Source organism: Phaenicophaeus curvirostris, chromosome 2 (assembly GCF_032191515.1).
Source record: "Phaenicophaeus curvirostris isolate KB17595 chromosome 2, BPBGC_Pcur_1.0, whole genome shotgun sequence".
NCBI classification, from domain to species: domain Eukaryota; kingdom Metazoa; phylum Chordata; class Aves; order Cuculiformes; family Cuculidae; genus Phaenicophaeus; species Phaenicophaeus curvirostris.
The window spans coordinates 94,041,272-94,183,308 of NC_091393.1; the positions used below are offsets into that span (position 1 = coordinate 94,041,272).

The window sequence follows — 142,037 nt, forward strand, 5'->3', positions numbered from 1 at the left end:
CTCAGGCAGGGGACGAGGCGTCGAGGCAGAGGGCGGCCGGGGAAGGGGCGCCCGCCCGCCCCCTCAGGGGCGCCGCGCTCCGCTAACCGCGGGGCCGCCGCGGGGGGACCCCACGTGCCGCGCCCGGCCGCGCGCCGCGCCGCGCAGCCAATCCGCGGCGGCGCTGGCCGGGGGGGGGGGCGGGGCTTCGGAGGGAGCGCCGCGCTCCGCTCCGCGCCTCGCCCCTCCCGCCCCCCGCCCCTCCCGCCGCCGCCGCCGCCGAGACCCGCGCGCGCTCGAGCGGGAAGGGTGGGCGCGCGGCGCTGCCGCCGGGCAACAAGTGCGGCGCCTCCCGCCCCTCCCCGAGCGCGCGGAGGCCTCCGGGCCCCGGGAAGGGACGGGACCCGCGCGGCGCCGCCCCGGCAGCGCCCGCAGGTGCGGAGCCACGGGAGGGACCCGCACAAAGCATGGTGGCCGCGGGGGCGGCGGCGGCAGGAAGGACCCGGCCGGGACCCGCGCAGCCCGCAGAGGTACGGGCGGCGCCGGCTCTGCCGAGGGGATGAGGGTCGCCGGCGGTCCCGAAGGGCTCGGGGGGCAGCGGCGGCCCCAGAGGGATGGGGGCTCGGGGGGCAGCGGCGGCCCCAGAGGGATGGGGGCTCGGGGGGCAGCGGCGGCCCCAGAGGGATGGGGGCTCGGGGGACACCGGCGGCCCCAGAGGGATGGGGGCTCGGGGGACACCGGCGGCGCCAGAGGGATGGGGGCTCGGGGGGCAGCGGCGGCCGCAGAGGGATGGGGGCTCGGGGGGCAGCGGCGGCCCCAAAGGGCTCAGGCGGCCCCGAAGAGATGTGGGGTTTGGGGGCAGCGGCGGCCCCGAAGGGCTGGGGTTTGTGGGGCCCCGGCGCCCCCCGAGGGATGCGGTGGGGAAGGGAACCCAAATCTCCTTTACGCTCTCGTTCCCGCTCCCCTGGCTTTCCAGCTGGCGAAGCTGCCTCCTCGTGGCCTCCGGGCTTGTTTGTGCCCGCGGGGCGAGCGGCGGGGATGCAGATACCGACCCGGCGTTCTTGGGGGGTTGCGCTTCATTTTTTTTTTTTTTAAATTTTTTTTTTTTTTTTTTGGTGTTCCGGCAGCGCTGGGGGCGGGGGAGCCCCGGCCCCGCACGTGTTGCAGCCGAGGCGGCCGGGAGGGAGGCGGCGGCGCCCGCTGGCGTGGGCGAAGCTGCGGCTCGGGGAGATGACCGTGTGGACCGTGTGTGCTCGTCGCCGCTCGGCTTGGTTTGTTAGGTTTTGGGTTGTTTTTTTGTTGTTGTTGCTTTTTTTTTTTTTTTTCGTAACGTGGGGAGGAGGAGTTTCTGCTGAAACCGTGAGGTTTTTCCAGAGAAAACCTGAGCCGTGGGTTGGTGCAGTGCCGGGCGCCGCTGCAGCCCCTCCTTGGCTGCGGGAGAGGAGCAGGGGGAAGGCGCCGGGCTCCTTCGGGGCTGGAGACCCGCACACCTCGTAGGGTCAGATAATTAGCGGGCCGCGACCGAGTAGATTAATTATTATTAATTATATCTGCGCGGCGTGAGGATTTTGCTGTTGCAGTGCTGAGGCGGTGGCTTCAGAGTATGGGCTTCGGTGAACCCGAAAGGGGGAAAACGATGTTTTCGCCGGTGTTGGCTTGAATATACGTGTTCCTTCACGACGTGGTGCTTTTTAGTCCTTTGAGACTACCTGAGAAGTACCGCGCCCCATCGGGAGGGGATTCGAGGCTACTGGCTGTGGTTGTGGCCAAACTGCAGCTCACAATTCATTACTCATCCTGCAAAAATTTATAGTGAAAGTTACTCGAGTAACCCTTTAGTCTGACTTCCTAAAAGCTCAGTGCCGTTGATTATTAAACGCTAACGTTTAGTTTTAACTACTCAAATTAAGAGTTTGCTTGGTTCAGTTGCTCTTTTCACTTTTTTTTTTTTAAACATCGTTATTTTGGATGCAGAAAGTGAGTTTGGGCACAGAAGAGTTTAATCTGGCTGTGGAGGGATGCAAGCATAAAACTGAACGCTGAATGTATAATCTGAAAATTGTTGAGGAAACGTGATTATAGCATTCTCCTTTGAGGAATTTTCTGGTTCGTTATTCTTCCCCTGTCTAAAAGAGAGACAGCCTCGAATTTACTTCTCTTGCAAAGTTGCCCAAAGCAGTTTCGTGTTCTTGCAGCGGTTCCGCTTTTGCATCAGGCTTTCATGCTGTCATGCAGGGTGTGTGCGGGTGGGGCAAGGGGAGCAGATGACACCCGGGTGAGTGGGACAGTGGGGCTTTGCTCGGATGACTGGCTGAAGAGCCGGCTGCTGGCAGTGGATACCCTGTCACCTCAGTGACCCAGCCTGATGCCTATTGAAAGCACCGGAGGAGCTGAATTAGCTCCAAATCATTCCAGGAGAACTGGCCTTTCTCCTTCAGCAGATGTAGTTTCCCATGTTTTGTTTGTTTGTTTGTTTTTCCAGGGCCATGAACAACTTCAAAAGAGAATAGACTTTTTAAAAAAACAATATTGCAGTGGAGGTGAATTTGAATATAGAATGTTTGTTGTATACTAAAAAATATGTTATTGGTTAGAATTTAAATCCTTTGGCTTAAAGGAACGTGTGACTTTCTACTGGAGATGTTGTGCAATACTGTTGTGTGGCTATAAAGAAGCTACAGGCACTGCATAAAATGTTGAAAAAAAACCCCTGAATTTGTTTTAAGGAATTTTGTCATCTGTAAGATGTCTTTGCTTGAATTTTTGCTTGTTTCTCTTTACCATGTACTATAAATGGATAAGGAAAACAGAGGAAGATGAGGTACAGCAGCAAGGTGACACTGCTGAAGGGACTTGGCTTGAAGGTCACGCACTGGAGAACTCGGAGTGCTAGCTAGCTGTCCGGTGCCCTGTCTCATTACAGATACGGCTCACTAATCTCCCCAGAGGTTGTTCCTAAGGAACACAATGTCACCGGTGGTCAAAAATTTTATTATTATTATTATTATTATTTCCTGTAAGCTCCTAAATTTTTTTTAATACTTCTGGGTAATGAAGATGCTGCTGAGGAGATTGGTATAAAAGTAGTGCTTGTTCAGAAAGGCTTTGATGAAAATAAAGAAGTGGATAAAGTGGTTTTGTATTCTTGGCTGACAAATGCATGCGGTCGTCTGCATGAATGAGTAACGCTGTATATGGGGAAGAACAATGCAGGATTGGAGTCTTCATCTTCCTGCAGATGAAAACTTGGTGTCCTGTACTTGATACTAAAGCCAGTTGAAGGTGAAAAATATTTTCGTGTATTTGCATTTTAAAATGTAGTATTTGAATTCTTAAAATATTTACTTAGTTCAGTATTGGAAAATCAGAGGAGGATCTTAGAATTCTGACCTGGATATTCACAGTATGAATTGGGTTTGAATTGACTTTTGATTGGCTAACCACATAGCACTTACAGGGAAATGAGGTGGCCGGGAAGGGGTTTGTCCCTGCTGTACAACCCGTCACCCAGCCCCTGGCTGCAAAGGCAGCATCTCTTGGAAATCAAATTGAAAATTTCTATTGAATTTCTATTTACTTGTAACCCAACAGCAGAATGGTCATGCAGGGCAGTAACCTCATCAGATGTACTAAGTTACAGCGTCCTTGCTTTTGAGACATAGTTTTTAGTAGTGAGGCTTATATCTGACAGTCTAACCTGGGCAAGAAGACAAAGCAGAGGAAGAATGTTGGTGGCTTGAAGTGTGGTACTTAAAGGACTGTTTTGTTAGTTGACTAAATAGTGAAGACATAAAGGTGGTGGGAATATGGTTAAGGCAGTAGTAATTACTGGTTTTAAGATAAAGCTGGAAGAGATGCCAGCAGATTAAATGTCTTGTTTGTGAAAATTATGGTTATCTGCATATTGAATAGGTATACTAAATCCCCTTCTTTATTTGAAATGCAGCATAAAAATAACAAGTGCCTCTCCAGCAGACTTTCTCTTTTTACTGTAAATGTCCATTGGAAACCTGACTAATGCTTTCAACATGTTAGCTGTTCTTCAGTCTTTATTAGGAGAAGTAGCATTGATCCACATGCCGAGTATCTGTGAGGAAGGTGGTTCGTTATCCACTTCCTTAGCTTTCTGGTAATTATGGGAGGATAACACGCAAGCAGGACCAGACTAGGAGTAGGGGAAAAGGGTGGGCCATGTGCTTTCAAGTAGCTAACCCACTGACTTGATGACAAGAAGTGTTAAGAGAAACTCAAACCCCAGGGTGTATCCTGTTATGGTTAAAATTGCCTGAATGCTAGCTGCTTCTGGTGGGCCAGTGCTGGTGTTTGTCTGGCCCTGCTGTGGAACCTCTGTGGATGAAGGTGACAACAAGATCAACAGTGTTGGACTGCGTTGTGCTGGTACGTGAAAGCTTTAGCTGATTGAAAATGGTATCTTCTGTGGTATTGGCTTTGTGGATCTTTCCTCTTCTGCATAGTTACTGGTGTTTGTGGAGGACAGTGGCAAGCAGATCTAGTGATGTGAGCCAGTTGAGAAGTAATTGCTGCTTCATTGCTGGGTTCTTGATTATCTTCTTTAGCTCCCTGAACTGACTTACTACAGTCAAATCACTGCAAAGGTGGGATGAGACTGCGCAGTTTATTGGGGAAGGAATAAATCACAGAAGTGTCGGCTATGGCTTAAACAGTTTTAAACTGCCATGAAACTTTACCACCTCGACTTGTGATGTGATGAATGACAATTACTTTTCTTCCCAGGAATATTTCTCTGCTGCCACTCAGTTAAACCTCTCCTCTTGATTCTTTATAATTTGTTGTTTGTAAATTATTTGTTTGCTTCAAGCTGAAGCCTTCTTAAAGGTACATAAAGCCCAAAGTTTGTAAATCAGAAGCTGGCAGCTGTGGGTTGTTCCTAACAAATTGCACAATGTTGTAATTACAAAGCCTGAACTGACTGTGGAATTAGATTTTTTTTTATTTTTTTTTTTGTGTACCAGATTGGGGAAAACAGGTCACTCTGACCACCGCAGGCCTTCATGTACTCGGGTATTAAACTTGAGCATTAGTATTTATGGCAAGTTGAGATCTTGCCCTCAGTTGTCAGTGTGAAATACCAATTACTAAAACCACCCAAACACAGCAACCCAAACCTTTACTCTTGAATAAAGAAACCAAACCAAACTCTGTCAATCGCAAATTATTTTGCACATGCTATAAGGAACACCTTCATAGATGTTTAGTGTGGCTACAGGTGTACCAGTATAGAATGGTTATAGTAGAACAATGTACCAATGTATAGGGACACTGCCAAGGTATAAATTACCTTATGTGAGTGTGGTGTACATGCAGAGCTCTTTTTTTTTTTTTAATCCGTGTAGAAAACCATAGCTAAACTGAAGTGGTTTATACTAGTAGAAAAATAGGAATATACATTAAACCTAGGATTGAGTTTACAGGAAATTTTCCGTAATGACTAGAGGACTTGCCATGTGTATACCTTGATCTTCTATAGGTACACTTAAAACATGAACAGAACTTTCTTTCAGTCAATCCAAGGATTTAATTTTAACAACTTAAACTATTTAGGCCTAACTTGAGCTGAATTCAGTAGGTACACAGTATGTATCTTAAACCTAGACCTTTTGTGAGAGACACGTATAATGGCTTAAAATACAGACAGAGTTGGGATGATCAGAGTGATATAGTATAGTTACTATTTTAACTTTTATTCTGTAAGTCAGCCGTGGTTCACAGAACTGGACTGCGAGTTGTAATTCTAGATTTTATTTAGGAAAAATGCCATGTATTTTATGTACCACTGCACTTAGAATTCTGTAAAGCATAAAGTTATGTTCTCTTGATTTTTTAAAGATTTGTATGCTGCATAATAACCTTTGTGGGATGTTTTTATAAAATAATTTTTAATTATGAGTAATAAATGCAATGATGATGTTAATTTCCACCTTAAGTGCTGTTTGAGGGTATTCCTTAAGTGCTGGATTCAATGCACCATAGGACACAACCCAAACAGGCTTCTGGAATGTTACCTTCATGATATGGCAGCTGCAATAAGAATGAATGAGAAGGAAACTATTCAGATATGGGCTGTTGCTTTAGTGCTTCATAAAGTCAGCACAAGTTTGGAAATGTATTCCTTCATTTTCACCATAGTTTTTCCTTGGCTGATAGCAAAAGTTTGGGTTGTTGGAAATGTTTCTGGGCCTTGTTTTGATCACTAAAGCAATGGGCCATGTGACTACTACATTACAACATTGTAAAGGTTTTTATTCAAGCCAGTTACATTACCACTAGATTGAGTAGTACATACTCATTAAATCAATTTGTCTTACTTAAGTATATTAACCACTAAAGAAAAAAAAAAAAAATCAAAGGCTTTCTGTAGGATGTTGGATTAAATACCCCAAGGGGTGAGATGCTTTCTGTCTGGGGAAGTTGCCACAATTTATATTTTTTCCTATTTTAACACCATTTCAGTTGGAAACTAGGGTTTTTTCACCCATCTGTATGCAGACAGAATGTCTATTCAGCATATTTTTAGAAGCTTGGCCTAAGCTCATCCCTGTGACTGCAAATGTGATGTGCCAAATGAATTGAGAATGAACAGTGAAGTTATTTCCTGAAGCCTGTAGGTATCTACAGCATTGCTGCTGCTGCTGTAGAAGTTTTCGTTGTAAAGGGGTAGGAGCAACGTAGAACTTCTTGAAAACTACCAGTGAAGCTGAGAGGCGTTAGTTCAAAGCAAAAACAAGAGCATATTTGAAAGCTCTTCTGTAGGGATAGGGCTACGAATGGGCTATTGGAAAAAGAGGGACAGTGGAGAGCTTTGTCACCGTGCCTAGGGTAGTTCCAGTGCTTAATTGAGATAATTTTCCTTCATGTAAGAGGCTTCAATCCTTCTGTACCAGTTTCAGGCTTGAAGAGAGAGTGTTTAGCTTATAACCTGCAAGATAAACCAGTGATAGAGCTGATGGGGGTCCAAGTAGGTTATCGTAGCTTGTGTAAAGGTGCTTTGTGAGCTGGCTAAGTGCATGGATGAGGGCTAGAGGGAGTGGAAAATAGTGACTAACAAGGAAGGACTCCTTCTAAGGCAAAGGGTGATCAGATGACCACAAAAATGCTTGTTTTGTTGGAAGACTGGCAACTGTCTAACAACCGCCCTTCACTTTGGCAGCTTCGTTTTGATTTTAATATTTATTAGGATTTTACTACTTGTTTTCATCAGTCCATCTTGAAAGAGAAGGGCAGAATCTATCTGGAAAAGGAGTTATGGCATGGTTAAGATAAGCAAAATAATTTTTAAAGTGTAGCACAAAACTCATTAAACTGTCTGTGATTGTGTGGTGAATGCTTAGTTCCCTTAAATTGTAGGGCTGCTCTGGGAGAACCAGGTTAGTTAAGTGTAATATTAGGGACATTGAGGCTTCGTGTCCAGTTAATCTTTTTACCAGGCAACCAAAATAAGTGTTGATAAATGGTAACTTTAGTGGTAAAATTTGTGCATGCTGGAAACTGAATTGAGAAGATCCAGCTTCATTTGGATTGTAAAGGAGACAATGATGACTCTCCTGAAAAATTAAATGACTAAAGCTAAGCGTCTTCCGCCCGCTGTGAAGGTGTTGGGCAACCAGTTGCATGTGTGGATGTTCTAAGTGATAAAGCTTTCTAAGCTATCGGGAATATGCTGATGTGTGTGGGAAGCAGTTCTTTCTCAAATCTTGTGGGTGTTTTGGAAGTAGTTCTTTATCATTATGTTCAGCCACTTGTGCCTTATACTGAGCCCTGTTAATACAAGCTCAAAAAAGTCTCCACAAGTTCTTATTTGTGAGCTTTAAGTATTACACTCTTTATAGTTCTTTGTGCTTCGGGGCTGAGTTTTAGGAATATATAACCCATCCTTCCCCAGTCTTTCTATTTCTTTGCCTCTTGAAACTCCGTGCTTGAGTTGCACTAGTGTCTTTTTGGTATTAAAATAGTGGAAGAGTAGAATTTATCTGAAAAATTAAGTAATATGCTGAAAGATGGCTCAAAGCAGGTGTATGCAATTAGTTAATGTTAATATAAGCATTAACTGCTCTGAATTTCAAAATGCTTTTTGGTGCATTGTGTAGGGCTTTGCTGTCTTGGTAACTTGCCTCCATCTGGAACATTGTTTCAAACTGTCTGTGGTGTTTGAAGAACACCAAAAACATTGACTGTTTTTCAGTGAAAACCAGTTTAGTGTGCATCTGCAAAAGAATCTGTTGAATATTTGACAGTTCTTAAGATGTTCTTACTGTTGTGTAAAAGTGGACTTCTGTGATGTTCTGAAGGGAAAGAGAGAGATGATTGTGTGTAGTTAGAAGAATAGAATGTTGAAGTTCTTTAAAGTTGGAAATAGCAGGCTTTTTGCAACAGCCTAAGGCTCTTAACATCTTCATGTTCTAAAACTATTATTGTTCAATCCAGGAATCACTTTGACTTGCTGAACAGGACTGAGATATTAGGAGAGCTTGTGTGTCTCACAGGAGGTTAGAGGGACTGCATGTGCCTTGTGATGTGTTCAGTAATAATGGTAACAACTTTAAAAATTATTTTCAGAACAATAGTATCACTGTTGCTAGCACTACCAGAAGCTGTGCTGCATGTATAACTGCTGTAAGAGATACCGGGCTTCAAAATGAAGTTGCACAGTGAGATCCCAGTCTGCCATATCCCTAGTTATAGGTAGTCTCTCCAAGGAGAGAAAGGTGGTAGTGTCTGTTAGATACCCGATACATTTTGCCAAATTCATGATAGTTTAGTTCTGGACCAGTAGAATGGTAGGTGTGTAATAACTGCAGGTATTACAGTAAGGATTGTCTTACCTTTTGTCAGCCCCAGGGATTAAATGGACTTAGAGTGCTTGGGTTTGGTAGTCAAATAATGTAGGCAGGTTACTCAGCCCACTTAGAGCATAACTTATGTCCTCAGCAAAAGATACAGGTATTTGCAGTTAAAGGTCATGGCTTCTGCCAGACTTAAAGGAAGTGGAAAAGTTAGGTGTCTTACCTTGCTTTCTGCACAATCTGATCAAAGACTGGCATTATATAGCTGCACCAGGGCATAATGTTGTCACTGCTATGGTGGTAGACAGGCTTATGTTAGAGGGTGGAAGGGGTTATGGATCCTGACACGAAGGCACAGTTCCTGGTGTGTTGATGTCCCTGCAGAAGAGGGAAGATCTGTCTGCTCCCTTTTTGTCTGCTGTGTGCTCTCGCTGTAGCTGCTGTGGTGCTTATCTGGTGTGCATCTCTGCTCATTGTTATTTTTTTGCTGGGTTAGTGATGTGGACCGATTTTATGGAGAGGCCTGGCAAAGCACCAGAGTCATTGTGAGGGAGGGATTGGGCCGGGAGTTCTTGGAGTCAGAAAGGGAGGAGGAGAGAGTCTCCATCAAAAGGTGGAGTCAGGTGATTAGATCAGTTCAACTGCTTGTGGATCCACAGCCTGAAACTGCTGCATGAGGCAAGGGTTTGAGGCAGGTAGTTTGGTTAAATGTATTGTTTTCCTTTTACTCTGTGGTTGCCTGAGTGTACCTAGAGGTTTAATGCCTTGAGGTACAGATTTGCTGCTATGGTTATATCTGCTGTGAAGCACTTCTGTGGTATATGCAGTGTGGGAAGGAACAGCACCTGAGAGAGTCTGCACCGTGTTATCTGGTATTCCTTTCCCAGGGGAGTTGCAAGTTGTCAATGCTAAATATTCAAGTTGTTTTAAGGGAGTTCTGCTTTGGGTGGTTTAGCTTAGCTGCAAATCTGTTATGAGCTGTTGAGACTGCTCACAGCTTACTTTTACTGCTACTGAGTTTTCGTATTAAGACTTGAGATTAATAAATATAATTCATCTGAAAAAGCATAAAAAAAGAATGTTTTAATAGCAAAGGACTGCTCTGGAGCGAAGACATTTATGTTTGGTATATATAGAAACACTATTTAAGCTTACTTTTAAATACAACTTGAACTTGAAAATGGCTGTCTTGCCTCTTTTTTTCTCCCTGAAACTTTCCTTCTTGATACAGTAAATGGGAATACTGCATTTTCATCATTGTCTTGGAGGAGTTTGTGGGTATGCCTGGGCAGTACAGTGGAAAGCAGCACTGGCCACTGCTACCACAGGCTACGCTGCCTTTTGAATGCAAGTTAACATCCTTGCACTGTTCAGGGTTGTGCTGTGGGAACCTCCTTGCTGACCTGAAACTCATTTTAGGGAGCCTTGCTGAGTAGCATTGTGTTGCTTCACACCAAATGGTGGTGTTTATAAAATCTACGTATTTATGCAGTTCCTGGGCCTCTAATACCTTACTACTGAAAACCAGAGGAGTATTACTAGAGAAATGCCTCATTTGGATTTGGGTGTGGGGTTTTTTAGTGACTATTTTTGTTTGTTTGCTTTTGGGGTTTGGTTGTTGTTTTTTTTCGGGGTGTGTGGTTTTGGTTTTTGTTTTGTTTTTTTTTTTTTGAGTGAAGTGTGAAAATGTGCTGAAGATAACTGATAGGAAACAGAATGTGAAGTTAAATTGGCTTTTGCTCAAACTCTTTATAGTTCTTTATGGTTCAGGGCTGCATTTTAGGAATATATAACCCATCCTTCCCCAGTCTTTCTATTTTCTTGCCTCTTGAAACTCCATGCTTGAGTTGCACTGGTGTCTTTTTGGTATTAAAATAGTGGAAGAGTAGAATTTCTCTGAAAAATTAAGTAATATGCTGAAAGATGGCTCAAAGCAGGTGTATGCAATTAGTTAATGTTAGTATTTTTGTTGCTTCATTGGTGAAATTGGTAGGGTTGACTGGCAAAGTTTATCCATTTGCCCCTTGCTTTTATGCTTATCAATGGCCTCCTTTCTTTTGATGGTATTTTCAGAAGAGCACCTGCCTGTCCTACCTTGAGGGTCTTTATGGTAATGTCTATGGTAGCATCTGCAACTCAAATGAAGTAGTGCTTTGCTTAAAGCCCCTTATAGCTGAGGGTCATGTCCAGCATCTGCCATAGTCTGGATGTTGAAGCAAGTTCTAGGTCTCAGTGACTGCAAATCTAGCTGTTCCTCTTTTGACATCTTGTGTAGAGGACTAGTTAGTGCACTGTCTGAATCCACTGTGGTTTGGTTTGTCTATCATAAAGAGGATTGCATTTTCTGAACTTCTAAATATACTTTGCTTTTTTTTAGCCAGTTCTTTGCAACATCTGCTTCTTCCTCTTGCCTTTTTTGTCTCCCATAGGTAAACCTCTGTAGAGGTAGCCTAAAAGCCTCTGTAGAGGTTTAGGCTTGTTTTTGTGCATAGCAATACATTAATAGCATCAGTTTTAAAAAACAAAGTTGTCATCACATGTTTTGCATACTAACTTTGTGAAGTCATTACAGAAAATGAAGTGCTCTAGTGCTTGTGCTGTAGCGGGGCTAATCAGAATTCTGCAGGATCCTAAGTCCATTGTAAGAAATTCAAACCAATGAATTGCATGTGCCCTTAGTTAGGGGCTGGTGCCACCTAGATGCCCATTTTCTTGGTTTTGACCTCGAGGTTACTCTCCTCCAAATGTAACCCTTGTCTTTTGTCAGAGAGCATCATGGCCCCTGTTTGTGTAAATTCTTGCCTCCAGAAAAGTGTTTCTTGTATAAGTGATTCCTGGACCTAGATGGAGTGGGCGTAGTCGATATTCAAGAAGCGTTTGGACAATGCTCTTGAATACGTGCTGTTTGGAGTTAAGAGTTGGACTTTATGATCCTCATGGGTCTCTTGTAGCCCAGGAGAGGTATTCTGGGGTTCTAATCTCATACCAACTCTTCTAGACTTCTGAATAGGTTCCTTGCAGGCATTTGGAATACATTCATTGAAGATAAAGTGTAAAAACAAACTGAACAAGTTTCTCAGAAATTTGCATTAACATTATTTGGACTTTGAGCTTTTGGGGCATTTGGAATCTTTTCGTCTAGCATATGGCTTCTTTGTAATACCTGCTTTCTTCTGGTTTGGTTCATCTTGTTCTAAGGGTAGCTGCCGGGTCCTGGTTTTCTTCCTAGGTTCTGCTGGCTTGCATTTCCTGTCCATCTCTTGATCCCAATGCTGCTTTTGTAATTCAGTAAATCTGTTCCCTTCCATCAATACCTTAGTTTTGACTGCAGTGAAGTGTAAGTGTAGAGCTGAAGAGGGAAACTCTCCCCTCCTTTCCCTATTTCTGCAGTGTCAGTCTTTCCTAGTACTGTGTCTGTAGCAGAACCTTGGTTTATCCAGAGTATGGTTAATGATGACCTCCCCCCGCCTTTTTTTTTTTTTTCAAGCCACTTGGATGTTTGTATAGGCATTGAACAAATGGACTTTATGTATGCAGTGATACTGACTCATATCTGTGCAGCTGGAAGTTGCATAAGCAGAAGTCGAATGATTTATACAAACTTGAACTGATTGCTAAAACAGCCTTCATGTCAGCATAGTTGAGGAGTTGAAAACATTGAAAAACTGTGTGCCCAATCACCTTTGAATGTAGGCAACTCTTCACCTTACTGCTGAAGTTGGAATACATTTCTGCAGCGTTTCCTGAGGTTCTGTGTGTACTGTGATTTGTTTTATCAAAAATAGCGTTTACTCTCATGTTCTGCTTTTTATGCTGTGTGTTCTAGGTTTATCATTTTAGCACCTAATGCGTCAGGAATTTTTCAAATAGAGTTTTGCTTTGTACTGCTCTTCTCAGTCCTTCAACAAAACTAGCGCAAAAATGCACCAGATAGATTTAGGTGTGAACCAGGCCACTTTTAGTTTGGTTTTGGCTTCTCCTTCATTTTCTGCAATCAAAGGAGGCAGCTTGGAATTTTTGTAATATTAATGCTAATGGGAGAAGCTATTACTGGATTAGGAGAAAGTTCTTGTGATCTGTCCAGATCACTATCCCAAACCAAGGGACAAAAAAAGCTGGTCTGAAGTAGGAAGTGGGTGCTTTCTTGTACTCTGCTGCTGCTCCTTAGCAAGCTGCCCAGTGCACAAAATCTCCATTGTGCTGGTGCTGTGGTCGATCACTGCAGTGTCAACAAGGCAGATGGAGAAATGAGGTTTGGTTGAGGCATAGGCTGGGGTAGTTTTCTTTAAAAAAAAGAAAAAAAACCAAAACCAACAAACAACCATAAACTGAACAACCCTCCCCACCCTCAAAAAAACCAAAACAACAGGAAACAAAAGACCCAGCCCTCTATAAGGAACAACATTACAAATGCCCTCACCCCCCTGCAATTGTGTTGAGGGTTGTGATACTGTTTTGTGATAAATTCAGTTCACTTGATGTGAAATAGCATCCCTTTATTTATTCCTGGCTTCAGGTGTAATGATTAAACCTAATACATATTAATTGCAAAAATGAAGATTCTGTTTGTGGAAATAGTTCTTCTGAATTCTGATTTCTGTTTGCTTTTAGTTAAGGAACCTTGATATAAGGCTATAAATAAGTGTTTAATACAATGTGTCTCTGTCTAGGTTAGAAAAAGGACACTTTTATAAGAAGTAGCTTTTATCCTTATCCCTTTTTGACATGGTAGCCCTTTAGTATTGGTTTGATACTCTTAATGAGTTACATTCTTAAAGAATTGATAAAAAGCTCATGTAGATAGCTTTTGATTACAGAAGAGAAGAATGCTTTCATGCAGAATTGTTGGGGGAGTGTTCATGTGTTGTAAAACAAGTTGTATTGATAATGAATGTTGATTTGTTACCTATATCTTCTCAGAAATATTAATTTTATAACCAATACTGGATAACTTTTTAAAAGTAGAACCTAACAGTAAAGGGAGATTCTGTGCAAGGTCACAGTCTCATTTGCTGTAGGGGATTGCAATGCTATAAGTGAAAACCAGGAAGGTTAAAGAAGATCTTACGGTTATGGAATTTGAATACTTGCCCAAAAAGTCTTAATGATTTGAAGTGTTTTGGTAAATGATTGAAATAAAGTCTTTACCTATGGTGTCTTATTGTGTTCAGACCTCTCTTGGGTTAAGCTTGCAGGTGGTTGACAGAAGCTTGCGTTCTCACAGCTCAGTAGCTGGAGGCTGTTAACAGATGAGCTGTGTAGTGCTGCATATCCTGGAGAACTGGGCTGTGGCTGAGGTCTTGACAATCCTGTGCCTCTTTGCGGTTACTGGGAGAGAGCTTCTCACCCTCCTGTCTCAGGAGTCCTGGGTCATAGATGAAATACCACATAATTTGTTGTTTTGGTGAAAAGTGCTATAGAGGACAAAGTAGATCATAAGCACATGATGAACTGCATGGAACGGTACAATACACGGGACACCTGGTTCTCCAGTGTGTCTACTGAAAGGGATGTGAAGAAAAATAGTATGATGCTCTGTTTTAGTGGGAGGTGCTGTAGCTCTTCAAAGAGGAAAGTAAAGTTTGTCTGGACTCTTGTGTGGCCAGTCAGTACTTTCTAACAGTTCAGCTGTTTAGCTTTAATGAGGGAACTGACCACAAGTATGTGTTTGTCTTTGAGGTACAGAAAACGACTACTTCAACATTAGAACAGCGAACTTCATAGCTGACTGAGAACAGGACATTAAATACGGTAGATTTGGCCCGAACATATACAAGACAAATATGCAGATGGTACATGAGGTCAAATGAAGGAAAAGTAGGGATTTTCCTCCAAGTAGTCCATTGTTTCTAGTAATGGCTTTTTATTTAAATTCAAAAAACCTCCCCCAATCCCCCCTTTGGATTTAATGAGAATCCAGGGATCAAATGAGGAAAAAATACATTTCTGATTATTTACGTGCTGCTTTCTTACTAAATTTTGTTTAACTTGCTGATAAGTAAAGCAAAGTAAGACTAGTCAAACCAGAAGTGACCAAAGGTCAGTCTAGCTCAGGTATCTGGTGATGGCTGGAAATAAAATGAAGAGTGAGGACTAGGTGTACTTCTCTTAGTACCTTACTGACTGCTGTTGCATTGTGACTTCAGGACCTCTGAGGCAGTGTTTACAGCTGGGCTTTTAACAGTGATTATGAATCTTTTATTTCATTAGGTTTTTCTGGTCTTCCACTAATCGCTTATATTCCTGGCAAATGAAAGCATCTTTGACAGTAAGTTCTGTTAAATGTAGTCTTACTAACTTTCTGACTAATTCTGAATTATTTTCTAGTCTGACTTCCCAATTTAGAATGAATTGTTAAATTTTGTGTAGCGTGTACATTTATATATCCCCATGGCTATTAAACAGTTTGATAAGCACTACTTTAGAGGAACACGCTGTTTTCATGCTCCTTGTGCTGGGCACCGTACATGGTGACAGCTGTAAAGAGGGATTAATCCATTTTTTCTGTCAGTAAAAAATGGGGATGGGTCACAGAATAACCTTTGCTACAACAAAGAGAGGTACACTTTTCCTGATCTTGCATATATGGAGAACCTTTCCTTTTTTTATTTCTCCTCAGTTTCTTTTTCCTTCCTAACCATAATACTTAAACTTTCTGCTGCCATTCATTTCCTTTCCCAGTTGGAGGAAAAAATGTCAAAATTCATGTTCTCTTCTGTCTGCAGAGATGGGGATACCAGGAATGCAGCTGGCCAATTTTGTCAGCCTCTCTCCCAAAGGAACAGCCAAGTGAAATGGACAGAAACGAATTATGTGCTTTAAAATTCAGCTCTGCCTGTTATGTAGTTGGAAGGTATAAGAGTGCAAGTATAAAAGCTAGAAACTTAATTTAAAAATAACTGACCTTATCAAATAACAATTTATTCTGTACCCTTAAGCTCACCTTACTAGCAGAAAAAAAGCTTCTCTGCCTGCCTTTGCCAAGCTGAGGACTCAGATTCTAGTTATTATACAGTCAAATGTTTCAAGGAAATCTAAATGAGGAGCAAAAACTGCTGGCTGATTTAGACACACTGTGAAATGCTGTGTAAAATTCCTGAGTAGCAAATGGAAATGTTAGGTTCTTAGCAGCAGCTTGTTTGCCGACAAACCCCCAAACCCGTGCTAGCTGTAGGTGTGCATGTATTGGAGGTAGATTTTGCTTTTCTTTGGGCACAGGTAACCTCTGTTTTTAGGCTACTAACTTGCACATTCTTCATCTGAAAGTAGGTTGTATTTTTAAGAGATGAAGAAATTGATAGGAAGAAGACTCAAAATCTGTAATTTTTTTTTTCTTTCCAGATATGAGAAATGAGTGTTGGACGCAGAAGATTAAAGCTGCTGGGAATTCTGATGATGGTAAACATTTTTATTTATGTGATTGTGGAAGTTTCAAAAAGTGGCAGCCAAGAGAAGAATGCGAAAGGCCGTGTTATTATACCACGTGGCAAATTCTGGAGAAAATATACTCCTCACAAAGCTTATTGGAACAAACAGCAACAGAAACTTGAACTGCTATACAACCCTATTCTGGCCTTGCTTTCCAACATGACTGTGGAAGAGAACTTAGCTTTGAACTCGAGTGTTCTCAATTCCTGTGACCCTGACCCATGGGTATCTTCAGAGGTTAGTGACTTTGCAAGCTTGCCAGACAGGTTCAAAGACTTTCTACTTTATTTGAGATGTAGAAACTATTCTTTGCTAATGGATCAGCCAAACAAGTGCAAACATAAGCCTTTTCTACTGCTGGCTATTAAGTCACTTACACCCCATTTTGATAGGAGGCAAGCAATTAGGGAATCCTGGGGAAAAGAAATTAAATCAGGGAATGTGACAGTCAAAAGAGTCTTCTTACTTGGACAGACCCCACCAGAGGATAATTTTCCTGATCTTTCAGACATGGTAAAATTTGAGAGTGAAACCCACCATGACATTCTCCTCTGGAACTACAGAGATACTTTCTTCAATTTAACTCTGAAAGAGGTGCTTTTTCTCAAGTGGGTCAGCAGCAGCTGTGCAGATGTCCAGTTTATTTTTAAGGGTGATGATGATGTTTTTGTGAATACCCATCAGATCCTGGATTACTTGAAGAGTTTATCAAAGGACAAAGCCAAAGACTTATTTATAGGTGATGTGATCAAAGATGCTGGACCTCATAGAGAAAAAAAATTGAAGTACTATATCCCAGAAAGTGTTTATGAAGGTTCGTATCCTCCATATGCAGGAGGCGGTGGGTTTCTGTACTCTGGTGATCTGGCATTAAGACTGAATAATGCATCTGAGCAGGTACTTCTTTACCCTATTGATGATGTTTATACTGGAATGTGCCTTCAGAAGCTTGGTCTTGCTCCAGAAAAACACAAAGGCTTCAAAACATTTGATATTGAAGAGAAATATAGAAATAACATATGTTCCTACACAAACTTAATGTTAGTACATAGTAGAAAACCTCAAGAAATTATTAAGATTTGGACACGCTTGCAAGATCCACACTTGAATTGTTGAAGTAATGTGCATGAGTGTCAGAAGTCCAAATAACTTTCCAGGTTTGCACCTGACTGACTTGGTGGACCATTGAAGCTCTGTTTAATTGTTTAATTTTCTCTGGGAACCTTTTCCTGTACTTTTGAAAGTGAGAATAATACTAAAGTTTGAGAGGATGGCTTGAAGACTTGGTCCTTATTTTTCCACTGTCCTAGTGGTCATTATGTTTCAATCTTTATCTTAAATTTACTTTAAAAAGGACTTCAAGGATGTAACTAGCTGTCAGTGACTGATTAGCTGTATTGGAAACACAAATTTCTTACTACAATGCATCTTTGATTAATTGTGATGGTGGAAGATAATTTCCTTGAGTTGTGTTTGTATGTGGAAACCACTGTAAATTGAAAATTCACAAATTGGAGGAATGTAGTTTTACTTCAAGTATGAAACACTGTTACAAGACTTAAACTGTTGATATTTTTTTCTTAATTTATAGGTTTCAGTCTTTTTCCACCTCAGAACAGTATTTTCTTCTTTCCTTATGATCTTGTGCAAAGCGTGCCTGTGTCTGAAGGATTTACCCTTTTATTAGTTGATGCTTTTTTTTTTCTTTTTTTTACAAAAATGGCATAATACTGTTTGAAACACCCGATAAAAGAGCTGAATATATAAAGGAAGAACAGATTTTGTTTGGGGCTGGGCAGGAGGTACGGTTACGTCTGCCTACTGCCTCAAGCTTAGATGAGGTAAAGCTGACTTGTTGCTTGTGTTATTTATAATATGAAAAGCTACTCTGGTCATTCCTTGTTTTCTGTTTTGGCACTAAATGTGATCAGGTGGCTTGATTTGATGCAAATACTGAAATTGCACATTGCTTATGAGAGCGTGGTTTGAATCTCCCATAAAGTGGTAGCAAATCTAGAATTGTGCAGATCCTAAGAGTTTTGAATTTTGAAACAAACTTTGAAGTTGCATGATGTCTCATGTACAGTTAAACATGTTCTCAAAACTCAGATTTTCTTCTGTATTTCCACATCTTGCTTATAAGAGTTATTCTAAATAGTGGTTGCTTTCTTTGTATATGTAGAAGTGCCTGGCTATTTATTGTTCAGATTGAAGACCAAAACATTTTCTTAAATATATTTTGTGTAACGTTTTATTTGTATAGTGTTGTCACTCAGATATTTAAATAGAGCATGATATTTTAAATCTGTGAGATGTGTAACATGTTAAATAAAGCTAATTGTTATTTTTGAATTTGAAAAATAAAACGTGATTTAAATATTTCTTGTAATGCTTCATTTGGGGCATAATGTTGACTTACACAACAGTTGGACTATGCTGTTTGACATTCAGTAACAGTGTATTCCAGAAGTTCAGAAGCAAAAGGCTTTAGTGCTTATGTAGTAGACCAGTAAGAAAATGTGCATGGATTTGTTAGCTGCTGTAATAGATGGACAACTCTGGCAAAAGCAAGGGAACATTAAGTGCCCTAGAAGAAATGTGTACAGAAATAATTACCTGTACAATAGAAAGGAGTCAAGGAGTGTATTGAATGGCTGGCAAACATTTTTTGTTTGTTTGAAATAGCTTGGCAGCTACAACTCTTCTGGCTTTCTTCACCTGCTTTCTTGTTCCTTTGTTTACTCTGAAGAACAGATCTGGTACTTTTTTTATTTGAGGAGAAGTGAGGTCTTCTGGTGCTCATTGTCAACCTCAAGATAGATAGGATAAAGAAAGACTATGCTCTGATACTGTGCTGTGAGGTTTGGCCCCTCGTTGTGAGAGTGCTGTGGATTTTGCTGTACACGTTACTTCTGTTCTTACTAGCCTTGCTAAGCACCCTGTTTCTTCCTCTTTTTGTCAAGAGTTTGGGCCAAGTGAAAGAACAGAAGTTCTGATGGTGATGAGGAATGCAAGTAGAGATGTGATGTTAAGTCTTAATGGGCTAGAGAGAGGAAAAGGTGGGTATTGTGGGCGAGCAGAGAGCTGGGGAAGAGAGACAGGAGAGGCTGCCAAACGCTAAACCTAGTGATGCGTTCCAGGCAAGGTTCAAACACAAGCCAGAGAGGGTTGCAGAAGCAAAGTGACAGGACAGGAGCACAAGAATTAAATCTTGTGAGTAAGGTGGGGTGGAGTGAACATGTGATGTTAACCTGTTAGTGAAATGGGTGGGAGTGGTAGAGTGTCAGCACTAATTATTAACTTGATAGCCTTCCTGTAACCATGAGATTAAAAACAGGCCTCTTGCATAGGACGCAACTGAGAATAAAGTAAAACAGGTTGAGTGTACTTGCTGAGGAGAAATGCTGTGAGAAAGTATCTACTTGCCTTATGAAGTAACTAGAGAAGGGTGGGGAGGGAAGGAAATGACTGAGCAGGTGGCCCTAGGGTGTTAAACAGGTAAAGGGTACTGGTGGAGAAATTTGACTATCCTGTCTTATTTCCTTTGGGTGTGGAGAAGCACTGGTGACTGTATTGTCTGACTGTGTCTCCAGTCCACCCCCATGGAGACAGAATTGTCCTGACAAAGAATTGGAAGTGTGTGGAGTAAAGAGTGAGCAAAATAAATGAGAACAGAGATAAGGAAACAATGCAACCAAAAGAGATGACGTGTGAGAGTTTGGAGACTGTTTGGAACAGAATATGAAAAGTCTTCAAAAAACATACATAGTGTTATATTGTTGTATATGGATTGGTTTGGTTGGGTTTGAGTTATTTTTTAATGATTGCCTGTTCCTGGGTTTTGGAGCATTGCTTGAGTACTAGGTACTTGAAATGAAAAGTAAAAGGGACATAATTAAAGCAGGAATATATTTTTTTTTAACATGAACTGGTTTCCTATGAAGTAAATTTGTTGTTGAGGAAACTGAGCAAAACTGTTAACTACCAAAAAAATAAATATATGAATGACTTTTTTGGAATTACTTAGTGAAAAGTGATCTGGGAAATATAGGGAGCTAAAGATGGGCAATGTTTTTTTTCGTTAAATTTGAGAGAGGAGAGAGCCTACTAAAATGAAAGCATGTGAAAATTTGACTACAATGAGAAAAATGGTAATAGTGGAATTTGAAATCTAAGAAAGGCATTTAGATGAGATGGTTGAATGTGGATGCAGTCTTGACTTTTTTCTTTTCCCTGAATACACCAGGGAAAATGAAGTGCTGCTGCGATTAAATGGCGTTGCATCAGGATAAGCCATTAGAGTCCATTAGCTTGTTTGTATAAAGGCTCAGGCCTTTGCTTCCAAATCCAGTTGGGAGGAGGAAGTAGAAGCCTTTGGATAAGGAAAGTAAATTAACTGTAATTAATGCACAAAATTACAATGTTTAGCTTATAGAGGACGGAGTCCCTTTTTTCTAAATAAATTTTCTGCTGGTTGATTTCTTGAATTGCTTGCACTTACACTTGGATCCCTTACCCCTCCCCAGTTTTATTTTGTTATGTAGGCTTGAGTGAAACATAGTACTTGATGGTGATAAGAGAATTCCTTAGCATTCTTTCTGCTTTTCAGTGTTGGAAGCTTTGAAAGCCAAACTTGAAAGGAGTTTTGGCCAGAGAATACAAGAAAGATGCAAACTAGCATGTAGTGAAACTTCTGTGACAGGTATGCAATTTAACAAGGATCCTCATGCAGGTAATTCTTAATTTGAGGCTTTGTGATGCAGTAATGAGCAATCCAGTTCTTATCTGGTGTGGCTGGTGAGCTGATCTAGCTTACAGTAAGCAGTTTACTCGCTGAAAACTTCATTTCTTTCCCTTCTGGCTTATTACACTTCATCTGCATAAGATTCCCACAGTAGTTATGTTTGCCTGAGGGCACCAATCCAAGTGAGTTCATGTGTACACTCAACTATTTCTTCCTCACATAATAATAATGAAACGAACTTAGCAAGCGTATAGGGTTGGGAGAGCTGTTTGATGGATCCCTTTCACAGACAATAATGCACAGAGGTTGTGTGAAGGGGGAATGTCAATCAGCGTGAGCACAAAACCTCAATCTTCAGGTTCATTTTGGTCTCATCCTCAGACTATTTAAAGCTGTTGCCCTGTTCTTCGCTGGATGAAGATGAGAACAGGTATGACAACTCAGTAAAGCAAGTGGAGTTCTGCGAGCCAAGTCATGGCCGATGAGCCCTGTGCTATGCAGAGAGGCACATCTGCTAGTGGTTTTCCCGAGCAGGAGAGCTTGAGTAAAGACAGTGTTGGAACAAGCCAGTCTTGATCTTAACCTCATGGGAACATTTTGATGTCTTGTTTTCCTGTAGCTCCACTTTATATTACAAACTATGCTGAAAGAGCTAAGCAAATTTTCTAGATAGCAGGAGCGATGAAATACTGAGCGGGTCAGTTTTTCTTCTCTTTTGTTGTGCTCAGACCAGGTCTTTGGTTGCTGATCACGTTTTATATTTGTATTGGCCCAGTCTGCTCAAAGTAGTGTTTAAACTACTCCAGCTAGACTGCTGAGGGATGGCTGAATGGCAGGCACCTCATAGAGTCTGCATGCCAGCCTTTTTAGGTGGTTTACAGTCATATCTTTATTTGTCATTGAAAACATTTGTACCCTGTCGTAACATCTGACTGAACAAGGGGAGTTGTACCTGAGGTGGTCTTTGTGTGTCAGCCTTCATTTTAGGGTCTGTTAACACTTACGTAAGTACAGAACAAACCTGTGCAGTCTCAAGTTTTGCCTGTATTTGTGTGTTATTGTCCTCCGGCCTAAGGACTTCAGACCATGAGTTACATGCTTATAACTCAGCACTGTTCTTCCCTGCTGCAGGGGCTGGCATACATGGTGGCACACGGCGTCTTTGCTTTCTGAAGAGCTGTGGAGGGAGGCTGCAAAACTTGCCTATGTAAGTTCATAGCCCAAACTTTCTATTCAGGTCCACAGTAGCATGTCTTGTGTGCTACAATAACAGAGGCCTGACAGAATCACTTGGTTCTGAATGCGGGTGTTCAGGGATGTCAGTTTTATGGTGACACAAAGGGAATTCATTCAGCCCCGAAGGACAGCAAGGGAATGGGATCTCTGCTTTTGCAGAGATTGCTGTTGCTTTTCTTTACTCTTGCTGTTGGTTGAGTTCTGCTAAATTACCGATCTTAGGTCAGGTGCTTCGCTCTAAAAAGAGAGGGGCTTCATATGAATGCACACTAAATTTCCTCTCAAAGATCGATCAACATAGAAATTTGCACAATATTAAATTTTATAGAGGGAAAATTCCCCATCAATCCTCTTAATTTCTAGGTTTCTTGACTTGCCTCTGCTTCTTCAAGCAGTGACCTGTATCCGTTTTTCCAGACTCTGCTGTGCTCTCAATCTAAATGCATCCTTCTTTCTCGACTTATCATCACGTCTTTGTGCCCTCTATCCCATGTTGTCTCAGCTGTTTGTGGAGATGAAGCTCTTCTCCAGTAAATCTCAAGCTTTACTGAGAATAAAAAACACCTCTGTAGTTCACTGGAATGGATGGTGTTGGTTCCCTCAGACTGAGTAGTCTTAAGGTACTTGATTTTTGTGGCTTCATGTTCGATGATAGACCCTTGCACAATGGAGGAAAGTTTGCACTGTGTTCACTGGGAATTCATCTGAAAATTCAGTGTTTGTTTCTTTGTTGCTTTTTTTTTTTTAAAAAAAATCACTGACTTCTGTCAGAGCCTGATTCTAACTGTATTTTTGTGTCCTTTGCCTCTCTTCCTCCATCTGTCTGGCAAAATTTTGACTGAATTCTACTTTTTGCTGTTTCTGCTGTGTGACGGGGTTGTGCGTTATTCATTTGCTTCCTTGTGTGGCTGAAATGTGTCATCTGTTTTTTCCCACTACTCCTACCACTGATATTCCTTCTCCTCCTCCTCAAAAGTCGGTTATCTCATAGCAGTCTGTATTCTGTCTTTTCTGGGAACACCACACGTGCATTATGCTGGCAGACCAGCAGCAATCCATGTGCAATGAGTATCTGAAAGACCTTGTAAAACCTGTAACTTCCTTTTAATGAGACAAGCCTTTCATCTGTACAATAAATTTGAGTTGTAACTTCAGAAAACAATATTGTCCTTCAAATCTCCTCCTTCCTGTTTTCCTACCTGTAGGATCACTTAGTTTCTTAATATTTTCACTATATTTCATGCTGGCTTTTTTTTTTTCTGATATCCTGTAACATTAGATTGTTGGCTGTTGTGATGGAGCTGGAGACAGTTGTAGGATTTATGTTCGGTCTATATAACTACTTTCCCAAGTAGGGACGCCAGCATCTATCAACTCTTTACGGAATTCAAGCCTGGAGGCTCATCTTGTGAGCAGAAGTGAGATTAAAAATATCTAATTTTAGACTAAAACTTTACTGAGATTTTAAATATTCTTCAGTAGTGTTACTGAAGAAAAAACAAGTGTGTTTGTGTACTTAGAGACCTCTTGCATTTTTCTTCTTTTCCAAATTCTGCATCACTCTCTGCATTTACTATTGTTCCATGTTCAAGCATATACAAATTATTTTTAAAACAGAGTGTGTACGTGTGGCAGAATCCCCACTACAGGCGTTGCAAAAGCTTTCAGATAAACATAAGCCAGGGTAGGAAATAACAGCAGAAGTTGAGGAAACAAATGACCCCTAGCTGGGATGAAACCCTTGTTATGCACAGTGTGAAATGAGGGAGTTATTACTTTTTTTTTTTCTTGAAGATGTAAACCAAAAGGAATGTGGTTGTTTTCCTTTCCTTTCAATCTCTCTGATAAATGAGAAAGCAGACTTCTGCTGTAGACTAAGATTTGGCAGCTGCCCAAGAGATCTAAGAATTTCATCATCTTGTTAGTTGTTGACCACTTTGCTTATGCAAAAATAAATACTAGAGAGGACTGTGAATTATTCTGCATTTTTTACATCTGTCCTACTTGGTTTTGATAGCAAGTGGTCAGCAAAAATATTAATGACACTTAGATGAAGACAGTGATGAATTTCAGTGATGAGTATCACGGAAAACAGTTGAAATGTAGGCCATGCTTTACAATACCTAGAAACTGGATGAATTTAAAGAGAGGTTAGCTGCACAGCCTAGCTTTGTGCTCTTCAGATTTCAGAGAGGTTCCTCATTGGAACTAATCTGAGAATTTGGTCTTGTTACTAGAGCTGTCATCTGTTCTCTGTATAAATATAACCTGGATTGTTTTAACTTATATGTGATGATGAGCTGTATTGGGCCAAACCACGGCTGGATTGATCTTTCATGTCCATCAGAGGAAGCACAAGATGCTTCTGGTAGCTCAGGTGAGCCTTTAATCAGTATTAAAAGTTGCTTCTGGACCACAGTGGTCAGTGACAAGCAACAAAGGTATCTTCCGGAAATTTGTCTGGGCCTTTTTTAAGTTTGCTGCATGCTCTGGCAAAGATTTCTGCAGCATAATTATATGCTCTATGAAAATTTGATATCTGGAACTTCGAGAATGAGCAAATCAACTCTCTCTTCCTTCCCTCACAATTTGGAATGGATGCAGTTATTAACCCTCTTCCTCATCAAACCCAATAATCTACGCCTAAAAGCTTGAAGAATCAACTTGTGCAGTAGCATCTTGCTTTTGAGTACAACACCGTGTTGTGCAAGACCTGCAGTGTATTGTCACTGTTCTCCTGCATCTTCTTGCCTACTCAATAAAAGCCTGCAGTGCTATTGAAACTCTCTTGGCATGGAGGAAAACACGCACCAAGGGAGGTGTTGCTTCCTGAGAATTCATTGCAACACATGGATTTAGCACAAAGGGTGTGTTAATTTTACTATCTGTAGCTCTTGGAATGGATCATCCCCAGTGGGTATTGGTAGTAGAGCCATGGAAGATAGAACTTAAACCTGATACCCTTGTGATTTTTTAGTAACAAAGTATATTTTTTAAAATTGAAAGTTTTATGTGGTCAGTTTTATTGGTTACATGATGCATTAAACAGAGCTTTTTTTACCTCCATGAATGGTACTTCCATGTGATATGTATCAGCAGTTCTTATTCAATACTGATTATCCATTAATTCTGCTCTAACTTCCTGCTTTTTAGTTGCTGTCCCTTGATTCCTCACAGGAAAGTAAAATAAACCATTTTAGTGACCAGTGAAAGAATATTAAGTGCAAGAAAATTGGATTTAGAGCTGCTGGAAAGCAAATGTCACAAGAGGGCTATTATGGAGGAGTTGTCTTCAGTCCTCTAATTGAAGCATCTCAGACTTTTTTCAAATTATTCATATTTGCTTTAACTTTGGGCATGATTTTCTGCTATTTGCATACCCTAACATGTGTCATATTTTCCAGTTCTCTTGTGTTTTGCCTGAGCTGTAATATGTGTTGTCATTGCAGCTGCCTAAGAAGAACTGAAATACCTGCTTGTGTTCTGGAAGGAAGAACTGGCGTGGGTCCAGTGTAGTAATTCTCAGGTGAGGGCTGGTCCTTTATCCCACTTTCCCAGGTGGTTCCAGCTACGAAAGTAGGTGTTAGGATCTTCTTATGCGTGTATGAGCTTTTCCTCTACTTAGTGTGTTTTGGGGCACGAGAGAGCGTGGGCTTCCTGATTCTTCTTTCAGTTGGGTGGTTGTGAATGTAATATCCTTTCCCCTGGTGTATTTTTGCTTGTTCTTAGGTGGTCTGTTCTGGGTTTTTCCCTGTTTGAGGATGTTTGTTGTATATAGCTGGTGTTTTAACACCAGAGAGATCTGAATCATTCACTTGGGGTAATTAATACTGGCCTAATTACACAGGTGAGTTCTGCATGAAATTTTTAATAGCACTTAATAATTAGAGGAGTTCTTCCTTCCCTGCCTTTATGATTCAGCTCTTTGCCTTTCATAACTCCAAAGAGTAAGGGCACTTGATGAAATTAATTCCCTGTTTGTTTTGTGTTGGGTAACTCTCCCAAGTCCCCATGCCTCCTGCCTGGAGAAGGAAGGGAAGTTGCTGCAGTTTAATCTTTCTGTAAAGAAAGCTGTGGTTGAATTCAGCGACACTATTGTTCCTCATCTAAACCAGGGGAGGATATCAACAAAGTCTGATCTCTGCAGGAGGTTGCAGAGGTCAAATGGGGATAGGGAAACTCGGAGTCTACAGGTTTGTCTGTGGCTGTTGTACACAGTGCCGCTTTCTTTCCAGGAAATCCTGAAGGTGTGTTTGATAAAAGGCAAGTATGCCAGAGAAAATACATCTTTGTGTCATCCTATTTACATCCATCCCGAAGTGTCTGCCTAGAGAGGAGGCACCTATACAACCCAGGGGAGTTATCCTTTACCTTCTTCACTGATGAGTGTGCAGGGTTGTGTCCTAAAGCATTGCAGTAAATAGAAGAAGCCCAAATGATAAAGACACTCCCGGTTTCACCAGGCCAGGGAAAAAAACATTAGAGTGCAGTGTGATTTCAGACCTACATCACGCCTGTAATAAAGCAGTTGATCACTTCAAGCAGTGATCCAGCCGGGCAAGTGTGGTGCTGCGCCCAGTCTCGTGTAGGTCAGCTGAAGCGGTAAATGATGGACTTCAGCCACCGCACTCCTCTTGCCAGCAGAGACTTGCTGAAATGACTTCCCGCACTCTGCTGCAGAGGAGGGAGAGAAAGGAGGGTATATAAACAAAGATGAAAAAGCTCAGTGTGGGAGTGTTTTTGTAAATGGAGGGCCTGCAGTTTGCTCAAGGGCAGCCAGGGTCGTCGGAGCTGGAAGGATTTCACTGTCAACGGCAAACCAGGAGCTGCAAGCAGGATCCTTTGCCCACTCCTGCATCCCAGGAAAAAATCTGATGGAAAAACCTGGTAGAAAACTGATGCACAGAAATACTGAAGTGGTTTTTTTTCCCACTAGGTCTGTATCTCTCGATCTCAAGTGAAGCACAGCGGTTTCAAATACAGTGTGGGTAGCTTATTGCTAGATACAACAAATATTTATACCTTGCCTGTTTCCAGGGTCTAAACAACCACCAGAATACCCAAGTGACTGTAGCTCTGTGAGGGAGAGCAGATACCGTCAGCCCCAAAGCACCATGTTTATTGCTTCTATCCCCAGAAGGGAGATCTGTGAAATGCAAGGGCCCAAGCTGGGTAAAAGAAAAACACTACAACTGACGTTCCATTTAGTTGCTCAGTATTTGCTTAAATACAAAAGTGCTGCTTTAACATTATATTAAAAAACCTTCTGCCTACTTAACTTCAAATTCCTCCTCTGTTTCTTCCTTTTATTTCTGGTTTGTTCTGAATATCCCAGTGTCTGGAATTTGTCTTTTATAATGATACATAGCATGGCATGACGCCAACCTCTACTCCAGGGAATTTTTGTTCATGTTAAGATTTGAAAATTTTTATAAACACACCCTTGGAGGAGAAATAGTCTGGTATTTAAGAAACAGGACAAAGAGATCAGTGCTCTTACCAGCTGCATCATATCCTCCTGGGCTGGCATTTGGGGGAAAAACAGATAACATCTGAAACTCAGCGGCAGGATGTTTCTATACTGACTCATGGAGCTACTGCAGAGCAAAAGAGCATCTGAGATGTGCTATATAAATATATCTAAAAATTAAGTGAACAGCTTTTGTCACTAACCATGCTGACTCTCAGGAAAGATTTGAGAGGGTTTTTTTTGAGAAAAGCCGAATACTAACAGAAATCAGACCTCTGCTGTTTTGACTGTCCTTGCTCACCATCTTAAATGCTAGGCAGGTGAACACAGGGCAGTTTTTTACAGAAATCAAGGTGATCTTCCAGTATATTCGTGGTGAAGTGGAGGTGAGTGATGGGATGGGACAGTTTGTTCATAAGATGTAGTTTTTGAGGGTGGTGACAGTGAGGATGTGGGAGGCCTGTGTAAAGTTCAGAAGGGCTGTAGGAGGCCAAGTAAAATGGGAGGTAGACATGACGCAAGGTGGGTGGAAGATGATACAACAGGGGGAGAAGGTAGTTTAATGTGATGCTACTCTGTAATTTGGAACAGGATCTTGGAGTTGCTGTAGGTAGTAGTGGTGGGTAGTCGCCACAGCCCTGCACATACCAAATCTAGCAAGGAAAGCAATAGAGAACATTTTTATAGCACTTAAATCTATGGTCTATCCATATCTTCATTTATGCACACAGTCCAGGCTTCCTCACTTAATTAAAAGGGAGAGAGGAGAACCACAAGGATCCATGATGAGCAGCTTCATTCTTGGGAACAGTTATGTGAGCTACCACTCACAATTTGGAAAGAAATTACTAGAGAGAGATGCAACAGCTGTCTACAAAACCATAAGTGGCCTGGAAAGGGAAGAAGCAGAGTTCTTCAAAGAGAGCCACTCAAAGCCTGAATCATGATGAAAAACAGTAGTTTTTTTTACACAGCAGGCAGTGGAGCTCCCTGTCTGAGGATTTTTTGATACTCAAAATTTATATGGGCTCAAGAGGAAACAGCACATACTCAAAAAACAGTGTCCTTCAGCAGTGTGGGGGGCTGTTTGTGTGGTAAGTGGCACTAAGCAGAAGTCACATCTGGCTCAAAAGACCCCTGCACTGGAAACAGCTGAAGGCAGAAGAGCACACTGGTGCAAATACATTATGTAGTTGTCTTGTTCTTAGTCTTCCCTGTTTGGTTGCTCATGACCGCTGTTGGAGTGAAAGCCAGTGGGCCAAATGGATCATTGGCCTGACCTGGTGCTGGAGCTGGCCCAAAAATGCTTGTTCTATTCTTATATTAAATTCGTAGCAGTTACCAGCAGTACAACATACACAAATACTAAATAAACACACAGAAAATAAACACACAGAAAAAGCAAGTGAAGAAAGAGAAGTTTGTTGGTGTCACTCAGTGGTGGCCAAGCTCATTGCTCACATATCTACTATCAACCAAACAGTTGAAGTTTGTGCTTTAGCTCTCACTCCTTCATTCTGTAGCAGCTGCAGGATGGAGGTTGTTGGGCTTCAGCAGACACTGTGTGTCATGGACAAGTTTTCGCTGGAATGAGTGCCTGGTTGATGAGGAAGGTTAAGCTGGATTTCTCCACAGCCACACAATGCAAACCCAACCAGAGCTCAGGAAGGCCAATGAGGAGGGACCTGACAGAGAAACCAGACCAGCGAAGAGAGAGGGAGGGCCAGGAGTCAAGAGGTTGGTGTGACATTAAGTCTATCTCTCTTGCCAGAGGGATTTATAGTGCACCTTGAGGCAGGGGAAGATATTTAAGGCATTTCAGGTCACTTGACAGCTCCATTACTAAGTTTTTTTGCAAAGGCTGAGTTGTTCAGAAGGAGGTTTCTTCTGAACCAGCGATACCCTGATGCCCTCAGATCCTGGTGTGATGGCAGCCAGGGGTTTGCCCAGCAGCTGAGCCAGTGGAGGGCTGAAGTTTGCTGGTGGGCTGGTCAGGAGCAGGTGCTGTGTGCTCAGACTCCTCTCAAAGCCAGGGAGGAGGAGGCAAAGTGAAGCTTGAAGTCTTAGTGAATACATTTGAATAAGTGATTTCAATAAATAATGGTCTCTAAATGCCCTCCCTCTTTCAACCAATGGTGCTAGCCTGTTAGTAAAATTTATATTTGAGAGTGCAAGTCTTTATATAGATATAATTTCTAGCTTCTGATTTTACTCCATTAGGGCAAAATGCTGCAGTGAGAATCCGCTTTACAGGCACGAGGCAGCTGCTTTTCATTAGGATCCCTTGCCATAAGCCTGGCTGTTGCAATAGTTCTGCACTTAAAGAATGCAGTTGACTCTTCAAGCCCCTCTGCTTCATTGCAAGTACAATGCTGGGGAAAGGGTGGCAGCAAGTGAGCCGTTTTCAACCAAACTGGGGCTGGAGACCTCAAAAGCCTTGAAGTTGTACAAATCCCAGTTGCTGGGCACAAACGTGTTTTCCGTCAGTCTGGTGGCTGATAGACTGTAGTCATTCTCACCTGGGGATCAGAGAATCATTAACGTTGGAAAAGACCTCCAAGATCACCAAGTCCAACTGTCAGACTGCCACTGCCATACTCACTAAACCGTGTCCTGAAGTGCCACGTCTACACTCCTTTTGAACGCCTTCAGGGATGGAGACTCCGCCACTTCTCTGAGCAGCCTGCTCCAGTGCTCCACCACCCTTTCAGTAAAGAAGTTTTTCCCAATATCCAATCTAAACCACTGCTGGGGCAAATTGGGTCCATTTCCTTTTGTCCTATCACTTGTTGCTTTGGAGAAGAGACCATCACCTGCCTTACTAGAACCCCCCGACAGGTATTTGTAGACAGCGATACTTGTATACGTATAGTCCTGCCTGGTCTTTTCCACCGCAAACAGAACTGTTTTTTTAAAAAAAATATATATGCATTACTGGATGAATTGACCTCTGCAGAGTTATCTCTTGCATAAGATCCTCCCCAGCCCGTTGTGGGTGGGTTATGGGAGCAGCCTTCTCCATGGCAGTGCAGGCCCCTGCTGCCCAGTTGCTTTGAGCACAGACCCAGAGAAGTGGGAGTCAAGCTACCATTTTACAAATACCCTTTCCAAGCATGTCTTTTATTAGCTTTTAAAAATTTCATTTTAATTTTCAAAGCCATGAAAGGCTGCAATATTTCCTTGATCTATTTTTTTTTTAACAGACAATCATCCTGGTTTACTCCAGGTGGAATTTTATTTCTTGGCTGGGGACTTGCTGAGACTGCTGGCAGTTGTTCAGCTAATTCAAGCTGTTGCTCAGCTCCTGAGCGCCTGCACAGCCCAGCTGGCCAGGAGAGCTGGGAAGTGTCACGCGCCAGATATGGGCCAGCTCTTTGGCATGGCTGCCTTTTTTAACATCTGGATTCCTTCATGTGAAGTCATTAGCAGAAGTAAAGAAGAATTCAGTCTGAATGGGGGAAAATTCCCCTTCAATAGCTCTTCCAGGATGTTCTTTGAGGGCTTTCATATTACTGGCATGGCTATTTGAAGGTCCTGCTGGAAGAAGAATTGGATGAGTTTCTAATTTTCTCTCAAAGAGCTGATACATGTGGATTGATACTTGAAGAGTTGGCTTGCTGCCGGCATGGACCTGGTCATCACCACTGTGAGTGCACACAAATCATGTGGAATGTGGACATTTCAGGGTGAGCTCATGTCTGCTTTGAAATCAGGCAGGATTTTGCCACTGGCTTCATCAAACGTCCTTGGTGCATGCAATGGGTTCCTTCTGAACAGCCCATTCGCCAAGGGGTTTCCATCAAAATGTCCATCTTTTCACTGAAGCTGGAAGTGTGATGGCTCACACCTGGATGGCTTCCAAAGAGATGACGTCAGACATGGAGTTTGGGAGCCATTTGGTCCTCTGTGGAGCAGTAAGAAGGATCCATCTCTTTTATTGGCCTTTCTACAGCAGATCCTTGGTGGGTCCATCCAATACAGCCTTTCAGAGCTGGACTTTTTCTTCATTTTTATGATTTCCCTATTAGATTTTCAACGTCTCTTTTTGCTTTCCTTCTGTGTTGCAATCTTCAGCAAGAGCAGGAAGTGGTAGCTCTGTAACAGGAATAACCTCTTTCTCCCGAATCACAAGCAGTTAGAGGCATTAAAAGAAAAAGCAGTGACGTGTTCTCAATTTGAACTTTTGTACTGTTTCTTAAACAGCTTCCTGACTGCAACATCATCCTCAAAGCACTGTTTTCTTTGCTAGCATCACAGGGGCTTTTCATTCCCCATCAATGCCTGCTGCCTTCCTCCAGCACCTTCTAGTTCCAGCTTTGCTACGTGCCAAGCAAAGCTGGTGGTGGTGACAGCAAGTTGGAAATGAAACCTTTCCCCATGCAGAGTCCAAGGCAACAGTGCTGCCAGATTCCTGGAGTAGCTGCTGACTGTGGTGGGGCCAAAGGAGATGAGAAAAGAGGGAGTTATCATCCCAGACGAAGCATATTTGAAAGGATCTGGTGCAGGCAAGTGCAGTGAGTCAGATTGCTGCATCTGCTTCCTTTGGCCACACAGTCTGTCTGCATCCTCTGCAGAGCCCACCCGGATAGAGGATATGGGTAAAGAGTAGAAGCACTGACAGACAGAGTTGTTCAGCCAAATCGAGGTCCCTTGCTCTGCTATCTATTTGATTAGAGATTTTGTAAAAATGGGTACCAGAAGTTACGTGTAATATATGATAACCTGTCCTGAGCCGGCACCAAAGAGACCAGCAGAAGGGACAACCACTTATTAGCCATTAGTATCCAAAGGACTGTCAGATACTGTGTGGAAGTGTTTGAGATTCATGCTTTTATGAGTAGGTTTTTGTTTACAAGTGGTCTCCTCAGGCTGCCAAAGTGATAAATTCTTTCTTAGCTGGACATTGCTCGCTTTGCCTGTGTGGTTTTACTGAAGCAGTTCTCAGTGTTAATAAGGTACCAGGATTTGTTTCTTTGCAGCCCTGTTGGCAACAATCAAGTGCAGATCCACCCAAAGCTTCAGGAAAATGCAGGCAGCCCTTGGTCACGTACAGGCTGATGTGGGGAGGGGAGCCAGGACAAACGATAGAACAAATACAAGTGCATATTGTGGAGAAAAATTAGTGTTTCAATAATAAACAGGAGCAGTAAGTGGTTTTATTGATTGCTTATATGAGTAAGAGTTCCCCGGACTGGTCCCAAATAAAATGAATCCCCCTTTGACACTGAGTCATCCAACTGCCTCAAACTCCTGATTCCTACAGGAATCTGGTTGTCTCCCTTCCAGCCCAAGCCTTACTGTGATTCTGTGAAATCACTTCAATGTGGCCACAGCCTTGGTGGATTCTATTTTTTTCTTTTTTTTTTTCTTAATATATTTCAGTGTTGGGTTCTTTTACAGAGAGATGCGGATTTTCTCCCTGTAGCTTTGCATTAATGAACCAACACAGGGAGGAATGACAAAGGGTTGCAGCTGCCTCACACCCACACATGCCGCTGCAGGGGAGCAGTGAGGAAGGAAATATGGTTGGGGAGAGGGGATCTGGCTGCTGATAAAAGGGAGTTTCTCAGCACGTGGATGTAGGTACAGTCATCCTGAAAGTCTAGGGCAGGAGCTAATGCGTCAGTTCACTATGTACCACTGTACTGGCATCACGTCACCGTCTTTCCAAGGCCAGGACAGGCTATTTTGGAGCAGAAGGGAGCAATATAGCTCATTTTTTGTGACACTGGGGAACTCCCCAAGGGGCCGGGCTTTTCCCACATTGGTGATGCCAATGCAGACACAAGGCTGTGTCTTGGCCTCCCTGGCAAACTGCCCAGATGCGATGGGAGCCAGTGTGGCAGTGAGCTGTGTGGGAAGTGCTGTGTGGCTCTTGAAATGTGGTCGCTGCAGAGGAAACGGGCCCCCGTTTAGCTGTTGGTGGTGTTTCCTTTGGTGCTGCTGCTGCTTCTTGAGGCAAAGCAGCTGTGTGCAGATGTGCATGGGAGAGGATGGACCCACCCGAGCAGGGCAGCTGCATGGAGAGGAGGGTGACCCCTTTGGGATGGGGATTTGGATGGAAAGCTCCTCCAGCACTGTTGCCACCCTAGGAAACTCCAGACAAGTCCCTTCTGCTGCCTGTGCTGGCTGAAAACAGCAATTACCAGTAGAATAACAACCACCACTGCCTCCATGGGGCTCATTGCTCCCTGGCAGTTCAATTAGTGCTCACTTGTGTAAAGCAGGGGGGGACAAAGGTGCTCTCAACCTGGCTGCATCATCTTTATTTTTGTTTCTTCCCAGCAAAGCCTCACAAAGATCACAGCAAAAGGCACTTGTTCTAATAAGGTGATCCCTTCATCTAGTGGTTCTGAGGTGATTTTCCACCATGCCTGCTGGGAAACACAGCCCCGTGGGTTTTTTTTTTTCAGCCCAGCCAGCATACAAGCGAAAATATGAGTCACGATCCTGCAGCCTGGTAAATTGCTTCAGTCTCCCTGTTTTGGACAGTTGTTATTGATTATTTTTAGCTGTAAAAGGGGGCAGGGAGGAATGAGTTAGGACACGGCTCCCTGCTGCTATTTCACGGGATTTGTTAGGTTTGCAGCTGACTGCTGAGAGATTAATAGACAAATCCCAACCACTTCGGTATTGTGTGCTCTTTATTTTTAATATAAATCAGTTTTGCATTGGTTTGCAGGACACAAAGCTGCCTGCAGCCTGGGTTTCCTCCCATCAGAAAGAATGGCCTGGCCAGGCATGTGGCTCAGTGGCCAGGGCATTGTCACCACAGGGGTTTTGTTCCGCCTTTTCTTCCTCCTGCTGCTCAGGATGTGCAGAAGGTAGGAACCACTCTGGGAATGAGATGAGCCTGTCTGTGCCTGGCTGAATGTGAGCCCTTCCAGGTATTCCAGATCTCGTCCTCTCAAGCAAACCCTAACTTGGGGACCTCCTGAGGTCGAAGGGACAGCCACCAGCCCTCTTGTCTGCTACTGTCCCCCTCATCTGCGGCAGAAGGGTAGTGTCTGCTCCTGCCAGGAGACACTGGAAAGGCATATATCCCACTAGGGTAGCCGTAGGTTCTGATCCTGCCAGATGTTGCCTCTGTCGTCTGTCTTGTCCCAATTCTGGATCTCCTCTCCACCATCACCAAACAGAAATTGCTATCTCTGTGGAGAAGCTGAGACTGGCTTTCTCTCATACCCTCCACTGCAGCAGAGGAAACCTCCACAGAGGATCCATCCTGAGCTCAGGCTGGTGTTTGGGCTGTAACAAGAAGGATGAAAGAGAACTGTAACATCCTAGACCAAGTGATGATGTGACCAGTGTCTGAAAACAGTGACAGTGGTTTACAGGGCTAAGAAACAAGATGTGCGTGGAGAGAGGAATTTCTCTCCTGCCTTGCAAGACCATTTACAGCATGTTGCATCCTCTGGGCTTTGAGGCACTTGTGTCAAGCGTCAGCTGGATGATGTAGGTGCTGACCAGGGGTCTGTCTGGGCTGAGTGCTGAGGTGCTGAAGCCCTCTGTATCCTGGCTGCGAGAGCTGTTTTCTCTCCCTTGGCCATGGAGGCTGCCTCAGGGGTGCCTGAGCACCATAGGCACTTGTGTCTTCCCACTGCCCTGGCCATCTTCTCGCTGAGGACACTCAGCTAAGTGTTCAGGCTTGGCATCCTCCAATACCTGAGAAAAGGGGAAAGGGCTGCTCCAAACTTCTTTTGAACTAAGGAACACTACCCATATCTGGCATCCAGACCCTCCTGGGAAGCCTTCAGTCCACTGAGGATCCTCATCTTCCTCGCTGGCTCAGCTGCACGGCCCTCACTGTTCACCCTCCCCATCACCCTCTCCTCCTCTGTCACCTAGCTAGGTGGCATCTCCTGCTCCCTTGATGGTCCTTTCCGGTTTGGATTTGGATATTTTTGGTTTCCTCCTGAAGAGGACAAGCCCCACTGCAGCCCCAGGGGTCACCCACAACCATCAAGTGGGGTCCCATAGCATTTCAGGAATGTGCTTCCTCCTTCCTGGCCCCTTTGTGTTTGCCCACCACTTTGGTGGCTCCTGATAAAGATGCTGTGATTTTTGGCACCCACCAGGTCATCAGGTCCACTGAAAGCCTTTAGTAAGGCTTTGAGAGGAATGAAGGGCTTTTAGGTGTAAATTTCTTGTGATGCCCTTTAAAACAGGTGATAGGGAAACACCAGAGAAAAGCACCAACCCCCAGCATTGCCAGACGAAGTCATCGGACTCATAACCAGAAAAAGGAAACATCAAAGAGGAGGGGAGGGTGGCTTCTGTCTGCTGAAGCAGGATGAGGGCTCCATTTTCTCCATCTTTTGGAATTCCTTGCAGAGTCCAGTTCCCTGCATAACACAGTGGATGTGTGGTCTCATTATAAACCTGCTTTCCTGATGGAAAATCAGTCTTACTTCCCTTGGTTTTGAAAATAGCTTATCAGAGCAAAGCTGAATTAACCGAGTGAAAGAAGGCTGAGTGTGATAAAGCAGCAGCTCACGTATCGGATGGGTGAAGTGCATAAGCTTCCCAATTTAGAAAATATTTTGTTGAAAAAGGGTTTGCAGGTATTTATTTCTGTCATATCTTTTAAAATGTGTTTTACTGCATGTCCTGGTTTGTATGCCACCATGTTGATGCTGTAGTTTAAGTTGAAAGAGCTGGAAATCTTTTTTTTTTGTTCCCATCAAGGCAGAGCAATGGCCAGGCTTGACCTCTGCCACCGGCACCTCATGAACTTGCCCCATCAGATGCCAGCCAGGTCGATCATCACCCAAACTGATCCATGGGCAGAGAAATTGGGCAGGGAGTGGCTGGGGGAAATCCCACCTCTTCTAACCCAATGGACAAGGATATTTGCTGAAGTTGCTCCTCTGGGAAAGCCCCAGAAAAAGCAGTAAAGTCCTACCAGACACAAACTTTTCCTGCCAGCACACACAGGTGTACTGTTTTTCCTCTTTTCCTTCTTCCCACCCTTTTCATTTTTTCCTTTTTTAAAATTTTTTCTTCTCCCTTTTCTTCTTCTTTCTTTTTTCTACTCCTTTTTTCTTGTTTTACTTTCTATCTTTTTACTTTTCTCCTTTTTTCCTTTTCTTTTTTCTTCCTCTTTTTCTCCTCCTTCTCTTCCTTCTTTCCTTTTCCGCATTTTTCTTTTCCCTTTCCTCCTTTTTCCTTTTTTTCCTTTATTCTACTTTTTGCCCCCTTTGTTTTTATTTTTTTCCTCTTTTTGACACAACAGAGTAATAAAGGCATCATTTTCCCTGGTCTATGGATTCCCAGGTCAGGAGGAAGAAGGAACAGGTGCCTTGAAAGCATCGGAAAGCCCAAAATAAAATCACTTTAGCCCTCCCATGCTACATATTTTCTTACATAAATCTTGCAGGTGTGCAATTTACGCTTTTAGTCTATAGAAACCCCACAAAAAGTGAAGTCTATATATTGGTTTTATTACCTGTTTGCCATCAGCATGGTTGAAACACTCACCATGATAAACTGGAACATGATGGCATTACTCATTTAAAACATCCCTGAGCACAGTCCAGAGGATTAGCAGCCAAGTCAATGAAAAGCAGACGGTGATCAAGGAAAGCCAATTCTGTATTTAAGGAAAATATCAGCTCCTGAGAAATCCCTTACCTTTAATTGTACCTAAGAGCATAATTGCATCTTTGGCCCCAACAGACCTAAAATCAATCTGGCTAACGAGTGATGCAAAGAAATGGGAATTAAACTGATGCTTATCTCTGGTAACTAAAGACAGGGATCGCATTCTACCTGATGTATCTATAAATAATAGAGTAGCCCCTGCAAGCACAACACTGGCAGCTCACTTGGAGGGACAGAGCCACCGAGATGGGCACCCAGGACACATCCTCCAGTATTTAGGTGGGTGCCTTGCCAAACCCTAAAGAATAACACCACTTTTGAAACCTGTTAAAAAAAAAATGTTTATCATATTTTTTTACCAATTTTCCTCATCTTTGATAAAAAATGCTGTGTTTCCACTAGTGTTTATCTACCACTCATGTTACTCTTTTTTTTCAGTCCTTCATTATTTCTAGTTAGCGAGGGGATGAGCGTAATCCTAATTTCTCATCCTCCTTTAGCTCTTCCTGTTTGCTTTTGGTGTGCAAGAGAATCATGAACTAGTGACACAAAAAATGAAAGCATTCAGTGATTTTCTGAGAAAGAAAACAAAAATAACTGTTGCCCAACATAATTTTCTCTCTCACTTTATGCAGCAATGCAATCACTAGAGGGAGGTAGATGATAAATTTATCTATCCCAAGCTCTCAGCTAGCTTATGTTGCCTTATAAATGACAGCAGAATAGTTTTAAGTGGGAGCACCTGGTGTGTGATGCTGTCTGGTGGAGGAGGGGAGGAAATTTGAGCACTTGCTGGGCTGGAACTAGATGATTTTTAAAGGTCCCTTCCAACCCAATCTATTCTACGATTCCATGATTAGTTTAATTTTGGTGACTGTCCCTTCGGTGGCCCTACCTGCATCAGTGGTCTCCAAGGCAGCTGTGTCCTACACAGCAGTTTCTGAGGGTCTTCTTGACGCCATTGGTTCATCCTGGCAGAGTTTCAACCCCATACCAAAAAATACAGGAACACAGGAGCTAGTAAAGAAGATGAAACCTGCAATTGGGTGGTTTTGGCCCTGTGGTGCAGTTTGCCTGTGCAACTCAGTGCAAACCATTGTGAATGTGTTCACCAGCTCCCCTCCAAAAGATACTTTTGTGCCCAAAATAAATAAGAACATCAGCAGCTACCAACTACAAGGATTTAGTAAAAAGAGCCAAACATCCTAATGGACAATTTGCATCCTTATGGAAATACTCAAAACACGACTCAAAAAAATAGCTAACAAACACCAGCATCACCCGTGTTAAAATTCCTCACTTAAATAGTTCTGTAACAACAAATAAAAAATATACTTACGTTACAATTTATTTCACCATCTCTATTCCACCATCTGCTAAACTGAAATGAAGCAATTACTCCTGTTCTCCAAGCAAACCAAATGATACTTTGAGGACTTCCCCAGCTTACGACAGGGCGTCCAGCCAGGATGTTAACTTCCAGGGTTTATGTTGTGGTAGTACAACCCTGTTTGATGTTCATGAGGGCAAATCCCATTTCCATGATAAGCATGGAGCAGGGTTTGCAGGTGTGTCTGCACCTGCAAAAAAAAAAGGAGAGAATTTCAGGTCACTTTGGACATGTGTAGTTACAGACATATGGCCATGGGAGGAGGTTTGTGCAGCTGAAATAATCATAGGCAAATGGCAAGTGGGACTGCACATGAGATAGGTGGAAATGCTTAACAATCAGTAGCTGGGACACGGTTGCTTGCATGACTGCCCCTGCAAACCCTGCTTGGCTGGGGGGGTCTGATGTGCCGCTTGTTTAGACCCACTAAAAAAGTGGGTGTATTTGTCCCTGAACAGCCATCAGCCTGTGAAGCTGTGATGACTTAGTGAAAGAATAAAAAAGCTATTTTATTTTGCTAAATGATGACTGACATTTTAAAAAGAATATTGTCAAAGCTGCATGTCAAACAGCCTAATTGCCTTATCTGTGTGGCCCTTAACGACAAGGTAGATTATTACAGCTGAAAGAATTTTAAGCATCTAATAATTTACACATCATCACCTGGGCTATTTACTTTCCACATTTCGCTAAGAGTAGATGAGGAGTGGAGCTGCTTGTGTTTCAAGGCAATTTCACCTGTTTCACTCAGTCTTGCTTCAAGAAGGTGCAACCCTGGGGGAAATCACAGACTTCTGCAGAAACCAGTTAAAATGTGATGAAAACAACCACTTTTACATTAAGTACATGAGAGCTATTTTTTTTTCCTTCCTCCCTCTCCAGTAACTGAATCAGCAGCCTGGGCTCTGGTTCAAGTCAGGGCATCAGCATCACTTTAATTCCAGTTTTATAATGTTATGCATTAAAAATGGATAATGCCTCCTCACCAAAATACCCTGGAAAGGAGGAATGTTGGATGGTGAATTGAAAGAGCAGGTCTGTCCCTACTGAGTGATTGGTGGCCTCATTTCATTGATTAGCTAATTGCTATCACAGGGGTAGCAGGGCAGTATATGAGTGAGTGGGCTCAGAGAGCAGCCCATTTGCTGCAGTGATGTGTTTTGGAGAGGGGTAGTGATCCTGTATTTGCTCTGCCTGAGGGATTATTACAGGGAGGGAGAGGTTTTTTGGGGTTTTTTTGGCTCCTTTTAATGCTGTGCTTCCAGTAAACTTCTGCCATGAAGGATTGGCCCTCCCTAGTGCTTCTGGCCCTAGTGCCCTGGGCATGGGGACTAGCTGCTGGCAGGCAGGCTCCTGGGATGATCCCGAAATCCTGCTGCAATGCTGTCCCAGGGGTGAGTGATGGGAAGTAGGAATTCAGTTCCTTAGTGCAGTGTCCTTCTTGCTTGCAGATCCTGTTCTCCTCTGCATGGCTCCTGTGGATTAAAGCATAGCTGGGCTTTGTTTGCTGTGGTTTGGATGGGTTCCTGCACAGGCTGTGGTTTAACAGCACAAGCCAAGCAATGCTTTTGGAAATAGGGAGGGGTGAATATTTATTATCATGTGGGAAAAATGAGGTGGCCTATGTGCTTTGTCCAGGTGCAGGCAAATCCTCAAGCTACCAGGACACAGTGGATTTCGTCCTCCCTACCCAACAGGCTTAGGCTAGGATATTTCTGAGAAGCATTACAAGCACGCCCAGGGGTACTCATGTTTGCAGTAAGGCTTTCTCTTTTTTTATAGGCACGTGGATCCTTTCAGGAAGACCAGAAAGTTAAACCAGGTAAGAGTCAATTCTCAGACCAGATTTTTTATTCTTTTTAAGCCAAAGTAAGCCCTCCCTGAATTTGTTGGGCGTATCCATCCCTGGAAAGGTAGGAAGAGCAAGGTGGCCCCAGGGTGGTGAGGAGAGGAAAGGGGAGGTTGCTACTATTGGGTGCTGGGGAAGGGAAAAATCAGAAATCAGTGCTAGTGTGGGAGATAGCGTGCTGCTGTCTTAAAGCTGCCAAACCCCTACTGCAGAGCAGGACCCTGGAGGCAGGAGCAATGCACTGTAGCAACTCACTGTTGGGCAGCAATTAAAACAAGTAGCAAAAGTTCAACGTGAACTTTAATTGTGCTCCTATAGGGTAAACCTATCTCTCGCTCATGGCTCTTCTAGCTTTGAGACAGCATTTCTGGAAAATATGTCTTCCCACTTGAGGGAAGGTGTTTCCCTCTTTGAGAGCTAAATGAGCTGTCCTGAGATGCTAATGTTGCAATGTTGCTCACCCTGCTGCGGCTCCTAGGACTTCTTGATTGGCTGAACACTTTAAAGCAAAGGGGTTGGAAGTCTTTTCAGGAGAGCATTTCTTTCCAGCCCTGCAGGTGTATAAGCAATAAATATCACCTATATGCTGAAACCAAACCTAACAGCACACTAGTTTCTTTTGTAACTTGTGGTGATGTGGCAATTCCTTGAGCTTTCAGCTTTGATCCCTACATAGCCCCATCCTGGTGCTGTGAACCTGCCTCCCTGAGACAAAGTGGCACTCACTGCACAGCAGTGCTGGCACCTCCGTGCTCCTGCGAGGCCATGCTGGGGGGTACTCGAAGCATGAGCGTGTCCTGCTCTGGGGGTGGTCGGGGCTTCTCCAGTTGCCTCGGTCCTCTTGGTGCTCTGGAACAGCACAGAGTGGTGGAGTGAGCGCTGATGGGGAGGAGGTTTGGGGTAGGTTGTCGGTGGTGGAGGGAAACAGTCACTTATGCTGGAAGGGATGGATGGCGGTTTTGGGCTCGTGCCAGGCTGGTGCAGGGGTACATACCTGGTTGGTTTTCTCCCCAGGACCTGACACAGGGTTACTTTGAGTGTTCTGCTGATGAATTTGCGTGTTGCTTGGCAAGCAGGAGTAGGATGTAGCAAAACAGGGAGATGAAGAATCTTGAAAATGATTTCTGGAAGTAAGGGCTAGTAACTCTTTCTGGGAAGTGGAGGTAGAGGAAAATTTGACACTGGTGCTTCTTGTCTTCCAGGGTCAGATTTTCCTTGGATATTGGCATATAGGCCTATAAGAAGCTGCCACAGAGTCCTGAAGGACAAGTATGGGGAGTTTTCTCCTCCAGCATACTGTGGCGATTCCCCAACAAACCTTTGGTGCAACTGGACAATCTGGGCAGGCTCCAGAAAGCATATAATAATTTATATTCAGGGTTTTATTTCTGGGGAGGGCTGCAACAAAAATGAGGACAAAATCCTATTTGAAGGAGTTTCTTCACTGGTGGAAAACAGCGTGGTTTATGCTTGCTGGAAAAAGGAGACTCATGTTTTTGCCACTTTTGCTCAAGCTGTCCACATTGTGTTGCTGAAGAGATACTTGCCAGACTGTAGAGAGAGACAATTTAAAGGGAAGTACTACGTGTTCCAAGACCAGAAAGATGAATCTTCCTTCGAAGTTGATGTTATTTCTAAAACTCCTGCTCCAAAATTACCAAAGAAAGATAGTATTTTTCAGTCTAGATGGGCTGAAGAATTTAGAGATGTGCAGGGTTTTGTGACCACACGTAGCACTGTGAGCCTTGGCAAGACCCCAGTGTTGAGTGGTGGGTTGCTGCAGGGAAGAGGAAGCACGCTGGGTACTGCAGCTGTGGGAAGTCCTGTTGAGCTCGTCACATATGAAGGTGCAAGGACACTGCTCATGGAAACAAAAGCTCCTTGTATGCCAGGGTCTGAGCTGCAAGGAGTTACAAAATACTTCAAGGAAGCTCAAGGCAGAGGAACACCTTGGGGCACAATCCCTGCTGCAGAGCAGGATACCTGGAGTCAGAGTCTCTCCATGAGCAGGGACATCACTGTGCGGTTTGGTTATATGGATGGGCTTTCAAGTGAGCTTTTGGAAACTCCTTTGCTTGATGCCTTGCAGGTGGTGGAGCCTCTTTTGCAGCAGGCAGGTGTGGGTCTGGAGGACAGGCAGGCTATCCTGCACCCTACCCTGAGGCCAAAACATCTGGGAGACCTACAGTTTACAATTAAACCAACACCCACAAGTTGTCTGGATTTGCCTGCATTCTCACAGACTTTGTTGACTGGCAGAAGAGAAAGCACAGAGAGCAGAGTTACCACCATCAGCCCAGTAAGTTTAGAGAAGGATCAAAGCCATTCCCAGCCAAGTGCCCTGGCAGATGTCACAGTAAGCAGTGATGCTGATGGCCTTGCAAAGGGCTTGATATCCAGCCTGAGTAGTCTATATGAAGTGGTAAATGAGGATCACTCTCAGCTGCTGCCTGAGACAAGCCAAAGATGGCAAATCAGTTTGGAGGATTTGTCCATGATTCAACCTGAGTTGGGAACAACTGGTCTCCAACATACAAAGCTCATGGGTATTTTTTCCATGGAACACTTTAGGGGAGTTGTTGAGAGGAAAGCAGTGTTGCATCTTGCAGCGTCGTGGGACATCTTCCAAGAGCATCCTCATTTGTGTGTTCAGAGCAGTCATGTCTTGCATTCTGCCCCTAAAGACCCTGGGAGCCTTTCCCAAAATGCCCTGGGACGTGACCATCCAGCTACTGAGGAAGCTCATGTGTCGTCCTTGGGTCTAAAAAGCTGCCACCACCAGAGTTACAGAGCTGCACAACCAGAGCTGGTTGTACCCACTTCACCAACAGGGCTGGAGCATGTTCCCACAGCCAAGTCCACCCTAGGGACAGAAACTATTCATGTGCTGATGGTCTCTTTTACAGAATCAGTACCTGCAGACTTCAGCTCTACTGATTTCACCTCCCAAGCACATCCTCCTCCAGAAGCGAAGCCTGTGTCCCCCATTGTCTTCTCTCCACCAGCAGCTTTGGATTTGGACCATGCCAACCTCAGGCAAAGGGTAGGAGTCTCACTGGCTGGCCCAGGAGAACAAGAAATGGTCTCCCCTTCCCCGCCTTGCCATCTACCAGCAACCTCTGGACCAGGCACGGATGAGTCCCCTGGATGTCTTCACTCTGGGATGCAAAAGCTGGTGCTGGAGGAAGCAGATGGCCAACAAGCAGAAACTTCAGCCCCTGTGGGCTTGACAGCTAAGAGTCCTTCCCCAGCTTCTGCCCCCAGCCCAAACCTTGGTGTGGGGCTTCCTTGGCCTGAGGGTTATGTAAGCAGTGGCGCTGGGGTGGCTCCAGCATCCAGGCCTGGCATATGGGGAGCGAGGAGAGAGGAGCACGTGGTGCCTTTGCAGCATCAGGGGACAGTTGCTAGTGATGAGCTGGTGTCTCCCTCCGTCCTTGAAGAATTTAAAATGCAGAAAACCACAGAAGCTCTCCAAGCAGGTGCAGGACAGCAGAGAAATGCCTCCTTCAGTGCCACTTCTGCACAACCTCGTCCTTCTGTGGCCCAGGGGGTAGAAACAGTGTCAAGAGGCCAGAAGTCTCAAGAGCCCTCCGATGATCCTCTGTCCAGAAATGTACATATGCCAGGAGGACAGCAATGGAAACATGCTGGTATGTCTCCCAGTACTTCATACCTTGCCATAAGCCATCTTTAGAAGCTAGAAGTACTAGGTGGGTATAAGGATGAGGCTGTGTCTATTGCCTGCAGAACCAGCCTGGCAAGTGTAACCCAGCTGTCTGGGGAGGGGACGATTGAAATAAAAAAAACCAAAAGGTGGTCTTGTTGACCACACTTATGTTGGAAGCAAAACCACATAATACAAGCTGCTGGAGGGTGGATGGGCTGCAAAGCAGTTGCAGAGCAGCTGGGGCCCAGGCTTAGCTCTGATTGCAGACCTGAGATGTGGCTTTGCGGGCTGAAACTATCAAAATCTTGCAGCAGGAGGGGGGTTTAAACAGGGCCTATTATGTCACAATTTGCAGCATTCCTAGAAGTGTTATATCTGTTTCTTGTTGTGTAAAATAACTGTTGACCATATGTTTCCTTTCTAATGTATCAGAGCTGGGGCTGCCCTGGGCGATGGAGTACTTCCCTATAAGGAGCTGTCACATCATCTTTCAGGATGGCTCTGGGATATTTTACCTGCCACTGCACGTGGATGTTGAAGCCAACATCTGGTGCAACTGGACCATAATGGCAGGCTCTCAGAAGCATATTGTCATCTATGTCCAGGGCTTCCAGGGAAACAATGGCTGCGGCAAGAACCAGGACAAGATAATCTTCCAGGGGGTCAAGTCAAGCGTGGAAACCAAAGTGGTGTATGCCTGTCACAACCAAGGTACCCTGATCTTTGCTACGCAAGCTACTGCAGTCCATGTATTGTTTCTGTCAGGAAGTAGTTACGTAAGCCGTGAATACAGACATTTTAAAGGATGGTATTATGTATTCAAAGACTCTGAAATTGTGGGCTCTTCAAATGATAATGTAGCTCCCAGAAAGCCTGTCCAGGAGGTCTCCAGAGAAGAGAGCTGGAGGACGACAGTAACGAAAAGTTTAATGCCCATGCTAAGAGCCTCTCCAGGCTCATCAGGTGCACCTGCTGGTGGTAGGATCCAGCCTGAGCTTGTAAGCCCAGATAACAAGCCTCGACACTCTCCTGATCACATGAAAGATGCTCAGTCTGGTGCCAACCTGAGCAAGCTTGACCTAAATGAGTGTGGTCAGCCATGGGATGTAACAGAACTGGAAAGGAGCCTTAAAGATGACAGCACTGAGGACAGAGAATCTGAAGATGACATATTGTTGGGGCTGTCTCTGGCTGGGCAAGACACTGGGCATAAAGCTGAGCTGTTTGCTTTGGAGATTGCAGAGGGGGATGTTGAGCTGGTGCCTGCTGTGGTCACTGTAGCTCCATGTTGTTCAGCAGGCATCTCTTCCTCAGAGGTGCCCAGCAGTAATGCACATGCCTCTGCCAAATCATCTAGCCTGGATCAGGCCAGTGACAGCCTGTCTGAAGAAGTGGTCACAGCTGCACATTGCATGCAGACACCACTGCTGGAAGAGCCACCACTGAACACAAGTACAACACCTTCTCCTCTGTATCCCTCTCCTGGCATCACTGCTGGGCATGTGGTGTCTCCTGGAATAAAGAATGAAGAGTTCTTTGGTAAGGTCTTTTTGGGTTATTTGTGGCTGAACACTGTAATATCCATTTCCAGTGATGCAGCGTTCTCTAAAGAGGTTTTATTTGTAGACACGGGTGTCACTTTCAGTTGGTCCCTCTGGTAGTTCTCATGACTCCGTCTGATTCCAAGGAAGGTGGTACTTGAGAAGATGCAGGATTATCTGTTGTTACATGGGTGTCTATAGACTGATGCCCCACTTAACAGGGAGAAGGTGATTCCTAATACATGTGCTCTGAATTATCTGTGGAGGAGCCAGCCCTTCTGCCCAAAGCCAATTGTGAATGCCCATCTTAGTGTTACATAGCTCTGGCTTGCATTGATTTCCATAGCACGATGCTTCTAGCCACAATAACTGAATTTGAGCTCCAGAAGTGGAGGGGGGTGGTGGTGGTGTTAGAAGACTCCTGTCTCCTAAGAAAGCATAGGAGCTCTTGGGAGACTTCCTTTACAAAAATATTTAGCCACTGATATATAAGTTCTGCCTGAAGGCTGAAGAGATGTTTTCAATTGGTCTTTCCTTCCATCCAAACTGTGCTTGCTTCATTGTAGATGTAAAAAAGCTCTTTTGCAGTTGCTGGCATCTAATACACAAGGCCAAAGCTTCTTTTCTTCACTGGGGTCCAAGTCAGCTTTGTTGGCTGGTGGTTTCACAGAGATAACAATTCATCCACTTTGAGAAACAGAAATGAGGTTCATTGGGCTGATTTCTTTCTACTGAGCATTTCCCACTGTAGAGAAGAGTAGATTTGGAGCTTAATATTTAACTTCTGTACAAAGAATGTAGAAAGGAGCTGGCACATGGCACCCTTCTTGGGAAGTGATGTGTACCTAATGTGCTTCCCTGTTGCCCTTACTGGTAATGCCAAGGTTAGCAGCTTGATTCTTTCCCTTGCTCTGACAGATCTGGTTTCTGCCCTGATGTCTCTGGAGAACGACACCACACTGCAATCCCAGCACCATCCTGGAGGTAAGTGATACAAAGACTTAAGCAGTGTTTTAAGACATGCTTGAAGTTCAGTGTGGTGATTGGAGCTGTGCATGGATGTTGTCTGCTCTTTAAGATTAGAAAGCAGCAGAGGATGTTTCTCATTTGTAAACACTTTGAAAATTTTAAATTTTAAGATATCTCTGCAATCCCACAGTTGTCCTTTGGCCACTTCGTGCTTATCCTGGAGAAACTGAAGTTCAGACACTAAACCTGACAAATGCTGGTTTGTTTGAGGTCAAGCATTACTTGCTGGGTGTTAAAGATTTTTCTAAGGTGAATGAGCCTCACTTCCTCAAATACGCTCCAATGGGTGGCTCATGATTAGAAAACTGTAGAAGGTCTGCTCCTCAGACTGTGGAGAGGAGTAAAACCTGCTTATGCGGGTATATGAGCAACTAGACAGCACAATACTGGACTTACATGGCAGAGCAAGCCACAGAAGCAGCTTTCCAAAAGGAGTCAATATAGAAGGAGCCTGAGCTTTGAACAGAAGAAATGCTGTTGAATAATTAGGCTTTAAACAGCAGACTGTGGCAAATCTGTACCTGCCTGGATTCAGCCAGAATGCTGCAGTTTATACAAGCTGATCCCAAACGGAGATGGGGGACAGAAATGGGATTTTAGACTCCATCGCTAATTATGATGATATCTTTGGGAAAGATAATAGCTAAAGGAATGCCAGTGTGATCAGCTATACATTAATGCTTTGTATACTTTTTGCTGAAAGATCAATTCCTATATTCAGCACTGAGCATTAGCTAAGGCTTGTTTTCACCTCTTACTCAACAACTTGTACCTGATATACAACCTCTGGAAACACCCACATGGCGCTGAAAGAAGCATGTCCTTGTGTAGCTGTTCTACTATTGTTGAAGCTTAAGAACTAACTTAAGGAGCCTATTTGTCTGAAGTGGACTTAAACATTCTAAGGTCTTATGTCTTCTGATAGATGTGCTGTTTGAAGTAACTATTGAAATCAAACCCAAGGACTGGATTCCTCGTGGTGGATGTGAGCTCAAAAAGGGCCTTGAGTCTATGAAGAACAATGTAAGTCTGGGCATGGGGAGGAGGGGAAATCCAAACATGATGTCCCGAATCTTCAACTAGAAGAGACCATGCTGTGCCCTTCATTCCAGAGATTTTTCTGTTAAACCCACGTGACAAACCAGTGTCTGAATTGCTTGTGCTGGTTGTTATCTGGGGCCAATGCTGATGCCCTGGCAGGGTGCCTGGACGTAGTGGCTGGCATTTAGCTGCAGCAGCCCTCCAGAGAACCATGCCATCACAAGGTAGTAGAAAACAACTGCAGAAACAGGGATACAACCAAATAAGGGCTGTAACTCACCTTTGGAAAATGGGGGACGGGTTTTAAGCCAGAGCCTAAAGGTAGCAAGCATGTGAGCATCTGCTCCCCTATACTTCCTTTCTGGGATGCAAACTGAAGAAGGTACAGGGTTCAGCCTGCTGCTTGCTTACCCTAGAAAGCCACCATCCATCTGCTGCAGCTCTGCAGTGGTTTAGCACCCATATACTTACCTGGGTCTACTCTTTCCCTTTCTCTTCCAAATTACCTTGTGTGTTTGGGGGATGGGGTGGTGAGCAGAAGATAATAAGATGGGAGCAATTAGTAATCTCCTAGAGAAAAGGCCTAGAGCACTGGGCTATGGGGCATCTAATTTAGTGTCCTGAGTGGTTTGTGAAAGGGAAGAGCCAAGGTGGGGAGACAGACTGAGAAAAGAATCTGTTTATACTCCTGCCCATCAAACTGGCTCTGGTCACTCTGTTCCTTTGCAGATCCAGGAGAACCTGAAACTGTCTGCCAACAGAGTTAATGAAATAAAGTTAAAGGAAATCAAAAGGTAGGGTGGGCTACTGCTGTGCTGTTGGCTTGGCAAGCGAGACTGCCATAGCCTGAAATACTTCTTGGATAGCAGTGGCTTGGGTTCTCATTCTGCTTCCCCAGGAAGAGATCCGGCCTTGCTCCTCTCCTGTGATCTGTAATTTTTCCTTAAAGTAGGAAAAGAAAAATCTGTTTTTCTAGAGGAAAAATAATGATAATGGATGCTTAATGCTGGCTAGAGTCTTTCTAAGTCTAATATTGATTTTAAACTCTGGAGAGAACAGGGATCCTCACACCTGCTGTGATGTGTGCTGGAGACAGCTGAGAGCTGTCAGTATGGTCCCTGCCACACTTGGTTAAGGCTGACCTAGGCTGACCAGGCTGACCTGTGAATTGCCACTACAATTTGCTTTGTGTGACTCTCTAGTCACTTCAACCTAGCTTCAAGGTAAGACCCGTTATTGTTGGGCTTCCTTTTCCCCCGATCTAAGTGCAAGTCTGCCTATTGTCACAAATAAGCTTTGCAAGAGCCTACAGCACCACTGCCTAATAGATGTAGGGAGATTTAAAGGATCTTTCAGAGCCAGGCCTGATGGTGATGCTGTCCCCCTGCCTCATCTTGGGCTCTCCCCTGCCCTCAGGACAAGCAATGCCAACATCCTGCTCACTTTCTGGCTACACCTGAGGCCAGAGGAAAGAAATATGTCTCTTCTCCTGCACTCCCAGCTGGAGGACCTGCTTGGCACCTCTGTAGGAGTGAAGAAGCCGCAGCTTGTTTCACTGTTCATTGAAGGTGGGTGTTTAGCTTTTCTCTGGGATAAACCCTTTTATGCCAAGCCTGAGTTGACTGAGCATCTATTCCCCTGTTACAGATGTGAATGAGTGCAGCGCTGGGGTTGGCCTCTGCGGGGAGGAGGCAGAGTGCTTCAACAGTGTGGGCACATATCTCTGCCGCTGCAAAAAGGGTTATGAAGACCATTCACCCACCAAGTCTGGCACCCTCTGCATCCGTGCTTCCCTATCAGGTAAAGGACAAAGTAGTGGCTCTGCTTTCCCCTGCAGCTGGCTGTTATTCTTCTGTGCATGAGCGAGTCACACGTGCAGCATCACTCTTGCTGCGTGTAACCTGGAGTGAACATGCTGGGGTATGGGGCTCTCTCCTTGACTTGGGTCCTGCCAGCTGTGCCTCTGCTAATGTGCGTTGCATGTGATGCTTAAAAATGACACTGGTACTGGCTCTGGGGTCACTGAGCCTGCTGTGGGAAGGATATATATCTTTGCAAGGCAATTCCCAGCTGGTTGTCCCCTTAGGCTTTCTCCTTTGGCTTTACGATCTCCTCTTCAGGAGGAGGGGCGACCTGCATTAGTTAACTGTGTTGGGTTGAAGTATTGCTGCTTGTTGGGTGTAATTCAGTATGACATCTGTGCTTTCAAAGGCATCTAAGCAATGCCTGAAAGGTTTAGGGAGCGCTGCTACTTCTGGGCTCCTCCACACAAGAGACACATGGACTTATTGGAGAGTCCAATGAAGTGCCACAAGAATGGGGAAGGAACTGGAGCATCTCTCCTATGAGGAAAGGCTGAGAGAGCTGGGACTGTTTAGTCTGGAGAAAAGAAGGCTCAAGGGAATCTTATAAATGTATATTAATACCTGAGGGGGAGAGTGGAAAGAAGACAGAGCCAGCCACTTCTCAGTGGTACTTTCTGGTAAGACCAGAGGAAATGGGCATGAACTGAAACGCAGCAGGTTCCCTCTGAACATCAGGAAACACTTCCCCCGCCTCTTTTCTCTCTCCCTCCTTTGGCTATGAGGGTGGCCAATCACCAGCACAGGTTGCCCAGGGAGGTTGTGGAGTCCCCATCCTTGGAGATATGCAAAAGCTGCCTAGACGTGGACAACCAGCTCTAGGTGGCCCTGCTTGTGCAGGTGGATTGGACCAGACGACTTCCAGAGGTCCCTTCCCCTCTAAGTCCCTTTGTGACTGAGTCTGTGATTTCCCTCTCCCTGCTGAGGGAGGCTGTGGATGGAAACTCTATGTAAAGCTCATGATTTCTGAGAGCGCTAAGTCATTACAGCTGCCAGTACCTGGAGTATTTAATGAGTGGTTAAATATCGGTAACAGCCCACGGTGTTTGCTGCTGTACTCTGCTCAGAGGCTATGTTTGCACTACCAAGTATAACCTGTCCACAAGGCTTAGCCTCTCTTTCCCCAATCTGCTACTTTCCTTCTATCAGGTCAAAACTTGGCACGTGCGCGCCTTTGTTCCCCAGACCTTTTGCATCTTCTGGCCTTGGCTTCTCAGAGCTTGTTGCTATAAGGAAAGGGTTGCCAAGAGTGATTTATGAGTTCTCTGCTGTAACTGTTGTGATTTGCAGACCTGGTGACTCCTCAGAGTGCCCTGTGGTCAGTCACACTGTGATCATCTTGGTGAGGAAAACATTGGTGTTCCTAGTGTTTACCCTAGCACTCCCCTGACAAAAGGCTGAGCAGATGGCATGTGCTGTTTGATTATAATCAGAGCTGGCCAATCTAATCTTGCAAAGTAATGGAGCCTCCCAGCCCCCCGACCCACCAGTATGTTGCAATACGTACTCCAAATGCTGTTACTTTACCAAAACTACTCCTTATCCCTGCAACACTGGAAGTGGCTTAAACAGTGAGCTTGCAGCCAAATTGCATTTCTCACCCTCCTTTCTCAGCTCCAAATTCACTAACTAGTTATGCAGTTTAAGCCTGTCCAAATTGGCTTGATATTGTGTCATAGTCATATACAAATAGTTTTATAAATGCATATTTATCTCTTTGGTCACAGAGAGCATTCCTCCAGGTCTGGATGGGAACGGTAGCAGTTCTGCTAGCCTTCACGTAGCTGCACGTGGCTTTGCTCTATTGAGGGTCTCCCTGTGCTGCTCCTGCAGGCTGTCTCTTAGTTTGAATAATTCTTTGGTATGGAGGCTTGGGAGAGATGCTCTGCCTTGAAGGCAGCCATGAGGGGCTTCTACAGGGCAGCAAGGGAGATGTTGGCCCTCCTGCAGGAGCACTCGCAGCTCCAGGTCGTGCCTCTGAGCACCACAGTCATGGTATGGGGGGTCTTTGTGATCGCAGTGGGGGCCACTGGGGCAAGCAGGACCAGGCCATGGCCCTTCTCTTTGCAGGGATTGGCTTCTTCCTCCGTCATGCTGACATCCTAGTGGGGGCAGCCATCACTGCCGGCCTGGTGATGCTGGTGGCTGCTGGTGCCCTGTGCAGGGCATCCAGGCGCAGACGATACCCCAGGAGGAGCCTAAGACCTGAGGAGCCACCTGTGAGGGCTGCAGAGGAGCCAGCAATGGAGCTGCATGACCTGGGGGAGTGCCTGCGCCTTGACCCCTTCCAGCTGAAGCTGCGGGCCAGGCCCCCCGAGTGGCTGTGGGGTGTTCGGACCCACCCTGGCCAGGCGTACCAGGTCTTCCTGGAGCAATCCCCCCAACTCTAAAGGGTCCTGCGGCTCCCGCACCCCTCTCCGTCGCCCTGGTGATCTGCACAGCCAGTCCTGTCTTCCCCAGTGGACAAAACTACCTGATGTGCGAACACAATGTTTTTTATGGACCATGAATATTCTGCCACAGTCTTCATTATCTTATTATATAATTTTTTTTTACTAGTTGTTCAGTTCAGGGAATGAAGTGCTTGCCATATGTCTTCTCCTGTACTACTTTGCTCAAGAGCTGACAGAACTCTGAGCTCGTGGAAATTAAACGCTTTTATTAAGGAGAAAAAAAATAAAGTATTTGGTGCTTAATTCAAGGAATTAAAGATTATTCTTGTACCTGGGCTTGGTGCTGCCTGCTTTCCCCTTCCCCAAAGGCAGAGCTCTATAGGAAGCCCTGAAGATCTCGGAGGGGCTTCTTCCAGCCTGGGTGAGAAACTCCCTCAGCTCTTGACTTAAGGTTTTGGGAGACTCCTGGCCAGGTTATGGCACATGGATCTCTGCTCGTTGAGTGATAGGGACAGCATTTTTGGTGCTTGTGGGAATGCTGGTTGTTGAGATGCTGGCTGCAAAGTGCACCATCACCAGATAAATCCTTTCTGTTAGGTGAAAAGTACAGCTGTCTACCCATCTTGTCCTGCAGTTGGAAGCTTGCAACTTCTCTTTTGTCTAGTTTAGGGACTTTTTAAAATTCGAATTTTAGGACTTTTTAAAATTCGAATTGCCTTCCCTTCCACTGGGCGTGGTGGCAAATGTCCCACTGGAGGGCACTGTTTGCCACCAAAAAAGCAGCAAGGGCTGCTGCAGAGCTGTGTCCCTGTGCTGGTCTGGGCAGAGGCTGCCAGATGTGGGGCACAGCTGGAGCTGCGGGTCCCGTGCTAAGCTGGGACTGCTTATTGCAGCTCATAGATATTCTCTTGCTGACCAGCTTTGGCCAAGATGTGCTGTGGGGCTGAATGAAGCAGCTTGCATGGATATGTTCTTGGCTCAGTGTTTTGTATCTAGGGTGAGCTGAAAAGGGGCTGAAAAAAGGCTCTGATGCAGGGAAGGAGCTGGTGAGGGAGGAAAGGGGGACCTAGACTTCCCTAGAATAACTCTTTCATCTTCCCCCCAGTGCCTCAGAAATAAAGCAATTCCTATACAGCTGTTGAATCAGGGAAGATGAAACATTTGCAGCACAGAGGGGCCCAGTGCCAAGGGAAGGGGCTGCAGTATAAATTGGGGCATTAGAAATGCCAATGTTGTTTAAAACCAGGTGAGAGCATGTTACTTGAACTGAACATGAGCCAGCAGTGTGCCCAAGTGGCCAAGAAGGCCAATGGCATCTCGGTTTGTATCAGAGACACTGTGACCAGCAGGTCCAGGGAGGTTATTCTCCCTCTGTACTCAGCACTGGTGAGACCGCTCCTCGAATACTGTGTTCAGTTCTGGGCCCCTCACCACAAGAAGGATGTTGAGGCTCTGGAGCGAGTCCAGAGAAGAGCAATGAAGCTGGTGAAGGGGCTGGAGAACAGGCCTTATGAGGAGCGGCTGAGAGAGCTGGGGTTGTTTAGCCTGGAGAAGAGGAGGCTGAGGGGAGACCTCATTGCTCTCTACAACTAAAAGGAAGTTGTGGAGAGGAGGGTGCTGGCCTCTTCTCCCAAGTGACAGGGGACAGGACAAGAGGGAACGGCCTCAAGCTCCGCCAGGGGAGGTTTAGGCTGAACATTAGGAAAAAATTTTTCACGGAAAGGGTCATTGGGCACCGGCACAGGCTGCCCAGGGAGGTGGTTGAGTCACCTTCCCTGGAGGTGTTTAAAAGATGGGTGGATGAAGCACTGAGGGGCATGGTTTAGTATTCAATAGGAATGGTTGGACTCAATGATCCAGTGGATCTTTTCCAACTTGGTGATTCTATGATTCTATGAGATGATAAAGAAATTAGCAAACCCAGTGCTTGGTTGGCAGCTGTTGTGTCCCTCTGGTGGGAGAGACTGTGGGGCTCTCCAATAACCAGCTCATCCCAATTAGTTGATACTGATGGGTTCCTCCTGCCTGCAGAGATGTGTAAAGCAGAACAATTATCTTCCTGCTAGGACTCCCCCAACAGCAACTCAATTCAGCACTGTTTAGTGCCATCCAGTTTTGGGTACCAATAAGCTTAGACAAAAATAGGTCTCCTGAAGACATCCTGATCATTGCTTCCTTTGACATACATGGAGCAATGAGCTCTTACCCAGCATTTTCTAGGCATGTTTTTTTGAAGTATTTGCAAATAGCAGAGAATTAAATATAAATGTCTCCCTAAGAGGCAGAAAAGTGCGTGTAATCTTTCATTGTAAAGAGAAGGAAACCATTAATAGATTTGCACAGAGTGTGCTTGTTTCTCTTCTGAGGTCAAAGAAAAGAAGCAGGAGCTAAAATAATGCTGTCCTTGTCTTGGATTTGGCCAGCCATCTTCTCCCTTTTTCCCTCCTTGGCTTCATAAAGGTGGCTCAGGTACTCTTCAAGTCACAAACTCCTCTCTCTTCTAGTAAGATAAGTTTTGGATCCTAAAGCTGAGCAACTAATGAGCAGATTGATGCTTCTGCTGTCTTTCCAGCTTTTCCAGGAGCAAGGTGAGCCCCATGCTCTGCTCCTATGTGGGAAGCTAGCTCCTGTAATACTTAGCAGGTTAGCAAGAGCTGTGGTACCTCCCCAGCCCATGGTGGCATCCAGGAGTGAGTTAAGGGCACAAGATTACTTTCCACAAACTTTTTGAGACACCAGCCCGTGGCCTTCTATGAAACTAGTGCATCCTACTCCTTCTGAAAGCAACATCATGTTTTGTCCCATTTTAAGAGGTTTTCTCATGTTTTATTGTCTCCATTGGACAACAGCTGCTCAGCATCATAATCTGGATGTTTAGCTACTTTCCTTCACAATGTAATGAAGAAAGGGGTGACACACATTGGAATGCAGCTGATGCTTTCAAGACCTCACAGCAGCTCCGCTGCACTGCTGGTCCTGTAAGTCATAGTGCATCATAATCAAAGGACTGCTTATATGCACCCCACCCCCAAACAGGTGTACCCACCTGTGCACCCACAGGCACCTGCTATAAACGCTACCCATACAGCGAGTAAAAAAATCCTGTACAGGTCATTCCCAGCAGCTTGATCTGAAAATTCCCTTCAGGCTGACTCAGAGCCACTGTGGCACATGGGGGCTTCAGGGTGACCCTGGCTGTTTGAGCATGCTGGCAGTGATGTGCCATTTCTCGGCTTGGCTTGTTTCAGAGAGATGATTTAGGGCTGAGGCAGGACAGGCAGCATCTGGGCCTTGATACCCACCATGGAGCTAAATCACCACTTGGGGTGGTGGGCTGGGAGAGGTGCTGGTCTTCAAGCCTGCAAAAGATGATGTTTTGTTGTCTTTAGGGCTTTTCCTTTCTTTCTTTGAGCGTGCAGCTCTCAAGGGAGGCAGCAAGGTGACCTGAGGTGGAGAGGGGCTGCCACAAGGCCCCGGCCCTGGTTCTAGTTCACACCATGGTTTCCTCTGTGATTTTGGAGAAGACAACAACAGGCACAGGTGCTGGGAGAAAATGCAGGCTTAGAGATGAGCTTTGTGCTTGGCCTCAAGGGAGCAAGATTTGGCCTGGCCAAGGCAAGGAATCTTTTCCCAGCCCTGTAACAACTCTGGTATGAGCAATTCCTGCAATTCCCAAAGAAGAGGTGCCCTATGGGGGTGCACAGAGACCCATATTGGTGCTGCAGCTGCAAAGGGGGGAGGCATTCTGCAGCATCCCCCGCTGTGAAAGTGTGAGTGGGATGATTGCTTGGCAGCTTTCAGCCAAGGCATCAAAACTTAGAGATATAGATATATACTGCATTGCACGTGTATGAGCACATACACAAGAAGGTGATGGGCTGGAGACTCCCCTTCATGAAGTGGTTTTCTTCATTTTCTCAGAAAAGAGGTGCTTGGTCCAAGGCAAGGATGGGAGATGGCTTCAGCTTGTCATTTTTGATTTCTATCACATGCAGCCTGCGCTTTATCCCAGGCTTGAGGCGGGACAATCTTTCCCTGCAGCCCTTCATCCAGACAAACTGTCCCACCGGTGCTCATGCGCTGGCCTGGGAGAGGGAGGAAAGCCCAGCACCTTGATGGGCCCAGGCAGTGTTTGCTGCAGCCAAACCCACTACAGCAGTGGGTCAGTGCAACAGTAAGAGGTGGAGTTGGCATGCTGCCTTGCTCCTTATTGCATCTGAAGTGACAGCACCTGCACCTCATGCCTATGCTTTGGAGAAATGTCATGCTTCTGTTGGAAGCACCTAAGGTGCACGCGTGAGCTGTGTGTGAAACCCAGTAGGACTTAGACCTGAAGTTCAACCCCATCATGAGCAATAGGTGTTAGGGTTTCCCTGTTACATATCTGTTGTTTCACTCCTGAATAATGTTGCTTTTTGTTTTCCACTGAGGCTAAAGGAGCTGCACACATCCCTGCTTTGCCTTGTGAATGCCAGGCTGGCTTTAGAAACAGCCCATCCTTCCTTTCCTGCTCTCCAGAGTTGAACTGAGAGGGGCTGACTTTCTTCCCTTTGCTGCAGGTCAGGGTATTGGCATCTGCTCTTCTCTCTTATTTGCAGTGCAATGAATTAACAGACAATAGCATGAGACAAATTGGCTGGATCTGTAAATCTGAACTCAGGCACTGCTGTCCGAGATTGACTGGAAGCTCTGCTGCTTCTGACATCCAAAATTAATTCGTCACCTTGCTGTGCAGAGCTCTGCTCACTCTTAGCCTTTGGCCTTACAAACTGACACGCTCTGTTGATTTATGGCAACCAGTTATGATTGTATTTTTGCGCGGGGGGAGAAGGAACTGTTCTCTAATGCGTTATTACTGAACAACTGCAGTGCATGCAGAGGTTTCAGAGGATCTGTGAATTATTTGGAGACTGGGAGATGTCCTAGGAGCTGCCGGGGAGGAACAGTGTTTGAATGTCAGCTGATTTTTTTTTTTTTTAAAAAAAAGGCATGTACTGAGCACTGGTTGAACTCATTCTTCCCAAATGTTTCAAGTTCAGCCGACTGTTTTTTTCCCCCTGGGTTTTGAAGTAAGGAGGGCAAGCCTTGCTTAGCTGCAGAGCACTCTCCTTGGACACAAATCATCAAGGCATGGGAAAAGATGTGGAGGCAGTTCCCTGTGGGAGCAATGAAGAATGGGAGACACATCATTTAACATGTGGTGGCAACGGCTGCTGTATCAGCCCAGATAGTGAAAGCACAAAGTATCATGTGAGGAAAATTTGAGATGCTGGAAAGGAGTATGATTTCCTTTTTCCAGCCCCAGGAGAGAGATGGGAAAGGGACATGGGTTCTCACAGCTGCTGGGACACCACTTGTGTCTTCTGCTGCCTGTGAACATCTGTCCATTGGTAGGAGCTGGGGAATCGCTGAGGTTTCTGTCACACTGAGGGAGATATCCAGAAGCTCAGATGGTTCAGGTTTAGGACACCTCCTCTTGTTCCCTGCTGACCTCCTTCTCTTGCTCTCCTACTCCGTCGCATCTGCATGCTGAGGAGGATCTAAGGCCTCATTGAAGGTACTAGATGGTAGAGCAGTAAAAGGGCTGTAAGTGAGAAAAGAGGGCATTTTCATGGACGGAAGAGATATTTATAGAAGTGGGGATGAGATTGGAGACCAGATGGACACTTCAGCTTTGCTGTGATAGCTCCGAGTGGCAGCAGCAGTGTAAAAGGGCAGGTGGCACCCAGGCACTTAGGAGTCCCATGGACTCCCTTCTCTGCCGGGGCAAACCCCATGCCCTGGGGGGACTCAGGCTGGGTGGCAGCAGGGCTGGGGCGTGCTCAACTGCTTCTCCCCTGTTGAAACAAGAATCCATGCAGAGAACCAAGAAAGGAGGTAACAAACCTTGAGACAAACGTCTATGGAACTATATGGAACCATTGGAGATCTTGGCTTGCTTCTCCTTGTAGTTGCTGAGTAATACGGGTAGTAAATTTCTGATTGCATGTGGATGATCATGCAGCCTGTGCTCCACAGGGCAGGAGCTCCCTGGTAGTCTCCAGAGAGACTTTTGCTGGGAAAACGTTTTCGAAAAACATCTGACATTGTAATTGTACACAGTGGATCTAAAAAGGAGCTTGGAGCCGGGCGGGGAGGAAAGCTTCCTTCTTATAAATGCTTTTGAGTGCCTTTCATGTACTGACTTTGGCAGGATGAAATCAGCTGTGTCCAGAGATGGGTAAACACAACTCAACCTTGTTTTCTTCATCTCAGAGCAATCTGAATGCATCACTGCGCTTGCTCTAATCAAACAGCAAATAAAAAAAAAAAATTAAGCTTAATGCTTTGCTGAATTGGCCAGCCATGTGGCTATGTATCACAGCACTGCTGTTACATGAGACATTCTCTGCCAAACAGAAGTTTTCCTGGCCATGAGCTTTACGTGCAACGTATAGATGGGCTCTTCTAAGCAATCCCTTGCGGCAGAGGAGGGTGTGGAGGCTCAAACAAGCCCCGCTGCCCCACGGGAGGGCAGGAATAAGCCCTCCCGCAGACAGACAAGACTAACAACAAATTGCCTCTGCTTGCGTTGCAGAAGACTGAACTGAAACCAAAGGCTGAAGCCCAAGAGAAAACACAAAATTATTTCAGCTTATTGCTGCTATTCAAAAATGCAGGTAGTCTTGGGACTGGGTGGGACATGAAAATGATTACATTTTGGAGGGGTGCCTGGATGAAAAGCATAGGGACTGGTGCAGCTTAGTTTAAAGGAGAAAGAAATAAAAGGCTATGTTAGTGATACATATCCTAACTGGCTTGTCTCATGGTACAGGAATGAGGGGGGCACTCCCTGAAAACAATCTCCAAAGGCAAACTTTAAACTTGTAAAGGAAACATCTTTTAATTACATGAAATGGGACAGTGGAGTTCACTGACAGCAGACACAGCTAAGAGCAAGTTCTGTGGTGCCCAAATGGGTCAAAATGTGCCCCTTTGCAAGGGCTAGTGTGCTGCTCTGCAGTGGAAATGGCCCCTTATTCCCCACTGAGCACTGCCACATGCTTCTGAGACTTTGCTGCATGCAAGGAAAAGTGGAAATACGGCTTTATGCTGTGATTGGAATGGCACTAGGGTAGTGGAGCTGTAAATATAAGCACAGACTGAGGACAATCCATCTTGGAGAATCTTTTTTTGCCATATCAGCTCAAGTGCAGAAACATTTATCAGTATTTTGTTGACTGAGTGGGTGATACCCACTTAAGTGTGTGATTGTAATGCAGAAAAATGCAGTTAGTATGGCTAAGAAATGGCTTAAGGATACTATGGAAAGCCCCATCTGGAAAGCTCAGGATGCTTCTGAGCAGAGATTTTCCACTGAACTCCCCTGGGCAGCCCTTCAAGAGCCAGCTGTGGTGGCTTGAAAGCCCATACGCTAGCTCTTAGACCATCCCAGATGCATGGAGGCTTTGAGTTACCCCAAATCTCTTAACTTCAGTTGGAGCTGGGCTGCTGGAGAAGGTGCAGGTCAGGCCATGCCAGACGGTGGGCAGCAAGGCAGCAATGGGCGAGAAGATGGGCACTGGAGGGAAGGGGCAAACGTGCAGAGGGCAGGCTTGGAAAGGCTGTGGCTTTGCACCTGAGCAGTCTGGGGACTGAAAGCTTTAAATTAAGCTGTCCTGTGGTGTAGGCTTGAAGACAGACAGTGACAACATTGGAGAGGTTGAAGCAGTTTCTAGTCGATACGAATTGTGGTGAATGTGTAGATGTAACTACATCAGCTTTCAAATTGACCAGACAAAGCAGAGAAATTAAGTCTGCTCCCCTGTGAAAAGATGATTTTTTTTCTTTTTGCCTGGTCTAGAAACCTGCTTTCCTATTTCCTACATCTTCAGAGGCAGCAGCTGATGCTCCCCACCCACCCTTTGGATATCACACAGGAGTGTGATTTCTTCATTGGAGCTGGTGCCATGTACGCAGTCATTACCTGCAGATGTGTGTGTGCAAGCATGGGCCCGGGGGGAGAGGCAGCAGAGAAGCTGGCTTTGTGGGAATGAGGAGCACTGTCTAAACAGCGAGACCTCCTGGAAGGAGGCAGCACATACTGCAAATTGGGTCTGTTCCCAGAGCATCTTAACTCGCAAGTGATTAGCTGTTAATTATTATGCTATAAATTACTTAATAAATGACTATTCTTCACAGCACCTATTCTACCACAAGACATCTGCTAAGCCATGTGAAATACACATAATTATTGTTGCAGAAATGTAATTATAGCTCTTCCTCCCCTCCAGATTCTTGTGCAGCCACCAGCCATGGTATGGGTGCTTGTTCCAGCGCTATGCACAGGCATCGTGCACCACCAGCCACCTTGTCCCCACTTCCATGCCTCCTTTCAGCTTCCCAGAAAATGTTGGGATTCAGCTTACAGAAGATGAAAAAGCTGTGCCCAGCTGCACATTGCCTGGGTTTCAGCCTCAGTGTCAGGTTGAAAAGCGCCCTCAGAGTAGCATTAAGCTCTCTGTAATTAGCTTTAAAAATACATTTATAAAAAATCCTTACTGATTTTATCCCACTTTTGTTTGTAAATGTTTTTGCTTTAAGTCTGTAATAGTCAAAACTTCAAGTAAGAATGCATTCTTCTGCTGGGGTACTTCAGTTCAAGCTGTTTCTTCAGTGACCTAATTTTGTTTATGGCCCCGAACAGGGACAGATGGAGTCTTTTAACTGAGATCATCAAAATATTTGTACTAGTATGTGTGTTTTAGACCTGCCCTTGAAATTATTCAGCTTAGCTGTGGCTTGACTTGTTTTGGGCATTTGAGCTTTAATTTTCCCCCTAGTTCTTGTTGGTCTGACTTGTGATAATTTGCTGTGGGACTGTGCAATTGTGGGTTTGGGTGTTTTCAGCTGTTTTTTGGGGACATGCAGTGATCTGAGCTTGTTCAGAGATTGGAGGGGAAATAGGGATGAAGAGTGCAGCAGAAAAAACATCTGCATGTGCCTGCATAAGTGAAACAGCTTTAACTCATTCAAGAGGCTCTCTAACATACTGGGACAAAGTGGCTCTCTTAAGGGTGAGCTGCAAACATGAAAGATCTATTGCAGTAAAACTGTCTTTGATAATGCTAACTGCAGTAGGATTTTGGTCTTCTACAATTAAACTACATGGTTACAGTGACAATGGGCAATTCTATTCTAGGAGTTCCATGTTCCTCTTCCATGTCCCTCAGACCTTGTCACGCTCTCCTCCACTCCATTCTGGAAGTAGATCATGGGAAAGAGCTGACAGGGCTTCAAAGGTGCAACCTGAGAGCATTTAAAGCATCCAGGTTTTATTTTTTGAAGAGGATGATGAGCATTTTCTAGAAATTAAATCTCTTAACAGCAGACAGCTGGAATCAGCTTTTTGTTGCTGGTTCAATTTGCTACATGAACCACGACTTTAAAAACTGTCTCTTCGCTCTTTATTTCTCTCAGCTGTAGAGGAGGAGGAAAATAATCCTTTTTCTGTCATAACCAGTGGGCGGTAACCACACCGCCTCTCCCTGTACTCCCTGTACACAGCATCTACTGCATCTCCCCATTGACAGGTTCTGGTGAAGGCTGCTTGTATTATATTCTTTTTCCATTTTAAGAAGAATGAAGGTACCCGAGATAGAAGGTTTAGATGACTTGGGAAGGCTTCAGCAGTGAATAAAACCCAATCCACTGCAACTCTGTGCTTGCTCTCCTACCACAGCTTCTTCATAGTTTGCAAGGCAGCAGGAAGCTATTGGCAAGGAAAATGAGCACTAGATAATACAATGGGGATTTCTTATATTGCTAGCAAGGGGAAAAGCTGCCCTGCCCCACTGCTGGCTGAAAACAGCATAGAAGACATTTCTGGTATTTTTTTTCCCCTAAAAGGTTCCAGGAAACAGCATCTGTGTAAGTGCACACTGCTGACACTGAAGCTGATGCCTCCATTTTTATTAGTTTCCAAATCACACTGATGCAGCAGCAGAGCAAACAAGACTATAAGCATTGCTCTGAACACAGCCCTGAAAAGCATCATTCACACATTTAACGCATCAAAGCCATCCAGAAGTGAGAGCAGGCATAAACTACATGCTGGAAAGCCTGCAGGGTATTAGTGATGTATGGTAAATGGGTGCTAAATAACAGGGCTGTCATTGCAAGGATGCTATGTGTCAGCACGCACACCCTGGCTGAAGCACCAAACCAACTGCACGTGCCTATTCTGCATACAAAAAGCATCAGGATTTCTGCAGGGCTGAGTTGCATGTGCCTGGAAAAGTGCCTAATTCCCATATAAATGTGGGAAGAGCTGTGTTCTCAATATTCTTCATATAGGATGTTGATATGATGACTTTCAGCTTTGGGGGAGAAGAGTCCTTTAGCCTTCAGACTCAGATCATCGTTCGTTCACTGGCCAATTTCAGAAGTGGTAACAACAAAGCAATAAAATAGCTCAAAGCACTGTGCAGTTTCTCTAAAGGTCGTTATCCTCACAGCATGAAGAAAAATAGTAAAAAAAAATATTTATTTTTACAAGCTCAAACCATTTATTCAGTGGGGCAATAGGCAGAAAGCAATGTTTTTCCCCCAGAGTGTTTAGCTTTAATCTGTTTGCGTGGGTGGGGTTTTTTTGGTTTTTTTGGGGGGGTTTGTTTTGTTTTGTTGGTTTGGGGTTTTTTTTAATGTTTGAAATAGAGCAATATCATTTTTTTGGGTGCCTGATCCTCTGAGAGAAACTAAACCAGTGCAGACACCTTTTGAGGATGAAAAAGTACGAGGTGACCTTGTTGGAAGTCATCTGTTTTCTGCAGACCTCATGAGAAAAATGATTTTTATTTACCCAAAGCACTAGGGTGGGGGAAGTACAACTAATTTCTCAGGCAAGTGGGATGATGCACATCCTCAGTGGCACTTTTAAATCCCACATGCCTACCGTGGTTTTGCATTCCAACGGCTGTAGCAGTAGCATGGAGGTAGGCTGTGGACAAATTCTGTCACAGCTGGTAACCACACCAGGCTGGAATATTAGCAACTGGCTGCCGGACAGCACTAAAAATTCAAGCCACTGGCTGCCTGATTAACTTCCAGCATTTCAGCCTGACAAAATGGCAGCTGGCCATATGGTGAAATTAAAAACACAAACAAACTCTTCCTTGGATCCCTGCTGGGGGCTCATATTTTTCGAAGTTAAAATCCCAGTTGGCAGGGGCTGCCTTTCAGGGCAGCCTTGACGTTTGCATTTGTATGGCACCCGTTGGGGTATTTTTTCTTTTCCTATTCCAATCTCTGTTATCACTGTAATATTTCATGCTTCACACCTCTGGAAAAAAAAATTCAATATTCTAGAACAAAGCAATCCACAGCTTTCCTTCATTTCAGTCTTTAGTGTCCTAAGGCTGTCCTAACTCAATAAATGAGTTTTTATTGTGTCACATTTCACCATTGCTGACTGCAACCAGCCTGGCTAATCCTTTTGCTGCTGCCTTATCGGTACTTTCTGTAATTCACTGTTTGTCCATTCTACTTTCACAGCTTTTAGGGTTTTTTCTTGCTTCCCCCACCCCCAAATTCAATGACATTTGTGGTTGCCCTCTGTGATTGCTCAGTATGACAAGTGGACAAGCAGGTACTTAATATTGTGAGCCTGATTTTGGAAGCTGCCATCACATTTTCTGAAGTTGGAAATAAAGGAAAATACCAATATTCTCCAAAGCTGACAACAAGGAAAGATTTCCATTCCTGATGGGAGTGGTGAAAGAGCAGATCCCATCCCCTTATGATCCCATCTCCCTGTGCACGGGGTACAGATCAGCACATGCATTTGCACATATGGAGACTGCTAATCTCTGTGATTTAAGTGGTGTTTACCTGCCAGTGCTTCCCCAACACAGCATGTGAGCCCTGGTGGCAAGACTCTTCCTCTCCTAGGGCACAGGCTGCAGGTACTTATTTTTCCCCTAAGTAAAACTTCACAAAAGAATAGTTTTAAATTCTCAAGCCTTGCCACACACCCAGGGTGGGGGTCAAGGTGATCGTAAAATGACACAGTCTCTTTATTTACAGAAATACAGACTGCAGTGTGCTGATGTTCTGCTACAAGAGTTCTACCATGTGGGAGCAAGTGCCTTCATGGAGAAGCACGCTGTTTCTGCTACCTATCAGTCATAGCAGCTCTGTCAAATGAAACTGGGCAACCTGGGATTTTTTTTTTCTTTGTGGATGAAAACACTTTCCATTTTGAATAAATTAATATCTAATAATTCCTCTGACTAACTAAGAGTTCATGTGTGTATGTACCAAGCAGTGCTCTTTTTTTTTTTCTTACTCTTAGCACAGGACTATAGATAGTGTGTAGAGGTGAGAGGGGGCATTTTTCTGTTTGGGGACTTTACATACCCATGTTTTCAGGCAAAAGGTACTAGTATTTTAATGTCTACCAGCTTAAGACTAATCCTTATTTCTTTCCAGCTTATTTGTTTAAAAAATAAAAAAGGAAAGAAAATCATTGCCAAATGTCAAAACTGAGTGGTGTTTATTTTTGATGGGACACATCAGCTGAGCACACTTTCTCTCATCACATGCTCTTCGATGTGTCACACCTGAGTGGTTCACAAGGAGAGTCCCACATCATCTGCTGTTGCTGCTCCTCCTCCCCAAGTGCCCCTTTATCTCCTGGGCATGAGAAGACATCTGTGAATAGTCTGATGTTGCATGCAAAGCATCCCAAGCAGCTGTCCAGATTCAACCCCTTCATCCTGACTTTTTAATTCTTTCAATTAGGGCTGTATCCCAATCAGTGGGATACTCATGCTATTGTTTCCAGCTGGGTTGCATCCTGAGGCTATTTAATCCTTTCCCCTCTGTAGTAAAGTGTCTTCTTCTGGAGGTGGTATCTCAAGAAGGTACTAGTCTTTCTAAACAGCTAATGCCTTTACTTAGGGAGCTCAGCTATGCCTCAGGGCACCCTGAGCTACTGTCACTACGCTTGAGGCACTTAAAGTACTGGGAGTGCCTGCAGAGAACCTCTCCTGGGGATTTCCTGCTCCCCTAAACTCTGGTAAATCTTCATAGGCTGCTGGAAAAGCTTGTGTGACTATTGGAAGATCCCTGGCAAAACACTCCTCCCCCGCCCCTGCATTTTTATATGTGCTCTGCTAACCTTGCTGAATCATCTGGGGAGAAAAGAAGTGAAGTTTAGGTTTCTCAAGGATTTTCAAAGTGAAGGTACTGCTCAAAGTCTTGTTGTCAAACTACTCCCAGCTACTTTACAGAGGGCACATTCTAACACTTCTGGTTGTGTTAAGAGTTCCCTTCAGACTCTAGTTTTTTAAAAAATCAAACATGGTCTCCTTTAGCTATCATAACCATTCTTGGGTATCTTCTGATGTGCTCTTCCAAGTTTTAATCCTGTCATAAATTCTGTATGTTCTGTGCAAAAGGCCATATGATCAAGGGCAAAACAAAGAGGGAACAAGTGTCTGTGCTAAAATCCTTTCTCCCTTTCAAATAGGAGATCAAACACTGATAAGAATTATTCTGGATTGACTCAAGTAGTAGGTTTTAAGTAGTCTTTAAGCAACCAGGGACCAGTACCTGCATGGGACGAGAGATTCAGTTCAGAGCTCCAGCTTGCCATAAACTTTCTCTGTGTAAAGTAATAAGAAATAAATCACCCCTAGCATTAGCAGTATGAATGATTAAGAAAAGGTGTATCTGATGCTCTTCTTGCTTGTTGAATTTGTGTTATGGCAGGGTTTCAATAAACTGAGAATATAGGTGTTCAAGATCTTCTGCTGGCATTTTTTACTTGGGAACAATGTGGGTCTACCAGTGTGAACAAAGAAGGGTCTTTTCTATCCCTTAAAGAACAACAGTACCTCCTTTCATAAACTGCAGGAACTATTTTCCTAATATTGAATGTTCAAGGAAGTCGCTAAGACTCAACTGGGAAAGCCATAGGTCTTAGTGTAGCTGCACTTGCAGTTGCCTGCCAGATTTGTTCCAGTTCTCTCTATGGTTTCCCTGTTGCACTCACTGGCTAGTATACTTGGCTAGTATGTGCTTTCCCAGGGACTGTAATTTTATTACTTTCAAACCTTAGAGTATCTGAAGAAGAAAGTGTGGAGTTTTTTGGGTTTTTTTTTTGTTTTGTTTTGAGTTTTTTTTGTTTGTTGGTTTGGTTTTGGTTTTTTGGGGTTTTGTTTCTTCTTTTTTTTATAAGATGCTCAAAAGCTGCATTTAATGAATGTGGAACTGTGTTACCTAAGCTGCTTCTTTGGTGGAACAGTGTTTCCTCTGAATCCCTATAAGATTTCAAGCTAATAACTTAGGACACTTATTTCCTCTTAATAAACCCACTTCACAAACCTAGGGGCTCCTCCAGTAGCATCAATCATCAACATACTAATTTTACCTTAGTGTTACACTTCTTTAACCTATTTATTCTGTTATAGTTTAATTCTTCTTGGTCTTACCAGCTGGCCCTTATCTACTACTTTGCTTGCCTCCTAGTATAGAAGCCCTCTTTATTATCTTTGCTTTATTTGAAGCACTGAACAGAACCCTCTTCAGTTGCTGCCATCTGCCCTTACTTCTGTAGAAACAATGTTTTTCAAAACAAATTATCTTTGCAGCCTCACACAGGTATCAAATATTACTATTGACTATCTTATCAGATGGTGTAATTAGGCTAATTCTACCTGCTTCATTAACTATTTAAAGATTAACACTATGTCTAATGTGTGAGTGAAATGTATGATCTCATTCTTCTGTGTGCAATTCTTTCAGCAATCTGGAATAGTGACTTCTTGGTATAGAAAGGTTAATGCTGTACCCCCTTTTTTATCAGATGTCGGGTTTTTATCAAATCTGTGCCTTACCTCATGTCTGCATTATCAGATCTGCTTGAGTAAGGTACATAATTGAAGCCTCTTCCAAATTTCATTTTCCCTTCTCAGAAATTCTACTACTATTAAAAAAAGTAATGCTTTTACAAAGTCTACTTTAGACAAGGAACACATGGCGAGTTCAGGTATTAAAAATCCAGCAACTATGCCCTTGAATACAAAATTCAGATCTTCAAATTGATCAGTAACAAGAAAAAGAGTATTTTAAGATAATATGCCCTTTCCTCATTTCTTTTCTTCAGTTAAAGGAAGTATGTTGGTACAAATTTCCTTCAGAATTGGCTGATGGCCTTACCTCACAGTGAACCTGGAGAAATAAAATAACTGAGATCTGTACATAGACTTTTGCCATTCAAAGACTTTGCTTGTGAAAGTAGAACTATTGGTAGTTATCTAAATTATAAAAAGTATTTTGCAGTTCTCTGCACAAACGCTAGGGTGGCAAAAAGCTGCTTTTCTACAGCCTATGTTCAAAACTATCTAGATGGTGTTCAATGGACTTCACACAAAGCTAATGTTTTCTTTTTGTTAGAATTTCTATGAATTTTAAATACATGGCAGCTTCAAGTATACTGTGTCTCTTTCACGTTAGATTCATCTTTACATTGCTTAGAGCAGTCAGAATGTTTGTGCCAGCTCTCAAAACTGATAACTCCCTGCTTGAAGACTCAAAGAATTCAGATGGAAAATTTAATTTTACTTTCAATCTTCAGCCCTCCTTGACAGAAGTAGTGAACTTTTCAGCCATTACTGAAACTGCAGAAGATAGTCTAGACATTAAGATGAATAACACGAATGACAGCATTCTGGTATATGCCCTGGCTTGTGAGACACCAGTTCTGGCTTCTAGTGACATAGACCAATTTTCTTAATGGCTTCAATTTTGTTCCTGCTGACTTATTGAATCATCCATTTTGGGGAAAACTGCACCACCCTGTTAAAACAGCTTGATGGTTAAAACTCTAGCCAACCCCAAGAAGATGAATGTAGGAAATTTGAGGAAGGAATACTTTTAAAATTCCATCCCCAGTTTATTAGCACTATGGATTTCCTTAGTAGAATTACATGGAAGACCATCTCTGAAACTGTTGTCTTTGTACAGTGTTTTATCATTGTCCTTTTTGGGCCTTTGTTTTGAGTTTGTTTTGTTTTTGTGTAGTCTGGTGGGTTTGAGGCACCTGACATTAAATATGTGCAACGCATCTGGAAGAACAGAGAGAAAACTAATATAAATAAAAATAAACTAAACCAAATGTATATAATGTGTATAAAAGATTTATTGTAAACAAAACAGTTCTGTGCAAACAGTGAGGAAAAGACTTTAAAAAATATAAAAATGTCACACGACTTTGTAAATTGTAAAACCCATCAAACCTACTTAGTTGGTGCTCTACACAGTAACAGTCAACAAGTAGTCCATTCAAGCCCATTATGCAATTGCCTTAGGTTTTTTTTCTGAGAGGAGCTCCAGTCTCTGAGGTTTAATGTTGGCTCTTAAACAAGATCTCTCTCTCATCTTCCTACAACAAAGAGATTAAAAAATGGTCCAACAAAACAGAAACAGAGCTGTGGCAACATGAGGGCTCCTCTGTTACCTTCTCAGGGCTTCAGAGTGCGACCCCTAGTCAGCACTTGGGTGAACCTACCAGCCTCGGAAATTGCTCTCTCTCCTTTACCCAGGCTGTAAACATCAGGCAGAGGATATTCCTCCAGCTGGTCAAATTCATTAAGGTAGAAGTGAGTTGCTAGTTTGTTTACCATTCTCTTCAGGGTGACAAAGGCTGCAATGACTTGGAAGGTGAGGAAGAGGACAAAGACAATATGGACTGCTCGCTCCAATGGCTGAATTTTCAGACCTTCATTAAACAACAAGAAAAGAATCATAGGCAACTGCAGGAGGAGACTCAGGAGCCAAAACCCAGCCAGCTCAGGGACCTATAACAGGGAGACATCACTTACTAACTGGCAGTTGGAGACAAAAAAACTCCGAAACTTTGAAAAAAAAAATTTAAAAAATCAACACTTATTTTAACTTTCCAAAAGTCAGTACATAGTGTAAAATGGCAAAGTGAGTGGGTTTTGTATGTCCATATACTGTCGTTTTAACCATACTTACTTTTTTTTTTCTGACAACACATTTTCTGAAGGAAAATTTTGGAATGCACAGTGGAAGTGGAAGCTATCTCAAGGGAGTAGAAGATGCTGTCTAACTTAGGAGAAACAACCATCACCTCAACTTAAATCTCTTAGAAAAACTGGTAGACCATTTTATTTACGTTAGAACTCCAAAAAGCTCTCCTGCATAAGTGAATATGTACACGTGATAACATACCTTCTCCTGCAGATTGCCCATGTATCCCAAGCAGAGGCGAATGACCTCTATTAGAGAGGCTAGGATCATGATTGTGATCAGGATGAACTTGTAGTAATCTGACAAGACTGGATACTAGAGGGAAGAAGAGTAAAAGTTTCTGTTGTGTTATTTCATAACATGCTGTTTGATGAAATGAAGACTCTGTATGCTACTGTAAGCTGGTAGCATTGTATTGGCTTTCAAATACTCTTGAACCTCCAGTTTCAAGGAATTCCCAAATAAACCTAATAACCTCTAACTCTAGTGAGCTCTATCTCGGTACTAGGAGGTGTTTGATCAGAAACATCTTACATTTGGAAAACATCGCTTTCCTACAGGACTCACCTTCAGATGGAGCATGACAACTGTGGTGAGCCACCAAAATGGGAAAAAATAAACGTTGAAGTAGAGGGACATCTGCAGTGGTAAACTGGAAAGTATTTCGTTATCTGTAGATAGAAAAGTCTTTATCACTCCTGGTTTGTTCCATACTTCCCTTTCATAAATGTATCTGAAAGATACTGCTCCATCCTACCTTGCAGCAGGGCATTAACACTCAACCCAGTCAAACTAAATGTGAAGAAAAATATTTTTATATATCCAGAGGAAAGTTTTATCCTATCTTGAGTTACACCATTCCCTGGAATCTAATGCAACTTTCAGTTTACAGGATACAGAACTTTTATCACCTAGTCATATATTCGTGTTGAGTGTCAGATTATCGATTACCTGGTGGCTTATGGCTTACTTCACAATCTCTGACTGATACGATCAGCTCAAGCAGTGCTGTATACTGACATCACAGAAAGAGTTAGCGGTTATTTCATTGTTGATCATAAGAGAACGGCCGAAGTTTAAATGAATACATACTGGATTATCATTATCTTTTTGATGATTCTCCTAAGTAGGGGCTTAGTGTTAGAAAGCAGGTTTCAATTGCCCACTCTTCATTTTCAATCTTTAAATAAACTTATGGATGGAAGTAATGTTGCAAGAAGTCAGTAATGCTTCTGGTTCTTAAGAGCTAACAACTAAAACTTATCCTTTAAAGCCTGGAGAGATTAAAATGCATTTATGTAATGTAGAGAAACAGCAACTATTGAACTCTTTGCAGGCAGTAAATTTTTTATTTAGTATTTAATTGTAGACCTACGAGATTAGACTTAAAGTAATGAAAAAATTAAAGGGCCATTCTAAGGGAATTATCCAGTTTTAATGGGTGAAGTTTTATTGCCATGTTCGAGTTAACAGATATCGCATCCACTTTAATTCAACTACCAACAGCATCTCATGTTTTTCCCAAATGAAGTCTGGAGGTACATCATGACCTGGTACTACCTGAGTGAGTTTAGAAAGTATTTCTTGTGACCTGCTGATTTGTATTCCAGCCTCGTGCCTCCATCTGTCAAAATGTTAATATTTGATTGAAAACTATTCTGAACAGTCACATTGCCTTGCTTCTAGCCTCAGAACCACCTCTCTTCTGACACTACCTTCTCTTTCCGTATCTTCCAACCACTCTCATACCTGTCTTTGTTCCAACTCAGTCTGACATCCCCGTTTTCAGTTCAGCCACAAGCAGCCTGGTACAGTCTGTTCCAGAAGTCTTTATGCCAGTATCGATGGTAGCTACTGGAAGGTAGTTATTGGTGGTAGGTGGGAAGGAAGGAGGATTTAGCAACAGAACTGGGACAGGCCTTAAGGGTAGGATGTGAGGGGCAGGGATTTGCTATACTGAAATAGAAGGTGTAAGATAACCAATGCATTTATTTTAATAACCACATTTTTAAGCATCAACACTTTCTTACATCTGCAAACGAATGAAAAGCTCTAGATACCTAAAATTGTTCCAGCTGTCCTAATGAATGAATCTCCTAAGTACCAGGAGGACGTTGGAGGGCATCAACATACTATCCTAAGACACTGTTTTATCTTTTAAAAATAAATGACCATCTAATTGGAAGTAACTGTTTTATGCCCTATATGTACTGGATGAAAATTGAATGGTTCATGGCCGTATTACTTAAAAACAGAGAAGATGAGCTCTAATTTCAATTGTGATGACAATGTTTTAGGTATGGTAAAGTCTTCATTGACATAGCATTGGTATCTGTAAGTTCTGGTCAAGTTCTGAAACTGTGTTTTGGATGCATGTTTAGCCGATTAATTTTTCTATACCTAATGCTTATTTTCTGTACCTAATGCTTATTTTCTGGGACTGCTAAAATTCAAAGAAAACCCAGATAGTATTGAGATGGCCAAATCTTTGATGCTAGAGCCAACTTACTGAAATACGTGAGCGTAAACTTAATTTTTGAAATCCTGATCTCCAGGATCACTTGTATCATCTCCAGATACATTTGCAATTGGTTTCAGCAGGCTGGATATTCACACAGGAGTTTTCATTATGGGAAACGACAAAGAAAGGACTAAACCCAGAAGCTATTTCTGGAGTACAGAAAAGTATTTCAGTGTTGTTTGATAAATTAGATGAAGAATTAATGTTAACAGTGTAAATATGCAAAGAAAATGAGTAATGAGAAGTAAGATAACTTTTTGATAACTCCACTCCAAGCTGAATAATTTTAATCAGTTGAAATAAATACTGTCTTTCTGTGTATACAGACTCTTTATTTCCATGGCTATTTTCACTTTGATTTATGAAAAGGGGGCACATGCCAGGTTCATGGGTGATAGAGCGGAGGAACAGTTAGCAATCATTACAATTGACTTGAAGAAATAAAGAGTGATAAATGGCAATTGTGTAGACTTGTATATATTGTATCCTGATATACGATCTAAAAGAGGACCGTGGCAAAGAACAGAGCATCCTCTAAGATAAGACAAGGAAGTAGAGAGGCCACATTGACTAGTTTTCACAAATTTGGTCTTGCACCCCCCTCATAAGGTCAAAAGTTTACCAACAACGAAGACTTTCAGCCTTCATCTTAGGACTGACAGGAGGGGTTCTCACGACAACCCAAAGGACCAACAGTGCATGTGAACAAGGTGTGGAAAAGAATGAATATTTTCATTCATGAAATGAATACATTTTTGGGTGAAATGAATATGCATAGATCTGTAATATCAAAGACGTGCCGTTTTCTTGCTTGGTGTGTTTGGAGGAGCAATACCCCAGGTGCCCAGCGCTGCAGATAAAAGAATACCTGCTTAATAATGACCATCCAGTTGTTATCGAGTCATTACCTCAGAATCCTTACCCAGCTGCACCTAGCCTCCCACTTTTGTGAGGAGCACTAGAACGCAAGGGTGTTTGAAAGCTCCGTCCTTCGAATCAAGAGAAAGGTGGTGATATGGGGCTAGGTGAATTAACCATTGATGAACAGGATAAAACCATTGTTTAGCAGCTCGAGATAAGCACAAAGAAAGGACTAACACTTAAGGGTAAACAGAATAGTAATAATTTAGCTAAAGCAACTGACACTTAAAGAATAGCAGAATAGAAGCTGCTCACACTTAAAGAACACACAAGATGACAGTTGTTTAGCTAAAGCAACATATTTCTATAAGCCTTTATGTAAGAAGGGGGTCTGTCGCTAGAAGATTTCTGATAAGCAGGACAAGTCATCTGGACCTGTGATAAAGAGTGAAAACAACACTGATAAAAATGGCAAGGATCCAGAGAACATGGACGCAATTGAAGCTAAAGGAAGTTAAGACAACTGACTCCATCCCTGAGAAAACCCTGCACAGGCACAAAACAGGAAGAAGACTCTTCTCAAACTCATTATAATAAGAAGCGGGGAAAGGTTATGAATATGTATAGGCATTTTTGGGAATATGTAACAGTTTACTGTATAAAGCCAAGACAAGTTTCCTCGATGGGTACGCACGTTGTTTTGGAGAAATAATTCTCCCGTGTGTCTCAGCGCTGAATAAACATACCTATTTCATAAGTTATGGAGTCTTGATTCCGCATGTCAGTGGCCTATTGTGAGCTTGAGGTTTTTTGCTGCCTAACTCGAGCTTGGTCTTCTTCACTCATGCTGCTGTGGTGCAGAGGAACAGGACAGCTACTATTGACAGCACCATCCCTGAGTAAACAGGATCTACGATACTGGATGCTGCTTCAAACCAAATAAGCAGGTGTCTATCAGCTGGAAAAAAACACTGAAAGGAGCTGGTTTGGTGTCTCAGGTTGCTTTTCCTTGTGCTCCTAGGCCAATTAGGCAAGTAGCAGGTAGCCGGAGGCACAGAGCAGGTCTTGAGCTGTTTCCCTGCCCCAAAGCTGCTTTAAACACATGGTTGGCATGGACAGTGAACAGAAGCAGGACCAAAACCCCATGCACTCTGGACTCCATTCTCCTCTCATGAAGAGGGAAAACTGCACAGCAGCTTAAAAATGAACCATAATTATGTAACAAAGTTAATAATCTGATTAATTTTTGAATTATAGACACCCACCCTACATATGTAGCCTTCACCCTTCACTGAAATGCAGCCTCTTTGGGAGCTGTTTAGCAGCACAAGGCTTATAAACCAGAGCTGTGATGCTCTGTGTGGATATCACTGCTTTGAGAATGGGGAGAAAGAATCAGTGGTGCTATGACAATTTATGGTCATGGAGGATTTGTGTCGCTATACCCAACTGTGAAAATTAATTGATAAGTTTTGCTGCAGCTGATTTGTATGTTTAATTATCTTGTCATATAAATCTGTCTTGTATCAAGCGATAATATGCAGACAATCTCCAGACATGGATGAATAACCCGAAAGAATAATCACTCTTCTTAGAGTTGCAAGAATTTATCGATATGCTTAGTTGTCTTCTAGATGTCTTAGGTCAAGAGATAACCTGTCTTAGGGCTGTGAGAACTTATTAATATGCTTAATTAACTGGAAAGATGTAGCTGGTTTAAGTCAGGAGATAACCTGAAGGGAGTCTCCAGACACAGCTGGATAACCTAAATAAACATTCCTTGAGGACTTGACGACATTAAGCTGAGTGGAAGTGTTGATCTGCTGGAGGGTCGGGAGGCTCTGCAAAGGGATCTGAACAGGCTGGACCACTGGGCTGAGTCCAATAGCATGAGGTTTAACAAGGCCAAATGCCGGGTCCTGCACTTGGGGCACAACAACCCTGTGCAGTGCTACAGACTAGGAGAAGAGTGGCTAGAAAGCTGCCTGGAGGAGAGGGACCTGGGGGTGTTGGCTGACAGCCGACTGAACATGAGCCAGCAGTGTGTCCAGGTGGCCAAGAAGGCCAATGGCATCTTGGCTTGTATCAGAAACAGCGTGACCAGCAGGTCCAGGGAGGTTATTCTCCCTCTGTACTCGGCCCTGGTGAGACCGCTCCTCGAATCCTGTGTTCAGTTCTGGGCCCCTCACCACAAGAAGGATGTTGAGGCTCTGGAACGAGTCCAGAGAAGAGCAACCAAGCTGGTGAAGGGGCTGGAGAACAGGCCTCATGAGGAGCAGCTGAGAGAGCTGGGGTTGTTTATCCTGGAGAAGAGGAGGCTGAGGGGAGACCTCATTGCTCTCTACAACTACCTGAAAGGAGGTTGTGGAGAGGAGGGTGCTGGCCTCTTCTCCCAAGTGACAGGGGACAGGACAAGAGGGAATGGCCTCAAGCTCCGCCAGGGGAGGTTTAGGCTGAACATTAGGAAAAAATTTTTCATGGAAAGGGTCATTGGGCACTGGCAGAGGCTGCCCAGGGAGGTGGTTGAGTCACCTTCCCTGGAGGTGTTTAAGGCACGGGTGGACGAGGTGCTAAGGGGCATGGTTTAGTGTTTGATAGGAATGGTTGGACTCGATGATCCGGTGGGTCTCTTCCAACCTGGTTATTCTATAACTTACATCTAAAACTAGCCTATCTACTCAGTCCTTCTGTGAGATGGGATGCCTTTTTCAGACAGGCATCCGTGATTCAGCCATGAATTGTAAAATAAAAATGTTACTGCCTTTGCTTCGAAGACTTTGTCCTTTTCAATATTTCTCCAGTGAATAAGTGTTTCTCGCACAATTAAAACTGAAGGGAAAACACAGATTGAACTATGGCTTTGCCACCCACGGGGACCTGGAGGGGTGAACCTGGAACCACCGCTCGGCCCTTCTCCAGAAAGACTGGAAACACTGTATTGGGGCACAAGCGGCGCCCGGGACGCGCAGCAGCCTCTCCGGGGACACCGGCTCCAGGCGCCGCGAGGGCGAGCGCGGAGCCCCCGCCCCTCACCCGCCTCGGGGCGGGGCGAGGCCGCCACAGCGCCACCCGACACGGCCGAACCAGACCGCCCCTCTGGGGACGCGGCCCCCACCGGGCTGCCGGCCCCGGCCCTCTCGCCCGCAGCGAGCGGTGGAGCCCTGGAGCCGCCACCTTCATCGCTGCCGACGGCTGGCGGAGCGGCCGCTTGACCCCGGGCAGCTCCTCCCTAGCCCCCGCCGCCATCTTGACGCCGGGCAGCTCCCCCGCCCCAGCAGCCCCCGTCGCCATTTTGGCCCCGGGCAGCTTCCCCGTAGTCCCCGCCGCCATCTTTGCTGCTGGCGCGGCTTTACCTGCGCGGCCGGGCGGTGGCGGCGGGCCGGTGCCGCGGCCTTCGGTGAAGACGGTGCGGCTGAAGGAGCCCAGGTGCCGCCTGAGGGGCTCGGCCAGGGCCATGCCGCGGGGCGGGGCCGCTCCCATGGCTGCCTCGGGGCCGGAACGGGGGCGAGAGGCGGCTCCTGGCGCGGGGAGGAGGCGAGCGGAGCCCCGCCCGCGGCCTCACGGGGTGGGGAGTGGTGGCAGTGTCTGTCTGTGTGTTATAAATGACTACACTGCAGGCCAATTCAGCAACTAGGTATTTTATTATCCGGGGATGGGGAGCTGTGTAATACAGCGCTGGGTGCGTAGGGAGCTACTGCCCTACCAACACGCACACTAAACCACGCTTGCCACAGCTTTTTTATACATTTGTTCTCATGCATATTCATTTAGTTTTATGAATATTATAGTCATGTTCGAGAATGTTCCTTCATGCATGTTCATTTAGTTTCGAGAATGTTCCTTCATGCATATTCGTTTAGTGCCATGAATATTGCAATAATCTTCGAGAATGTTCCTTCCCCTTAGTGCACCGGGCCCCTCCTGGACTGCCCAGGGACCCTCAAGAGCACGTCCCAGAGGCTCCACGAATGCAGACTCCCCCCCCATCCCCACACACCACCAGTCTGCACAAAATGTTAAGCCGCAAATTTTGTCAAACGCTTAAACTTGAAGATAAACATTCACAACTTCACAGTTGCCGCCATTTCCTGTCATGCTGACACGAATCTCCTTAATGTCCATTCTCATGTGTGTGTCTGTGTGTCTGTGTCTGTGTGTCTCTGTGTGTGAGAGTGAGTGTGAGCATGTGTGTGAGACAATGTGTGTGTCTGTGCCTCTGTGTGCATGTGTCTGTCTGCATCTGTTTGCATGTCTGTGTCTGCACATGTGTCTGTCTCTTTGTGTGTTTGTGTGTGTCTCTGTGCATGTGTGTTCACACGTGCATGTGTCTGTGTGTCCTCGTGTATGTGCACACACACACATGTGTCTGTGTGTTGTCTGTGTGTCTGTTTCTGTGGCATCTGTCACCCACGTGTGCACGCACAGAGGAGAACAGCTTTGCTTACCACAATCACTGTGCAATTGTGGTCCTTTACTGGATGCTGGCAAGTCAAACTCTCTAAGACTCCTTTTGGAGTTTTGGAAAGCAATCACCCTTTATCAGGGCTGGGCAACAAGAGACCATGATCTCCATCAGTCGTGTGCAGTGAGACAAGAGCTGGTCACAGAATATATTTCCCACTTACGTGCATATAGATGGATTTTTCCAGAAATCTTATGCATATCCTATTACTTTCCAAGGTCTAATTTTAATGTTATATGAACTTCACAACAGTCAGAACTCTGTCTCGTTTGGAGCCAGCTCTGCCTGACCTTGCCTTAGCGGTAGGATGAAAACTCCAAGCAGAGGTGATTACAGAAGCAGACACATCTATTCAGAACAGATCACACTGCACACAAGATGTTACCATCTTCAAAGAATGATTAGTGTCTGGGAAAACATAGTTTTTTTAAAAAACATGCTATCAGAGGGACATTCTCTCTAACTTTCAAAGAACACAATTACTTAAACAAAACCTAACTCTACTTTAGCGTAAATCAAAATATTCCACATTTTGTAACAGTAACTAGTTCTTGTATCAGCCTGATCAGAGCCATCCATCATCAGTGGAAAATGAAAAGCGCTGGTCACCCCAAGCCTTTCGTAGCACAGACAGCAGTGAGCTCAGAGCTGCCCCGAAGAATCATAGAATGGTTTGGGTTGGAAAGGACTTTAAAGATCACCCCGTTCCAACCCCCTATGCCATGGGCAGGGACACTTCCTACTGGTTCAGGTTGCTCAAAACCCCATCAAACCTGTCCCTGAACACCTTCGGGGACATCCACAACTTCCTTGGGCAGTCTTTGCCTCAGAAGATCTGGTGTGTGCCAGCCCTGAGCATTCAGAGTGGATTTATTCTGGTCTGTTGGGGAAGGATTTGGGTTTTTCTCAAAATGTCACTCTGAAATATTGGTCCAAGAAAAGCAGCGGCAGGACTGCTCTGCTTTGATCAGGATAAATCGAGGGGAATGAAGGTGGTTGAGGAGGGCTAGAGAGAGGGTGGAGTGAAATAAGGATGGATATTGACAGAGCTATTTTATTACTTAAGGTGAATGTAAATGATCCTTGTTTTAGGATTGATTCAGATATAAGGAAACCTGTTTGTGTCACTGTTGAGTTAAATGCAGCGGTGAGATTAACAGCTTTTTTATTCTCATTAACTCTTGTCTCTTTTAGGAGGCCCTCATAACATTATGAAAAGTTAATAATGTAAAACTAAGTTCTGTTTGTTTTTCTTTTATTTGGAAAATGGAGTCCCACTAAAAATGAAGTAATCTGTTCACCAGCCTTTTCAGCCCCCTTAGGGCCTGATTCCTTTAGGGAGAAAGAATGCTGTTCTTAAGTGTGCAGGAAATCATTCTCTGTGTGACCAGAATGAAAGAGCAGCTTGTGCCTTTTAGTATGAGAACTGATAACATTTGTGATTGTGCTGTACTTAATATGACTCCTCGACTCTCTTCTGCCTCCCCTCCCCTCCCAAAGTCATGTTTAGCTACTTCCCTTGGTGATCATTCTCTAGTATGACTTTACAAACTCAATTATCTCTGACTAAATAATTTAAAACCTAGTTTAAATTTAATTTCGTTCTGTCCTACTGGGATAACTACAGAGGAAAATGGCTAAACAAGCAGGAGTTCTGGGAAATCTATTTGCCTTTTGAGCTGATGAATGACGTGGTATTGACAGCAGATACTTTTCAAAGAACTTCTCTAAACATGGGTACACCAGCAGGAATCTGCATAAATAAATCCCTGAAGACCTTCAGAAGAATTGAATAATAAATTACTTTTAAATAATGGAAGGGAGAAGGACTTAAAGATATTGCAGAATCTCAAGATACGCTGTGCTTTTCCCCTTAGAGGCAGGGAGGGCAGCAGGCTTTGCTGTGTAAGTGCTCCTAGGGAATAAAGTTTTCAACACAGATGAGTGTTATTCCTATTTTACAGCTAAGACAGAACAAGAAAAATTGAATCCTGTGAAATGCTGTTTGCAGTATGTGCTGAAACCTACAGAAAAAGGCATGTAATTCAGCCCATTCTACACGTAAGTAGACATATAAGTTGTCCATTGAAAAGTACTCCTTACAAGGTATCAAAATATAAGGTAAAAAAACCGAGGTGATGTAGCTTTTGTCATACTCCATTTGTCTATACAGCAGCAACCACAGCTCAGCAAAGCTGCCTCGTCAAGACAGCTCTACAAAGCAGAAGGTAAAAAGTATGGGAATTTCTCAGCTTTTTTGACCTGACTCTGTTTTAAACTGTGAGGCTTCCCCTGTAATCAGCACAGTGACTGTGGTGCCTCTGCAGGCTCTCCTGTTTAGGGATAACGAGCTGCAATCACAGACATAAATGTCATGTGGTGTCCTAGCTGGCTGTGGACCTCAAAGCTTTGAGCTGTGAAGGCACAAGAGGTATGCCACGATTTCACTGATAAAAATCTATGACTGGGTGCCTGATTATTAGCTGCTTACCTAATAAATAATTGAAGAGTTTAAAGATCACTTTCATATCTGAGGAAACACTATGAAAAAACAATACTAATGTTTGATAAGTTTCTGAGCTTTCAAAAATGCAATCTGTATTTGTCATTTTGCCAATAACCAGGAATATATATATGTACATATGCTAGAAATATATTTCCTCTCAGGCTTTACCACTGTAATAGTGAATTTTGCACTATCTAGCAGATCTCACCATTGACTTGTACACTATACATGGTGGCAAGGTGATGAATCTGTGTAAGAGTTCCAGAGAGATTGTCTGAAACTATCTTTTATTTTTGTTGTCTTAGTCTTGATCTGGCTAACACCCTTCAAATTAGGAGAACACTAGTCACAGACTCTCAGCGAATTAGACACAAGGAACAGGTTTATATGAATAGAAAGTACGACAGTTTTTTGATTAAGTCACATATTCATGGAAGTTTCTTTTTTTTTCATAGTATAAGCTGATGGCCTGTAAAAATTCAGCCTTTAAGGATTTTCCTTTTGATTATACTTTCAGAATGGAAGAATTTTCCCTGAACTGCTCAACATTATTCCTTTTCCTGATGCCAATGGCTTTGACCAGGGGTCCTGATCTCCCAAACACTTTGATTTTTCTTATGCTCCCCAATTCTGAAAACCTGTCAAGCATACAGTCAGGTATTCTGCCCACAGCTCTGTGGCAGTCAGAGGGACTTAGCAAAATTGGTCTCTGCTCATTCAAACACTGTGAAGCAATCCAGCTTTGCAGTCAGTGAAGTGTAAAACTGAGTAGTAGGTAAAGGAAAGGCTGGTGGAATGCAGACACCACAGCAATGCATGGATTTGCCATGTGAACTCAATTTCCAGACTCAAGGTGTGAATCTGTGCTATTTGGCAGCCTTACATTTTCAGCAGATGGCCAAGCATCCTACGTGTCTCTGAAATAAAATTATACACATTTCTGTTTAATAGTTTTGTCTACAAAGATGCTTAAAATATTTCCTGAAGATGGAATATATATTCTTTGTTTTTCCTAATTCTGTGTAATTTTCCTTAGACTGGGGCATACTTTCTTTCTTTCTTTTTTTTTTTCCTCCAAGTTAATGAATAGAATTCTTGAGATTTTCTGTAGGGAGGGTCGGAGAGCACCTACTCCAGTTTCAAGCTGAAGAGAATCTTAAAACTTAAAACCAGGGCATCTTCCTTGACAAGTCAGAGTTTCCTGTAACAGAAGGATATAAATCTGTGCCATAAGGAGTAGAAGAAGAGAAAATATTTAACTGTTATGTGACTGTAACAGTTACAATGATAATCCGTATATATAGTGTAAGTATCCAGCTTTTGCAATGAAACTGTATTTGCCTTTTCTTTTTTTTTAACGGAAATGCATTCCATTACCACATTTCTTTGTGTCTGTACACATATGAATGGTTAAGGTAGAAATAACCAGATTTCTAATTCTACACACTTCAAAATAAACTACTATTTAATGTGAAACTGGAAGAAATAGGCCCATAATTGCACAGCATATTAAATGACTGTTTTATTTCTTTCCACACGTGCTAGCTATAAATAAAACAAAAGTCTCTGAAAATCTGCCTGAAAGCTTTAAATCAGAAGAATATTGGATCTTTGTGTATCCACAGTAGTCCAACTAAGTTGGTAGACACTGGCTAGGCTCCCAGACCAAAGCTCCTGGGGCTCTCTGGCAACAGCACTAAGCCATAAACACCAGATGCAGTCTATCTAATGAAATTAAATATCAGCAGTTTTTTACAGTTGGCATTTCAGAAACATAGAGTTCATTTAAATGGTGCCAGTGGTTTGTCTTTGCACCTGGATCACAATTACTGTATTTCTGAATGTACTGGTGTGGAATCTCACAAATGCTGTTTTCCCTGGCATGCCCGCACTGCTGTCCCTTGTGTAGCCATGAGTGTACGAGCAATAGAAATCACTCTCCTCTTTGCCTCTCTCCCTTTAATACCTGCACAGAGTTAAGGTTTTAGCAGGAGTGCTGTAAAACAGGTAAAAGGTGCTGGTGAGTCAAGGTATGTGCAGGCAAGCAGAGTAGAGGCTTGCTTTCTCCTCATGTCCTCAAAATGAAGTGACAGGTTGGTAATTTCAACAAATTACAAATGCCACGAAGACTGTAACATCTGTGTTTCAAAGGATCACGTTATTGGCTGTAACGGTGTCTGCCAAAGCAATTTCACGGCTCTGAATGACTGGAAATCCCACAAATATTTCTGCCTCAGATTAAGGTACAGAAGCAGAGTTTTGGTTTAGGGCCTTTAACTTCAAACATTAGGGTTATGCTTTTTGGGATGCTAGTGCAACACCACTGCAGTCTACAGTATCTCTCTTTTGGGATGCAGATTTGGCTCCATCTTTTATTGTTGTTCCATAATCTTTTAGCTATAGGCTCTTCAGTATGTTTTCAAACAAAGCAAACTTGGCTCAAGTTCTCATCAAGCAGTAAGTAGAAAGTATAGTGACTTTCCAAAGTTCCAAAAGGCATTTAATGCTTTCTTTATTACATTTTTCATTATTTAAGGTAGAGGCTTCTTATTTGTGTGTACATATTGGCTGCTTGCGCCATTCTGTCTTAGTCTCAGCTGTGATACTATAGTTGTTGTCGTATGAATGATCATTTTGAACTCTTCAGTCTGCAGTCTTTGAAATGTAAAATTTATTTGTCATGTGAAGATGAGGTTTCTCGTGTAACCAGAATATATAAAGTGGTGCCTAAGACTGGAGAAAGTTTAAAGGGAATTTTACTATAAACATATGGCTTAAAATTGAGGAATTCTACTCCTGCATTTTACATTGTGCTGCCATTCATGCCAGAGGATGCAAGACTGAAGGATCAAATCCAGCTTGCTTGCTTGTTCTCTGTCTTCCTGAAGTACTTTTATTACAGGTTTCAATGAAGAACAGATTTTTTTCCTTCAGACTCCTTCTACAAGGTTTTTGCCTACCTTTATGAAATATTGAATTTGCTGCTGCAGGGTTTATTACAAGAGTGTTTTAAAACTTTAGTTGCTGCTGCAGCACCAAGTGGTGCACTGTGAAGGTGAGGTGTTGTTTTTAAACTGCAGCGTCTACACCAAGGAGTAAATGCAGACTGTGTTTGTACATGTTTAAAGGACAACCAGATGTATCAGTGAGAAAAGCTACAGTCTGCTGTGAAGTGGCACTGTGCTCTGATGTCTATCTTCTTTAATTTGAATTTAGCACAGCTTGGGCCAGATTTATTCCCTTTTAGCATCACAGAGTTGCAGCAGTTCAGTTGAAAGACCCGTGCTGAGGTGCTGTAGGCTTTGTGTTAACAGTGTGACAAATTATGTCCTTTGCCATCATGATCAGTAAGAGGTAATTAAGATGGAAGGTGGAAATCAACAAAATTGACTTCTATTTGACTAGTTAATTTCTATTCAACTAGTTGCTTTTGATTTTAAAAAATCATGACTATCCACTAGGTCTTGTCTGATGTAATCTGACAAATCTGTGGCTTCCTTTAAATCCTCCATATAAATCATCAGGGCTATGGAGAGGGAGCTTCATCCTCCCGTCCTAAAGCCAGGCCAACCATGTCCAAACCACACCTCTCCAGTGACAGAGACTAGTCAGCCTGCCTGGGCAAAACTATCCTGGCGCTCAGCTGTCTGTATCATTGTGAAATGCAGTCCTAATATATAGCCTAACTCATGCTTTCTTCAGTTAGTCATTTACTTCTCATCCTACTCACCATTCAGCTACTTAACTGCTTCTTTCTGCAGCTACCTTTTCATTTCTGTATTGTATTTTCCCTCATCTGCTCTTCTGTAAGTAAACCCAAATCTAACGGAATGGATTATCTGTTTATGCTGGATGTTTATAACAGTAGATGTCCCTAGATTTCCTTGAGAGGAAATCTAACAGGCAGGGAGTGGAAGAAGTTTAGGAGATGAATACACTATTAGAGTTTTGATGTACATTGCAAATCGCCCACCACAATACTAGGCAGCCCTCATTGATCACTCCTAAAGAACATGTTATTTCCTTGAGCAATAAATGTGGCAACCCACTGTCCTAGGATTCAGGACTGATATTGCTGTCCTGCAAGGATAATTAGGAATTTACTAGCCCAGATTAGCAGATGCCCTGAGAGGCACAAGTATGATTAACTTCATAAATGCATATTGTGAAATCATGAGCAGTGTTCTAACTGTAATGTATTTTCCCTGAAGGAAAATATGCCTGAGTAAAGAAATTAGAAAGAAGTTGATGCCAAATGCAGAATGCAAGGAAATTCCTATGAGGTTGGAGTCTATCCACATTTTTTCCTGACTGGTCTTTTCCTTTGAAGAATTAGATGAGGAGTTATTTCTCTTCATTTTATTATCCTCTTAATCTCCAAAGTCTGTATCACTTTCCTAAAACACACTAGTATGTATCATGTGCTAATGTAGCATAACGTAACGTAATGTAACATGACATGACATGACATACCATACCATAACATAACATAACATAACATTCCTTAGGAGACTTGCTACTGTTTTATAGTCACTGCAGGTGAATTTGTTTATAAAAATGCAAGCACCTACTTGAGACACAGGGAGTAAAAGTCAGTATTTGCTCCTGTGCTAAAAATGGATATCTGAGTGTATATTATATAGGAGATGATTTTTCTACAAAGCTATAAGACCAAAGAACCCTGGAGGTGAATTCAAGCAGTTCTTATAAAGATTATTTGTTGTAGAAGTCTCAGATATCAGATGTGAAGAGCCTGTGACATCAGATCTGGGTTAGCTCCTTGAGATTGCAAATGAGTCTGAAAGCTGTTGGTATCTCAAACTTGACATTCAGTCTTGCCTCAAAGAGTCCTAGTTTAAGAGTGATTGAGAAAAAAACTGCTAGACAGTCCATTCTTGTCATTCTGTTCTGTCAGAAGGTGATGCATTAAGATTATTCCGGAATCCCTCTCACCTTTGCTTGTGGGAATGCCTGTTGGCAGCAGACAGAGCATAGAAGAGCATGCAGATTGGCCTGGTGTGCACAAATGAGTGAGCCTAGCATTAGCCCAGCTGTAGTTTAGAGGTTCATAATCACAGAATGGAAAAACGGCTGGAAAAAAAACTTTATATTGAGTCCAACCATCAATCTAGCCCTGCTAAGCTTGCCACTAGACCTTGTACCTGAGTATGACATCTACTCATCTTTTAAATACCTCCAGTGAAGGTGACTCAACCACCTCCTTGGGCAGCACATTCCAATGATTGACAACCCTTTCAGTAAAGAAATTTCTCCTAATATCCTACCTATAGCACCCCTGGTGCCTCTTGAGGCCATTTCTCCTTGTCCTGTCACTAACTACTAAAGAGAAGAGACTGATCCCCACCTTGCTACAACCTCCTGCTGCCTTAAAGCTGTCTCATGCCTAGGGTACGTTCTGCACTGCTAGAAGGGAGATTTTCAGCCTCAGAGCCTGGACTGACAGCACTTTATTCCAGCCATTACATCACAAAATCTCCTCCTGGGGAAGGGTGAAGACAATCAGCTGAATAACTTATCCTTCTGTTATTCCAACTCTGTTCTTGATGTTTCTTTACTTTGTGAGAGTGAACTTTTGGTGGACAGATACTTTAGCACAGCTTTTTGCTGTATGCCTGTCGAAGGAGAGAGAATGATATATGACAAGTTAAACTACACTTCAGAATGTCACATTGTTTGGAGGAGAAAGATCATCAACTAGAGTTTCCAGTGCAATGGGTAAAAAGTTGTAATTCCTTGGGGTTGGTTTATTTTTACTAAGAGTAGACAACTACTGTATCCATATTTTCAGTCCTGTATGTGATCAGGGTCCTGACAGCACTAGGCACTCTGCTGAGGCAGGTTAAAGATGTGGTTTATTTTTTTCAGGTAAGGAAGAGCTTTAACCTTTCACACGAAACAAGCCATACAACTTCCCTAGGCACTTCTGCAGTGAGCCTTGTAACTCCTGATGCAATGAGGGCTTGTTTCATGTCCAGTCTTGATTTAACTGCATTCAGCATGTGCTTAAGAACTTTGCTGAATCTAGGCTGAGAAATGCTTTCCATGTAGGAATGCTGCAGAAAGGATAATGACCACAAGAGTCTGGGTAGCAGCAAAGGCTTCATCCTGCTCCCTTTGAACCCCAAATTGTCTCACTTTGGCATTAACAGGATGTTGGGATGCAGACTTCAGCTGCATAGAATTTTTCATTCAACAGATTTGTTTACTTGGTTTTTGCCCCTTGCTGCCCACTTATTTTTGCTTACTTGTAAGTGCTTTTCTAGTCCAGGACATTTCAGATAAATTGTCCTTTAAAAATCTTTTGCTAACAACACTGATTTTTTAGTCAGAAGCTTGGTCAAATGTAAGTGCTATTCAGTTCGTAAGTGTTGGCTGATATTTAGGCTTTTGGGCTGATTAATTTCACATACTGCTTTCTGGAAACTGCAATACTTAGTTGTACAGGGAGGTATTGGCCCAGCATGTGGAAAATGGCTAGTGATCCAGATGCTTTGGGGCTCCCAACTAGAGATGCATTAAAAAGAGCTGGTTTTCAGAGTGCCTCCACCTTCTGAAATGGAAGTTATTTCTGGGATTTACCAAGGCACTGAGGTCTTCAAAATCATTGCTAAATTTAGAATACTCATTAATCACAAGTGCTGTTCCACTTTGTCCTCTCAGTATTATTCATCTTAGTTATGGCAATGGGTTATAATCAAGTAGTGCAGAAATAAAAAGGCTAATATGCCATGCTGATGCAGCTCTATACTTGCTTGCAGAAGGTACCTGAGGCAGCACAAGTACGTGGTGTTCAGTTGGCAGTGCTGTACATGGTGTGCCTCTACATTAATGTATGCCGGATGGGTTCCTTACCTGGCACCAAACTTTATGCTTTTGCAGTAATCCCTTATGCACACCACCAGTGTGCTCCGAGTGGTTTCCTTCCTGGTGGACCAAGACTGAAGTCATATAAGAGTGCTGCTGATGGTAACCAGTTTGTGTTTTGAGCACAAGGTCCTCTAGCAACTACTGCACTGCTCAGGCATGCCTGTGACTGACAACTGATGCAAGCCACGTCGCTATGTTATGCACATAAAAAGCTCTAGGACTGCAGCAGATTATGTGAAATCAACCCCCATGGTCCCCCTCTTTATGCCATGCCAGGGAGCGCTGTAGATACACTCAAAACCCTTGGTCCTGATCCAGCTGTGCTTCTAACAGATGCTGATAGTAAAGAACACACTGAGACATACACATAGAAATCATTCAGACCAGATGCCAGCAAAAAAAGGCCATGGGTAACTAAGCTGTCCTGCTCATTTCAGTCAGTCTGTTGGTCCTGGTGTGGATTTTCTAGACCCCACACCATCACAGTGAGCCTGTGATGGTGCCAAGCCACTTCCAAAATATACTTTCTCTGTTCTTTGTGGAAGTGGTGAGGACTTCCTCAACCTCACAGTGAGAAGCCAAGAATCAAAATCAGTGAGTTTATTTTTCCTTTATGGATGGAGTTTGTTCTCACTGGATAATTCCTTGTAGGCCCAGGGAAATTTTATGAGAAATATTACATGTTGCTGCCTGCAACATGAAGTCTAAGCAATATGGGGTTTAAAACACAGGAGACAAAGCAGTTGCTTAAAATTTTGCTCCATGAGAAAGTTGATAATTTTTTCTTTCTGATCACGGAGCTTGTAAGAGGGGAAAATGAAATAGAAATTGGGTATTAAACAGTTTAATGCAGAATTACTCAACACTTGTTTTTCTAAGCTTGAAACCAGGAAAAGAATGTTCTGCTCAGTGTTTCCATCATATCTATTGACAGGGTGAAATGTCTACAGTCTTGAGAGAAAGCTAGTACATCTGGCAGGTTATCAACCTCCAGATATGCCTCCTAAGGCATATCTTCATTTCTTGTGATCCCCAAACACTCCCATACATGATTATTTGGAGGATCCCTCTTTTCAGCATTTAGACACAATCATACATAGATGTCGCATAGGAAATACACGCTGTGTTCCTGTTTGATCTTACAGATCCATCTTGACAATCTCTCTAACCAGAGGACAGCAAAATTGTTACTGCCACAGAAAAATACTCTTTTCCACATAGTGAGCTCTGTAGATTGGCACAGCTTCCTATGTTGTCAAGGAATGATGCCAAGCTATACCAGAATGGAAGTAGGCTTATGTATAACTGTACCTTCTAATTCTGATGGACTTTGTTGTCCTTGCTCTAGATCGTAGTGAGGATCATGTAAGACCCTACCCCTTCAAGTTTTGCAGATAGGACCAGACTGAATTATGATGAATTCGCATCTCTGCAGCTATTAAATTTGTGGAAATACAGATTCTCAAATAGTGTGTGGAGTTGACAGTTTCTGACATATTAGGATGTCTCTAAAACTCAAGACTGATGTATATAATATAACATCTGTAAGACATCTGTGTCTTGTCTTTTTTCCAGGTATCTTTCAGGAGGTGCCTTATTACGTGTCTCATACACCAAGCCAAAGTAGGAGCAACTGTTTGTTCTAAGGTAAAATTCCGATCCTGCTGAAAGCAAAAGAAATTTGGGAGCCAGGTATTTGTCTGGTTTCTTTCAACTGTTACCTACAGCATGCTATACAGTTTATTTTTTGATTATACCCCTGAGCTTCCTCAGTAAGAAGCTGTAATTTATACAGCTGGAGCATGAATGAACTTTAGGTCAACAGCTACAGTTACTATTTCTGTCTATTCTGCATCACTTCAGACACTAATAGTCAGTGTAACCAATGGATCTAAAGGGTTGTGGCCATGTAGTTTAGTGGTTAGTGTGCAGGACAAGAAGCACACTGTCTTCCACACATAGGGTTAAATTTGGGTTGTTTTGTGATTAGCATTTTGTGAGGTAAAGAAGGGATGAGACTGCATTTATAGGAAGTTGAAAACTTCATCGTGAAATGTAAGCGCATACATAGTCTATGTGGCATTTCAACTCAGTTCAATTGTTTGTATATATAGTATTGTTTGTTTTGGACAACTCTGTGACTCTTCACTCTTACCATTCCAGGAACTGGGTATAGATGTAAGCTTGTTGATTTATGCATCTGAATATTTTATTGCTGGAGTTCAAAGAATGCTCTGCCCAGTATCAAAACCGGATTCCTCCACTAGAAATTCAAAGTGACTTCAGTGACTTAAAAATCTGCTGCTGTGTTTGTCCTGAGGGGTTTTAGCTTCAAGCTACATGATGTTTCTCATCTGCTTTTCTTAAGTTGGGCATCTTATAAGTGTTGGGCTCATCCCACAGGGATCTTGACCCTCCTTTAAAGGACAGGTATAATTTTGGTCCTTCTGCAGTGACAGCTGCGTAAAGATGAATTTCATGTTCTTGTCAGGATCTCAGTTACTTTGTTGGCCAGTGCATTTAGAAAGCTGCTGTCAGTCCAGCTGATTTGTCTCAATGGAGTATCTTGAGTTTTTTCAGTACCTCTTATTTATTTTATTCCCACATGTAGGACAGTGTCTTAGCATAGACAGTGACCTCCAGAATGGCTATTTCTTCTGCCCTTTTCTGACTCGAATCATACTCCAGTATGAATACTTGTTGCAAAGACATTAGTTGGCTTGGTTACAGCTTCCCTGTTAGCTCCCTTCTTCTTGCTGGGGCTGTTGGAGTTTCTCTAGGCATCTCCCTCCTAGTACTCTTAAGGCATTTTGTATTATTTCTTCTGGCAATTTATTGTCCTGGATTTTTCCTTTAATATCTCTTTTCATTTTTTCCCCTCAAAGTCTGTTCTGTTGTATTAAAGACACATGAACTGGATTTACAGTGTCTGAAGTATTGGTTTGGCCCTAAAACTCACACCCTGCCATACTACAGGAAATCATTGCAACTTTTCTGCATCTTTACTTAAAGATGCCACTGAACTCCAGCAGATATGTGTGCCATTTTTCTAGCAAGAGAATATTTATTTAAACCCTATCTAGAGAAGCAGAGAGTGAAACCGTAGACCCATTCAAATCAGTGAGGCTTTCCCCAGGCTCCAGCTGAGTCATGCCTTGATGCTCATGTTTGTAGTCTGTTAGCAGGCCCTCCAGCAAGGGGAAATGGAAAACACAAAGCAGGATTTTCACTCGTGTATGCTGGGATGAGAGGCTGAGCTACAGTGTGGGACAGCTTGCTACAGCGAGGTGGAGGACCACGTTTTCTTCCTTGGTCTTGCACCGTCCTCCTGGAAGATACTTATTTATGTTTTAGCATTTGCCCAGCTGTAAAATAATAAAGTTCCCCAGAAGGACTGCATTATTTGGATGAAGAGTTTTGCTGGTGTATTGCAGTCGTATTCAAGGTTCTAGAGATGTGTGTCCATCTGGGACATGCTAAGCCCATAAAGCAACAGATAAGCTTAAGCCGCAGGTTTATTCAGGTGCTTAAGTGCGTTGTGGCATGGGGCCTTAATTTATTCCCTGTGAATTGGAGTGATGTGTCCCAGTGGAAGTCATCTGGTTTGGTGACAAGCCCAGCTTATTCTCCCAGCAGAGAAGTTTGCTGAAATAAGATGGGTTAAAACGGTTTCCTATATTCCCTCCCCAGCTAAAAAGCAGTTTAGACAGCAAAAACCATCAAGAGTGCTTATTCAGGGAAGCAATGTTGGAAGCTGAAGATAAGAGCATTTATCTTCACGTCAAAACTACTCAGTGTCTTTGATGGACTCCCAACACGCTTTAACAAGGAGCTTAGGCTGGAGTCGCTGGAATGGAAGAAGTCCAGGGGGTGGTGTTTATCCTGCTGAAACATGGCATACATCAAATCAATTACATGGTGCAAGTGTGTTTCCCCCTGTCACCAGCCAGCACTGCAAGCCTGAAGAAAATAAGTACTCCTAGGCACTAGAGGAGCCTCCTCCCTTTAGATGCTGATTTAATGTGAAATGTATATTAAAGGGGAAAGAGAGAAACAGGAGGAGAAGGGGAATCTCATATGTTCTGCAGCACATTGCTACATCGATCTTGCCATTTAGGCCAGCACAGTTGGACCTGAGGCTATGAGTCTGTGGGACGTGCTTAATTTCTGTCATAAACTGTCAGCCTCAGAGAAGCACAGGGGAAAGAGGCACTGTAACAGAGTAGAAAATGTAGTAAGAAAGGGACCAGCAAGCCACTGAAGAGCAAATCAAACAGTTGCCATTTTAGATTGTGTTCACTTTCAACAGCTAGAAATGTTCTCTGCCCTTGCCCCCTTCTCCTAGTGAAGCAGTGAGAGTAAGAGGCGAGACATAAGGGACAGACTAGTGTTTCTGTTGGGGCAGCTTCCATCTGTGCTGCTTGGAGGGAGTTTAGCTCTTTTGCATAGCTCATCGTAAGTGCAGGTCCTGAAGGAGCCCTCAGCCTGCCTCATGCCTGTCCTTGAACTACTTGTGCTGTGACTTGCCAAGCCCTCCCTGGTGTCATCTCTGAGCCAGCTCCTCCTCCTTGAGGATGGTCTTCTCTGAGTTTGCACCCTGAAATTACAACCTGTGTTACATGTCACTGGTGGGCAGAGTGAGAGCTGTCAGGAGCACGCTTGGGTTCTTCAGAGACCTAATCCAGCATCAGAAAGTTTCCTGGAATAGTTCTCTCCTTCCAGAGGTGGTTAAAAAAACTATTTAAATGACTGCTATGAGAGGCATTGTGCTGTTGCTGGGGTCCACAGCAAGACAGTTGGTGTGTCTTCTACAAGAAGGTTCAATCAAACAGACGCTCTCTAAACTCTTCCTAATTAAGAGCAGGCCTTTGCATCCCTGCACCTGAATGTTTATACCATGATGTTTGGAACAATGTCAGCACCTTTGGGATACTTGTGTTTCTCTCGAGCAGTGCAATGACACTAGAGAGCGCCATGTATTTGCAGATTCTGACTTGGGAAGTCTGAGGATGCGAGTGCTCCCAGAGGGGAGGATATGAGAGAGAAGTGGTCTTCCCTCTAGTCATGTGTACCTGTTGATGCAATGTGGCTTTGCATTTTCTCATTTCCTCTGAGCTCTGTGGTTTTAGGGGACAAAAGGCAGTTTTGCTGTCAGGAGGAAATCCTCTTAGTCTTGTTGCTAGTGGAATCTCATTGCATTTGAACCAGCAGACCATCCCAAGCCTTCTGTGCAAACTTGCTGTCATGTCATCTCGGACACAGAAACCAAGACAGGATACAAGGAGGAGCCTGTCCAGGATTCTCCCCCTTTTTAAGGAAATTCTTGAAGCAGATGAGGGTGAAATGTTTTTGGAGGTGCCCTTGTGGCAGTTTTGAGTAGGTTTGCCACTGCTTTTGAGCAGGTTTGCCACTGCTTTTGAGCTCATACTCTCCAGTCCTCATGAAGAAAACAGTTAATTTTCAAATACTTCAATGCCTAAACAATGGCACATATTTTAGTAGATTTGAATGTCTGAGTAATTTCTTTAACAGAAGACTGGAGTCCAATTGTTTTGCTGTCTCTTATTCTCACTCCCTCAACCAGCATAGGCTCCATGTGGACTCTACCTTCCTCTTCCTCATGGAAGGGTGGGAAGCTTATGCCTATTTCAGCAGTGCTGGAGAATAACTGTCCTTGCTGTTATGCCTTGCACTGTCCTGTATCTTCTCCCATCACCCAAGGTCTCCTGAAGCTTCTTTCTATCCTAAATTGGTACAGAAGCAGTCTACATGGCATCATGCACCTCTAAATCACCGATCATGTGATAGTGATGACTAAACTTTCATTACAATGAGCTGGGTTTTCTTCTCTCCAGTGAAATATTTCGTGCAGAAAAATGAGGCCTCACTAAAACCTGACTTATCTTTCAGAAGGTGCCCATCTCCATGTATTCAGAAGTACTGTTTCAAAGAAAAACTTCAGAGTTTTTTTTGAGAGGTGATACGTAGATACTTCAGAATTTTAAGCTAGCTTTTTTTCTCCTCCTTTTCTTGTGCTACTAACTCTAAAAGGCTAAATGAAGTCTTGCAGTTATTTTTCCTATCATCTTTTTTATTGTTTCCTGGATGATCTATTATCTTGCCGTTTCTGTAAATATTTCACATTGGGAAAGCTTAAAAACATTAAAAGAGAAAGAAAATGGTAGAAAAGGACAAAAAGGTGGTAGTGAAAAGGTGTTTAGGAGGAAACATTTTTATTGCAGCAGGAGGAAGAAGAAGAGGGAATAATTTTTTTTCTTATCAAAATTCTTAATGATGTAGGTGTTCAGAAGTTTAATTGAAAAAAAAACGTCTTTGGGCACATCTGAATGGATACAATTTTTCCTGCCCTGTTTTGACCTTCCTCAGTCCTCCTTGGCGTGACTGCCAGTCCCCTCTTCTCCTTAGGCTGTGTCAGAGGCATCTGGAAATAGCAGATAAGAAGGAGCCTTGGGGAAGCCTAGCTTGAGAGCGATGGCTATAGGCTGGAGGGCAGGAGGCATCTGTGTGCCTTGGGGGAACTATCTGGGCATGAGGAGCTGCTGTGTGCTTGAAGGAGCTCCTTTCCAGGGGGAAACCAGCAAAGGGAGTCTGTGCCTGACTGCTTTGAGAACTGTCCCCTCTCCATGAGAATGGGAAGTCCCCCACTGAGCGCAGATCTAGGCTGATATTCACCAGGAAGGCTGGTGTGCCTGGCAGCAGGCAGAGGATTACTGGCTGCAGAAAGAACTTTCCAGGAAGTGCCTGTTGAGATTTTGATTTATTTTTTTTTGAGAATACTTGGTCTATGCAAATCCCGGAGCACAGGGAAGAAAACAACCCTGGGCACAGGACTCTTGAAATCTGAGACCCAAATTAGAAAACTAGTGCAAAGCACTGGGTCCCAGAAATATATTAGAATTTGGTGGAGGCATTGGAAGTAGCTTTGAAAATTCATTCAGTTCCTAATCCTTCCTTAGTGCAGTGGTTGAGACATTAGTGGTAAATGTGACTGACCTCTCTGAAGGTTTATTGTCCTGTTAAGTGACCTGTGTTATCTGTGCAATATCAGCAAAAAATTGCTAATTAGACAGAAATACTCTTAGACTTCAGCACCTGGTGAATAGTTTCCTGGATGCCCTTTTGCACTTACACGTAGCAAACTGGAGAGCAGATATGAATTGCACTTACATGTGACAGATATGAATCGTGTTAGTATGATCTCTTATACTGTCCATCCATTCTCAACCCTAAAAATCTTTGATAAGTGTTGACCAGTTTCAACCAAATTTGGACAAGGGAGAAAGGTCTGAAAAATATTTTTTTCCTGGGCAGCCCCATGTTTCGTCTGAGAAGGAGGTAATTTCTGTGACACTGCAGCTTCTAGCTTCTTCTCACAAGGAGTAGTAGTAGTAGAAATAAAGATGACAGAAAGGAGTTGGATGGTTTTGTGGTGGGAATATTGCGAAACTACAAAAAAATCTACAAATATAATGGCTGGGGGAGTAAGGCATATAGGATATAAACTTTCAGAAAAACAGATTTTGTGACTCTAACACTCAAACACTAGTTTAAAACTGGATTTCTCCATCAATGGCTGTGATCAGCATGTGCTGTGTTGTAAGTGAGCAGGGGACTTTTGCTGGCATTAAATTAGAGTGCTGTGTTAGGAACAGTTTTCTTACTCAGGATGGCATTACTCCAAGCTTTAAGGTAATGTATATCTCAGGTAGGCATGCTGTTGTTTAACCATGCTAAATATGGAGAAACGAGACTCTGATGCAGGACCATATGCTCTGTAAGCAACAGCAGAGTTTATGAAGGGTAGTTAAATATTCTTAATTTTGTAGGAACAAGCATAAGCAGATTTTTTTTTTAATTGGATTTTGGGACAAAGCACAGCTGGTACAAAGCTTTATCAGGAATTCAAATGCTGCTGCTTATTAATGCAGCAAGTAATCATTTACAAGTCCATTTGTTTTCTTTGCTGGTTAATATTATGACAGTCATAGACCTATATAACATTTTTGCAAACATAAGGGTTTTTAGAGCAAATCAGCTGCTTGTTCTTACAGTCTCCCTATAGTGAAGGTATGTTACCAGACTTCATGAAGGCACTTGGCAAGGCAGGAGAACCTAGCCACAGCTTGCTAGAGGCAATCTTGCATCTTCCTTGGAAAAGAACATGTGGGAAGCAAAAGACAGAGAGTGTTTAAGTACCCTTCTGGTCAGTGAAAAAATAGCAAGTTGGAAAAAAGCATGACAACCATTTTTCTTCTCTCTGCTTAGAGAACTGGGAAAAAGTGTGTTTGACAAACGAGTTATTGCATCAACTCCTCTGCAAAAGAAAACCTTTCTGAGCAAGAAAAGAACTATCCTTTCCCAGTTACTTTGGAATTCTTATTTTAGTGTTTTGGGAATAGTGGTTGTTTAGATTTCTTTTTTTTTTCAAGCATGGGGCTTGTTTTGGTTTTCTTTTTTGCAGAGAAGAAAGACAGCATGTAGAGACATTAATTAGTTGCTCCTTCCCTACTTCAGGATTGCGATCATCCTTAGTGCACACAGGCTTCACAGTATTTGGCACAAGGCAGAACACAAGATGAAAGCGTGTCTCTTGACAGTCAGCTTTGTACTGGCAGCCTTTTTTCCAGGTAACAAATTAATCCACTGAACTGTGTTCTGCATAATTGTTGATACTGTCTTAATTGCTACCCTACATTTGTCTGTGTCGACATGTCCATCATATTAATGTCTAGGGACCATCGTTTCCTGCCAACTCAGGAACAGCACAGCCTGCTCTGTCCTAACTGAACTCCTACCTAAAATGCCTTAGCAAGAAATTTGACTTTATCGCAAAGAGAATATGTAGAGCCATGTTGAGGCATGACTCAAATAATGGAAAAAATGGGACTCTAGTTTTCAGAAGCATTTGGAGATGTGTCGGCTTTTCCAGGATCTCAAAAGGCAATCTGGTTCAGCTGAAGTCAAGTCTAAAGGCAAAGGAGCTTATTCTTCTGTTCCCAGGAAATCTGTGGCAGAAGCTGGCAAATGTTTTCCAAGTATGTCACGGTGGGGTGTTCAGGGCAAGGCAGCTGCAGAGCTAATTGACTCCGGTGCACTGGTGGCTTTGTGGACTGGGATTAGCATATTGAATTTTGTCTGTTAATGAACTGGCAGCCAAGCCAGAGCTTGGAGCGCGAGCATGGTCTGCTCTGCCCCCAGTCTTCCATATGCTGTGGTAACAGGGGTGGGAATGTGCTGGGGAGTTAGACAGCTGGGTGCAGCCCAGGCTGAGGTGACCATGTGTGGGCATTGATCGTGTCCACTCCTGAAAGGTCTCCATAGCCACTTCCACATCTCCTAAATAAGAAGTACCATTCCTCTGTTTCACCAAGAAGTTGCATGATTACAGACATTGCAGCTTGCAAGCAGTCAGAATCTATAGGATAGGCATCTCGCTGAGGGCTAGATAGAAAATTAATAGGTCTATGTTCAGAGAAGTGCTGAAACCATGCACAGTACATAAAGGCACAAGCCAGCAAACTGAGTGATGAGGATAAAATGTTGAGTAACTTTTTATTCAGTTAATGCCACGTCTGCTAAGCACTGGATTATCTGGGACGGGAAAAGGTGGCATGTGATTATGAATGCAAGGCTCTAGCATAAAGTAGATCTGTAGGGAGGGCAAATAATATTTGCACAAGCAACATCAGTTCAGACACCTCTTGGTGCCTGGTTACTAGACTTCACTTCTGCAATGAAATTTTTTACTGTGTTATTGCCTGTGCACATGCACACACTCTCTCATTTCCTCTCTCTGCTCCAACAGTTAATTGATGAGCTACATTTATTTACATAATTTTATGTGCCATCATCTCTTATTCAAGCTGTTGGCTGGTTTTAAGCAAAAATATTTGCATAGAGATGAAAGAAAGAAGGCTTTTCCCCTATCCTTTTGTAAAACCTTCACTAAATATTTAGGCTGCTACCAGTAAATTGTTGAAAGGCTCATTTAAGAGAGCAGCAAAACATATGGTAACAGGTTCTGTGGAGGTTTTAAATTCTAATGTTGACATTCAGATTTGGGGAATAGAAAACCAGAAGAGGAATAAGGAAGAACATTTGCATGGATTTTTTTTCAAGTGTGGCTAGAAAATGTGTGTCTACTGAACTATAGTGTTTTATTTAAGTGCCATGGCATTCTCAGAAACATATTTTTTGCATGTGGAATGCAGTGGCAACATTGGTAATCAATATGCCAAGAGAAATGCCGTTCTGCCTCGCCCTTTGTGGTTTCCCAGGAACCCAGGAATTGATATTAGAAAAAAAAATTAAAAAAAAAAGAAAAGAAAAGTTGCCTCAGCAAATTGACATGAGAGACACATGAAATGGCTGAACTAAACGAAAACTTTTATGCAAAAAAATGCAAAGCGAGACCTGCAAACTATTCCTGGCACCTCTCTGCGCACTTTTGGTGTGCCAAAGCACATTTGCAGACCCGAGAGCGTCCTGTCTGATGCAACATCAAGCTCAGACTTATGTGGTCCCACATCTTCTACTCCAAATCTTTTCTACTCTCAGATCTCAAAGGATTCAGGTAACAGCTAGATATCCTTTTTTTCATTCCTAAGTGTCTTGAGGAGCCTTCCATCAGTTTAAGTCACTGTGGGTAAGTGCAGCTGAGAAACATATGTTTCCAGATAGTAGAGGGAGGTGTAGGTTTCATGCAAAGAGGGATTATGGTCACTGAACTGTTCTAGTGAACAACCTTTCTCTATTAGTGCTGGCAAAGTCAATGCAAGTCACCGCTCTGATCCCAGTGTGGCTGGGAACAGGGAAGCAGGCAGGAACCTAAATTCCATGGCCATGATCGTGTGCGTCTCCTGGGGGAGAGTCCAGCAGGCACATCCCACCAGCTGCCACGAGACCTGCACTGTTTAGCACCTAATGGAATTGTAGTAAAAGAGGCATCAAACTCAGGATCCTTGAGCTGCTGCTAGCAGGGACACATGTTTCTGAAGGGGAAAAAAATTTATATATTTACAATTATTTTAAGACATCTTCTCCCACCAGTGCCTCTATAAAGCAGTGTCTGGGAACCTTTCAGATTTTTGTATTGGTCTTATGTGCTTCAACCTGTGAAGAAATAATCTCAGCTGTGCTTTCTAGAGAGCTCTGAAATATTTCTCTGCTCATATGCTGTAGCAGCAACACGGTAACAAGTCATAGCAAGAAGTCATAGCAGTCTTCCATTTCATGATGTGCATCACTGCAAGGGTGACTTGAACACTGCATCTGCTGATGAGATGCATAGTACTGTGCTGCCATATTCCCCTGCTAGTTTAATTGCATGTGGTAGCAGGTTTTTTAGGACTGGAAGTTAATGGTCTCTTTTCCAACGGAAACTTTTTTGAAGTTGAGTAAGGAACTGGAATTTGGATAGGATATTGCATCTAATGTAGTTACTTGAGCATTTGGTAAGATCAGTTAAGGCCTTCGAATAATAACAGAAATGAACTACCCGATGCTTGTAAGTTAAATGTTACTTTTCATTAGAATTTTCTTTTAAGATATATTTCTATTACAAAATCATCAGGAGTTGTTTTTCCTGCACTATTCAATTTAACCAATATGTTATCATTTTCTCCATTTCTGCTATGTTTCCAGTAGTACTTTTTGCAATTTTCTGGGGGAAGAAAAGGTCATAAACAGATTTGGCTCAAGTGCTACAATGGCTCATTTTTGCTTTGCTGTTGACCAAGTCTAAACATTGCTTATCCTGAAAAGATGTCACTTCTGGAAATGGGGATGTTTTTCTGTGAGTAACAATGGCTGAAGGAGGAATGGTATCATTTTCCTATCGCTTCTTGTGGGATTCAGTGGTAGATGCTGGATCTGCTGGCAACCTCAGAGCCTCCACCTTGCCTGTCAGCTCCCACCTTGCCCTCCATAAATACCTTCAGCCAGTCTACCCTTGCTCAGGTTGTGAGGGGAACAGTTTTCAGTCCAAGCCAGAACTCTTGTAAATTACATATTAAAAATGTTTTACAAGCCTGTGCACTAAATGGGAAACATGCACACAGGCTGCATTGTTCACATATAGCTGTAACTGAAGCCAGAAACAGCAGGAAAAGGGGACTGAGGCCGTGTAAAAAGCCCAAGGGAAATGGTCCCCAGTCGTGCAGCTACAGGACCATAGGCCCCTTCACAAGTTGCTGGCTGTTCACTGCAGCTGCACTCATCTTTCAGAAGCCTCTTTTAATTCAGATACATGTACAGATGCCCAAAAAGCACCTAGGAGCCAGACAAAATCGACTCCCTGGTCAGTGAGCAAAGAGGCGGTTGATAGTAACAAAGGGTAAAGGATCAGCTTCCCCTAATGCCTTGGGGCAGAGAAGGGTCCTGACGAAGAGGAGCAAGGGGCTGCTGAGGAGCAAGGGGAAAAGGCAGCATGGCACCTCTAGGGTCCTTTGTCAAGGAGCAACAAATCAGTGCCAGCCCCACACTCAAGGGGAAAATGTCCTGAGGACTAGCTCTAGTGGCATGGTTTTGTACTTAAAGCTTGGGGATGGATCTCAAAGGGACTGCAGGTGTCAAGGCAAGCAACAGGGCTGCTGTATACCTGTGGCTGGAGAATTTGCACCGTGCAATTTAAATTAACCTAGCATGGGCCTTAAGATATTTGTGCTTCCAGCCTGGCCCACGTAAACTTTTTCTACTTGCTTTGTTTTTCAAGCATGGAGACGAGACCAAGGAGTTGTTAAAGGAGGAGAAATAATCTTACATTTAATATAATTATAGTATTTATATTCAAAGAACAACTTGGAATAGTTTTAATGTTTAGCTGTAAAAACGGCTTTAATATTTTAGATGGGATTTTATCCATCCACAGGAGTCTGTCTTTTTTCCCCTAAGGTTAATTTTGAACTTCATGAGTACTGATGATATGAAAAGATGCAATTAAATGAACATATCTAAAGAAATTAAGTGCATTAGGATGCTGCCAAGCTTTGTGCAAGGCTTACCTCTCCTACCTCTTCTTTGGTGTTGTATCTAGGCTCTCTTCCAAAAGCTTTTACACCTCACATGGCTTGCTTGGCCTCACTAAAGCTGTATCCCACTGTACAGCGCTCTCAGATGTAGCCACAGGAGTTGAACACGCATGCCCCATGTCAGAGGCTCTGCCTTGCTGAGAAAGTAACATCTGAGAAGACAGGGAGATATAACCTAAATGTAAGTTATGCCTTTCAGAGCTGAATTGAACATCCTGTTGAAAGACAGAGCATGGCGAGGGAGATCTAGGGCTGCCTTTGATGTTTTTTTCAACTATTGGTGGTGCTGGTTGCCCGTGATCTTGCTGCTGAAGCATGTTGGCAAGCAGCAATTCTTCTGCTTGTTCTGGTAGCTCACAGCTGGTGGCTGCGCTTCTCACCAGGGAGAGTGTTTATTAAGAGCTGTGCTGAGAGGCAACTTTGAGAGTTACTGGAGACTCTCAGTGGTGACAGCTTGGGGGACCTCAGCTCAGGATTTTTGTTGACTTTGTTTTACGAACGGTGTTTTTTTTGCTTGTTAAATGGGTACTCAAGCTTTCATGTTCCCCAGGTGAGTAGAGGTCAGCAGGAGTGCCTTGCGTGACCAAGTTGGGCACATTGGGCTGTAAGGGGTGATTTCTAGGCAGCGCTACTGAGCTGGTTTACACCCTGACATCAAACTGCTACTCTGCAATGCTTGCAGCTGCTTGGGGCTGGGAGGGCAGTCAGAAAGCTAACTTCTTGGAGCTAAACTCACCATATTTCCTCCCATATCCCCTTCAGGATTCTACAATTAGAGGCTGGAGTGTATGCAGTATGGGGATCTTGTCTGGAAAGGGCGTGCAGGGCAAGCAGAAGTGATCCATCAGAGTCAGCATCACTCCTTTAGCTCAGCGGTAGCAAAAGCAACCCTACCAGTGGCTGCAGAGAGCCTCCTTTTCTGTAGCCCACCTTTTGCAACTTCTGTGCCAGGCATCTGAACTGTCATTGTCTTCTGGTCATTGCTTTGCGAGCACCACGTTTCAGACTGTTCTGTGGACTTCTAGATTTGACAAGATGAAGCTGGTCTTTAAAGTAACTTGTAATCCAGTTCAAGCCAATCTTAAGGTCCAGTCACGTGCTTCCAAGGTGTCACTTCACTGGAAGCTCGGTCAACCAGTACAGTGGATCTAGTATCTGCAACAGCCAGTTGATATGGATATACTGACACAACAGGCAGCCAAGAAAATAAATAGTGTTCAAAAGTGCCTTCTTGTCTTAACTGAAGAATGTCAGCATAACAGAGGCTGGTAGCAGTCTCTGCACGTCCCTACTCCAACCCTTGCTCAACACTGGTCCAACTGGATTAAGTTGCTGAGGGCTGTGTTTAGTAGCTGTTTGAATGCCTCCAAGAGCAGAGGTCCCACCACCTCTCTGCACCTTACTCCAATGTCTGGCCACCCTCATGGTGAAAACACTTATCCTAATATCTAAGTGGCTTTTCTCATCTTCCATCTTGTGCATATTTTCCCCTTCTCCTTCCTCTGTGCCATTCTAAGAGGAGCCTGACTTTGTCTCCACTGTAACCCTCCACCAGCACGGAGCAAGCTGGGCACTTGGCCGGTTTCTCAAAGCAATATGAGTAGCTCTGTAAAGCCAGGCTGTATTCTGGGCATGAGGGAAATGAGCTTGTGCTGATGGTGCGGGAGAGTTCATTATTAATTGTGTTGCCTAGACTTTATTGGTCTCTTTGTGGTGTACTAAAACCCTGCTGTTTAACAATGCAAAGCACTCTATTCTCTGGGTTAAAGAATACCTCTGGCTTCTGTCTTTCATTAGATTTGTTCTGCTGTGTGTGTACAGCATTCCTTTCCACTTAGCCAGCCATCCTCCTAGGCTTTTAAGCAAGTCAGGCCATAAAAATATTTACTTTTTTCTACAGCACTTGGTCTTTACACAGTGAAACAACATGGCACTCCCTAAGAAGTTGTGGGACTTGGAGTCAGTGAGCATACAGTGTTGGAAGCCGCAGCAGGCTGGCTTGCCTGCTACCATCCCTGTAGTAAGGAGACCTTCTCATGCAGAGGAATCCCTGTTGCAATGAAACTTCTTTGCAGGCCCCAGAAATAGGCAGTGTGTTGGAACTACATATATAGATGTAATTCCAAGCAGTAGATTGTTAACATTATTTTCCTTGTAGGAAAAGCTCTTCTTTGTTGTAAAGATTATGTTCATTCAAGACATGTTTGACACAGTTAAAGCCCAATGTGTAACAAGAAGATTACAGAAGATGCCCTCTCCACTGCTTTGGGCTGTTAGGGTACTGTGAGAAGTGTGCTCTTCCCTGAGTAAGTCTTGATCCTTCACCTGCCTCTCTGCACACAGTTTACGTCAGCTCTGTGATTGATGGTGCAGAATCTGGCCTTTGGGGCTTATCTTGCTGAGCAAAGGTCTGTTGCTTCTACTTGCATGTTCATTGTTCCCTGCTCTTTGTACCCCAGTTTCAGAGCAATTGTGGCAGCCAGGGGAAAAGTGAGCTCAATGGGAGCAATTTAGGCTGCACCATGTATACAACCCAGGACACGTGCTCCAGTCCTCCAGCACTGCAAGTGCTTGCTGGTGCAGGGTTTGCTGGAACTTACTGGATCCAGATGTCCCAGTTCCACTGAAATTCAATGGGATCCTGGCTCCAGGCACTCTGTCACATGTACTGTGCTGTTACAAGAGAGACTTAAGCAGCTACAAGGATTTTCCAGCATGCCCGGGCACCTCACTCCTACTAATGTCAGTGTAAGGTAGGAGCCTTGGCATGTTTAAAAATCCCACTAGACATTTACTACAACTCTGCCCAGCCAGGCTCCTTTTGCCTGTACTGGAATAGCCCTGGAGACAAGAGGAGAGAGAAGTGCAGGAAACCGGCCCCCAAACTGCTGAACCGATACCTAGTTGTCCTGAAAAACAGTAAATCCTTTCCAGATGTTGTGAAACAGAGCTTAGCTGTCTTCCTCTGTTGTAAGGCAAAATCTTGGACTGAATTTTTATCAACTTATGTATTTTTATAAAATTATGTGCATTGCTGTAGCTAAGCACAGAACGCATTACGCTATCTGATATGTCCACTGAAAGTCATGAAACCATTTCTGTAAAAGCCACGAGGAATTGCCCTGAATTGCCATTGTACTGAATGGATGTTTGAATTTGATTTTATGTATTCTTTCACATATGTATGTGTTTAGAGATACAAAAATATGGCTCTATAGACTCTGTCATTCTTATAAGTCTCTTGTCTGTCATTTCTATAGGTTCTGTATGTATGAGCTATCTACCTGTACAGTGTAGCTTATGAGCAGGTATATATAAAGGAAAAGTGCTTCTGGGTTTTACAGAACTATTTCTTTGGTTTTTGTTTTGACACAGATACATGGAGCGACTTTCCAAGACAGTCCTCCAAGGAGTACACTAAAGAGCTCTGGGGAGCTTGAGGGTGGTACGTACAGAGGGGCACACCTCTGAACTGCTCTTGACTGCCTCGAGACGTCCCACTGAAGCTGACATTTATGTTAAATGACTTCATGCTGGTCTCATTATTGCAGTAAATACTAAATGAATCTGATGTTGAACACTTACAGTCTTACCTTTCTTGATAAATCTATGTTAATGTTACATTAATTATTCCTGACTTACAATGCTGTTGAATGTTGATAAAGGCTGAATTGCTACTTGAAATGCTGATCCTGACAGTCCTGTGGCAGGCGCTAAAATGTGATTTCCAACTCTTAGGGGAAAAGAGGGAATACATTACTACTTCTGATTAGAGGGCTTCAGAAGAAAAATATTCTAGTCACATCTTGTGGAGCGCTCGCTTGAATCCCTCTTGCTCTCAGTAGCCAATGCCTCTGCACAAGACATAAAAGGAATATAAACTTCACTTTTTTATTTAAAATTTTATGGTGATTACTGATGTGGAATCAATTCAGCGCATATGAACAGTTTCCCCCGAGAAAGATGCTGTGTATACATGCTGCAGTGGGCATTTCCTTTACATGTGAGAGCTGACAACGTGGGAGTAAAGCTTGCAAGCAAACAGAGAGGGACCACTTCTCACTGATATAACCTTCCCTGCAATTTTGGTTCTGAACTTTGACTCCAGACTCTCTCCTGGCCTGTTTTGTGTACCTACCAGTTATCTCAGGTATCCCACTGCATTTTTCATGATGTAAAGAATATGGGAACTGTGTAGCAAAGTTGAAGACTACCAGGATAGGCAGTACTGAATCTCCCGGTGAATTGAGTGCAGTGTTGGAAGAAAAAGGATTTGGGACAAAATTAACAAAAGCCCCTGAGTAGTTTTAGAAGCCTCAGCCATCAATTTTTGAATAAAACCTCTGTGATGACCTCAGGTACTGCTCCTTTCACCTGGGGGGTTCCCGCACAGGCAGATGCTCTGATGAACACCCATCAAAGGCTGTATTTAGTACCAGTCCCATCAGCTATGTTCAGTTGAGGTCCTCCAAATTCCCTTCTTCTTATGTGCTGCAGGAGGAAATAAGCTGTGACATTTCTCTCTAGCTCTACCCCTACCCAAAGTCTGAATAACTCTGTGGAAGGGAGGAGAAATGCTCATGAAGTGGTGTTTTAAGGAGAGGGAGGAGCCTTCTTCTGCTGTCCTGCACAACCAACGAGTCTGGCCTTCACTGGAGGAAAAAATGTTCCTTTTTTCAGAAGGTGTTTGAGGTTTCTGTTTGTTTGTTTATTAAAAAAGCAAGCAAGCATCTGGCATGTGTCTGCAAACATTGATGAGTCATTTGAAATACACTGTACTGCACTAGTGAATCTGGGATCTCCAAGCTACAAGAAGAAATGTGATGGAAGGGAGTGTACAGACCCCAAAAGGCTGCTTTTCAAGCACAGGGAGGAGAGACAAATTTGATTTTTTACCTCTCTTCTCCTCCCGCCTCACTACCACTCCCAGGAGTATTTCCAGCCTTCTAAAACTCATTGGTGAGAACTTTGATATCTGAGCTAAAATGACTCCCTTGGAGGCTGCTGTGCCCTCCACAGAGAGCCCAACACTTGCCAGTGGGTCTCTCCAAAAAAAAGCACTTTATTTCCAGCACTGCACAGGGCCACAAATAGACATCCTGGTGGTGGGGGAGAAGTGTGGTTATGTCCTGCTCTGTCCTTTCCACAGGGCCAACTGGCAGCTGGAACCAGTCAAATCAATTAAAATTCATAAATATATGAGAAGTGAAGCTCTAGGAAGACTCAGCTGCTTTCTCTCTTGTTTATGAGCAGCACAGCAGGCTGGGAAGCTCTGGTTGGAGCAACATTTGAAGGGCAGCAGACATGGGGATCCATCACAAGGATTATAGGAACTTCTGGAGTTTCTTTACAGAAGGCAATTTCTTAGTATAAATTGAACATTTAAATCTGGCAGCGAATGTAACACTGAGAGAATCCCAATCCTGGGAGCAAGAACTCTTCCTGCTTTAGATTTATTTCTGAGAAGGAGCTATAAACTTAATCTCCCAACAGGAAAGGATATTGTGTTATGCTTTCAAAATACATTATCTCAGTGGCAGTATGTTTGTATTGCGTAGATTGTGCCAGGCATTTTCCTTCTGTAAATGGGCCCACATGCTCAAAGGCTATTAGAATGAAACTGCTGTGCCATATACAAATACTTGATTTCGTTTACTGCTTGGTTTTGTCTGGTCCTCCTTCTCAGGCCTTTACTTCTAGAGAGAGGAACAATAACTGAAGCAACTCTGGTACCTGGTACATGTTAAATGGAGAGAAGACTTGTGCAATCCAAGTATTGACTGAAATGTCACTCACAAAGATGCTCTCTTCTGATTCTTCCCTCTATCCTAATGAACTTTTATCTTCCTAATTGCTTTTTGTAGACAGCTGCTGAATCATGACAAAACCATACATGGGATGGAGAAAAGAGACTTCTTTAGGCAGCGCTCAGCAGTGAAGGATGGTCAAACAGAATTTCCTGGCTGCTGCTGTGGAGAAGGCTCTTGGTGTTGCATGCAGATCCAGGACCTGCTTTTATGGCAATAGTTTGCACTTAAGTAAGAACAATCTGGTTTTATTTATTCTCACTTTAGATGCTCTGTATAGCTACAGGTTACTTCCTTTCACCTTTGGAAACAGCTGTGCCTACGTTGTGCAGAACAGCATCACTGTGGCACAGACTGCATTGGCTCCAGAGGCCAATAGGTTATGTTGCACCAATATATATAAACACTTACAGCTGCCTCATGCAGACAAACCTCAGTGTCTGTCCATCTTCTAGCAATGTCAGTTCCCTGTAGGCAGCTGGGTCCAGGCTCCAGAATGCAAAGAAAAAAACAAATTTCAGTCTGTCAGGGCTCCTTTGAAGAAGTGATGCAGCTGCTTCATCTACTGTGGTGGAGCTTAGATGCCTCCCAGAGACTGCTCCTGGGTTTGTTCATCATCCTACAGGCTGGAGGGCAGCTTAATTTTATCCAGCATGTTTCGTTCTCCTAAATACTGCGTGCTCTGGAGTGCTGTGTGGCTGGAAGGTTAGAACTGAACCATATGGAAGTGTGAAACTGAGAGGCAGCACCTTTTCAACATGGTCAGTGAAGAGGGAATCAGGATGCCGAAGTGGAGCAGTGCTGTGGGAAGGACTTTGGAGCTCCTCTCTCACTGCTGCTTGTGAGGCTGAACAAGGACCAACACTTGGGCAAGAGGGAGCAGATATTCAGTCTTAGAACTAGAAACATGAGAGAGATGAATGCAAGAGTGGAAGAACATGTGAATTTTCCTGCAGATGGCAGTGGTTGCTGAAAGGGTCACAAATCGTCCAATGAAGAGTGCATCTGTGGAGAGGGACTGTGTTTCTGCATCCAGGCTGGTGTGATAATTAATCTTTTGTGATTCTGACAGGTGCCTGCAGAGAAGCAGAAACAAAAGATCATGGTCTGACAGTGATTAATGAATCTTTAGTTGTCAGGCTAAGAATTTTGGAAGTGAGTAAATAAGCTGTAGGCCAGGCTGTTGATTTAGTTTGAGGAAAACACAGAGGATTACAGCGTGGGAGGAGCTGGGATTCAACACTTATTTACTACAGGCACTAACTATGTTTTGTTACTTGTCTGAAACCACCCTGTTCACCCAATAGGAGTAGAAATGGTTGCACGATCTCTGAACCAAAGCTCTGCCTCAAGCCATGCTTATACTGGACAAGTGGCAAAAGACACATCTGACCCCAGCCTATGTTGTCCTGGTATCTTTGCAGAGTATGGAGGAGGGTGTACAATGGCTGCAGTTTGCTACCACAGGCCACTGCAGCACTGTGGAGGAGGGAAACATAACTCTTGCTGTATATACTGTCAGCTGTGGACAGTTTTAAAGCAACTGAAGGCTCTTCCGTGCTGGGTGGTCTGCTAGAGAAAACCCTCGTAGCCGCTGAATGCCTGGCATCCCCTGCCAGGTGCCAAGGCTGCTGTGGCCACGAGCCGAGCCACTTGCCTGGGGTGAAGGGCAAGGCCTGGCTCACTGCATGGGAACTGCCGTGGGGCTGCCAATTGCCTACTGGGCACCTTCCCCACAGGTGCAGGCTCCTGCTCCCTCTCTCCCTGCCCTGGTGTCTACTCTGAGGTGGCTGGAGTCTGTGGGAGACTCTTGGAGAGCTCCTCTTGACCCACAGAGTGGGTAGCACACAGGAGTGGAGCTGCACAGGGCAGCATGTGGGGTCAAGGGCTCCCAGGGAAGGCTTGACCTCTTGTGCTGCTGCCTTTTGTGGGGTGGTAGTGCTTATCACGCTGTTTCATCTACAGGCTGTGTCACAGTGTTGCTCCCACTGCAGCTCCCAGTCTGGTCCCTGCTGGGGATGGGGACAGCGCTGCCAGGCCTGAGCAGCAATGCCAGACGCTGGCAGCACTTGGATGTGAGCTGGAGTGGAGATGTATGGACTGGAGCAGCTCTGGACATGCATGGGAGTGGGTTAACAGCTGCCTGCAGAGGCTGAAAGCCAAACCAGAAGGCAACAGGCAAGTTCTAGCACCTCCAGTGCTAGGCAGCAGCTGAAAGGCAGTAGGGAGCAGCAGACTGCAGTTTTTAACCAGTGTGGCCAAAGTCTGCCAAAACCTTGCTTAAGATGCCTGTGGTATTTGCAGGTTTTGTTTTTATTTTAACTGTGGCAACCTTTAATCACTGTGACTTGCATTCTCCTGGGGTAAGATGGGGTTACTCATGCTCAACCCTGCTTTGCAAAGAGAGCTGCTATCTCTGTGTGAATGTTCCTGTAGACAACCACAATATTGAACATATAGCATCGCTCTGTGGCTCTGCCTAATACCTCAGTTTCCAAGCTTCTTAACGCATGTAGCTTGGGTCAGATATGTTTGTTAGTGAGTTTTTAGAAGAGGGATTTGCCCCGGAGTAAATCTGGGAAAAGAGGAAAGCTGTCAGCCCTCATTAACTTTAATTAGTGTGGCATGAACAGGGAGAGGGCTACACACATCTCTTTACCTTGAGCATCCAGCACTGCATAGGACCCACTGCTCAGCACTGTGCATACAACCAGCGTTGAAGTATTATGGTTGCACATGGCCATCCTATGCTGATTTATTTCTGGATGTCTGAATGGAAGTGCTTGAATCCTTTCAGTTCTTGGTATTGACAACCAGCCATCGTCTCTATCCCATGGAGAGGGGATACAATACTGGAGCTGATGGTCACCAATGCTAGTGAGCTTATCAGTGACGTCAAGATCAAAGACAGCCTGGGCTGCAGTGATCACACACTGGTGGAGTTCAAGGTCCTGAGGGATATGGGACAGATGAAGAATATAGGCAGGAACCTAAATTTTAGGAAAGCAAACTTCCAGCTCTTTAAGGACTTAACTAATAGGACCTCCTGGGAAATGGTCCTTGGGGACAAGGGAGCAGAACAGAGGTGGCAACTATTTAAGGATACTTTCCATAAAGCACAAGAGTGCTCAGACCCCAGATGCAGGAAATCAGGCAGGGAAGTCTGGAACAGAATGATGTTTAAGGTCCAACCCAAATCATTCTATGGTTCTATGATGAGTATCACGGTCCAATCCTGCTCTCCTGACTGCCTGCACTGGGGGCTCTCTTGGGCCTGTTGCAGCTCTCTTCCAGCTCCACAGCTCCCAGTTTCAGTCCTAAAGTGGTTTCTTCTTTGTTTGTCGGACATTTCCTCTGGTACTCATGTTGTCATTCACTGTGACTAGTACTGCCCCATTTCTTCTCCAGAGCAACACAAAGCAAACTAGCTTTCCCAAATCCCGCTCCTCCCTGGCAGGACTCAATGCCCATAGTGACATGCAGCCTGCACCATCAAGAGTCTGCTCAAAATCTTCCAGGACTGAGCTCCATGTCATGAAGATATGAAGCCACATTCATGGGCTGATGTAAACTGGTGTAGCTCCATTGATGTCAATCCAGCCTATACAAGCTGAAAAAAAGGCTTAGGGTAAATGAATCATTCTGCTGAAATGTAGCCAGCTCTGAAGCATACCTGTCCCATGGCAATGCTGAGGAGTGAAGGTTGATTCCACTCTTTTTGGCTGATAAAACACAAATGAGCCCCAAATCTGGCATGGAAGAAAGGCTGCAGTGGGATGCATGAGTCACTTTACCCACTCCAAAGTGTTACTGGTTGTGGGGAGAGATGCAGCAGCTCTTTAGCGGAGTATAGTGCAGGTGGCAGAGATGGTCCTATTATTTATACAGCTCCATAAATGAAATCAGTGCTTTGCACAACAACAGCCCTTCCCTGAGCAGTGACCAAGGCAACTCGCTCTGGAGCAAAGCAGGACTGGGCCGCTGGGTTGCAAGGAAAGTCCCAGCCTCTCTGAGAGCTGGAGGAACACCCCTACAAGAAAGACAGCATGATGTCACCAGTGGGGCCACAAATGCATGGCAGCGCATGAGAAAGGAGACAGGTAAGTGCTAGGTAGGGGGAAGAAGTTACCCTCAATGTATCTCTATCCATTTAAAGCCTCTTTCCTTTCTGCCCTCTGTGGCTTTGCAAAATGTGTCCAGAGAACAAATCTCACACTTTCTTTTGCTTACTTTTGCAGGAAAGATGAGGAAAATAAGAATTTATCCATCTTGCAGCTGCAGACATAAGTCTTGGAGGTTAAAGGCCAGATCTGAAACAGATTCAAGCCTGTGCAAAATGAGATACCCCAAGACAGGTTTCCTGACGGGGCCAGAGCTGGCATGCCTGACAGCTCTCCTGGAGGGACCTGCTTCACTGCAGGAAGATGCTGCCCAGGGAAGTAAAATTTCTGTTACAAGAGCTAAGGCAACACTTTTCAGATTCACCTGGATTCAAGGTTTGTGATATGTGATCACGTTCATCTTTTGTCTTTCTTTTTTTTTTTTTCTTTATTGAAAGTCCCTGTTTTCTCAGGAGGGACCCAACTTGTGGGTGCCAGGAGGCTTTTCTCACAGTTAGGGGTAGGGTTGCAGGACCACGAGCTCCAAACTCCACACCAAAAGGGAGAAGAAGGTGAAGCAAGAGGGAGGAAGGCTACTAGGCACTGGGAATCTGGGCTTTCCCCAGGATTGTTCATGTACGCAATCACAGGGTTTTTCCAATGTTAGATGTATCCTCCACCATGCCAGCTGATGGGGCAGGAGCAAGCATTGCCAGTGCTCCAAAGCTGCACACTGGAAAGGGCTGTCATGATCTGCAAGTGGAGTTTATTAACTCCAGATTTGTAAATAGCTGGCACACCAGCAATACCATCTGAACACAAAGAATCTCTTGCAGATATAAATCAGGAGAAGGCATCTCCAAAGGCTCCTGCTAGCCTGAGTCACACGCAGCTGCTGTGCCAAATGCCAGCTGCCAAACGGCAGTGGGCGTGCAGCTGAGTCACAGGCACCAAGCTCAGGGGGCATTACTGATTGCCTGATAAGCAAAAGCACTAAGATTGGCAATCGATTTGCTGCCTACAGAGAACAGATGCCTTAAAACAGTGGGCTTGCCCCTTACTTAAAGGCAAAGGGAGGTTGGGGAAGCTGGTCAGTCAATAGAGGGAAAGGAGGATGTGAGTTATAGGTCTTGTGATGGCTCAGTTGAGGACAGACCTTTGAGAATAGTAGTGGCATTTGCCCCTGAAGAAGGTAGGGCAATAGCTATTGCTATCTCAGGTATCATGACTGTGTCTGCCTGCTTTCGAGTTGTTAAGAAATATCTTTACTATGTCATTTTTTTCTGTAGTAACAGATGGAAAGGTTATGTCCTACTGCTGCCTTATGCTGTCCCTCAGTTGGAAACAACCACACCTGGAGATGAGCCAGCAGGGTCAAATGTGTGTACACCCTTTGTCTGTGCTGGCACAGCATGAGCCTTCCTGTGACAAAGGGCCAGAGTCAGAGTCTCCCAGGACATTCCTGCAGTGGGCTTGCACTTGCCCTGCTGGATGGGGGCTTGAAGCTCTTCCAGCTGTAGTTGGAGGAGAACCCTTCATTTTCTACTATTTCCTTAAGAAAGGAGAGGGTCAGGTACAGCAATAGCATCTGACAAGTTTAGAAGCGACCCTCTTGCTGTGCTCCTCCTGTGATATAACGTCTCTCACATTTCAGTTTTCCTGCAAATACTGCTTGAGCTCGTTTGCATGTGCAGGGTGCCTGGGGTGTAAATCAGTAATTACGTCCCTATTTTTTTAACAGGGGAAAGACCATGTCTGGTGGTTGACCTTAGGTCAGAATTGGAACTGGAACTTTGAAAACAAAGCTTTTTTTTTTTCCCCCAAAGATGGTGCTGTAAGCTAGTCCCTCAGTCTGGTACTCGGGTAAAGGGATCTAAGACTGTTGAGCACTGAACAAATTTTCTTGCTGCTGCTAAGTACTGTATGAGTCTATCCTGAACTTGCTGGGTTTCAACTCCTTTTTAATAACTGATTATCTTGAACCTTCCCACTTTGCCTGGAGTATAAACTTTTCATGGGGGCACTTTTCTGTTTTTGTGTTGTCCCTCCAGTAGATCACGGTGTTAATCTTTGATTGGGACCTTTTCAGTATTTCTGTAGAGTAAATGGATTTATCAACTATATCCAGAGCTTAAAATTCAAGTGAGAGCAGCCTGTGTGGGTGTAAGGATGTGCACAGCAGAGAGAGGCAAAATGAAAGTTCAGTTATTTTTCTTTTTTTTTTTTCCTTTTCTTTTGGTGTATGTTGCAGGACAAACCTTCCAAAAATCTGAAGACTTTGCCACATGTTTTCTGTAACTGGCCAAATAAAACATCATGTTTTAAATTTAAATATTATGTTTTATGTTCAAGGTCAAAGAAGTAACTCAGGCTCTGGGCTTAGCATTTTTCATTCCTCACAATAGCTTCTGCTGAATGATAATGTTTAAAACTATGCATGTGGGGGGCCAGATCCTGACTCCCATCGCATCTGCTCTGCATCAACACAAAAAATGCAAAGTAGGCAAGAAGTTAGCTTAGCAGGATTTCTGCAGATTACCCTGACCCAGTTTGTTAGCTGTGGTACTGGAGGCTGGGTGCTGTGGCCAGAACATGGCAGGAGGATGAGAATTTGCTGTGATACTCGTGTATTTGCGTATGCATTGGGTTGTGGATCCCCCCGTGAGCAACTCAAGGGTGAGGTGGTCCTTAGCTACTTTTGCAAAATGGCTCTGGTGCTTGGCAGCACTGTGTTCTGGATATATGTGTCCTTGCTGTATGAGAAAAGCAAGCATTACACAAAGCACAGCATTTACAGCTTTCTCATGAGTAATTTTCTTTATGCAAATATTTCTCAATACTGATCTAGAGCAAGCACAGTAGCTGGGATAATTCCTTCTGTAGTCTTCCCAGTGACTGAACTTTGGTACAACCCTACGCGTTTGTCATGTTTCCTGGAGTGTGCTTTCCTTTCAGCAGCAAGTGTCACTGTTTGCTATACTGGAGGGCCACCCTGATGTCTAACTCGGTGCTGGCTGCTACAAGCAGTGGAAATTTTATCTGCATTTAAAAGGAGAAAATCAAACTAGAGTGGCCTGAGGCTATTCATAGAGCATGCTGTGTTTGAGTAACCCAGGCTTTTTCTTTAAAAGATGCTGAACGAATTGGTTTATATAGCTTTTTACACTGTTTAAAACTGATATCTTGTTTTAACAATGATTGAGTCTTGGCTAGTTTATTTAAAAGAAAAAAAAAAAAGCTTCTGCAATGAGTTTACCCATGATTATCCACCATTGGAATTCCAGTTTTGCCTATTCTGTATTTTCTCACAAATCAACAATACCCTTGAGCTTTCCTCAGAGGCATGAATCCTGAAACAGAGAACAAGGAGGAAATTTCGGTTTTCATTACAATGTAATATTAAAAAGCATACTTCATTCTTTTGTAATGCTGGAGAAAAGATTGAAAACACGAGCAGAATGCACTCCACGGGCTCAGAAGCTGGAAAGCAATGAATAAACCAGTCAAAATTAATTGCATTTTTTTGTTTGCTTGAGTTTTTCTGTTTTGTAAATTAGCAACAGGATTTCAGAGGCCTCAATCATACATTTATCCTTAGAAGAGGGCGATGCTGGGATCCTATTGAATACCGCAGGACAGCTGGTGCAATTTGCTCTGTGTTTTCCCTGACCATTAGTGCCTCAATCTGCCCAAAGTCCTTCTCTTTCTACCCCAATCCAATTTGAGTTCATTTAGTGAAGTCTGGAGAGCTTGTCTGTGTGGAGAAGCTCCCTATGAGTTTGCTTGTGTTACTTGTTCTTGTGTGACACAGAAGAGCTTGCAGCTTGCAAGGTGGGTGCGTAGTGACTGTGCCTTTCCCAGGTATTCCCCGCCCTGTCTGCTCCCAGAGCTGATCGCTGCAGGATATGAATAGATTTCCTTGATGTGCCCTTCCAAAACTGGGTGATAAATGGCCATGTTTGGAACAATACCAGCCTGATGCGAGGACTGCTGGTGGCGGTCAACCTCCTGGTCCTGCTGGCAGGACTTCCTGGCAGTTCACGCTTGATGCTGCTGCAGGATTGCCCAGCTGATTTGCTCAAGGTGGCAGATGGGGAGAAATGCTGTAACAGACATGACTTTCCTCCCTTGCCATCCTGCAGAGATGCAAAGAGAAATAACTCCTCCAGCAGCATGTTTCTCACTGATGTTGGTTTGCAATAGGGCTGGAGAGCCTTGATCCTGGAAAACAATGTTATTTACCTGGGTTGATTTTAATTCTTTGCCGGCAACTTAATGTGTTGCAGCATTGCTTAGAGATGAGATGTACCACTGCTGCTCTCCTCTTGCTCTTTTGGAGTATGGGCTCTGTCTGGCCAGGTCCAGGAAGAGCTGGGAATATAGACTGGCTCACAGCACTATTTAAAATCTTCGTAGATTCAGATGTAGGAAATCAGGCAGGGAAGGGAAGAGACCAGTGTGGCTGAGTTGAGGGCTTCTATAGGTATGTCAACCAGAAAAGGAAGGTTAAAGAAAGCATATCCCCACTGATGGATGAAAATGATGACCTTACGAAAATGGTGACAATCCTACCAACAGACGAGGAGAAGGCTGAGGTACTCAGCAGCTGCTTTGCCTCAGTCTTCACTGGCAACCACTCTCCTCACCCCTCCTGGGTCAATGGGCTACAATATGAAGACTAGAGGGGTAAAGACCCTCCCTGTGTAGGGGAAGATCAGGTTCATGACCACTTGAGGAACCTGAACATGTATCAGTCTATGGACCTGATGATATGCACCCCAGAGTCCTGAGGGAATTCACTGATGTGGTTGCCAAGCCACTCTCCATGATATTTGAAAAGTCAAGGCAGTCAGGAGAAGTCCCTGGTGACTGGAAGAAGGATAACATTGTGCCTATTTTTAAAAAGGGTAGAAAAGACGACCCTGGGAACTACCAACCTGTCAGCCTCATCTCTGTGCTTGGGAAGGTCATGGACCAGATCCTCCTAGAACCTATGCTAAAGCACATGGAGGACGGGGAGGTGAGAAGCCAGCATGGCTTCACCAGGGGCAAGTCCTGCCTGACCAACCTAGTAGATTTCGATGATGGGGTGACCACATCAGTGGACATGGGAAAAGCAACAGGTGTGATCTATCTGGACTTCTGTAAAGCCTTTGACATGGTTCTCCACAACATCCTTCTCTCTAAATTGAAGAGATATGGATTTGATGAGTGGACTCTTTGGTGGATAATGAATTGGTTGGATGGTTGCATTCAGAGAGTAGTGGTCAATGATGGCTCAATGTCCAGATGGAGATCCGTGACAAGTGGTGTCCCTCAGGGGTCTGTACTGTGACCACAGCTGTTTAATATCTTCATCAATGATATAGACAGTGAGATTGAGTGCACCTTCAGCAAGCTTGCAGATGATACCAAGCTGAGTGGTGCAATCATCATGCCAGAAGGTTGGGATGTCATCCAGAGGGACCTGGACAAGCTGGAGAAGTGGGCCTGTGTGAACCTCCTGAGGTTCAACAACACCAAGAGGATATGGAACTGTTGGAACAGGTCCAGAGCAGGGCTATGAAGATGATCAGCGGGCTGGAGCACCTCCCATATGAGGACAGGCTGAGTGAGTTGGGGTTGTTCAGCTTGGAGAAGAGAAGACTCCGGTGAGATCTTATAGTGGCCTTCCAGTACCTGGAGGGGGCCTACAAGAAAACTAGAGAGGGACTTTTTACAAGGGCATGGAGGATGAAGGGGAGTGACTTTAAATTGGAAGTGGAAGGATTTAAATCAGACAATAGGAAGAAATTCTTCACAATGAGGATGGTGAGACACTAGCACAAGTTGTCCAGAGAAGCGGTGGATTCCTCTTCCCTGGAGGTGTTCAGGGCCAGGTTGGATGGGGCTTTGAGCAGCCTGATCCAGTGGGAGGTGTCCCTGCCCATGGCAGGGGGTTGGAACTGAATGATCTTTAAGGTCCCTTCGAACATAAACCATTCTATGAGACCTGTAAGTCACTTGTATTTATATGATTTTGTCTGTTTCTTTCTACATCTGAATTTTAAACATCTGTTGTAAGGCAATACTGCTTTTAATGGTGAGCCAAGTTTTTCTTCTAAAACAAATGTTCCCCAAAGTCTTAGTACTTTATTTCCTTTGTTCTGATTTATTGCTGTTGCCTTACCACATGTGCTAGGCACAGAGGAGAAAAACTACCAAAGCCAACCAAACAGCCCTCTCTACCCCCTCCCCAGACCACATACATCAGGATTAATATACAGAATCTATTCTAGCAAGTGATTAAAAAATTAACTAACTTACCTCTAATTTCTTAGCTGCCTCTGAGTAGATATGCTAATGAAGAGTGAGTGTAGGTTAATAACGTGAAGATTATGTAAACCAAATGAAAGCTACTGTGAGTAACTGAAAACTGGTTGAGATGCTAGACCTGAGAATTGATAGTGAGATTAAAAAAATAAAAACAGTTGACTGCATTTTCTAAATAGAGTTTTGGTGAATATAATTTGTATGTGCCTTTTATCAATACCTAAAATCGCCTTATTTGTCAAAGAATGAACATTCTTCCACAAAATATGGCCTTCTTAGATTATCCCAGGGTAAGCATCAAGTAGCTGAGCATGGCCTCTTGTGGGAGGTGTGGGGAAAGGCTGTTACTGTGAGGTTTGTAGAGCTCTTTAAGATAGAAAAGTTCTATCAAAGTTTGTTGTCTTGGAGATTGTCCAGCCTTGACGCTAGCTGAAGGCAAAATTATTTTCATTGGTATTTATACTGAAGTTAGTTCCATGTTTTCCTCCTCAAATGCAAAAGAACAGTGCAGAGCTTGAGTTGTTTTGTCACTATGGGGTGCCTGTGGTACCTAGGAAATGGCACAGCTAGGAAATGCCTGAGTCAATACCCATTACTGGTTTGGTTTTAATTCTGCAAAAACTCACCTAGGCATGTTGGAGTTTGTAACTGATTGGACGCACATCAGACATCCAGTGTTTTGGCCACATCCTTAGCAGGAGGAGGGCTCCTTCTGTCACGTCTAGGACAGGTGTGGGCAGAGTTTCCACCACAGCATGGTTCAGACCGTGTTAGAAATCATTATCTATTGCATTATCTGTGATGGTTTCAAAGATGTAGTTTGTGCAAAATACCCACTGACCACACTTATGGCTCCGCTTAGCAATGTGCACCAAGAGCACACGTGGAGTGGAGCTGCTGGCATCTTCAGGCTGTACCCATCTTCCGTATCGAAGTGACAGCCACCAGCATGGCACAGGATTTGGGGATTTTGTGAGCTGGTGGTTGCCACTGAGCTCAAAGACATTAGGATGAAGCCCTCTCTTTGTAGACAGACCATTTGTGTTGCCAGTGGCAGTGCTAGAAGGATGGTGGGATATGCTTTCCTCCAAGATCCCCATGGGCTTTAGAAAAAGTGAAAGAGTGGAACACATTATGTCCCAGTGCTCTGCGAACCCAAAGGTAAAATAAAGCTAAGGGATCACAAGGGAGGGGATGTCCTGGCAGAGGGAAACACACTTGCCTTCTTGATACTGTCTCCCTTTCTGTAAACCAACTCCACAGCAGCTTGTGCTCTATTGGACACACTCACATCATTGTTTGAGCTGATGTATCACGAGCTTCTTTTCTTTACTTGTGTTTTCCCTTTGAGGCAGGCTATTGATGTGAAGCCCATTGTTATATTGAGGCCTGTTAACTGTGTTAGTTAACAAAGGAGAGCATTCAAAAGCCTGCTCAGAGGCATATTTGACTTTTTCTATTTTTTTTTCATTTTTAAATGGGAACCAGCTTTCCTAGCAAAATGTTTTATGAAATCCGCTCCCTTGAAACCAACATGAGGCAACAGCAGTGACTGCAGCTAGTTGCAACATCTCATCTTGTTAGATGGAGGAACATCATGTTACGAGTAGCACTGCTAGCACAAACTCTGTGAAGGAAACACACTGAGACCTGTCTAGCTGATGGCTGACAACTCAGCCAAGTTGAAGTAAAGACACAATTGCAGTTTGTGTCTTTGAAGAATGAGCTGTTCGTACTCAAACCAAGTTTAATGAACTAAAGCTTCAGTAAACCTAGACCTGAATTTGAGAGAATTTGGGCCAAGAGGTTGGCTTTAGTGAAACCTAAGTCAAACTTTGACCCCAAACCAGCAAAACATTCTGATTTTGAACATCTCTTGAGGATTCATTTAAGTCAGAGACAGTGATGTCAAAGAGACTCAGTGCCATGCATAAAGCTCACTTAAATCCTAAAAGCAATATCAGATCCTAATATAAAATGCTGCTTTGATGAAACCCAGAGCACAAGCACTGTAAAATATGTATCAGTAAGCAACTTTATCATAACAATAAACAAATGATTTTTACACTGCTTTCAGATCCAACCAGTGCTAAAAGCAGTGTACTTGGTACCAAAATCCATTCTATTACTTGTGTTAGTATGGCTTGTGAGAGTCTTGGAATATTTCTCAAAGGGCCAGTTCTGCTTAGTCGGGTGGAAAAAAAGGCAAACCATGCTTGCCTGGTTGAAAACTGCTTGTGAGAAGATCTTTCTCAGAAAGACTTAAGAGCACTGGGCTCCTGGTTTTTTTTTTCTTTTCTGTTTTCTTAGAAAACAGGAAATTAATTTTAGGTCTGCAGTTAACTTGATTTCTTAAGTGACTTGCTTGCTACAATCACTTTTGGGTGCTGGAATGCTACAGAAATTATCTGAGGGCATTTTCAACACTTCAAAATTAAAATCAAATTGTTGAAGTCGTGCCAGCATTTAAATGAAAATTATTTTCTTTAAACAAACACTTCAGGACTTTCAATATTTTTTTAATCACAAGAGCATTCTTAACCCAAACACCTTTCATTTGTGTTTTTCCAAGTGTCCAGTCTGCACTGCTAAAACCAGATGTATCTTAGAATGTAATCAAATTCAAGATCTTTTTTAGCCAAGAACTAGATGAGCAGGGAGTGCTAGTTTTTCACACAGCACAAAGATACAAGTGGGTGTAACTGCAAATACCATCTCTGCCTCTGTGCCCACAAGCATCTGGGCAGCAACACCAGTGCAGAATTCTGTGTGGGTCAGGTGTGGGGCTGAACATCTGGGTCCTGTGTGACTCAGCAGCAGTGAGCGTGGAACAGCAGAGACAGGAGCTATCTGTAAAATTTGTTGCTGTGTGGATGCTCTGATATTCAACTTTTGCCACAGTGGAGACTAGAGTCCTACAGAAGGTGCTGCAGATGAATGAGGGAGGATTTGCACAGCCCCTGCATCTTAAGGTGGCTTTGTTGACCTTATACCTGGCTCAGGAGATGTTGCATGTAGGCAGAGAGTGAGTCTGGGTGCCAGGAGCAGCACCTAATCTGGAGCTCTGAAGCACTGGAGCTTCTTCGTGGAGCTCTTCATTCAGGATGTGGCTGGCTCTTGTTCTTCTCCCACACAGCAGGTTGTAGCTGGTCCTGACGTGTTTTGTGGACTCTATAGCCTCTCAGGCACAGGTCAAGCTTGGAGCTGCAAATCACAGCAGCCAGCAGCTACCCTTTATCATGTTATAGAAACCCGCAAATCTGGGGCCTGGTATTTCTGTTGAAGAACATGTAGGCCAGTACTTCATCTCTAGCAGAGGCCAGCAGCAGCCACCTAGGAGTAGAGTTTGATAACAGGTCATATGTGTGACAGAATCATCCCCTGATGCTTTCTGCTAGTTTGGGGATTTTTTGAAGCAAAGGATTTCCACGGGGCTCTGTGACAGTTTCTTTCTCTGAGAAGACCTCCAGAAAAGTTCCATGTCTAGGCTCTGATTGCCAACACTGCTGCTTGTCCATTGGGCAAGGTTTCTAGCAGTGATGTTTGACAGCCTGTCCCTCAGTGCAGGGACTCCTCTTGGAGAATGATTGCTGTCTCTCAGTGATCTTTCAGCCCTGATGGAATAAGGCCTTGCTCTAGCCCCAGGCAGATGTTTGGTTACACTTGCTGGGTGGTAGCTGGCTGTGGGAATGGGAAATTAAATTGATGTCTATAAAAACAGTGGTTGAGGGTTTTACAATCATTTCATAGGTGGAGCTGGGAGAAGGAAAATATGTTCAGGTAAAGGAAGCTAGCTGAGGATGTGGTTCTTCATTATCATTGCCTCTCTAACAGCCCAGGAGAACTGAACAGGATGTTTTTCCTTTGGAGACCAGAAGTAAGATTGGTTGTGGAGTATGTATGTACCCTGCATTGACAGACTCTGTCCTGTTTGTGTGTAGTAAATGAAGGAGCCTGAAAACAATTCCTCTAAGCAGCATAACTTACTTGATGTTATCAACTAACTGCAGACCTTTTGGGGGAATCTTTCCTAATGACCCCAGCAACACATGCTTCTCAGTCAGCTGCAGGTAAGCGAGCCAACACTGTATGTGTGCTTTCAGAACAGGTGTGGAGCAGAAAGTGTGGAAACGGGGATGTTTTCTTATCTTTTGAGTGCTATTGGTTACACTTGCTCCACCAACAAAGGCTTTTAGCAAGTGCTGTCATTCCTTTACGGTGAAGGATGTATGAGTGCAAGTGACTACGCAGCACGTGAACCCAAGACTTTGACATATTTCTCTAATATCTTGGATTTTCCAGTATTCATTTAGAGATCAACCACATTACAGAAAGCTGCCTGCAAGGTAAATTTCCTATAAAAATAACTGGATATTCCCAACTTCCCTAGCCTTTTCTTGCGGCAATAAGTGAACTCATTAAACAGCTAGTAGCAAGGGAAATGTTGTAAGTCTTAAGAGACCTTTTCCTATGTGTAACCTTAAAAGTTACAACACTGATATAGAGGAGCTACAAATATAAAAGAGCTGCATAAAACCTTTTCAGCCCTTGGGCATGGCAGCCCTTCAGACCATGACTCCAGAATACTCTTTTCCAGTATGTTTGGTCACATATTGTGAAGGTAATGCTGTTACCCTCAGCTGGCTTCTATTTAACTATTGAGGCCTGGCTGGGGCTGGAACTGCAGGTATGTGAGTGGAGATAGGATCTCCCAGAGGCTTACGTTGGCCAGAAAACTGCTGGTTTGGAAAAGGATGTGGAATATGTCCAAGTAAGAAGAGTCTGGAAGGAATTTCTGATGGTCTGTTATTTCATTATTAGCTATGAGATGTGAAATTTCATTTCCAGCTGAGCACACTTCGTTTTTTACATAAGACAGCAATTGCTTCTTATAAGGTTTAGCATTTCTGCTAATCTAATGAGTTAGCCTTACAATTTAACTGTATCAGTCACTGGAAAGGCCTTTTTCAAGTTTCACAAGGCTGTTTTAGAGCTTATGATAAAGCTGGTAGGATGCTGGACTTTGACAAGCAGAAAGACCTCCAAAAGTATGCAAGTTATTTCTGGCATGTTGTATTCTCAACATGTCAAGGAAACATGGATTATTTTTACATGAACAGGCAAATCAAAATGGTTTCTTACCAGGCTCCCATGAATATTCTTGGGCCCTGAGAAAGAAAATAAAAAAACTGTAAGAAAAATCTCAGCTTCCGAATTAGGTCTCTTAGATGGATCATATTGCCACACATTCTGTTCATTTGCACCAGTTTGGATCTCTGATGAACGATGAAGAGAGTGAAGGACAAAACAGAAGTGAAAAAGAAGGAATAGAAATTATTTTGGATATTTAGTCTTTGGACATTTTTTGCTTACTGTGAATTTATCATCAAATGTAGGCTGTGACAAACTGCAGATACTTTCGGAAGTTCTGTTAATGGAAAGGTTATGTGTAAGTGTTGCGAGGAAAATGATCTCTGGAGCTGAATAGGCCTGTGTGGAAGGAACTTGCCAACATCTTGCTGAACAGCAGAAAGCAGCACGGCAGCAAGATTACTGGAGTGTCCTAAATTCTCTGGATATTGCAGCAAACAAATTAGGCTATACTCTTTGCAAATATTGGAGACTGTTTTTAAATTCCCTATTAAGGATTACAAATGCTGACTACAGTTTCTAGACTTAGAAAGCTCAGGCAATTAGCTATCACAGCTATGGCCTCAGCTCAGTGTTTTACGTTTGCGCTGGTGTTACTGTATAGGGTTCTTATGCATACAATTACCTCAGCCAAAACCAAGTTATGACACTCATCAAAACTGAGGTGAAAAGAACAGCTTGGTGTCAGCTTTTTTTTCCATTTCAGTGTAGAGAAGTATTTTCCCACACAGTGAGGGGGCTTTTTTAACAAAAAGGAGGTATAAAACATGCATCCTGATCCACAGTTGCTTCTCTGGGTAGTCTTTTTACTGGTTCAAAACCCATGTCCAAACTCAGGAACAGTTGGTGGAGAGACAGTCATCTACGTCAAGGTTTGTCTTGGCCCAATTATTGTCACTAATGCTTACACAGATGAATGTCAATAATTATCAATAATTATACCTTTACTCAGTGTGGGGGTAATTCTTCTGCAGCTACTTTATCCCAGGAGAAGTAAAAGGGAAGAGGGCATTTTTTGTGCAGTTAAAACCACCAGCAACTGAGTGGTCTTACAGATACGTTGATTGCTAGTGCAACACAGAGGCAGTGCTGCTCTGTGATGTAATTTTTATCTGCATGAAATGAAAGTTCACACTGCCTTCTCTTTATTCATTTTTTTAATCTTGCACTTAAAATTTGTCCTTTTTCCTCTGACAAGCCTCAAGAAGAAGCTTTCAATGTGGTGCCAGTGTAACAGCAGAGAGAAACTGAGACAAGTACCTCTAATACAATTAATAAGTGAGTGTTGTTTCCTGTTTTCATTTGAATCTCCACTTAGAGACATTAGAATTTGAGCTACATCCTATTTTTTTTTCTTTTTTAAACTGAACATCCAGCAAGTTTAAACTCAGCATCACGAGTGGTCTGCGCCAGCTTTCTTGCCGAGCAACTGTTTACGAATTACTCCTAAGAGACGTCAGACAGCACGGTTGTTGCTGCACTGTCACACGGGCTGACACAGTGCAGAACCTTCTTAGCATTCTTGAAGGGAAATTATCCAGTGCTGCAACTCACAATTTATAATTGGTTGCATTTTAATAGCCAAAAAAGGCAATAAAATCTGCTGCGTGTTTTTAAAAAAAAAGAAAAGCAAGTAGGAGTATTGGAAGCTGAGCAGTGAAAATCTGGGAGACTTCTTGGCTAGAGCAGAGCTGTGTGCAGTGCTGTTTCTCCTTTAATTACAAGCACTTTAAATTCATCTCCGTTCTTCAAAAGAGGATTTTATTCAGCATTTGTGTTAATTTTAATCTCACTAATGTAATACGCTATTGGAACCTCTCCCTCATGTTGTAACAGCAAGACGTGCTGCCTCTTTGGTCCCTCCCGTTTGAGAAACTCATGGCTACTGCTGCTTCTGATTGCAGCCCTAGGGTCATTACCATCATTATGTCTCCCTTTAAAGGAAAAGAAAACAGAAAGAAATCCAACAGCAGCATTTTTTCGCCAGAGTTCACTTTTACTTGTAGTATTTTAGCTAGATTGTGCAAGTGCTTCATGAAAATGAGGAGTTTAAAATGTATAGAGCTGTATTGTAGTGAAAAGCCTATTATTCAGCATACTAATTATTTCTGAGTCACTGTATCTATGAAATGTCATGTAATAACTACCTCATCACAGTGCAAAGTAGATACTGCAAAATCAGGTGTTTCATGATTTTGACATTTTAGTGTATAAACATCCTCCTAAGTCTCTCGGGGGGACTGCTGGGACTTAGATAATGTTTTTATGACTTCTAAAAAAATGACATTGAATTTCGTAATCTGTTACACTCTGTATATACAGTCCGTGTTGTGCATTTCAGTACAGCCTCAGTGGCTTCTATTACAAGTGTCAGCTGCAAAGAGAGAATGTGCAAAAGCTGGTTTGTGAAATAGGAGGGGACAACTTGCTAAAACGTTACAATGCACAGAACAAAGCCCTTGGGAGAAGCTGTAATTCACACCAGGGCCGTGCTGGGACAGCAGAATTCACCCTAAGCTTTTTTTCATTTCAGGATGGATTCCAAAGCCCTCACTGAAAGATGCCTTCTGGACAGCACTTGTCACTAGAGGATAAGTTTGGGTTTTTGTCAAGCTCTTTGTGAACAACCTGTTGACTGCAGAGTGACTGGGAGGCCTTGAGTGTCCACGAGTGACAAACTGGGAATGAGTACAGAGGGGAAAGAGGATGGGCTGCTGCTCCAGGTGGGCTTCTGAGTAGTCCTGCGTGGTCTCTGACAACAATGGGTGGATGCTTACCAGAATATGTGATTTCATAAAACATTGTGCATAAAACCAGAGCTTTTTTTTTGCTTCTTTGCAAGTTTGCTTGGTGTTATAAAAGCCATGTGCTTGGATGCTGGGAGAGGTCTCTATTGACAATAGTTATCCAGCATCTTTCTGGCAAGGGGTGGGTGCTGATGAAGAAGCCACAGCTTCAGAAAACCTCAAATTATCACTGAAAATAAGAGAAGGCCACGGCCGACGGTGGGTGATTAGTGGCAGCAGGTGTCTGGCAGCCAGACATCTCATGGCATGATCTGGGCGATACAGTTAGCCTATCCCTTTCTAAAAGGAGCTGGTGTTAGCAGCCTGCTGGGCACCAGGCAGCAGTGTCAGAGCACATGGATGTACAGGATGGGTCCCTGACACTGTGGTGGACCTGGCTGGCTCTTGCTTAATCTGAATGTACAGCTGTTGGCAGACTCGGGTGATGCATCTTCTCCTTAGTGCTTCACTTGTCGGCACTAAAAAATACAAGGAGTGTGATCTACTATACATTTTGCTGAAAGTGGTGAGATGATTCACCCTTTCCACATTAAGTTATAATTTTCTTCATTTCAGAAACAGATCCTTAGTCTTCAGGCTATTAAACCATAAATCTGGCTTGATTTTTCTGTGAGCTTTTATTCTTGTTATGAGTCTCAAAGTCTTGCAAAATTATGATTTTCCTAAATTAAAGGTTCATGGAATATGAAATTTTGTTAATTAAACAAAAGTGAAGTAATGACTTTTTACCATCCCAGGTGCATGGCTACTCTGACTTCTTTTTCCTTTCACGTTCCAAGTGCAAGAAATGTACCAACAGCTGTTACCGAGGAAGGTAGGAGACTTTCTTTCATCTTTAAGACTCCATATTGCATATCTTTTCTGACTTTTCTGTAAATAAAACCAATCACTAAGAATGCTTCTTGATATTATACCTAAGAATAAGTATTTGAGATACATGAGAGATGCTTGGGGAATAAGTCTGAAGGAGGAAGAAAATGTCCTGAGATCAATTTCGTGATTCAATAGTGAAGTCCTCATATCATATAAAATGTAATGTGATTGTCCATGGCTCTAATAAAATCTTGATTTTTCCACCAAGCTTTCATCTATAAAAATCAAATTTATCTGGCACTAGTCTGCATTTTGAAAGGGATAGGGTTTTTTTGAAATAGAAACTATAGTAATCCTTTATGGTACATCAATACAGAAGAGCAATAATTTGTTGCATTTTCTTCACACAGAAAGTCAACTGGGAGATGTGCATAATAATTGTCTTTGTCCTTCATTGTAACAGGCCATTAGCTAATGAATTTAAGCTGTACTTGGATCTTGCTCCAGTAAGAAAACTACATTAGAGGCCTTGTAGCCTTGGCATTATATAAAATCTTTCAGTGGGTTTTATTTCAGTCTCACTGAGGTGATGCTGCCATGAGCTGAGGAATACATGATGATTTTGTGGTAAGCAGTGAGGTCAGCATTGTCTGATGTAGTGGGTCAAGCAAACTGAAGTGCATCTACAGTTATTAAAGCTGCCAGATGCCAAAACCTCTTTGTTTGGTTCCTTATAATTTAACCAAACTTTTCAGGCCTACTTTTGTGTCTGTTTCAGGGTGGGAAGACTAGCTAAACTTGGTTCAGCTATTCCAAGATTTGTGCCAGGGAAAGTAATTAGTTTCAGCAATGCTTTAAGTAATCAATAGAGACACTTAACTGTAAGTTGAACAGTGTAAGTTGAACAGTTTTACCACATTTGCAGTTTGCCCTCTTAACTAGAAGGCTGGCAAAAGAAAATACTGTGCTGGAAGGAGTGCTCTTCACTGTCCTGAGAAAATCCACTCACATTCTGGCTGTTTGTAGAAAAAGATCACATGGAAATGCATGGCAGAATTTGTTTAGCAGTTGATCCTCTCCCAACAAAATTATTTTAGCCTATTGCATTAGAAATCACAAAATCTAAAGAGCAAGTCTTTTCTTTCCTGTTGTCTGTTTGGAGCATATCCTGGTCCATCACGAAGTGCCCGAGTATTTTACTTCTGCTTTTAAAACTGAGGAAGCATCGTTACCCTCTTGTTGCAGACAGAACTAAGCGGCTGCATTAGCAAATCTTTGACAGAGCAGATGTCACTTAGCCCTTTCATCAAACTGCTTCTCTACATGTATCATTAGTGCGCTTGGCTGGGACCCCTCTACTCCTCCCACAGATCAGAAGCACCCGGGGGGACCTTTTCTGCAGCTCCATCTCCCCTCAGCTGTTGCTGCTTATTTGGGCATCTGCACCCCAACCAGGCACTGCAGAGTGGAGTTTCTGAGCCACTGCACAGAGAAGCAGCGAGACCGCTCTGTGGGGTGCCAGCTGCTGCAGCCTCGAGACACCCCTGCTGCCAAGCCACACTGGACAACAACAGTCCCCCAGCAATGCTGTCCTTTTCCCCATCTGGGTCACTGCTGGAAAATGACGCACAGTTCATGGGTTCATGGCTTTTGGCTGCTCCCAGGAAAGACAGAACCCACAAATTCAGTTGGGTTGCTGCTGCCTTTGGGCTGCCAGAATGGTGTGCAGAACAGTAAGAGCCATAGACAAAATCCACACCACCGTCATTTGTGTTGGGCACCTTATTGCTCTCAGGAGAGCAGTTGCAGCACAATTCTGCATCTGTTCTGGGGTTATTGTTTCTGCACAAGCTGCAACACTGCAGCATTCCAGGGATGGCTGTGAGGAAACAGCAGTCAAGTTTTGTTGTGCCATGTAGATTGAGATGGTGCCAGACATCTGGCAGCACAGGCTATTTCACCAGCAAAGTAGCGTGAGAAATGAGTTGGGTCTGCCACTCCTGTTAACAAGGCAACATTTTCTCCCTTGCCTCTTTTCATCTCCATAACCAGAGTCTGAGGCTTCCATGGCCTATGGACACCCATTTGATCGTACCATCTGCCTATTTAGGCAAATGCTTTAATTGACAGCACAGGAAATGTTCTGAACGCTATATCCAAAGATGTACTGCTTCAGTGTAAAATGAACATTGCTTGCAGCGGAATAAGTGTCTAGAAAACTTTGGCACTCTGAGGTGTGCAGAGGGCAGGTGCCAGATAGAAGTGATCACCCATTTTTCTAAACCGGCAACACTTATAGCCCTGCTGACAGTGGCTGATTCACACTAGAAGCAAATTCAATATGCATGAAAGGACTCTTGTTCTTCTTCAGCAGACAACATGTAGAAAGACTGTCAGACAAACTAATCTCGCTGGTAGTTTTCTTTTCAACATCATTGAACTGTCATCTCTCCTAGGCTTTGCCAGAATATCTGATATCTCTGTTGTTTCCCAAAACAGCTTTTGCTAGCTTGGATGATACAGGATTTTTTGCCAGGAAGAGCGAGGCTGAGATGCCTTTACCACCCTTTTGCTGCTGTTGTGTAGGTCCTTTGCTGAGCTCCAGAGCTCTGGTTAGAGATGAAAGGAAGGTATCTTGGTGACTGATGAGGTCGCATCTCTGAGTACACCATGGAGTAGTTCCCAGCATTTGCCCTGAACTAGGAGCACATTTGCTGGGGGTTTGGGATTCTGCTTTTTCTGGAGGTTAACCCATTCATGCCCTCAGATCTTTCATTTCAAAACTAGTGATTCAAGATGGCCCTAAGCACAACTGTGTCACAAAGCTGCAGTTAGAAAGTAGCCCAATCTAGAGATATCCTTTTCTTTGATTGTCCCTCTACGGACATGGCAAAGCATTCACTCCTTCTAGGCACATGTGATGAGTCAGTGACATTCCTAAAACTATTTAGAGAAAAAAAATCTGAATGTCCCTTCGCAAAACTGTGGATGGAAGATACCTGTGTTGAGCAACCTCCTCCTTCAGCTGAGGACTCACTGAGGAGACTGCCATAGGGATATGTGGTCAGTAAGGCTGCATGTCCTCCACAAGCTTTTGCAGAAGAATTTCGCAACAATGAGATTCTGAAGTGGGGCAAACTGAAGGAGTCCAAACACCACCATGAGCTGGCACAATGAGTCTGAATCTGAGTAGCAGTTAGAGTTGGAGCTCAGCAGTGAGCTCTAAATTGGTTTTTTTTCCAGCTACGCTTCAACTACCCACTCCCTAATTTATCTCGTATATGAATAGCACTGGAGAATTCAGGCTATTAGCTTAGGTGTTTAATGTCCATTTTTTCCACTTGAAAAAGTGGTTTTTGGGTCCTCGGGGCAGCCACTGAGTCTGTACAGATCTGGAGGGGGAGAAAGAATGGCAATCCATTCTGTAGCTTAGGATGACGGGCTCTCTGTGTAACTGAAAGCAACACATGAACTAGTCAACATTTGCATTTTTTTTTCCTAGTGGGGGCTGCCAACAATCTATAGGAGGCAGAGTTTGGGGCTGCAAGGAATGCTGGTTTATTTGATTGAAGCATTCAATGACTGATTGCCAGATTTCAATCTGGGATTGATTTCAGCCCACATGCCTGCTAGATCATATGCACCAGGATTCTCTTTGTCATCATACCAGGACCACCTACAAGAGGTACTTTTACTGAGTGGCATAATTTGTGCTCTGTGTGTGACCTAGTAAGCAAACTTGCACCATTTTATGTAGATGAAGTTGAGCACTGTGTTGCTGCATGTAGAATTTTCGAAGCTGACTATCCCTGTGTCTTCTGACAGTGTGACTTTAATATATACAGTTCAAAAAGTGTACAGGGAGATTAGTGATAACTTAAGGTAATGCCAGCTATTTTTAACTGCATGTAACATCATTTAAATCCATGTGGATTAATCTGGACATACTGAAGAGTAGTTTCTGAGTCTGGAATTACTTAACTTTGTCCGTGATTATTTTCTTTAATTTCCAGATTAAACAGGGGTATTTGTCTAAACTGAGTGGCTACTAAGATTTTAGAGGCTGGAGCAGGAAACTTCGCAGTCAGCTTTGCAACACAATTAATTGCTAGTCCTTTCAAAACTGACTCTCCACACCATCTCACACCTGCCCATCACCATGAAAAAAGTCTGCAAACACTTGTCCACTTGCGTGTCTTGGACCTATTCATGTATATATGGGGCTTATTTTCATTAGCTATAACTTTGCTAACTATAAATCTTCTGCAGGATGAAGGCCACACCACATATACATATTTGTGATTTTTGTCATCAAGCACTAATAGCCTCCTATTTGATGTTTGTGATTCTGGTTGTACAAGTTGTTAGATACAAATTTCCTCTTAGTCTGGAAGGAGCACTGGGTTGCTTAATAGACTGTCTTATCACATCCACAAGGTAATTGATTCTAAAGAGGTTTCCAAGAAGTTCTCAGATTTGATCAATGATGGTCTGTGCATTGCTAATGTCTGTGCTCCAAGGAAGCATGCCTCTGTTATGCTGTTCTGATGTTCTGTAGGGATGACAGATACTGTAGATCTAAAGTTAACTAGGCATTCTCTTTAAAGGTGACATACGATCTTGTATTTGGGCAAAGAGGAATTTCCTGCATAATCTTTAGACAGCTGTATTACATTTTATTATTTCTCTGGTATTTATGCAGACTTACAGAGATGTAGTTAAAAGGCTTTACATTTTTTCTGTTCAGTCTTCTGATTGTGTGTCCAGCTACTCATTTAGTAATAAACAAAATCTCAGTAGAAAAAAATACATGTGATATACAACCTTCACTCCTTGACCTTCCCACTTTTGAATATGTAGTTTCCTTAGATGCCTCCATGAAGCATTTACAGATGGTTAATCGGATATTTGACCTAAGCAGTGTCATATAGAATGGGTGTGTGTATAGGAGCTGGGAAGCGTGTCTTCCTTTGAACTTGCTCCATCTCTTATTTTCTTCCATAACTCTTAGAAAAGGATTTTTTTGTTCTTAATCTCTCTCTGTGAAGAAGTCTTGCTTTCTCACTTGTACTGCTATGCCAGTCTGAGATGCTTTTTCCAAATCCTGGCTACAGGCTGCTCCATGTCTTTACCTTGTCTAAAGCTTAGCCCTTTCACTTTGAGCCCTCTCCACGTAGTGTTGATGGTAGCCTGTGTAACAAGCATTATGTTATGAAAAAAGTGTATAATAAAAGAGAAGGACATGTTTAAAGTTAAAAAGAATTGTAGAAAATATGAAAAAAATATTATTACAATGAGAAAAAGTGAACAGTTCCAGAGAATCAAGGTCATTGCTCCTGAAGGGCATCTTAAATTAAATCAACAGCTGTATAATATCGTAAGAAATGTGATGTTTATTTTAGAAAGAAAGGGAGAAAGGCATTCTTTACCTCATTAGTGTTGCAGGATGTCCTATACAAGCATAATTATACTTAGTAAAAAGGCTAGGGAGACCACACAGGAAGGCCATTGAAGAGCTGGAAAAGGTACAGGAGTACACTAAGCATGGTATAAGATCGAAAGTTGTTATTTATGGACAAAGTACTGGCAGGTTTTGTCCCGTTTTTCTTTTTTCCTTTTTCTTCTTCTGTTTTTTTTTTTTTTAAAGAGAGAAACTGGGGCCACAAAAGATGGATGAAATTCCTAAGGATATCAAAAAGTGAATGACAGAACTCCTTCAGACCAATGCAAACTGACTGATAGGAGAGCTGATAATCAACTTGGAGAGAGCAGTGCAAACCTAGAGTCTGATGCTACAGAAAAGGGAAATGTTGCCCGTAGCGTATGGGTCTTCACCATCAATACCCCATCTTTTGTCTTGCCTCCACAGGCTGAACTGCATTGTGGCTTTTGTATTTCAGGAATGCAACTTGTGTCCTTGACTTTCCGCAGATAAATACAACATGGCCTTTATGCTGAGTGGTTTGGGAAGAATTGCAGCCAGACAAGAGAGGGGGAGATAAAGGAAAAACAGGTGAGGATGCTTTTCATCCACTCTTTTTTAACCAGCCTGCTTGACTTTACCTACAAGGCTCTGGGCACCTGGGTTAAACGGAGCAGGGCGGGGAGCCTGGTGCCTCTGGGGTGGCAGAACGAAGCTTGTCACAGGAGAGCAAAGGCAAGGGGCCTTTCGGGTATCCCTTCTGGCACAGAGTCTGGAGCAGAGGCACTTGTTGCCTGGCCAGAGCGCAGCAGGTCTCACCATGTGCAAGTGCAGGCTCCAGCCACAGCAGGAGAATGGGAGAATAAAGAACCCATAAAAAAGAGGTACTGGTGAGTGAACCCAGCTCCTCTCTCTGCAGATCACCCCTGGCGTCAGAGCTTATGGGAGCCCACTCTCTGGGGGAGCAGGCCCTGGATTAGGAGGTTTAACAGGGTAGGTGCCTGTAACATGGCTCAGTGCCTTGGACCGGACCTGGACCGGGACCTGGTTAGGAATGGTGGTCGGGAGGTGAGCACATGGCTGGTCTGTCTGCCTTGGCCCATGCAGAGTGTTCACCACAATGCATCCTAAAATCTGCTGCTTTTGGTGGTAAAGCAAGATCAAATGTGATGTTTTCATGCCCAGTGCCTTAAGCACAGTCAGGAGTAGTGCTGAAGTTTCATGCTTTTGTTACAGGCTATGACTGTTACAGGCTATGACTGTTAATAGTATTGGGCTTTTAAAGTCTGCAATGTGGGAATCGCCTTTTCTCAGCTGATGGTCTCAAACTCAAGCTTTCATTGCACAAACAAAACAGGGTATTCCACCTGCTTAGCAAATTGTCACCAATGTCTAGCAGATAGAATATTAAAAACACTTTTTCCTCCAATACAGAATGGCTGTTCGGTGTCATCAGATCACATGGAAAAAAAGGTAAGTGCAAGTTTTCCAGAAAAAAACAAGAAGCAAAGGAAAAAGAGAGGATTAAACCCCCCATTTTGTAGCTGCATACAATATTTTTATGTGCTATGTGTATATATATATATTTTTAATTACTGTTGGGATGTGAATAAACAAAGAAAAACTAGACAAGCGTGAGTGTTACTTGTTACAAAACTGAACTTTAAGGCATCACACATCAGTTAGTGCCATGAGGAACAGGAAAGTAGTACTTTACCCAGATCTACAGAGATCAGTGCAAATTCTGCCCTCCCTTTGTTAACACAGCATCAAACTTTTGATGAGATCTAGAAACACTAGGAGGTTTAAAATGTAGCAGGTGAGGGTAACTCACCTGCATAGCACACTGCCTTGAAAAGCTGAATGCTCTTGCAAATTTGCCATAATTGAATTAGCTGATTTCCTCAGTGACATTTCTGCAGGCTCACATACAGAATTATAATGATAGCTATTTTTAGCAAAGGTCATTCTTTATTGGTGAACAACTTGTCCTTAGTCATACTGATGACCAGGCGTTGAAGGATAAGGGAGAGGCCGTGTAGCTTTGAAGCTTAACAGGGAATAACATACATAAATCATAGATAATCTTTCTACTGGACCAGGAGGCTTGCAATCTACCACCATCAGGCCAAACCCAGGAGCAGGAGTCAAAATCCAGAAAAAAACCAAATCTTAGGGTTTCTGTGGAGATTCTGAGGGAGATTGAATATTTCAGTCTCACCATGGGAGGAAGCCACAAAGCATGAGTATGTATTTTTGGATAGTAAGGGCGTCCTTTGGGGAACCAGCTGCTTATAAAGAACCGGGTCAGGTTGCTCTGGGGACTTCTTGGTCTGTCCTGCCAGCTTCCCAATCTAAGCAGCTCTCAGCATGCCGCTCCATGCCATTTTCAGGATGACAAAGATGAGGGCATACTTAAATATACACAAATTCACCTCTCAGCTTTCCCTCTTCAGGCAAGGAAGGCAGCAGTTTTGACAGGAATATGATTTGAAATGATTGTATCATATTTATTATCTGTCTTTAAATAATAAAACAGCATCTGCCTATTCATCACATTACTATTTTTCCTACTTGCAGAAGAGATGGTCTTTGGTGCTGTATATAAAATGATGCATCATTTTTTTCATAATCAGGAGGACCCTTCTGGGAATCACACGAGACTTGTTTATTCAGCTATTGACCTTAAAAGTGATCATTGGGCACTTTGGTGTAACTAGCTTTGCTTGTTTTCACCATCAAGCTCATAATACTGGATTAAGTAAAAATGTGACTGTTTCCCTAGATTTTGGCTCAGATCCAGAACTCCATGGCTGAGCTATGGTTTCTGCTGGATCACTGGCACAAATTGGGCTTACAGCTGGCTGGACCAGTCAAGAGATCTTTTCAGTATGACAATAAAGTCAACCCAAGTGCTCTGGTTCGGGGAAGGGGCATGGCATTCTTCATCCATGCCCTTGCTGATCCCTTTTTGCCAATTATTGGTTACTTTGGACTGTGAGCTGCCAACAGAAGTTTTAATGGCTTCTGAGTTGGTCTGGCCTAGGACATAGTCCAGTAAAGTGAGAACACTGCAGAGGCCTCTAGCTTTCAAGCTGTAGCTGAAGATCTTGCCCTTCTTTCCAGAGTAATTCCTCACACCCTGTGAAATCTCCTAAAGCTTTCCTCAAAATTATACAAACTGCAAACTGTTGCTCTTAAAAACGGTAAAATTAATAGATAAACTGTAGGATAATTGCCTACGTTACAATTCTCCCCATGCAATGAAGGAAAAAACAGCTCTATGCTGCGTACTTCTTAGGCCTGGTGTAACTTGAATCCGAAAGCTATGAAGGAAATGGAAAATGTTAATAAATAATGATGTTTGAAACACAAGTCACTGAACAAACCGCCAGACCTTCTCCATTTATTCCACAGGACAGAAAATATCTCTCTCAGTTGGAGGAAAATAAAATCCTGGCCAGAGATATGTCTTAGGAATTAGCCTGGATGCTGCATGGTATTCAGAAGATAAATCAGAGAAGGTTGCAGATAAACTCTTGGTAATATATACAGAATAAAGACAACTTTTGAAATAAAATCAGTACAACTGACTACTTGCTATTTCCCTGGCATGAGGAGCCAGGGATGTCCTCAGGGCCGCTGGAATTCAAAACTACCTTGTTTGATCCACTTCACAGAAGCCAGATTTCTGTCTGGTATTTTCCAAGTCAGAACCAAGCATACGTGTGCTCCAGACTGCGCGGTCGCCGTCTGATGTGTTCTGGAAATCCTGGCCTCATTTCCCAAATCCCAAGCAGTTAAAAAACAGAAACGCGTCCCTGAAGTGTGTTGGAATTACTCTGTGTGTGCAGACGGGCTGCAAAACTGGGACAGGAATGTTAGACAAACGCACAAAAACCTTCAAATTTTAACTTAAAAAAAAGAAATTTCCGAGAAAATCTGTATGAGTAGCACAACCACCTTCCTCATTCCCATGTCACACTTTTAAGAAGGAAAAAAATCACCGCCTCTTCCAGGACAGCTCCAGACAGCTAGAAAATGCACACCCTCTGGCAGCTTGGATACGCCAATCTGTCTTGAGAGAAGGCAAAGGAATGGAGAGCAACACTTTATAAGCGCAGGGCTGACCTTTTTAATGGCCAAATATTTCTCCAAAGTAACTGAGTTCAGCTTGGGCCCGTGGCCGCCCACGTTCTTTCTCTCCTTCCACTCCCGGCGCTGAAGGCCGCCTAGGGGAGGGGGGGCCAAGGAGCGGGATGAGGAGCCGCGCATCTGCCTCGGACACGGTTCGCTTTGCCGCGGGTTAGAACACCGAGCACGGCAAAGCCCCGCGCCTTCAGTCCCGCAGCCGCCGCTCCCAGCCCTCCACCGCGCCGCGGGTCGGGACGCTCCACGGGGAGCCACCTCCCCACATCGGCACCGGAGGCCGGCGGCCGCGCTGTCCCCTCACGGCCCGCGGCCGGGCCCGTCCCGCTGCTCCATCACCACCTCCCCCCAACCCCGGCCCCCGCCCCGCAGCCGCCGGAGCGCGCCGCGCCCCCCGCTCTGGGCGGCGCCGCAGCCAATCGCCGGCCGCCTTCGCGCTGACGGGCGGCCGCGCCGGCCTATCGAGAGGCTTCTCCTGACGCAAGCCCCGCCCCCTCGGCCGCGTCGGCCAATCAGAAGGGGGCGTGCGGGCTCCCCCCGTCTCCGCCGGGCGCGCGCGGCGCCTCTGGCCCGCGGGTGACTGGCGGGCGCGGCGGCCAACGGGCGGCGGGGGCGGTGCGGCGGCCGGGGCGCGGCGATGGTGGCGGCGTGAGCGGGGCGGGCTGCCCGGCCGGCGGGGCGAGCGCAGCGGCGCCGGGTGCCCGGGGCTCACGGCGAGGCCGCGGAAGGACGGGGCGCCGCCGCCGCCGCCTCCTCGGCGATGGGGCTGCCGCGCGCGGCCGGTGAGTGCCGGGGAGGCGCCGGGCGGGCGCTGCCCCGCCGCCCTGCCGGAGGCGCCGCTTGGCTGCGGAGGGACGGGAGCCCGCGGGGTCGCCCCCGCTCCCTTTGCGTCTCCCGTAGGGGCGTCTTTCGGTGCGGGATGGGGAGGCGTTTCCGTGTCAGTGTGATGCGGGGAGGGAGGTGGGAATCCTAGGGGCTCGGGAAATGCCCTTCCCTCTTTCATCCTCCTCACCTTGGATTTACTAGAAACGCTCCCTTGCGTGCTGCTTGGCTGTCGTTTCTCCTCGGAAAGAGATGCGGGAGCGGGAGGGGAGAGAGGGAGAGGAAACAACTGTTACACCTTTTGTCATCGAGACAAAGAACTTGTCTTCGTCTGCCCGCGTCCCTCCCTCTGGGTGCATCCTGGCAGCACCTCAGCCGCTCCGCGTCGCTTCCCGGAGATGCTTCGGAAGGATTCCGTGTGGCCCTGACCTGCCCTTTTTTTGTTGCCGTTGCCAATTACGATGGTGTTGATAAAAGGGCACGTTGATATGTTTCCAAACAGACTCGCGGTTTGCATTCCTGAAATTGCTGCAGGATTCTTATTTATTTATTTAATTGGATGAGAGGGGTGACAACAGGAAGGGGGTGTGTTTTTGTGCTTTATTGTAGTCGTTTGAAAGGTGCGGGATCGTGTGCGATTGCGGCACTATAGTATGGACTGTATTAACCAATGCCTTCTCCCTCTTATTTGTCTTCTAGTCCTGCAGTCTCCACATCATCTGCTGTGGGAGGAATGATGATTCCATGAGAGAACTTCATTTCATTTACTTGTCTGCTCCTGGACAGCTAGAATGGGATTTACCATAAAGAAAGGAGAGGCAGAATATGAATTGTAGACATCCTATCAAGCTCCTCACGCCCTGTTTTTACTGTGTCTGTATATAAATCTGCTAGTATTGGGCACATGCACTCTTAAGCATACTCGCAGACTTGCAACTGTGTAAGAATACTGATTTTTCTCACCATCATGGCTTCAGTTTGGAAAAGACTGCAGCGTGTTGGGAAACATGCATCCAAGTTCCAGTTTGTGGCCTCTTACCAGGAGCTGATGGTCGAGTGCACCAAAAAATGGTAAGAAGTGGCTCATGTTGCTGCACAAATGGTGGAGTAAGGTGCCAGTGCTGAAATAGGAAGGATGTGGCTCATTTTGTATTGTTTGGTGTGCATGCATCGGTCGTGCCTTCCCTCGCTTTTCTCTTGCCTGCCCGTTGCAGATGCAGCTGTGTGGGGTCCTTGTCTGTCTTGATGAGTGCTTGCTTTGCTGCATACGTACCCTGGACCTGTTGGTTTTGTTCTGTAATCTGATTTCCTTATCTGGCGTTGTTATTGTGCAGAGGATGGTGCATTTATTAGCTCGGCATCTGTGACTTATTGGTGTGGTTTTGGTTTTTGGTTCTGTTTTAGCATTTCCCAGGAAATGTTTTCCAACTCAACTCTTGGTGCTGAGCGTTACCTGCTGACACTATTGCTACTTGACTGAGGCATCTGAGATCAGCCCTGAAAATGGTGGTGCTTTAATCTGGGGTCAATACCCATTTTGATTTTGACCTTTTAACCTGAAGATGTCTTGTCTCTCCTACTTCCTTGTTCCTTTCCATCTTTAAATGGGAAGAGGCAAGAGGTAGATGCTTGGGGACTCTCTTCAGGTATTTGTTTAGTCAGACAATACATTTGTGCAGTGGTGGTCCTGTTGGATGGCTTTGGAGCTGACTAGACAGCAGTTAACAGTTAATGGCATGGGTCTGGCACGTCTTCCTTCCTGTACAAAATGAGCTTAAATAAATCTGCTAGGGACAACTAGAAGCTGCTTTTAAATAGCTATGCAAAGATCTCCATTATACAAATACTTAAGTGCTGTTTCATTTGTTTGGAATATTGACCTTACTGTCGTAATTCCTCGTGTTAGTGGGAGCCTGTGGTGTCAGGGGACAGAGAAAGTACTTTCCAGACCTTGTGGACTGAGATGTTCAAATCACATTGCAATAGACTGCAGCCTCCTTTCTAATACTTGGCCTTTCTTCTTGTTGGCAAGTTTGGCACTCACATTGGCTGCTCTCACTGGTTATGAGTAATTGCCTCTACAAATTTAAATTCTGTCTCTCTGAGCTGGAAATCTCTTGTCAAATATGCTGGAAGGCTGCTCTCTGCTCTGTCTTAAAGCAACACTGTTGGATTAAAATTTTTATTTTAACAAGTTATCTTCTTGCCTAAAATGATTTTAAAGTTTGTTAAGAAACAGAATTGTTTTGGAAGTTGAACTTGCTTTCACAGAATAAACTACAAATGGAAACATTTTAAAAGTTGAAAGAGGCTGTTGTGATTATTTCAGGTAATCTTCTGTCTAGTTCAGGCCAAAGCGTTTTCCACAGTAATTTTGGTTTATTATTTATTCCAGCAGTTGTGTTTATTACTTTTTATGTTCTGTTTGCCTAAACTAGCCTGTTTTGGCTTTCATTTTCGCTTTGACTCACTCCTTGCTTGAGAATGTGCCGAATGCTTCAGCGCTAAAGTGTGATATTGCTGTAGGGGAACGTTCAGATTGGATCTGCAGCTAACTTTGAATTGATTTAAGAAAAAGTCACACACAAAAGTTCTTTTGTGAACAGTCTTGTTGTTTTAGAAACAGCTTGTTGAATCATAAATTAGAGTCTCCACCTAGCAAAATCCCTGTGTATGAAGAAGTAAAACAGCCTTTCAAAACCTAATATGCAAATAGTTTTTTAAAAAATAGATTGTCTTTCTGAATCTTTATTTTACATCATTGAAGTTAATATGTGCAAGATGAGTACTTGTGTTGGTTATGATGAAGTAATGCTATAGTGGTGAAATGTGGATGAATTCTAGGAAAAATAACAATAGGGGAAAAAAAAAAGTAACTCGGTCATTTGAATTGTAGGCTTTTCTGTGCTGCTTCCTCTTGTTGGGAGAACCTTAACAAAAATGTTGTTTAAGCATGCAAGCTAAAGTATGATATTTCTGCCCTAAGAGAACTCCTATATGAGACAAAAGCATTTATCTGTTTTGAGAACCTGCAGCTAAGTCTTTCCTTAACTCTGGAAAAGATAACAGTTTTGCACATGCTGAGGAATCACTGCTTCCTCTATTTCTAAAGCGCGCCTCTGTTTGGCCCGTGTGAGACAAAAACAGAAGAAATGAAGTCCATATGCTGTTCTTGCTGAGAACATTCAATATGTATTAAGTATCAGTGCTGTAGTCTGTAGTTTATTTGATTGAAATGTAGTAAGCAGTAAGTTATTTTAATATGCTGGCATTTTAATAATGCAGTGTTTCTAGAGGAAAAGAATGCTCCATTCATATTTTAAAATAAATGACAATGCAGTCGTAAACACACTTGAACTGAGACATTTCTGTGAGCAAGGATTGTGCATGACCAGAATGGGCTGCATGCCTGTTGGGGAGCTGTTGTGTTCTGTTGGGTTTACGTTTATTTGACTCTTCAGCAAATGACTTGTGTTCTAGAATATTTTTGTAACTGATGACGTGTGGTTTGCTAGTTGGGTGTATTTCTGGTAGGCTTTAGTACTTTTTGTCTCCTCGGGACTTGTATTGATTTGAATTTTTTAACTTAGTGTTTAAAATAGCTCCTGTTCTTATTTCTGGAGTTATGCTGGCTGTATGGGAAGTCAGTGCCACTCTGGTGTTGCTGCTTCACTCTTTAAAAGGATTATCTCAAGGTGCAGCAGCGTTTGTCCAGCATAAGCTGAAACTTCCTTTCCTTCTTTTTTCTACTCTCTATATTTTCTGATTCTTGTCCCTCTTTAGTGATTTAAAGATGGCTGCTCTCATATGATTGCTTTTCATTGGTGGTGTGTTTTGGGGGGACAGGTTGCGATGGAGTGTTTAGCGTTGTCATTGTTCTATTAGAAAAGTCTTATTTTCAGGTAATTAACAGGACTGAGTCACTTCTGTGGCATTCTGGCTGCTCCTGCTGACCCAGACCTAATTATTGTGGCTGCTCAGTACTTTTGAAAAATTGAGCAGTCGGTTCATTTAGAGCCTTTCATTAAAAATAAATAAATAAACGTGGCCTTGGTCTTTAACGTGAATTAGTGACTCCTGCTACTGTGGAAATGTCATGCTTTGCATTAATCATAAAAGCGCTTATGCTTTTGAAAGGCACTTGCTTGGCAGTGCTGAAGTGGGTCACCCCCACTTACCCTTGCAATGAGCTGGGACAGCACAGGATTTCCCACCCAGCTTCACCAGTCCTAGCCTGGAAGGACTGTATGTGGTAGGAGAGAGTTAATTTAGTCCTTATCTTCCATGCAGAGCCATTGAAAAAAACCAGTAATTGGTGTCGTGTATCGTGCATTTTGTTTAGGCTTCTGCAAAAGAGGTTGTGTTATATTTGCTTCTCTGTGCTGTTGGAGCAGACTGGTGCTGTGTGGGAGAGGTGTCTGCTGGCCATCACTGTCAGGTGTAACGCTGTTGCTTGTGCTGTAGCTTCAGTTGTTTGAACACTGGTGTCTAGCGCTGTTTGAGATGCTTTTGGGTTTTCTGCTGGTTCAGCTGCCAGTTTGGAGAGGCTCTGGTCTCCTGTTGATCCTGTGTCAAAGCCTGACAGCCCAGCATGTGTCTCATGTAGCCCAAGGCTTCTCAGCTGCTGGAGGCCTCTGTCAAGTGACTGAATTGAGGTTTGTCCAAGGCACAGGAGGAAAATACTCCTTTGGACTGCGGTTTGGTTCCAGTACTCGGACCTGAAGCTGTTGTATCTGTTTTACAGAGCTGCTGAAGCATCCGGTGGTGAACACATGAGCTCTCTAGGATGGCTTTTGTGTTTCCTTACTTCTGTGTGATATCTCGTGAGTCAAGGACTCAATACAGCTTTGAAGTGCAGTTTGAAAACTGGTTTCCGCAGAGAACGGCCTGACTTACAGAGCCGTAGTTGCCAAGTCCCCTTATGTGGCATTGGTGTTAGATGCTTTTATGAGCAAGGAAACTGCTCACCTGAATGTAGGTGCTAAGTGCCTAAAGACCGCAGAAAGGAGTAAACATAAGAAAGCTTTTCTACAGGACTTGCCATTCAGCAGTTCCTATAGAGATAAAGAAATATGTTTTTGCAATGTTTGTAATGCTTGTCATCTCCTATATGGACTGCTTTGCTTTTTAATCCCGCTTAAAAATACAGCGAGCCATGATATTCTAAAGGGTTAAACTTTTCTTTTATGCTGTCTTAATTGAAGACAGGCTTAATTTCCATGAGGCAAGTTGCCTGGTTTTGTATCAATTAGGTATGGTCTAAAGTAGTTTCTATATTTTCAAATATACATCTTTCTCTTTTGGAAATGAAGTAATGCTTGATCCTTTTTTTTTTTTTCCTAAAGGCTTTAGCCATCTGTTTTTCTCTTCTATTGTAGTTTCATAACTGGATGCTGTAGGAATTTTAAGGTTTGGCATGCACTGTGCATAGGAGACAAATGAGCTTTTTGCGATTCCGCGGTTCACACCAGTCTGCTTGCCTTCTGGTCTCTGCTTTCCAGCAAACTCTTCAGTGCTGAAGGCCACTGAAAGAACTGGAGTTAACAGCTTGCTGTAGAAATCCCGGGGCTTGCCTGTGCAAGGTCAGGCTGTCTAATTGCTCGATTAATTTCTTTGCTTTGCACGGGCATTAAGAGGGGATTTTGTGAGCACCTAAGTGCTTTTAATTGTTAAGGATGATGGCATTGAAACTAATGACAGAAAAGAGATAGTTACAGGTGAATTCAGGATCTCCTTGAGTTTAGTTTTGCTGTGAACCATGGTTTTTGTTGTCAGCTTTCTCTTCTTGGCTGTTGATTTGGTTTGTGTTTGTGCGTTAGCCTTGTAGGAGTACCCTAACAAGTATAGCTTGTGCAAGGAAAGGGCCACACAATTTCTCCTGGGTTTTAGCCTTTTTTTCTCCTTCTTAATTAAGTTATACTCTGTCCTTACACTCTTCATTGAGATTTCTAATTTCACACAGCATTATCACCATCTGCATATACACTCTGGTGTTTTCTTCTGCATCTATTTCCAGTTTTGAGGATTCTTTGAGGATTTAAATTGTGTATCAAACTTTCTCATTCCAAATAATCGCCACCAGCTGCCTTACAGGTTAGTCTGGTCCCTTTCTTCCTGCAAGCACACTTGCTGTCCACATACAAAAGCAGTTCTCCTCTGCCACCTTGCATCCCTTTCCTTTTGTAGCTGAAAGAAAATCCCTGATTTCAGAAACGTAGATCTGCTCATTTGGGCTCCCTGCCTGACTTCTGTCAGGAGCTTGTCTACCAACCTGACTCCTTAATACCGGTCCCTTTAACTCCCTACTTTACCAAGCTGGTCTCCTGGCCCCTTTTATAGTCTTGTGACTGTTTGTAGACCACAAGTCAGGGATTTCTCATCAAAACTGTTGGGTTGCATATTGTGCAGTGAGGTACAGGTTCAGTAAGGAGAGGTGTGGATGTATATGAAATCTTTCTTGCTTCTGACTTTTTCAGATTGTTGGCTCTGCGTACTTACACTAATTTTCTATTTGCAGCAACAGTTTGAGAGTATTTGAAGCTCTGTGTCCAGTTTCTAAAAGACCTCATTCGTAGAAGCAGTGTTTTATAAAAAGAGTTCCCTCAGATTTAGTCAACCCTACTGGCTGCCTCCTCCTCGCCTTATTCACATTGAACTGCAAAAGAGACTTCAGTTCTCTCCAGCCATTTAAAAACAAATTGCTCAGTATCTGTACGATAGAAAGATTTGAGTTTATCATAAATACTTGTTCTTTTGTTTGTCTTTAAGAGACAGAATTATTTCTAGCAATTCCTTGACATAGTTTACTGTCCTACAGTAACAAAACCAATTTTCTGAAGCAGAAAATATTGGTTTATTTCCAAGTTGTAGCCAAACCCATCTCAGTGGTCTGTCATTCGTTCATTTAAAAGGGTGAGGATGTCTCCTTGAGTAGACAAAGTACACTAACTTATATTCTAACACAGCTTTAGTTTTGAGAGAGAAACTTCTGTGTGTGTAATTTCCTCACAGAGCTTTACAAATAAATAAATCCTGGCTCTGTGCCTGTAGGCACTATGTTGCATGCATACAGTAAAGGATACATACTGTTCCTTTGAACCCAGTGGATGTGAGCTGTGATAAAGAATTTTTTTTCAGGACTGAATCACCGTGAATACTCTTTTCAGCTCTTTGTGTTATGAGGTTAAATAACATGAAATATTACGATGTTCTGTAGGCCTCATCTGAGCTAAGGCTTCAGTCTCTTGGACTTCTCAGGCTGTGTAGTGCCAGGCTG

General features: G+C 43.6%; 5 protein-coding genes across 17 annotated transcripts in view; 4 read left to right on the top strand and 1 right to left on the bottom strand.

The window, feature by feature from the left end:
- The first annotated feature begins 404 nt into the window (after nt 1-404).
- B3GNT2 (UDP-GlcNAc:betaGal beta-1,3-N-acetylglucosaminyltransferase 2) lies at nt 405-18,595 on the top strand. 2 transcript variants are annotated; one of them, XM_069852963.1, is made up of 2 exons: nt 405-509; nt 16,143-18,595. In XM_069852963.1, the coding sequence occupies exon 2, from the start codon at nt 16,152-16,154 to the stop codon at nt 17,343-17,345; it is 1,194 nt and encodes a 397-aa protein (XP_069709064.1). In that variant the 5' UTR covers nt 405-509; nt 16,143-16,151; the 3' UTR covers nt 17,346-18,595. The 2 variants fall into 2 exon arrangements, with proteins under 2 accessions (XP_069709064.1, XP_069709065.1); XM_069852964.1 differs by lacking the exon at nt 405-509 and adding an exon at nt 15,449-15,654.
- Nucleotides 18,596-31,304: 12,709 nt separating this feature from the next.
- Nucleotides 31,305-45,849, top strand: LOC138717384 (uncharacterized). Its single transcript, XM_069850898.1, has 4 exons — nt 31,305-31,325; nt 40,455-40,494; nt 41,724-44,171; nt 44,621-45,849. Exons 1-4 carry the CDS (start codon nt 31,305-31,307, stop codon nt 45,847-45,849), a joined length of 3,738 nt encoding a protein of 1,245 aa, XP_069706999.1.
- Nucleotides 45,850-46,541: 692 nt separating this feature from the next.
- LOC138716969 (uncharacterized) lies at nt 46,542-60,051 on the top strand. Of its 2 annotated transcripts, none has more exons than XM_069850103.1 (6): nt 46,542-46,713; nt 47,684-47,781; nt 48,529-48,593; nt 49,216-49,367; nt 49,447-49,599; nt 58,632-60,051. In XM_069850103.1, exons 1-6 carry the CDS (start codon nt 46,545-46,547, stop codon nt 58,637-58,639), a joined length of 645 nt encoding a protein of 214 aa, XP_069706204.1. In that variant the 5' UTR covers nt 46,542-46,544; the 3' UTR covers nt 58,640-60,051. The 2 variants fall into 2 exon arrangements, with proteins under 2 accessions (XP_069706204.1, XP_069706203.1); XM_069850102.1 differs by lacking the exon at nt 58,632-60,051 and adding an exon at nt 51,732-52,074.
- Nucleotides 60,052-68,231: 8,180 nt separating this feature from the next.
- TMEM17 (transmembrane protein 17) lies at nt 68,232-76,006 on the bottom strand. Its single transcript, XM_069851028.1, has 4 exons — nt 75,827-76,006; nt 69,659-69,762; nt 69,293-69,406; nt 68,232-68,895 (listed from the first exon to the last, which is right to left on the bottom strand). The coding sequence occupies exons 1-4, from the start codon at nt 75,951-75,953 to the stop codon at nt 68,560-68,562; spliced, it is 681 nt and encodes a 226-aa protein (XP_069707129.1). The 5' UTR covers nt 75,954-76,006; the 3' UTR covers nt 68,232-68,559.
- A 58,617-nt stretch (nt 76,007-134,623) lies between these two features.
- EHBP1 (EH domain binding protein 1) overlaps nt 134,624-142,037 on the top strand; it is a 223,116-nt gene continuing 215,702 nt past the window's right edge. For all 11 annotated transcript variants that reach the window (XM_069850070.1, XM_069850071.1, XM_069850072.1 and 8 more), the window contains exons 1-2: nt 134,624-134,721; nt 135,461-135,832. In XM_069850070.1, the coding sequence (XP_069706171.1) occupies nt 135,729-135,832 (104 nt within the window). In that variant the 5' untranslated portion in view covers nt 134,624-134,721; nt 135,461-135,728. The remainder of the gene's footprint in view (nt 134,722-135,460; nt 135,833-142,037) is intronic.

What these genes read in the sequence shown, in the direction of transcription:
- B3GNT2 (XM_069852963.1), top strand. Translation starts at nt 16,152, where the DNA reads ATGAGTGTTGGACGCAGAAGATTAAAGCTGCTGGGAATTCTGATGATG.
- LOC138717384 (XM_069850898.1), top strand. Translation starts at nt 31,305, where the DNA reads ATGGACCTGGTCATCACCACT. An exon ending in TGGACCTGGTCATCACCACT is followed by an intron (nt 31,326 to 40,454) that starts GTGAGTGCACAC and finishes CTTTTTTTATAG; the next exon opens with GCACGTGGATCCTTTCAGGA. An exon ending in AGACCAGAAAGTTAAACCAG is followed by an intron (nt 40,495 to 41,723) that starts GTAAGAGTCAAT and finishes CTTGTCTTCCAG; the next exon opens with GGTCAGATTTTCCTTGGATA.
- LOC138716969 (XM_069850102.1), top strand. Translation starts at nt 46,545, where the DNA reads ATGGCACCCTTCTTGGGAAGTGATGTGTACCTAATGTGCTTCCCTGTT. An exon ending in TTGAGTCTATGAAGAACAAT is followed by an intron (nt 47,782 to 48,528) that starts GTAAGTCTGGGC and finishes GTTCCTTTGCAG; the next exon opens with ATCCAGGAGAACCTGAAACT. An exon ending in CATCCGTGCTTCCCTATCAG is followed by an intron (nt 49,600 to 51,731) that starts GTAAAGGACAAA and finishes TTCTCTTTGCAG; the next exon opens with GGATTGGCTTCTTCCTCCGT.
- TMEM17 (XM_069851028.1), bottom strand. Translation starts at nt 75,953, where the DNA reads ATGGGAGCGGCCCCGCCCCGCGGCATGGCCCTGGCCGAGCCCCTCAGG. An exon ending in GCCACCGCCCGGCCGCGCAG is followed by an intron (nt 69,763 to 75,826) that starts GTAAAGCCGCGC and finishes TTCTATCTACAG; the next exon opens with ATAACGAAATACTTTCCAGT. An exon ending in TTGTCATGCTCCATCTGAAG is followed by an intron (nt 69,407 to 69,658) that starts GTGAGTCCTGTA and finishes TCTTCCCTCTAG; the next exon opens with TATCCAGTCTTGTCAGATTA.